The 115102-nt window shown below is 45.9% G+C and overlaps 1 protein-coding gene across 1 annotated transcript; it reads right to left on the reverse strand.

Annotated features, from left to right (window-relative positions):
* Positions 1-1961: 1961 nt before the first annotated feature.
* Positions 1962-83321, reverse strand: LOC119177472 (lysosome membrane protein 2). Its single transcript, XM_037428893.2, has 12 exons — positions 82984-83321; positions 27968-28125; positions 23007-23151; positions 18582-18821; positions 15202-15293; positions 13998-14047; positions 13012-13081; positions 9177-9474; positions 7192-7265; positions 6312-6363; positions 5400-5552; positions 1962-2836 (listed from the first exon to the last, which is right to left on the reverse strand). Exons 1-12 carry the CDS (start codon positions 83104-83106, stop codon positions 2768-2770), a joined length of 1524 nt encoding a protein of 507 aa, XP_037284790.2. The 5' UTR covers positions 83107-83321; the 3' UTR covers positions 1962-2767.
* Positions 83322-115102: the final 31781 nt, after the last annotated feature.

Below are 115102 nucleotides of genomic sequence, written 5' to 3' on the forward strand. Positions count from 1 at the left end.
TTCGCGTTCCACAGGCAGTCCGCTCTCGAATTAGAGCACGCGCCAATGACTTCACTCTATCACGCTTCAAGACAATGGGAAAACACTTTGTTCCTAGGTTTTTTTTTTCAAATTTGTATATGAAAGTATGTGAAAAGGTAGGCTACGTTAGAGCCGGCTATTTCTACATCATGGTAGTAGAATAAAAGATACATACAAAGATACAAAAATAAGAAAAATAAAGAATAAGTAATCAGAATGTCTTATGTCTTTTCCTTTGACATTCATCAATACTTCTACTACTACGAATAATAATAATAATAATAATAATAATAATAATAATAATAATAATAATAATAATAATATAATAATAATAATAATAATAATAATGGTGATAATACTGATAGTAATAATAATAATAAAGAGAAGAAGGAGGAGAATTTTCTTATAACTGCTAAACGAGTAACGTTTTGTTCTTGTATTCAAAGATATTCGTTATTAAAATGCGGTAAAGCTTAACTGGTCTCTTCAAAATTCTTTCCATCAGTTTAATACAGCAGTTTGAAATACGCGCTCAATAGCATATTACTTGTAGTGTTAATCTAGTGTACTACGTAATATTTTCATCTAATTTATACTTAACTTCACCTAACGATATTCAGATAGCCTTTTAAAGTTTCAGCTACGCGTTTTGGCCAATCTCACAGTGTGTGTACGTGCCATAGGAAGGAAACAAAAATAATTATCGGGTCCCTTAAGTAGCTGCCTCAGTTTCGTTCGGTACTGTTGCCGTTGAGCCTTCGCAGTTTAACGGTTACTTCTTTAATATTCAAAGGTTGGTGCTAATATGTACGCCACCAGGCATAAGTGGAATTTTCGATTTGCAGGTGAACTCCGAAAACAATGACAAGGAGCGAATCGTGAGTGGAGTAGAGTAGAATCGTGGACAGTGGCACACACCCACGTACATAGAGTTTCCTAAACTGTATGCCGACGCCGACTCGAAGACGAGCGCTCTTTTCGTCGTCTTCTCGGGGCTCATCCTCCCACTCCGCCCCAGGAAAGCTTTCAGCACCTCGCCTTGTTTTACACTGCCTTTATCATCGAGAAATTTCGACCAAGCAGTTGCCATGTGATGACGTACACGGTATGTGACAGTGGTGCTGTAGCGACATTGTAAATTTTTGCGGTATCTGAAGTCATAATCACGTCATATGTTACCGTCGTCACATTAACATTTTCGCATCCCTTGTGTTGACACCACCTACAGTAGACGTCCGTCAATACTTCGCATTTGATAAGGCATTGAAGACTTTAGCGGTATTAATTGTAACAATAATATATGGGGTTTGACGTGCCAAAACCACCACGATGCAACTATGAGGCAGGTGGTAGTGGGAGGCTCTGTTTAACTTTGACCACTCGGGTATTTTTTTTAACGTGCGCCCAAATCTAAGCACACTCGTCTTTCTTTTTTTTTTTTGCATAGCTCAAGCTCAACACAACGTACGCTTTGAACCATCCAGACCATTCCTCAAGCTAACTTCCACTGTTTTTCCAACTTCCGCAATAAACAGCAAGGAAAGCAGAAGCAAACAGCCAGAAAATAAGTAAAAAGGCAATAAACAAACATGACAGAAAACACTGAGGAAAAAATCTGATTAAATGTGGCGTTGTATTACTTTAGTATCAGCGTAATGAGTGGGTTATTTACCAAATATTTAACAAATGCTGCTAGTGGTGCAGCATGCCGGTAGGAATTCCCATGACGCTTCCCTGAAAAGCAAAGTAAACATACTCACCCTAATTGCGTCCTTCTGTCGTAGATCTGCATAGCAGTTACCGGAAGTCAGTGTTGCATGCCACATTAAGTAGCCAAAATGAGAGACAAATACGTACCGCACTGCTAGATAACAAGGTGGCGAACGTCACTGTCCTTTCTGTGGCCGTTGGAAAAAAGGTTTTACACCGATGCGCCGGAATAACGAGTCTAAATAATAACAACTTTATTGCTATCATTATAAAGCAAAATAATGACACATGTAAGAACTGACTGCTCAGCAGCGCAAGGCTGTGTGAGTGATCTGCGGTGAGAGAGTCGTGTAGCAAACTCGCTATGCCTGATGCACTCCTTTCATACATCTCTAACTGTGCTGAGGGCTGTCGTGAGCAGTGATCACAAAGCGGCCATTGGGCAGCACCACAATAAACGATGCAAGATGACCGCTGTTATCTTGTACACTTCGAGGTGTTGGTCCCAATCCTCAGCCATAAGGCCTCTGTAGTGAACTTAGTGAAGGGCCGGCGAGTGTGGTGGGAAACGGCGCAAGATCGCAGCCGTTAGACTCAGATACTCTGCCTTGCCCTTTGAGACTTCACAAAGCTTCGTTAGCGTGACTCAAGTACGCTGAGTTGGTTCACTCAAGCAGCAGTCTTGTTCTGAATAGTTGAAGGTGATGAGTGTCGTTCGTTTTTCGATCCCACGTTGCACGCTGGACGGCGATGGTTTGTCGCAGACACGAAAGAAATAAAAACGTTCTCACAGGCTTAAAAAGTACAACGTGTTGACTAAGTGTACACTCTGGCATGGGCGTCCTTCACGCAGTTTTGAACTATGTACCATGAACAGCCGCACAAACTTGATGAAGCGTGTCCCCTCACTAGTGACCATGTCTCATGGCCGTCCATCCGGTGGCGGTGCAACGAGCTGACGACGAAGCGACGGTGTTCGGCACTGCAGTGAGAATTCGCACACAGCTACGTGAGCACGTCCAATGTTGCGAAAAAGCTACGTGTGCGGAACTTTCTTCAGTCCGTTTGTGTACTCGGAGCTGATGCCAGCCGTCCTGGACTTGCCCTGCATAGCAGCAGTCACACATTTAACGCGGTTTGCCACTTTGATGCGTACGACTCAACGGAAATGTTCAGTTTCACGCTGACTTTCTCTGGCAGTTATGGCAGAGTGCCGGAAGACTTATTTGATGGCACGTTCATTGTCAGGATCGGTCGACTATGTAGCCGCAACATCATTTCCACAGTTCCAAAACGTAAATGAACATGTCACTAAGGCAGACAACAACTGAATGCCTCAACGGCGTGTTTGTGCGCAGTTTTCTGACTCTCTTCCAACCACATAAGTTAAAGATGTTGGGAGAGAGACAACAAGCGTAAAAAAAAAAACTGGCGGCTATATAAAGTTGCTACTTTGGCGGATACTTTGTTGAAGCGTTTGCTTCGGTGAAACTCCCTGTTCAGTAATTCCTGATCAATCAAACTTCATCTTTCTCTTGACGCATGCCTGGTTTGGGTTTCCGAAAATTAGCGATTCGAAAATTTTTGTTTAAATCAGGGGAAGCGCGGGAAGTTATTGACACGCGTTCGTAACGCCTGACGGCGCTTCTTCTCGCCCCTCGCTCAGCGATGAGAAGTTGGATCGCGCTAGGTTATCTGGCTCGGTTGGCGTATCAACTACGGGGAAGATAAAGGCAGCAAGTTGTGGTGGGCAGAGAACAGAAGCCACAGTGAGCTACGTCGAACAAGTCAACCATGCATTCGTCAAAGATGGCTTAATCGGGCAACACATGTTTTGCGCAGCTCTGCAGTGTGCTAACCTGAGGATTTCTAGTTCCGCGAAGGTTATTCAGTACTTACAAGGGGTGAGCACAAGAATTTGGACCCATTATTTGAGCAGGTATTGATTTTGCATGAGTACATATGGGTAAACCCAGTTCTCTGCAAGCATGGACTGACAGAAGTGCAGTGTCGCTTAACTTTAGTTAAGACGACAGCCAAGCTCCTGTCGGCAAAATGCGTTTACTGAAATGCTTGGTTTCGAGTTGGCTTGGCTATTTAGTTTTAGTTTTTTTTTTTTCACTTTTGGGAAGTAATTCAAGTGATTTCAAGTAGTTATAGGCTGCTTCCTGCTCATGAAATCCTTCTAGCCGTGGTTTCAAAATTTCTGAGTCTTTACTTGTAGTAGTGTCACTCTTATACACGTGATGGACAAAATTATTCTAAAAATATTTTACAGACAATGTCGATGGAGCCAACGTTTTGACAAGTGAACTCTTCTTCGTCAAGGTAACGCTGTTGCTCCGACGAAGACAAGTCAGCTTGCCGAAACGCTGTTTCTAGCGACGTTCTTTCTCGAAAAACTTCTGATCGCTACAAGCATCTTCGTACTTCTGAACATGTCTCGTTTGGCACTCAAGTTCTGTAAGAAAACTATGCGCGCCGTCATAACAAACGTGATTGAGTTAAATACGATGCGTCCAACTCGCCACTATTAATTTTAGCATTGGTTCGGATATTCTGGGTTCAACGTTTTCTCATTATGTCCATATGTCAGTTGTAAAATATAGCTGCATTTATCGATCGACACTTTGACATTGCGTGTATGTACCTGTTTTAATAATACAAACATGCAATAAAAAAGTGCATTTAATTTGTGTCGATCGAGTTTCGTCTTACTGAGAAATCAGTCAGCTTAACTTTCGCCTGTTCAGAAAACACGAGCAAAATTTAAAAAATAAAGGTAAACAAAATTTTATGGCGGCATTGCCCAAGCGGCCAGCTGAACTGAAAGAAGGCACGAGCGCATTTATGCGAAGTGGGAAAGGAGGGCTTCAGAGGCAACCCTCTTCCTCTCAAATTTTCTTTCTTTCCCTCTATTCGGAGACCTCACCAGTGACATCATGAAAGTTATTTTCTTCTCGTTATTTATATAGGATGCCCGCCAACCGCCAGTGGTAAAAGCGGCGCTGCCGCTGCCGAGAGCGAATACGTGCGGAGGTATAGGGAGTTCCCGCCCCCTCTCTGCCTTATAATAAATTTTCTCTCTCTCTCTCCCTCTCTCCCGCCCCCCCTAATGCCCTGCCAGGACGTTTCGCTTCCTGTTTAAAGTACAAATACATCGTTACAGTAAATGTTGTACATGATTTTTATGAACACACTATGCATTGCTGCTCATAATTATGTGGTATTAGTACATGAGTATACTTGTACGTGTGAGTACGTGCTGTATGCATATTGCCGCATCTTTTTTTATGCATCTAAAATACATAAAAACTTTCAAAAACGTAGCTTCTATTTTTAGTTTACGCGCACAATACGTAACTCATGTTCAAAAAGTGTGTCGTCTCTGCCTCGTGAGTTTCACGTCTGAAATGCGCGGTGTTAATCTTTTTTTTTCTGTCAAGACCAACTCTTTCAGTTTTCGGACTTTCAATATATTTAGAGATAGTTTTATAATAATCATTAAAAGTTCTTCAAGTATGCACCGTGCACATTTATGGGGGACTTGTAGTCGCTTCCTATGGCTCCCGCCCCGTAGCGTTTATTTTTTGAGTGTGATCGAATGAAACACTTCACTGTAGTGTTGTCAGTTCCCGCAGTGCAAGACACGTCCACCACATTCTCACCTGCATATAAAAGATGAACACCATGATGGCGCAGATGCACGAGCCAATGCCGCCGAGAATCAGGCCGGACGCTGTCGCTGCGTTGCCCACTTTCATCGGAAACTCGACCTTCTGCTTGAACTCTTCTGCCATGGAAGGAGCTAGCTCGGCCCTCTGCGCCAATGAGGACGCGTTGAATGCCAGGAGATTAAGGAAGGAGGCAACACGTTGAGAATTAATTCTATAACAAAAGTTACTACAGCGAACCTACGTGCTGCCTTACTCGCTATCTTCTTATGCATATGGCAATATGATTTGTCTTTAGCACGTGTTCATCTTTTTTTTTGCCAACTGGATTTTTTTGACATTCCGTTTTGTTTTACGTGATTTGTGTTAAACAGCAGGGCAGCTATCTTTTTTTTACTACAATTGGAGTATTTTAAAACACACGCACATGCAATGTAACATAAACATTTACTTATATATTGTTTCGTTCTTGTAAAATATTTATTCGATTCTTAAGCATTTTATTTTCACAGTTTTACTTTGTACTTATGCGTATCTCTTATTCCAATGACTTCGTCACAACGTGCACGTATTGGCCCCTCATTCTACCTAAAACACACTGCAGGGCCTGTGAGGGTGTAATTAAAAAAAAGAGGCTGCAATTATTTACTAAACGCGAAAATTTCCAAAAGTACTGACAGTCCCCGTGGGCTTACGGAAATGGCGCCGAATCGTGCTAAATGCGAAAATAACGTTTATAAGCCAGACAACATCTACGGATCAAGTAATCGCTTTGTTGTCCTTATATATACCCCGCAAATTGTAGGTATTCAGCCCCATAAGTACGGTGTTGATTTGATTACTCATTTTTAGCACGCAGGAATTTGCATAAAAAGTGCATGCACGTCGCTTCCATTAAGTCCTTACCTCTTCAATCCAGACAACTGGGAATATAGTGTCTTGCACGTTCTTGAGTAATCTGCAGAGCAAAGGCGCCAGCATTTATTTTTTCGTTTAACCCGTCCCGAATATCTAAACACGAAGGATATGATTGTGTATCTTGTAGTATTGCAGAAAATTTAAGAGACTCTGCCCAGCACCACACAAGAAAGTTTCAGCCGTGGACTCTGCGGTGTTACGTACGCTATACACATACAACACCCATACATAGCATGTATACATATACCCACAGGAAACAAAGACAAATGTCCATGATGTGGCAGCCACCGACGCTCCACTGCATCGCATGGCAATGCGCAGCTCAAAAGTGCATAGTAAGAAGATCGCAAGAGATTGAGGTTGGAGGCATCGCTGTCCAGTATTGGCCTCAGGGACCAGTCTGGTCCGGAAAACCGATAGGATCACGGGCGCCTGCGATGGTCCGACCACTCAGCGCTGCCCAGTTCTAGAGAAAACTAAGTCCCTTGCACAAATGAAGTTTAGTTTTAAACCAAGGGATTATTTCTGCCAACCCAGACACTCATGTTAAGGAACGCGGTCGGTGGTCGCGTTTGTATGCATACTTTCTTTTTCGAGCTCCGTTCGGGTCACTGCTCCCATTGGTTTATGGGCCCGACTTCCGGCCGGGCGGGTTAAATTTAGAGGTCGTATGCGGTGACGCCCTCTCCCGCAAGCAAGCTTCTCGTGCGAACTTGATTCCTTCTTTTTAAAGCGTTGCATCGCCACATCCGCAAGTCTCCGTGATGCTCCCGGACGCTGAACCCGACACGTGCATGTAGTCATATGAGAATGCCTGCGGTAGTCTCACATGCAGTCACGATACCTGCACGTGTTCATCGTCACTTACGTCAATCGCTCGTTACCCTTGAGATCCACGTTGATTTGAAGCCTCTTCGATGCCCGCATGACGAGACCCGTCAGCTGCAGGAGAGAGAAAAAAGAAGGAATCAAGTCAGCGATCAGATGACATCAAGTGTAGGTACTTTAATAGGTTTCAGCAATTACAAGACTTCCTCGAATATAATTGACATACCTAGCGGTGTAAGCACCCGTTCGTGCTGAAAAACCGTACACTCTGCGAATCGGCGTTTGTGCTTGCTAAACACTTCTCCAGAGCATATCAAGCAGATAATCTTCCTGAACACAGAGTTAAGCATAGACAAAGCGCCGGCTGGCCATTAGGACGTATTATTTTTTTTATGTGGTCCATCTTCATAGCTTATTCGTTAGCGCGAACTGGCAAACCAAAGGCACAAGATCACGCTTAAGTTACAGAAAACGTCTTGTTCCTTTTTTTTTTCACTGGATCTCTTTAGTCACGTATGGTTATGTGTCTGAAAGTATTCCTTACCCGCTGCAGCTGTCTGGTTATGATGCTCTGCTACTGAGCCGAACGTCACGGGATCGAATCCGGGCTGGCCGCATGGCCGCATTTTGATCGAGGCTAAATGTGCGCCAAGATACGCGCATTAAAATAAAGCGAAGTGGCACTTATGTGCTGGATTCGCAGCGCGAGACATGTTCAAGCACTCGTGGAGGCTTGCGTACGTCAAGGGTGGTCGAAGTCTCGGGAGTCCTTCAACAGCTGCGCTGTGCCTCATAATGATATCCTGATTTTAGTACGTAAATCGCCAGATAGTGTAATTAAGGAAAGAAGTGTATACTTAAGGGCTCATTTTTCTTTGTTAGACTCAACATTATTGAGATCTAAGGAATAATCATGCTAAGGAAATTATAGTGGATGTTACATGAGTTAATTGTAATGTGTTATAATACAACACTTCATATGAGACTCACTATGTCCTTGTATAAGCATGATTGTCAATTGTTGTGGGCTAGAAGACGCGAGCTTGGCAGTGCAAGCTATAGAAAGTTTCTTTTTTTCTCTGTTGGCTTCCCACCTCGCCTGGTGAAGACTGTCGGACTTTAAATAATGTTCATTCATTCATTCATTCATTCATTCATTCTGTTGAGAAATTATCAAGTATTGTTACCGCGCATATGGAAATGATGTGTTGTCATGAAGGTTAGCTTGCGAGCGCAGCGATATGGCGTGCATATGAAGGCGCGATAAGGCTATCTATAAACAGCTCACGCAGTACCCCAACCGACGAAAAAGCACGAGGGCTACCGGTTTGACCTCTTTCGGTGCAGTGGCCGGTCACGCAGAAATACCGCCAGAGAAACGATGGTGCTCATCGCAAACACGATGGGTTTCAACGGTTTTGCAGAAGAGCTTTTTGTGCAAGCACTAAGTTCGCAGGAGACTGCGCAAGCCGACTGACCTTGCTTTTTCTTTTAGTGAAGCAAGTGCGACGTCGTCCAAGAGCTTCCCAAACTGCTGCGGTGCCCTGCATTTGCAAGTCTATCCGGTGTAGTTTATGGTGATTTTGTTTTTTTTTTTTGCACTCCGTGCCGCGCCTCGGCAACCGGAACGCCGAAAGCTTAAACCCGCACTGATGTCTCAACACACGATTCTGTATACGCTTCGAGATCGCAGAGGTTCACGATGGATCGAAATTTGCAAACCTCGGAGCGGTTAGGCGTTGCTGCATAAGACGGTGAATGAGCTAAAGCCCTTCTTGGACACCCGGAAACACAAAACATGTTTTCGCTGGGCCAAGGTTTCTTTTACTTTACACAATAGCTTGAAGATGGCTCGTGCTGTGAATCCAGCATATGTAAGAAGTCCCACTTGGCTTTACTTTCTTGGACATGCATCATAGCAAACGCTCAGAGCAGCGTGGTAAGCGGTCATAACACCATTCGGCTTTTCTTGCAAAGTGAAAGAGATGCGTCATGTGGCATCACCCCTATCTCAGTGGTACTCGCCGGGTGTATGTCGAGGAATGTCTCGTGCATCTCCTTGATGGGCTTGAGCCCGCGCACGGCGTTCACAAACTCCTCGTCGCCGTGGTAGAAGTGTGGCGAGGAGAGCACTATAGGCGCCCCCTTGCGGCAGGCAGCCACGTGAGTCACGCCACTCTTGGGGCACACGGGAGTCGTGAGGCAGAAGCAGCGGTTCTCTTCTCGGACGTCCGCCGACTCGAACAGCGACGCCGGGATGGTGAAGCGCCAGGCGCGGATGCCGTGCACCATGGTCTCCTTCTCATAGCGGAAGTACATGGACCTGCGTTGACGACACTCAGTTCCTGCCTCGTGTGGATGCTATATCTATAGTCAATTTTGAGCGTCATCATATGAACCAGAGCAGAACTGATCTGTGGTGAAAGCACTGAAACACGTATAAACACTATAACAATAGTAGTGGTAGCAGTAGTAGTAGCAACCACTGCTATTGAGCAGTGGGCAAGTCCACGGCCTCAACGGCCTTTACGGCTCACCAGGCTCATTCGAGCATACAGTTAGCCAAGTCTTTCCCTCCGACCATCAAGATGATGTCCCCAAAAGGGGAGGACTGATTGTTCTGGGGTTCCCACGTATGCGAGCGAGTGTTGGCCGCCCCATCCTCCACCCCTAACACGGATAAGTGTGCGTCTATAGTGTGAAATTTATGTGGAGCTTTAATTTAAGGGTAGCGACCGGTACTCTATGGAATGCTAATGTAGTGAGCAAGCCGGTCTGCCCTTTCGTTGCCCTCAAGTCCCGCGTGCACGGGGCATCCTAGTATTAAATTATGATTCAGGAGTTCTGTTCCAAGGATTCTCATTGCCATACTTGGACTCACCCTAGCCTGAAAAGTATACGGCACACGGAGTGAGAGTCGGTGGTCACAAGGGCAGAGTCCACCTTTTGTTCCGCACATCTTATCACCATATAAATACAAGAGGAGCTACAACCTTAGCGGAACCAGTAAACAGCGCAATTTCTAGGTATTTGATCGTGTAGGAGCATGCGGCTGTCTCAGAACACAAAGCAGCAGCCACAATGGAGTGACGCAGCAGGGTGCGAGGAAGATGACACGTGAGCGTGCCTGGATGGCTACATGAGTCAGCGCGTGTGTCAGGCCACGCATCGATGGAAAGATTCACTCACACACGCGCGTTGCAAAGCGCGTTGTCACAACGGGACGCAGCGTGCCACCTGGTTTAAAAACAGCTGCTGTCAAATAACCCCGCAGACGCGATCGCGGGCCGTTCGCATACTCAGATTAGGTGATGTCACAACTACATACAGTGTTATTACTATAGCATTTCTTAAGAGTCTGTACTGTGTTTGGTTTGTTCAGTATGCCTTAGCTGTACTAAGCCAATGGCATTTCGTCGAGGTTCATTTCACGTGGCAGCCGATTGCGATGATATAGGTGTACCTTGCTGCAGCTTGTTCACGTTAGAAAACCCCGAGCCATCAAAACTAGAAATCGAGAGTCCTAAACTGCGCGTTAACCTACTCCACTCTTTTCTTTGGACCCTGCAACATGTCCATGCAACGAACATTATAAAATTGGCTGCTGTCGTTTACAGCATGCCCATGGTAAGTCACATGACGATTCGCTAAGCAAAACTCATGACTCGGGTGACCGCGTGACACAGAAGTACACGATGTTGGGCTAGTCGGTTCATGTCCTACTATAGGCCACGGTTATGGCTATTTCGCGCAAACAAACAACGAGGGAAGGACCAATGCGCTCCGTTGACCCTTGCCTCATTGTTTCTTAGCGCGAAATAGCCACAACTGCGCCTTTTAATCGAACGTGACACACAACACCGCTGTGATTCATAGTGACCTCACTGAATGTGCAGAGGTAGCACCGTACTAAAATTGTACGAAGGCGTCTATACAACGCTTGTGCGAATCTCGGAAGGCTTTGAATATCATGTCGAAAAGCGCGTACGTAAAAATTGGCGTGAGCAGAACAGAGCACGAGACGAGGACAGCGTAAGAGCTCTCGCAGTTTGTCATTCTCGTCTTGTGCTCCGTCCTGTCCAAGCTGATTTTTACATACATGAATCGTTTCCAACCTGCCTGCCTCTCTACCTTACTGAAAAACGTACGCACACAGAGTGACCTTTGACGTATGCGATTCATTGATTGATATGTGGGGTGTAACGTCCCCAAACCACCAAGTGATTATGAAAGACGCCGTGGTGGAGGGCTCCGAGAATTTCGACCACCTATTTTTTTTCTTTTTTATCGTGGACGGAAATCTGAGCACACGGGACTACAGCATTTTCATCTCCATCTAAGATGCAGCCGGGATTCGATCTTGTGACCTGCAGGTCAGCAGCCGAGTACCTTAGCCACTAGACCACCACGGCGGGGCTTGACGTATGTGAGGAGGTCACTAAGGAGACATGTTCGGTTGGTCATCGTTTGACGTGAGTTCGACTCATTAGTTGGAGAATTTCCCGTACTCGATTCCCGAATATCTGGTTTTCCTTGTTGCTATATATATATATATATATATATATATATATATATATATATATATATATATATATATATATATATATATATATATATATATATATATATATATATATATATATATATATATATATATATATATATATATATATAATCATGACGACACCACTCCATCTGCTCACCTATGCAAGCACAAACTTTGCGAGAGCCAGATAGAAGGGATGAGATGCGAGATGCGTCGTGTCGACGCCTACCGAGACACTTCAAGGTCAGCATAAAGTGCAAATGTCCTCCACGACTTCTTGGGTGCGCCTCGTGGCAAAACTTGTTCTGCCACCCCGAAGGCATCGCCTCCTCGCCTTTCCAAAGGTTGCGCCTCTTTTTATTTGCGCCACTTTGCAACGGAGCTCATCTGCAACGTCTTCGGACTTACGGCTCTCAGCACGTAATACTTCCGGAGTTTTGACGATCAAAATGTTACTGGCTCCATTCGCCTGTGCAAGATAGATAAATGCATGTGCTACATTGAGAGGCAGTTGAAAAAACAAGAGGCCGACTGTAGTTTCCCAATAACAGTACATCTGAGACACAGAAACCCAAGTCGAAGTGAACACAAGGAAACATATCGAACTTATAATTGAAGTCAGGTTATGTCATTCTTAATAAAAAAGGCAACGTTACTATGGCTCAATGTCCTAGTAAATTTTGTATAAAGTGAATAGTGATGACCCACGCAAGCATATCTGCTCTGGGCTTCCTCTTGAAACGCAAGAAATCTCCCCAATGCTGAGTGAATGCCGAACAAAGCTATTCCTTTATACCTTATTACTCAAACCGGAACTGACAGGTAAACATTTCCCTTCAAGGATGTAGAGATAAATCAAAATGGAATAATGCAACGAAAGGGGCTAGTAGGCTCGTGGTAGCTCGGCGGTTCACTTATCGTATACTGCAAAGCACACAAGGCACAGTTTAAAAGTGCATCCAGCTGTGTCTTGTGTTCATTGTGGTCTGTTATTTGTATAGCGTTACCCTTGTAGTGCAACCATGTATCTTTCCTCCTGCCAAAAGACTTGAGTGGAAGAACCATGCTGGTGTATTTATTTCATAACATTACAAAGACACGCCTTCAAAGGTCGTATTTCGCTACTGTTCTTTACACCTAATATAGGCTTCGGTTGTTGGAAAGCACTCGTATACTGCATGCAGTCTTGATACGAATGTTTTTCAACAAGCCCAACTCACTTCCTAAGTCTAATTAATGTCTAATCATGCCTTCCTTCCCGTTCGGTATTCTGGAGTATATACTGCAGCACACTGTGTTTTGCTCAAAACTCACCGGCACAGATCCGTTGAGAACACGTACAGTGTGGTGTCCTTTGAGAGGAATGGTGCAAATTGGCCCCCGTCTGCACGGCGAAAAAAAAAAATATCAGAACAAATTTTCATTTTTGCTTGCTATTACCACTTGTGCACAGATTGCTTCCCCGATGAGGCTGATGATATCTATACCGAAAAACTGTCTACACTTTTTTTTTTGCAAACATTTAATTTTTTTTTAATTTGAAGTTAACATTACAGGAATCTCATTGTCGTGCGAATGAATTAAGAGCCAACTATGATTTATTACCCCCATCATGGAGTAGTGCATTTTGCGACGTGCTAATTCACAAGAGAAATGCGTTGTCGGCTCCACTGTTTCTACATTTGTGTTGTTTAGGTGTATAAACGCAGTGCAGAGGACTTGTACATTATGTTAATTGTGGTACCAGAATGATCGCACAACAGCGAGTTTTATGTGTGTTGAGATATGGGACATAATAATAATAATAATAATAATAATAATAATAATAATAATAATAATAATAATAATAATAATAATAATAATAATAATAATAATAATAATAATAATAATAATAATATATTAAAAAGTGAATATCAGTAGTCTCCCGGTCTGTCTGTTTTTAATATTGCGGTGTTCGATCCATTGCACTTGAACACACTGTTTCTCCTTAATATCCTTTTCATGCTGCAAGCTCCTACTGCCATGATGTACTGTTATTCGTCCTATCAGTAACGACCCTGCTTCATTAAACATCCTTCCCGATTTTCGCTCGCGGATATTCTAAGCGTATCTTATTTATATCAACCACGCACCACTGGTTTCGACAGTCTACAGTTATTCCGAACAATCATAACGGAGACTAAACACTGAAAACAGTGAGGTATATGGCAGATAGTATGGAACTGCCACAGTAACGCTGCAAATTTTGTTGCCGTGGCAGGCACCAAGAGGTTTGAAATATGCAAGGCGTAGCTACTCACCGGTGCCGTTGATCATGTTGCACGTGGGTCCAGCCCAGTAGCTGAGAGACCTGCGTGATTCGCGTGAACATGCTTCAGGCGGTAGTATTCCTTAACTCTTCGTAACGACGAGTGCTCTGTGACTGAGGTTGAGGTCCTCAGAATCATGCAACGTCAACAACAAAGCAACATTTTAGTGTGATATCAGTTACGAAAGGGAGAATCCTCGCAAATTCTCGTCGTAGCTATTGTGTTCCCTAAAGAATAGAAGCCCGATCGTATCGCATTGCACACCATGTGCCGTAAGAAGGAAATAGTGCAGCTCCACGACTTCCAGAGGCACACCAGGGTTCTCACCTGCTTCCTAATTTGGAGGTCACGCGTTGTTGTGAGTCACGCTTATTCTGATGCTCGGAAAGTCAAATTTTTTTCCAAGAATCTCTGGATTTGTTACTAGAATAACGAAAAATGCAAAAGAACGAGCTTAATGGGGTACCCCGCATTGAACCTTCATTCAACATGAAACAATAGTACGAAATATGTGCTTTCTTAGCACAGTTCAAAACTGAAGCACTGAAGTAACGAAAAAAAAAATCAATGACGTGGCTTCACAGCAGAACACTTGCTTGCCACGCGGAATGCCTGGGTTCGATTCTCAGTCGAACCTAACATTTTTTTTGTTCTTTTTTTGCTCATGAACAACGACACCAACACCGGAATTTTAGCGAAACGAGCTTTTACACGCTATCACGTTAAAAGCCTGTCACGTCTTTTTATATTAGAGTTATAGCACGCCTTTTTATTACATTGCTCGCACGCCCTCTTTCTCCCCCTCCCCCGCCACACAGAAAGAGAGAAAGGCCTGTAGGTATTGTAACAAACAATGCCCAATGTCTGCGAATGTACGCTGTTACACCACTTTAGTTACAGGTTAAACCATCGTAGCGTTTTGCTCTTTTTAATGCTAAAAGACATCGTATACGGCGGAAACGTTTATTAACCCTGTGGTCACAGCGCAGCGTGTTGCAGCTAAACCATTTCTCTTCCTTCATAACGCAGGAATCCGATTAAATTATACTCCTGAATGACGACGTCGTAACTCACAACTGCAAAAAGCAGACTCGTTTTCTTGCACTCGTTGGCGGCGTAAGCTCATATGCGTCACTTCACGTCTTCCATGCAGAACAAGAGCAGAACAGCGTGCGGGAAAGAATCAGTGGCTCACTTTTGGTTGTTCCACTGTTCCAGCTTGGCGAACTTCGTTGGACTGTCTTCACCGGTGTACACGGAGTACAGGCCGTCATGGCTGTTGTTCCTCTGTTTGAACCAGAAAGAAAAAAAAAGAAATAATGTTAAGAGCACGTAATTGTCCTTCGATTGATTTTACTGTCATTTTATTATTGTGATTTTTACCATCACCGTCATTTCCCATGAGTGTATATGTATGAGTATAAAAGTGGGCTCTAGAGTAGTCTGTTTTGATACTCACTCGCGATGGAGGCATAGCAAAAAGAAAACACACACAAAACGCACACCTCGCATCAAACGCCACCACGTGGCAGGAAATCCAGAGAGGTCTCTCTACGTGCCACAGTTTGAAAGAACAAGAAATATCTCATAGCACCTGGTTCTGCATATTTGTCACTTGCAGTGCCCTGCTCAAATGCAAGGATGTAACAACTGACAGTCGTTAGTCCGCGCCATTTCCACGCCAGTTCTCGACAGTTGTTCTCGACAGTCCACGCAGTTGTAATTTAGCGGCACGCTGCATCTTTCGTGCTGCTTGTCATTCTTTGTGTGAAAATGCAATTCCTTGCTATCGCGATATTAACTTCGTTTTGCGCGACACTGATTTTCTTCGTTTCTTTTTTTCACTTACTGTGCATGCACTTCGGACGCTATATTACATGAGCGTACCTTAAACGTTATTAGATGCCGTATGTGGCCACATTTTACTCTGTTATGAAAGTTCTGCGAGTGTGTTATTTGTTTTGCATTGCGATTCGAAAATGTGCTCACAAAGTTGCACTGACAACTTCCCAGAGATCTCATTTAGATATCCCCTTCATAACGCGATTCAAGTACCTTTAAATGGTTTAAAATTCTTACAAGTAAAAGAAACGCTAAGAATTTTCCCCTTGAATAAATGCTAACTGTATACAGCCATGCGAAACAAAACAATTGAAGAAAACTTTTTCGACCGCACGCACTGAATCACTATAGATGACTATAATCACTATATATAAATGATGTAACTCGCAGCAGCAAAACTGCTGAAACGTTGTTCTACTGGAAGCGGTGCGAAACCAGATCGCAGCAGTCCCCTTTATGTCGTGCAGGAACTGCAAACATTTGCAGCCTTGAACAAATTTGTCAGGCTGAAGCTATTAATGAATCCAGGTTGATTTGTAAGCTGCACCCTTGTGGTGCGGAGGGTACAGGACACAATTTGTACATTTTAGTGATTTATGATGTTCTTACGAACCAAAAAGTACGATATACGGTTATGCGGCACGTCGTCGGAATAATTTCGACGAACTGGAGTTTTTCAACGTGCACTTACATGGCACAGCACACGGGTGTTTTTTTTTTTTTTGTACTTCAGCCGTCATGTAAATGCGGACGCCGTGGCCGGGAATCAAACCAGCGCACTAGAGCTTGTGAGTGCGACACTTAAAGTCTCTAGCGGTTAAGAAGGATTAAAAAAAACAGCAGGAAGAGTGAATTGTGTGTCGGCAGCCCTCTCCATGCATCCATTAATTCCTTTCCTGTATATATGTTGATACACACATGGTTACGCAAGCCGATCTTGTAACGCGGCTATCGACTGCTGCTGGACACGCAGCGAGGCCGTTTCTCGAAGGTCACCCAGAGATCAAGTGCATTAGTGCAAGAATCAAGCGGCCATGTCGTATATATGTAACTCTAATCACCCTCCGTACCATCGACTGTCTCGAAAGCCTCCTCGCAATCGGGGCTACGGCAAGCCACGTGTCGTTTCGTAGGGTCCGTTGGCACAAAAGGCGAACGTCTAACGGATTGCGTCTTTTTTGTGTGTGTAACCTTCTTGGCGGCGCGCGCGCTCTTGACTCAAGGGCGATTCGGCCGCGATTGTCACAGACGACCGCAGCTCAGGGACGACGACACACCAAATCCGCGGCTGTTGCGTCTGACCACGTAATTCGCTCAATCCAATAAGTGAAGCAGCTGCATACGCCAGGTAACCTCCCGGAAAAGACGACGTAGATTAGTCTTTGCCCCTCGCCGAAGCCAAGGTTTTCGAACGCGATTCAACCCTCACTAGTAAACGCACCTAACGCTGAGGGTGCAGTCATGCGCGCCAGTGAGCAATCCGAGAAATATATGTCGGCTGTCTTTTGCGGAAGAAAAAAAAAGAAACTACCTATTGCCGCACTCGACCGCCAGACCGACGGTGGCCTTGGAGGGCTCTCACCGAAGGTCGCCACATTCGGTATGTCTTGGTTGCGGCTTCGCTTGGCCGCAAACTTACGATAATGGCGAGCAATGGGACGTATAGCTACGTTTGCAAAACTGCCTTGCATAGTAGTTGCCGTTCAGTTTAGCGGAGTTATGCACTGTATTGTGATGTGACCTGCTGAACGTTTATTGAACATCGACCATTGTACGTTCAGTAGCAAAACTTTCGTTTGGTTGAGCTGCTTCATAGTGAATACTTTTGGGGATGCAGCGCTAAGGAACGCACGGACAGGGGCACACAGTAGACAACACGGGCGCTCACTTTGCAACTGAATCTTGACGACAGACTCTTTAAAAAAAAAGAAACTTTATTGCCACGTGTTTCTTAGCGCTGCACTTCCCCAAGCAAGGGCAGTAGGCCATAACAGTCTTCACCATAAACTGTCTGTATATATATACATGTTCCCTCTGCGCGCATCCGGCCGTGGAGACCTGCCCAGCGGCTGGCAAGACACAACGAAAGAAGTCTGTTCAAGCACACCATTCACTTATAAGTGGGGAGCACTTTATAGGGTCCGACTCTTGTACGCCGACGTGTGATGTCATCGTCGCTTCGGGTAACGCTCCATGTGTAGCACATTGAACGTGCGCTCGCACCAAGGAGAAATGGTCTCCTTCGAGTGTCTTGACGATGATCACTCATCATCACCACCATCAATACAAAAACAGTGTGATTGGCGCAATGCAGGCAGAACCGTTTATAAAATCTAGAAAATAAAGAGGGTGCAAGTACGAAATAGATAGCGAGAAAAAGACATAGTATGGGGGAAAATAGACAGAGCAAGAAAGAGAAAGAAATTCAAAACAGAGAGGAAGAAACAAATCCAGAGAAACTGATAAACAAGCTGAAAAAAAACGAGATAGGGGAGAAGGAACAAAAGAGATTAGGAAAGAAAACCGAAGAGAAACAAAAAAGGCTGGCCAGCTCCACCATTCCGGCATGACACCCCTGGTGTTAAGCTGCCTTAATTTTTTTTCTCTGAACAGTAGAATTTTTTTTTCGTGGCTCTTTCTTCCCAAGTAACGTATTGACTACAATGTGACGAATGCTGGGATCCGTGCTGCTAAAAGTGCCAAGCGATGCGACACGCCCTGGCAATTACCCACCCCGAAGAAGAGTCCGAACGTGTTGTTTTTGAGGGGGTTCTCCAGTTTGGGCAGGAAGGCCTTGGCCAGCCGGATGAGGTCCCGCATCAGTCCAACCTGGTAGCCTTCGAAGAGCATCTCGCGAACGCTGCGCCGCGTGGCCAGCGTCTCGTTGTGCTTGCGCATCATGGAGTCCAGGATGGGCATGATGAGCGGGGCGGCCACTTCGGGAACCTTCTTGCGAGTCAGCGCGGCGATCGCCTGCACGAGGGTACAACACAGTTCGTTAAATAGCCTCGCCGAATCCCGTCACCCGTTCACAACCACAGAGTTATTCAATCATGCCGGTTGAGAAACTGCGTTCCTAAACCGTAACATGCCCAATTCTGCGGCGGCCTGCAAATCGTCGCACCATCTGGGCGCAGAATCATCATCATTATCAGCCTGACTACGTACACTGCAGGACGAAGGCCTCTCCCATGTTTCGCCAGTTAACCAGGTCCTGTGCTTGCTGCTGCCAATTTATACCCGCAAACTTCTTAATCTCATCTGCCCACCTAACCTTCTATCTCCCCCTAACCCGCTTGTCTTCTCTGGGAATCCAGTTAGTTACCCTTAATGACCAGCGGTTATCCTGTCTACGCGCTACATGCCCAGCCTACGTCCATTTCCTCTTCTTGATTTCGACTATGATATCCTTAACCCCGGATTGTTCCCCGATCCACTCTGCTCTCTTCTTGTCCCAAAAGGTTACACGTACCATTTTCCGTTCCATTGCTCACTGCGTGGTCCTCAATTTATACTAAGCCCTCTTTGTAAGTCTCCAGGTTTCTTCTCCGTAGCTAAGTACCGGTAAGATACAGCTGTTATGTACCTTCCTCTTAAGGGATAGTGACAATCTACCTGTCACAATTTGAGAGTGCTTGCCAAATGTGGTCCACCTCATTCTTTTTCTTCTAGTTACTTCAATCTCGTGGTTCGGCTCCGCGGTTATTACCTGTACTAAATAGACAGTCTTTTACAAATTCAAGTGCACTATTACCTATCTCGAAGCGCTGTTCTCTTGCCAGGTTGTTGTACATCCCTTTCGTTTTCTGCAGAATAATTTTAACACCTACCTTTCTGCTCTCCTTGTCTACTCCGTAATCATGAGTTGCAATTCGTCCCCTGAGCTGCTCAGTAATGCAATGTCATCGGCGAAGCGCAGGTTACTAAGGTACTCTTCATTAACTATTACCCCTAACTGTCCCCATTATATGCCTCTGAAAGCCTCCTGTAAGCACGCGGTAAATAGCATTGGGGAGATTGTATCCCCCTGCCTTACACCCTTCTTGATTGGTATTCTGTTGCTTTCTTTAAGAAACACTATGGTAGCAGTTCCCCTGTATATTTCTTCAAGGGTATCTATATATGCTTCGTTGACACCCTGATTCCGCAGTGTCTGCATGACTGCTGATATTTCTACTGAATCGAACGCCTACTCGTAATTTATAAAGGCTATGTATAATAGTTGGCTATATTCTGAGCATTTCTCTATTACCTGATTGTTATCAATGTGACTGATTGCTGAGTAGCCTGTTCGAAATCCTGCTTGTTTCTTTGGTTGCTTGAATGCTAACGTTGTCTTAATTCTGTTAGCAATGACCTTTGTAAATAGCTTGTATACGACGTAGAGCAAGTTGGTCGGCCTGTAATTCTTCAAGTCTTAGTCACTTCTTTTCTTATGTATTAAGTTGATGTTAGCATTCTTCCAAGATTATGGTACTCTACCCGTCAGGAGACACCTCGTAAACAGGGTGGCTAGTTTTTCTAACACAATCTGTTCTCCATCTTTCAGCATATCTGATGTTACGTGGTCCTCACCAGCAGATTTGCCTCTTTGCATGCTCTCCAAAGCTTTTCTGACTTCTTTTATCATTACTGGTGGGGTGTCATCTGGGTTACTGTAAGTTCTTATAGTATTAAAGTCGTGGTCGTCCCGGCTACTGTACAGATTTCTGTAAAACTCCTCCGCTATTTTAACTATCCTATCCATATTGGTCGTTATTTTGCCTTCCTTGTCCCTTAGTGAATAGATCCGATTTTTGCCTATCCCAAGTTTCCTCTTCACTGCTTTGACGCTTCCTCCATTCTTCAGAGCGTGTTCAAATCTCTCCATGTTGTACCTTCTTATATTGCATACCTTACGTTTATTAGTCGACTTCGAAAGCTCTACCAACTCTATTTTGTCTGTTGCACTTGAGGCTTTCATGCTTTGACGCTTTTTAATGAGATTCTTCGTTTCCTGGGCCCACTTGCCAGTGTCCTGTCTGACTAACGTACCTCCAACTTCCACTGTACACTCCGTAGTGATACTCGTCAGATTATCATTCATTGCGTTAACATTAAGGCTGGTTCCCTCGACAAGAGCCGAGCAAAATACAAAACGCTAAAGCACCACGGCAATGCCTAATGATGCGCCTCTCGCAAGCTGTTCAAATCCGCATGCAGCGTTGGTGTCGTCGCGAGTGTTTATTAGTTTATTTTTTGGTCAACAGATGACACGACAATCAAGAACCCCCTCCTCCGAGTTTGGTTAGTGGAATGCCGGGAATTCGATACATGGGGTTTATCGTGAGTCTCAGGACTTGCGTGACTAAAAAACTCTGCGTCACTCGGATACTGGTACGTTATTCTGAATGGAGGAACGCAAATTCTGTCAAGGGGAACATGGAATTCTACGAAATGAAGGTAGTAGCATTTTATCGGGTCTGGGGAAGGTAGAAGGGGTCACGATAGTAATAATGATACGGAAGCTGAGACGACAGTAGAATCGCATTAAGAAGAGGAGTTTAAGTACGCCGATGGTATGCACAAATAGGCGCACAGGAGGGGTGGGGAGGGGGCGAAGCAAAGTTTCAGCGCAGCTTCTACACTCTTCAGAGAGCACTTTCACAGTCAGCCTTACGATGAGAATGCAATGCAAAACTGACGTAATAGGTGAAAGAGAGCATCACGCTAGCCTACGTAATATAACGTGACAGAAGAGTGAAATGACACCAAATCACCACACAATCACATTTACTCAATGAGTGTGTGGTTTAATGCTTCAAACAAACTGCAAAGTGCTCGGCCATAATTATTCATCGTCCTCACCCACATGCAGCATCAACAAAGTAGACATACTACCTTACAGGTGTGTAGCGGGTACCTCGCTTATCGGCAAGAAGACGGATAATGGCGTAGGCGGTACAGTCCCACTCCTCAAAAATTATTATTTATGGCGCCGTGAATACCTTGTGAAAATCGAGAACTTCAAATACAGTTGGCTTCGCTCCGACACAAAGCTGAGCTGAGAATTTGCAGTAGGCAGTATAGTATTCGTCGGTAATTTTTTTTTCGTGGTCAATAGTGTGTCAAGTTAAAACTATTAGACCTGTTTTTTAAATCCTGGAAATGACCCACCAGCACTCATAAAAACATGCCTATTTTTTTACATTTACGGGAAACATTTTAAATATAAACAGCGTTATTTAAAAAAAACTTATGCTATGCCATTGTTCAAGCCAGGGTTCTTATAAAACCGAAGGCTTAGTTTCTTGCAGTTTGCTTAATTTCCCCTCTATTGAGGTGCATTCCAATGTGAAACTCTTTACAAATGTGACACTCACTTGCTATGGTCGCGCTATTTCTGCTGTTCTAGCTGTCAATGTATTCAACAAACGCATGGCATGAATACATGAATATAATGCCAGGAATAAATGTGCAGTGGTTGGTCTTGCCTCTATAATTGCTGTCACACACGTGTACGTAGACTTGCCTTACAATTTGCTCCGTCTCAAACGAAGTCTTTTTTTTTTCTTTGTGTGGTGGTTACTCGTCTTGGGTATCCCGGCAACTCCTGTTACCCAAGTCAAACTGAATGACATCTGAGAGGTTTTATTGCTTTATAACTGGAGATGTTGATCAGCAATCACGACTGGGCAGCCCCCACATTTGCAAAACCACTTGCATAATTTTCCTCTCTGTGTGCTTCGGCAACAGTTGTTTTTACTTGTATTCGAACCGAGAAGCAATTTATAGCTATTGACTATAATAAACCTCATGGGCACAGCAATTTCAATGGCAATAAGTCCTAAATTCGAAATTTCTAGGAGACCTAGAAGTCAGTAGATCTTCTGCAGGCGTGTTAGCCAACAACTAGAGCCAAAGATAGAAGGATTAGAGCAGCATAATTTAAGGAGCTTGAGAGAGAGGACCGTTGCCCGTGGTTACCTAGAATAAGGAGGCTGCCCACCTATAGGGCACATGCTGCACTTATTCAGAATAAAAGCTTGATGTCTCTCTCTCTTTCTCTCTCTCAAACGTTTTTTCACGCACTCTTCAGTGAACGAGGGATAACTGACAGTGGTACCATCCACCATGCTTGACAAAGTGCGCACATGCATGTTTGGTGAGCTAACGCACCGCTACGGGCACGTTGATGATGTTGACCACGTCGTCCTCCGTGCCAGCCGACAACGAGGGCTCGAACACGAATGTCTTCCGGTCGAAATACTGCACCGTGTTGGTCTCGTTGTCGAAGCCCTGGATTTCCTTTTTCCGGTACTCTCTGCACAGAAGAACAATGGCGACAGAAGATGAGACCTGTAGCACTGTGCGACGAAGCCATACCTTCAGACCGAGCGATGATCGTTTTTCCTCGCTCGTTCCTTATCCTGTATCATTTTCCCGCCGCTGCGCGTGACCGCGTAACAAGAAGCCTGTCGTGACGCGCTAGGCATGCAAATACCTGTACTGTCTCTAGATTCTGATCCTCCTGACAAGCAACTGCTTGTTACAGCGTTTTCTTTCTTTGTATATTTATTGTCCTTATGCTTTTGGCGCCTACCTTATTCCAGTCGCAATCAGCTTGTATCGTAAACTAAGTTTTGACGATGCTTTAGGAGTGGCCGTTGTTAAGGCTTCGATGCTGCCGCTGTTGGCGGTTCAGAGATCAAAGGTTGACGATCGCATAAATTATTTTTGTTATAAATTTAAGCTATCCTATTAACTCGCATACTAAAGTGGCATATGTGGCGTCTACGCTAGGTGGATTATGGTTAAGTTACGCATTATATCGCATTGTGGCGCCGGTCAGAAGCTCGCGCTGGTTTGTACTCTGATAATTGATAGTAGCGCAGACTAAGGACACGGACACAAGGCGCAATGAAGACACTACTTCACTAACTTGAAACAACATTTTATCATTCACTGATCCCGCTATTATATATGTACTGTCAGAAACGTCATACGTCACGTGTATCCTGTCTGCTTATAAGGAAGTTCCCGCGACCTTGTCCACGCTTCCTCGGCACGGGAATTCCGTAGATTGGGAACTCCAACTGAGGAGCAGAGATCGCAGTCTCTTTTACTGACTGAGGAGCAGAGATCACAGTCTCTTTTACTCTGTCTTCAACGAAAAAGTAAGCTCTTCGTCTAACTCTCCACTACTCCCCCACGGAGTTAAAGAAGTCTGGCGATAGCAATACAGTTCCTCTGCTCTTGCAGTACTACCTGTAGATCTTTGAGTTTACTCAACGCTTGTTTGCATCCTGTATCCGTGAATGTGCACAGTTTTACCTTCTTCTATAATGCAATTTTTTAAAGACTTTTAGTGAACATAGAAAGTAGCGAACGAAATTCGGAAGAACAAGTGCCTGTACGTGGGCAACGCCTACGAGCATTCATTGTGAAAACAAAATAGCTATCGTTTATTGAATGCTTCCGAATTTCGCTTTATCACTTTTGAACTATTCGGTGCCACGGGACCATAGATTCTAACCTCGACGAGGAATAATTAAGGCAATGTGTTTAACCGGACTAAGAGTTTTAGATTTATAGTTCTGCACTTAACTAAGGAGACTATAGATATTAGGAACCAGGTATAGAGAGCCTGGCGTATTTATGTGCTATATTGGTGCCTGGATGTCAGGTGAATTTCATGAATTTCTTCCGCATTGAATACGCTTTGGTTTTCGATTTTGGGCGCATTGAACTCTTTGTTATAAGATATTGCCCAGTGCTTATTTAGATCACAACGCCAGCGACGCCGAAAACATTCATTCTAAGGTTCGTTATGTTTTGTTGCTTCTCTGCACTTGAATTTAAATGGTCATTATCCCGCAAAGCTGTAAACAAAACTGTGTAGGCAGACTTTTTTCCCCTCTGAAATTATTCTGACTTCTTTTTCTCAACAGCCGAATGTATTTCTGTATTCATGTCGAGGACATGAAGTTTAAAAACCATCTTTCCAAGGGACACACTGAGCTCTCTCTCTATGTATTTTTTTTTCGGTGCATCGTGCGGTTCGAAGTGCCTTTGTTGCTTCACAAGACTCGAATGAAAACATACATCTGCGTTCAGTGTATTATTAGTATGCAGAGGTGTTTCATATTTTTCGAAATTACTGCTTCATCGTAATCAAAGTGGACTATCTTTAAAGGGATTCCGATTTTTAACCACTAGGTTGTCCCTTTGTATCGCGTTCGTCTTTCCATCCGGTGTGCGCTGCAATATGCTCCATTTTCTGAACCCCAGGTCGCGATACTGTGTGGTTCCGAGAATCCGTTTCAAACTACCGCATGCAGTGCAGCCCGTAGCTAGCACTTCGAAAAAAATTCTGCGTGTATTTCGAGATGTCCTTTCTTGTGTGACCTCATGGTATACAAAGAGCCAGACATCGGGACAGGAAAGGTATGACAGTAATGGGGTCTAAACAAAATATAATGAACAAAGCATTCGGCGTGCATGGTAAATGTTAAGAAGAAGCAAAAACACGCACCTGCTATATTCTAGCTAAAGCCTTCCGCGGCGAAGCACATGTGTTATTCACAGGCGGCAGCTCTGTAGCTTCTCCCCTACGCGAAACGTAGCTCAGGATTGCACTCGATCCCTGCAACCACGGCGCAGTCAGCGAAACCATTCAGGCCGCGCTTGCCAGCGTTCTAAGTGGGTACAGAATGAAATGAATACTGCGAAGCACGTCTAAGGATGGCACTCGTTTGCTTTATTCTACGCGTCTTTTCAAGATCACTTGCTTGTCCACCTGGATGTTGCGGGATGTTATACAGCTGCCGCTGAACCAAGACGAATTTGAGCGAAGCACATGACGAAAATGCCCTATTCTCTTTAAAAAAAGGGGGCTACTTGTTAACTTCTGAGATAGTGAAGTGCTGTCGCAACATTCACTACCTAAGTAGTAAATGCAGGTGTAGTAGACCCCAGAGAGTAATAAATGTCTGTGAACTACTGGCTGAAGTTACTACTAAGGTAGTGAATGTTGTGACAGCACTTTGCTATACGTCAAACGTCGGTAAGGAGCCCTACGTTTTCTTTAAGAGAGTATGCGAACGATGAGGCGCATTGATTATGCGATGTGGCCGGGAGACAGCGCTTGCAGAACGAGTTTATGCGCGCCTCACTGCGTCCTAATATGTGGTCCAAGACGACATTAATTCACCTCACCCGTTCAGCAATGTGCCTAAGCAATGATTTTTGCGGCAATATGAAAGATGGTCGTCTCTCTCTTTTTTTTTTTCCTTCCTCTTACGTGGTCGGAGAAGCTGAGTGGTGAAGCCACCGTTCCCGCAACTGCGTTTAGGTCTGTGCAACCATACAACATTTTTTTGTTGTTTCATTCCCCTTTTGGGATGCAGCAACTCTCATGACAGGTTCTGGGGAGGTGAAAATTTCTTTTGTGAAAAAAAAAGTTATTTGTTTCCGAGGCATGGTTAAATCTGTGCACAGCGTGCATGAAGTCCTAAATATACCGACGATGGGCGCCTATATATATATCGAACTGTCATAGCGTTCGAGCCTCACATGCATATGCATGCAGTGGCGACTGTTCCAGTGGCCAGTCTTCTAATTATTCAGGGCGACTGTTGCGACTAGCTCGCATGAAAGTTTCTGCGCTCGTCTGTCATACATACTCGCTGCCAGAGCGTGATCGAGAAATACGGTGGCCGTCACAACCACGTGACAGTTGTGGTCACTCATCCACGCCGTTGTCTGCAGCGTTACGCTTGTCAAGGTACGATCAGTCATTCCTGACCCAGCGCCGAAGTTCGATATACAAAGCAGCAGCGTCTTCCATGCGTGAACCGCCACCCGATATACGGCAATAAATCGAACTCGCCGCCTGCCTTCCATTCCGTGGTTTCCAAAGTTCAAGGCTGACATTTTAGGTCTTATTATATTGCAGCTCTGAGGAGCCCGTTCCTGCGTTCAGCGGCGACGTCGTCAGTGGCGTATCAGTTCTTTATTTTATTTTTTCATGGGCGTCGGTTACGTCACAGACGGCGACGGCAATGGCAACGGTGGCGCGGCTCAACGCTACATAAAATATCTAAGATCGAATGAAACTTGAACTCGGGCCCTCCGTGATGTAGTCATGTATTTCACCACAGAGCCACACTAAGACTTGAAACTCATTTGAAAAAAAAAAAAAACTCTTTGCAGGCGTAATGTCGGGTGAGGAATATCGCTTACCTGTAGCGTACGTGGCAGAAGAGTAAAATAACAACCAGTCATTACACAATGCTAACTACGCTAAGAGTGTGTTTCTCACCCTGCAAAGTGGTCAGACATTGCTGCTGCTGTATGTGGCTGATGACAATCAAGAACAAAGTGCCCATATTACACATGTGTAGCGGTTAACTCGCTTATCCGCAGAATGACAAATAATGGCGTAGTCGGTGCTGTCCTATACATCAAAACTTTTTTTTGATTCATGGCATACTCGATGAACTGCGGAAATCCAAAGCTTCAAACACTGTTGACATCACTCCAACACGAGGCTACGCTCATAATTCGGGTTAGGCCACATCGTAATCGTCGGTGAATCTCCCTCCCCCCTCCTATGCTTTTGTTATTACGCTTTTGGAAGCAAAGCACGTTCAACTTTTTTTTTACTGCGTGTTTACTTCATAGTGTGCACTTTCGCTCAAGACCCCACTCAGTGTGGCAATGCGAATACTTCAAATCGCAACTGCCGATCGACCGGTTTCACAAAAAGACTCAACTGAACAATGCAATTACGCGAGTTGGGAACTATTGTTCGTTCTTCAATTTAATTTCAAAGCATGATGATAATTTTGACATAAGTGAAGTAACATCTAAATTTATAAAACTAAAATGGTCGCTATGGCTAGATACGTATCCTCACTTATGATTTTTCTGGATTTACACTTCTGCTAAAACCGACATATTATTAGCAAATGTTACAACTATGATCTGTTCAAAGTGGTTTTTCCACTCGTAATATTGACGTAATCTGCCCTGAAACAGTAAATAAATGATGCGGAATTATTTGGCATGCCCTGTTATTATAGGAGAGAAGTTATCCTTTTACGCGATGTTCACATCTACCACTCGACAACACTGACCTGTAGACGTAAGGGCCCACTTGCTTGAGCTCTGCTTTCTTGCCGGCCGCGAACTCATCCGGGTTCGTGATGTTGAACAAGTGGAATGACATGTAGATTGGCACCTTGACATTGCTCCATTTCTCCAGCGTCTCTGAGCCGTTTTTGAGTTGGAGTTGCTGTAAAATGAATGAAGTGCGCATATATAAGATGAATATATACTGGTTTACGTACTTTAACGCCTTGAAAGTAGTACCATATAAAGGGTACACGGCAGCTTTGGTTCGTTCGTTTTTGTTACGAACGCGCGAAGAGTTGCTTCTTTTGTTTCTTTATTTCCCATTGTTAATTACGAGGCCGTAACACGTTATCTCCAGTACACAAGAACGCGTGGACATCCTGATACACTGACGCATGTGCATGTGTGAGCATTTCATGTGCACGTCGTGAAACTATACCTCACGGGAATTTTCTTAGCCCTAACAACCCCCTGAAATCTACGTGCACAATAGTTTCGCTTCGACAGGCCTTGAAACAGCGCTTACAAAATTACGGTTGCATTCTCAATTCAATTCGGGCAGCGCTGGCAGCCAAGACAGCCAAGACCTGCCAATGACGCACGGCCAAACACCGCAGTCGGGTGAAGTATTTCTCCTCTGGTGTCAACTTTTAAAGAAATTCGCAAAGATTGTCAGTTAAAGCAGCGGAAGTACCCACAACCGCACCCACACTTAACAAGTCACCTCACTCTACGACTCTTACAGAGGCATCGCCTCTAAATTGCTCTAAATGCATGGATGGCATAGATCCGGGGTGCCCGCGCTGTGGTCACCCCAAATATTCTCAACAGCACATGCTGTGTCAATGTCCTGGTTGCGCGAGAGCAGCGAGTCGCCCTCTATGGAGGCTGACGAGAACTGTCTCCTCACAAACTACGACAAAGGAGACCAGCTCAGGTCCATTCAGAGGGCCCGCGAGATAGCCGTCGAGTTTAGCTTCCCCCGTCCCGTCGTCGGAGTGGCCCACCGGTGTCACCCCCAAAGGGGGGTTGAGCTCCGCCACCAGATACTAATAAAGTTCTTTGCCTGCCTGCCTGTCACCATCAGTCGTAATTTCGCAATTTATAAAGTCATTGTTTATTCTCTCTCCTTCAAGTCTAGCCGGAGTCATCCTGCAAACTCTTTCTGTGTTAGCTTCACCATGACCCGGACCCCTTATATTAGCCCTAAAAACTGAGGCGGCAAGCGCGACAGTTACACCGAACGAGGTTCCTTGTTGGATCGCAACGGCGCAGGAAAGGCGATTAGTCCGCTAGCTGCACGCGCCTATACTCGTGACGTCCTTTTGTTTCCTCGATGGCATATACGCTACGTTATTTGCCCGTTTGATTGGCGCTATTTTTATCCGAGTCCCTCGCATGGCAGAGGAAGGTAAAGCTCGTGGACATCCTCGTGCTGTGTGCCTTGTAGCGGGATGACGTCGGCGTGGCGCCACTCGGGCAGCACGCGTGTGTACAATCGTCGGATTCATTATGGCGGCCGCTATCGGCCGTTGGTACAAGAAGACCAACAAGTCCAACTTGCTCTACTTGTACGTGTTATGCACTTAACAGTTGCAGTCGGGTAAATTCAGCCTAGCACCTGAGGTTTGCGAACAAAGAACTCAAGGCTTTACTCCAGCAGACAGTGCACCCAGTGGTGGCACACCAGGAGAATTTCTCGATTCTTATGTCTTATGCTGTCATCTCTTCAAGGAAAATGACCTTACTGGTTTGGAAGCACTCAGAACTCGTTTTCGAAGATAGTGTGTCAAACGGTACCACGAAGAGCACCGATTACGTGAGATATTGGTGTTAAAAGAGCATTGACACCACGGTTGAAGATGCTAATTCTTAGCTAATGGACTCACGAGTAGACTCAATCTGACCGACTCAGATTCATATCTAGCCATGAGTCTGAGTGAGTCCGGGTGAGTAATGTTTTGGGGAATATGAGTCAGAGTGAGTCCAAAGCTCTAAATATATTTCATGGGTGTCTGAATGTACTGTAAATGTTTTGCCGACCTATTCCCGCAAGTCAGGAGATCGAATACAGGCCGCATTCTCGGTGGAGACGAAGGTGCTCGAAGCTCGTGCTCTTAGATTTAGGCGCACCTCAAAAAACACTGTGCGGTCGAAATTTGCGAAGCCTCCCAATACGGCGTCTCATCATCATATGGTGGTTTTGACAATTTTCACCATAACCATTATTATTACAGAGAGTGCGACTACGTGCAGCGGACCCTACCGGCTAAGTAATACTTTGGCACGGTTTTCTAGCTTCCTATGTGCAACTCTATAGGTATACTATAGGTTGCTCAGTGAACGACCAGTGTTGCTTGATGATGTTTTCAGATTACTCAAAGGTCAGCGGCAGACGTGAGAGTACTCACACTCTGTCCCTGTTTAAGCGTACACCATTTCACTTACATGAGGTAGTACAGATTTAAGTGCAGAGCAGCTTGAGCAACTTCTGTCGTCGTTTCATGTATCACGTAGGCGTTACGCAGCTCCCACGTTTGATGCATATGAGCCCAGCAAGCTGGAAGCTTGTAACGTCAGAGCTTGCTTGCTTGCGTTGCCGAATAGCTAATTCGTCTGGCCGAGCCAGCGCAACGCCAGCGTCGGGAATGAGACGCACCGTGCTGCGAATAGGAGGATTAATCAACTTTATTCGCACAGAAGCCGTGGTCCTCAGGGTGGCTCCGTGAGGTCAGTGACCCTTTAGGCTCTGGCAGCTATCGCTAGCTGCTTTTCTTTACTGGGAGTTCTACTAAACTCTGCCACGCTGACCGTGAGCGAGCTGGTCAATTCTTGTGCGTTACTATTTTGGCAGGGTGAGGTAACCAATCTGCGTGCAATAAACACCAGCCGATGAGGATTAGATGAAGATTGCGGCGAAGAAATGATTGCCTCCTGAGGTTTTCATAGGGCAAAAGGCACGCCGTTCAATTTTGTGGCGACTGGTGTCTCACCAGGGAGGAGGGTAAAAAGTACACTCCACAATGTAAAATAGAGGGTTGCTCAACAAATCAGACGATTATCAGAAAAGAACAGAAAAAGAGATGAAGTATCAATTAATCAGACAAAAACTACGAAGATAAACAACAGATAAGCACAACGAAAAGACAGGGGAATCAATGTTCTGCATTTTTTTTACAGCTTTCCTTGGGGTGGAACTGGTTTATAAATTTTGTCGCAGGTTTCGATCGCACTTTGTGGGGAATCGGTGTTGTGAGAGCACGCACTGCGACACCTGTTTTCTTTTTATTATTTATTTTTGACTCAGCGCAGGGTGACACTGTCTTACGGTTCGAGTCGGCGGAGAGGCTGGTGCGATGCTGAAGTGCACAAACAGGACTCGCGGCGACCGGAAACATTTGTCAACAATCATGCTCACTGATGTGTGGCGAGCATGGGTATACAACCAACGTGGATAGCGATCGCATCCTAGTATCCACTGCGCATGACGATGTTACGCTTGAATTTATCCCTAATTCTTCGTACATGACATTCCGAAGCTGCATGCAGATTCGTACGAGGATGCCGCGGGCGTTTACCAGACAGATACTTTAGAATAGGGGTTCTCAAGCATACTGGTCCAAGGGAATCCTGATAATATCCATTAAATGTGTAGTGACGCCTTTGGATAAAATGTTTAATTTCATTACACACGTGGTTGGTTTCGTTTTACGTCAGCGGTTTCTTGCCTGGAAGAGCTCGTTCCTAACCTTCAGGTGTTGTCCGTTTAGCCCAGGCCTTTTACGCTAAATGAGTTCCTCGAGATATGCGTCCGTAAAAAGAAAGAGAGAGAAAAAGAGAGAGAGAAAGAGGAAAAAGAGAGATAAGGAAAGAGAGAGAGAAAGAAAGAAAGGGAGAGATAGAGAGAGAAATAAATAAAGAGATAGTGAAAGAAAGAAAGAGAAAGAAAGAGAAAGAAAGAAAGAAAAAATAGAGAGAAAGAAAGATAGATAGAAAGAAAGAGAGAGAAAGATATAGAGAAAGAAAGAAAGAGGGAAAGAAAGAAATAGAGAGAAAGAGAGAAAGAACGACAGAAATGGAGAAAGAGAGAAATATAGAAAGAGAGAAAGAAAGAAAGAAGCGTTCACGTTGCCACCCATCACTGGCGTAGCCAGAGAGTGTGGTGGCAACGTGAACGCCGGGCCATGCACTTCCCGCCCATGCTCGCCCCTCCCTCGGAATTTTTTTTCGTCATGCATGCATAGCGCTAAATAATCGTATGTGTGCCCGGCCCCCATTTTATATCAAAAAGGCCCCCATTTTATATCCAAAAAAATGTCTGCATACAATGTTGCCACCCATACCCTTCTTTATTATTCCCCTCCGTGTACATTGGGAGACAACGTTCCACACCAGCCACAAGTAAAGCAACTTCTGAGCGTAAGAGGCGGAAGCATAAAGTTTCTCAGTGAATTTGGACCTTTCCTACTCCAGATAAGTGTCACGTGAGCGCGTCGCCCCATCGCGGCGTCTCTCTCACTCAATATCCTCGCTAGCTATAAGTAGAAAATCGACAAAACAATATGAAGCAGTAGAAGCGAAACCCGCAAGCGAGTCCCGAGTAGTAGTAGTAGTAGTAGTAGTAGTAGTAGTAGTAGTAGTAGTAGTAGTAGTAGTAGTAGTAGTAGCAGCAGCAGCAGTAGTAGTACAGAGATTCACTAGGAGCGAAGTTGGGCGACCATATTTCCCGAGTCGTCGTCGTTCCGTTCATCGTCTCATCCGCCATGCTGCACGGTTTCCGCTTATCGCAAGGCCCGACCCCCCTAGCGATACGCTCGTGCCGGCACACGTTTCAACTGCCATCGTTGTTGCCACTGCTGCTGTTTGCTGGTGTTCTCGGGGACACGTGGGTTTTTTTTCGCCTTGCCTCCGTTTCGCCTCGCCGCAAGGGAAGCAACATCCGCGGAAGGAATAGACGGCTGAACCAGTCGACGACGTCTCGGCACTTGCGGTCGCTTCCTCCTCAGTTATTTAGCCGCAAGTGGAGCACTGTGCGCCCTGGACGCTTACCCGCGGGCCACCGTAAAGTGCAGGTCGGCGGGACCGTCACTGCGGGCATCACCGCCCTCGAAATCCTCACCCGCATAGCGCACACGTGGCAAGGAAGAAGCAGCCTCGAATCCGTTTTGCTCGCTTTTTCGGCGTGGCCGCGGAACGCCATGAAGGGCTCGTTGGAAAATTGTGTCACGTTCAAGTTGCGCCTCAGGTTACAGCATAAATGGTTGCACCGTTTAGGAAAAAAAATAACCTTGTTGAATATAGAGTGCAGCTCCTCAAACTGGAAACCTGAACGAAATTTTGATAGGCCGAAGCACGACACACAGAAAATGAGATGATCGCTCCGTCTAATTAGCAGCTTACACTTACGTACGCAATTACTTAACACACCAGGAGGGTGATTCATTGCCACAGCGTGGATTACGTACCGTAAAGCGAGTGAGCACGCAGAATCTGCCATGCACGCGAATCCGCGTAGAAGAGCAACGTGGTAAAACCTTACTGCCCGAAAGGGTGCTTCGATGGGCAACTCCAGCCGTCTGAAGAAAGCGACGATTGCTGCTGCAAGGGGTGCGTAAAAGGATCGCTCACGTCGAGTTGCCCAGCAAGGACGTAAACAGCGCTCACCCCACCCCCGAAAAAAATTTCTGGCTGTGCACCTGCATGCTACCCAACTTTATTTCCTGGATGTCATGGTCAGATGGGGTGTGCAGCCACGAGTCCGTGGTCCTGGGGGCCGCTGGAAGCACCCTTACGAATTTGTGCCGTATGTGTGTGTGTGTGTGTGTGTGTGTGTGTGTGTGTGTGTGTGTGTGTGTGTGTGTGTGTGTGTGTGTGTGTGTGTGTGTGTGTGTGTGTGTGTGTGTGTCGCGAAAAAACGAGAAAAGGAACATGCCCAACAGCTTCACATATTTTTTAAAAATAAAGTTGGCATTCCAATGGTAGTTGTTTGGAGGGGGGCAGGCAGATGTGATGCACCATTTTGTGCTCTATATTCCATGACGAAAAAATAGGGGGGGGGGGGGGCACGGGCCCGGTGTTCCACTTCCTAGCTACGCCACTCGGCAAGTTAATTCTTTGTTTTTGTTTTTTAAGTGCTTCATGTTGTTCGTAGAATTGACCGACTCGCATAACGTAGAATGTTGCGTTTGCTCTCAAGACAATCCCAGAAACACAGTATGAGTCCTATCATATCGTCGCTGCTGCATGAGTCGACGAGACGAAAGACAATTTACCGAAGAAACATCGCCGGATCGTTGATTGGTTTGATTGATTGACATGTAGGGTTTAACGTCCAAAAACTACCATATGATTATGAGAGACGCCGTAGTGGGGGGGCTCCGAAAATTTCGACCATCTGGGGTTCTTTAACGTGCATCCAAATCTGAGCACACGGGCCTACAACATTTTCGCCTACAAAATGCCGCCGCAGTCGGAATGCAATCCCGCGACCTGTGGGTCAGTATCTGAGTACCTTAGCTACTAGACCACTGCGGCGGGGAATAATTGCGGCAGCAGTATACCGTTTGTGTGGCAGTAATACCCGAGCAGTAGTACCATTTTTAAAATCGACCGGGTTAAGTGGCCGCTTGTAAGCGTGCAATAGACATGCGCAGATGAACCCTCACGGTGCTCTCTTTCCTCTCATTTCTTTCTTTATTACCTTTAATCCCTCCCAGTGCAGGGTAGCAAACCGGACGCACGCCTGGTTGACCTTTCATTGATTCCCTTTCTCCTCCTGGACAGACTTGTTGAAACTTATAAATTGTTTCATATTGTGCAAGACATGTCCAGAAAAAACACCAGTCCCGCACAAAACGCGCAGCACCATCGCAGCCAAAGCTGCATGAAAAGCGGATTTTCAGAGCATTTTTTAACTCTTTCGGTAACTGCTACAAGCACACTTGCAGAGTATACCCACTATGCCCTACATAATATTTTTTTTTGCGTAGTAGAGAGGCATTCAATATGCCATCCTTCTTTGGAGAAGCGTGGTACCAGCTACACACTTGCAAAAAAATTTTGTGCAATTTTTCAATGCTGTGGCTGACGACGAGGAAGAATTACGCCCGAAGCTTTAGTAATGTATTGGAGCACTCTACGACCCACTCGTCATGCAATTCGCATTGTGTGACGCCTGGTAAAACGTTCTAGTAGAACGTTTTATTTCTCATATAAACGCCATTCCTTTCCCGACACCAAGCCTGCCAAGGGTCATTTTGCAAATGAGTTTCAAGCACCATCTTGGCTCAGTGGTAGACTGCTGGACTGGTACGCAGGGAAGCAGAGTTTGAATCCCATTGTGTCCTTGTTTTCATTAAGTAAGATTTTTCCCCATTTTTTGAGATAGCGCTTACGTACACCGACGGCGGCAGACAACTACCGCGCGCGCGACCCATGTAATCTCATAACAGCCTTCGCTGTAATAGTCGATCGAAATCTGGGGTTGCGTTTCGGGAGCAGTGTAACAGCAATTGCAATCGCTCTTCGAGATCAGGCCTACTTTTTGACGCCAGGCTGGTGTGGCGGCAGCTCGTGTCAGTATATATACAGGTGCACGAGACACGTACACTTATGTTGCCTTGTTTAAACAGCGTTGAAATCGGCAAGCTTCTCTATAAAAAACTTGTTGTTGGGCTAGTTGGTACATCATTTCTAAAAGTTCATTCGAGCACGAAAACACGACACGATCACTCACACACGCACACACCCATGCATCAAACACACACAGCGCTGTGTGTGTTTGATGCATGGGTGTGTGCGTGTGTGAGTGATCGTGTCGTGTTTTCGCGCTCGAATTAACTTTTAGAAAAGAAGCTTCTTTATGTACACTTCATGAACTTGGCTCGCTATCTGTAAATGTCTCAAAACTTGAATTGTCCTTTATACGATGATAATAATTTTTTAGGATATGACGTGTTGAAACGATATAATTATGAGGCATGCCTACAGCGGAGGGCTGCAAAATTTCGACCACCTACGGTTACTGAAGCTGCGCTAACATCACGCAGAATACTGGTCATTAGAATGTCGCCTCCATCGAAATGCGATCACCGCAGATGGTATCGAACCCACGTACCTCGGGAGAGCAGCTGAGCACCGTAACCACTTCCCTATGCGGCCATCCGTATGGTCAATACTGGGTAATGATTGCAAGAAAATATTTAAAAAAAGAAAATGCACACTAATTTATTAGCGAAAACAATCGAACGCACGCAGAAGGTTACGCATTTAACAGCGCGCCACCTTGACGCATTCAGAGCGCTCGCGCACGCATTCACGGCCGCGCGCGCTGTCAGCCTCGTTTTCAGACGCCCCCGGCGATCAGATGCGCCGACAACGACGCCAAACAGGAGGCGAGGCTGTACGACAAACCTTCATCGGTAGTTTGACATTCACCACGAGGTTTTTTTTTTTGTTTACGTAAAACACGGTCGGCGGTAGCGCGCGCAGATTTAGAGGTCGTCCCCCTCTCTGTTTCAGCGTTGCGTGTATACACGCACGTTACTGACTGCGGGTGCAGTGGCCCCGGCAAAGTAGATGCACACGCGGCCATTTGGAAACTTACCAGACAGCGAAGCTGTATCCGTAATTCTCATTAAAGCCACGCTAATATTACAGAAAGATGGCAAGTTTGGCAACTTGGTTTACATTCGTGGCTAAACATTTGGCTGAAGCGCACCGAAAAAGATGGACAAGAATATGTATCGACTGTCCTGTCGACTTTTTGTCCGTGTTTTTTGGTTCGTTACAACCAAATTTTCAAACATGAACGCTAGTATGAGCTGGTTTAAGAGGCCCATTTTGGGAAGGTTATAAAACTACCCAATACTTTGGTACAATCACCCAATGGTATAATCACACGTGAGGGCAGTGTAAGATTTGGAAGGAAGGAATGGCCGCTGATGATGGAGGAACTGAACGCCGACAAGAGGATACGAGAAACATAACAAGGGTTTATGAGATTATTTACACTTATTTACAGAAAAGAAGGGATAGTGGTTTCACAAACCACGAGCGTGGTGGTTGAACACTACATAGTTCAGAGCCAGGTTCAGAGAGCGCCGTCCAGCACTCTGCTGCTTCGTTTTATGCCCTGTCGGGCTCCTCCTCTCCGAGTCGAACACCTATCACGCACACACAGGTGAGGGGGGCGAGCATGCACGGTCCACATGCACACTGCACTGGGGTGGCGCCAGCAGGGCTCGTCCTCGTCGTGTGGGTGCCGCTACTCGAGAGTTCCCACGATGTTGGCAGCATACTTCAAAGGGTCCGCCGATTTTGTTCGCTCAATTAGCGGGGTGATTTGCGGTGCTGTCCGTCGCGGTCTCTTTCAGGAAGACGCCGTCGTTGTTGGCCTCTCTCGAACGGCTAACGGCGTCTTGGCGACACGACGTCTTGGTCCTCTGGCTAGCACGTACAATGCCTGACGAGCATAGGCAGTCGGCCGGTCGGCTTGGTGATTGGGGATCAAAAGGGAGCACCGCTCCTCTTTCAGCTCCGGCGCCGGCCACGCTACCTTTGCAGTCGCCCGATGAGTCGCCGAGTCCATTAGTCACCGCTTCTGCTTGAAGCGACGACAAAAGGTCCGCTTTTGAAGGACGTGAACTCGCCTCTGCCCGCCGCCTGGTCTGGAACAATCACTCAAATACTTGACAGCGTCGGTAAGACTGGGCGCCGAAGGGATTGAGAGATGAATCCCCAGGCCAAACCTAACAGCTCCTCCGCCGCCCGGAAAATCTCGGCTGGCCAGCGCTCCCAACCGCTGGGCACGAAGAGAATGGCTGGTGACAAGGACGATGGCCTGGCTGTTCTCTCCAGCTGCGTACTCGAAACCAACTCCCAATCCAGCTCACAATGACCGACAACAGCAAGGCGAACCACACAACACAATACCATGCTGCAGTCAAGCACATTGGACCCGCTTAAAACCCTCCAGGCTTCTGAAAACATAAACAAAAGAGAAACCTGTACGCTAAAATTTTGAAACAATTTTGTGCCGCCAAAGTTACAACAATCATGGCTGTGGAGATGCTTACTAAAGATGGAACAAATTGCCGTGTGAGAAAAGCACACAAAGGCAAATACAATTTGGCCCCATAAACCGTAATCACACTACTTCAAAACTAGCTTTCTCCTACCATCCGCACTACTAAGTTGTAACTGACATTTAATTTCCTGACTAATTTTATGAAACACAACCAAATACAAAGGTTTCACACCAATGCTGCCATACCCTATACACAAGTTATCTGGGCGCTTTCTTCATTCTCTCAATACATACTTGCAAGGTGTGGTCGAGAGTACCTAATTTTATGACACCCTGACGCGAACAAACTCTCTCACATCAAATCAAACTGCGTCTTATAAATCCTAGAAATATATCTAGTCTCAAAATTTTGGTGAACGCAGTGCTTTCAGCGCAAGTGATCATATATGATCCCTAAGTGATCACAAAAACAACAAAACGAAGTAAACTTGGTCTGCTAACACGCTCCTTTGCTGGATGTAGTTTCATGTCAGCCCATGGTTTTAAAGAACGCACATGATTTTTCTGTGCGCTCTAGCACGACATCTTACTATGATCCAAAGAGCGCTAGCATACCCACACGCACCTAACCATAGGTGATATCTCTCTCACCTAGGTATCCTTAAACCCTCATCTGAACGTAAATTTTCTCAAGATATCGAACTGTGTAAATCTTTAAAGCGCATCTCTAATCTCAACGTTCGATATATAACATAATGCTCAGCTAAAGAATTTCACCTGATCCCTGAGCACATATTAAAATCACAAAGGGAAATGCAACTCGTGTACCAACACGCTCATTAACTGGATGTAGTTTCATGTCAGCCCATGTTTTTAAAGAACGCACATTGCTGTGCGCCCTAGCACGACATCATACTCTCATCCAAAGAGCGTCAGCACACCAATCGCACACCTAACCATAGGCCATTTCCCTGTAACTCAACTAAAAACATTTACAATGCCCTTAAAAAGTCCAGAAGGGAAGAACTGCTGCCACACGAACTAGCCGGGGAGGTGCCACAGGAACACCACTTTAAATCCAAATATAAACAAACAAATACATTTCCAATAAAACTCCTGTGTCCGACTCTCCAGCTTACAGCTGTTCCTCACTTCAATTGTACACGCGGGGGTCGAGGTCTTGGCGAACTTCGGGGACGCCCGGGTCCACAACGAGCACGTGCTTCCAGCTGAACAGCAGCGTTACGCCTCATTTGCGATTTCAGCCGGCTTTTGTCAATCTGGCAGAGGGAACCCGAGCAATCCAAGGGAAAGAATGACGGTGTCCTATTTGGTCTAGCCGAGCGGTGTTTAGCTATTGTGGTCTTTCTTCTAGGACCACGTCGACACTCTTTTCCGTGAAAAGCTCTAAGTCTCCCCCGCGCATACCGTCGCGTGGACTGGCGCCATGGCTTACCGCTTAGCCGCTGGCGTTTTGCTGCACGACACAAAGGCCTCCCCGGCGAACTGGCCGATAACCCACTCTTCCGTCGTTCACCAGGCTTATTGCTACTTCTTTCATGCCTTCGCTTTGTCGCTCGCGTACGCTTACCTCTTTTACGGCGACGTTTGCGACTGACCTGTCCCGCACTGCCTTGAAATTTGTCGCGGGTTGAGCCGTCGGCAGTATTACAGTTCAAAGGCAACTCATAAGACTTGCTCTTTCCCCGTGATTGCATTCCCGCTTTCTTTTTACTTTTCGTCTGGCGGCTCGGACGCATGCAAACCGGCTTTGACGCCAAAGCGGAACCCCTAGTTCTGTTCGCTACGCTCAAACGTGTCGAGCCTTTCTTTACACCCGTAGTGCATTTTGTCTCGCTCGTAACTCTCCTACGTCGCCTGCGTCTGCGCCGCTTTTTGCGTCTCGTTTCTGAGCCTACTGCTTGCATCTCAAACTCGCTCACTCTCTCACAGCATTTGTTAGCTGTCTTGCCCGCGCAGTCTAAATGATTTTCTAAAGAAACATCTGTTTCACATTCCGGACTGGCGGACAGCGTAACACACTGAAGAACCATGCCACTGTTTCTCACAGAAAAATCTCGCTCGCATTCATGGGAGCTGTCTACAACCACAATGTTCTTCTCACTCTCTGCTTTCGCTGCTTTTCCTGAGCTTTCTCCGGTGTTCTTGATGTCTTCGACCTCAATTGCAAGATCCACCGTTGCGACAAACACAGTTGAGGCCTGTACCAGCTTTTCTACAGCTATCCTAGCTGTTTCGCTAACAGTTGACTGGCACAGCACCTCGTCGCATTTGCTCTGGCCTTCGTCGGCCTCTCTAATCAGCGCGGCATCATTCGCAGCACTTAAACTTGGTTCTTCATCGAACCCGCTGCTGTCCCCAAACGTGCTAGCCTTCTCTACAAGTCTGGGCTGCACCTCGCACTTCTCGTGCGCTACACTTACGGATGGTTGAATTTTCCGTCTCATAGACTCGATTTTCTGTTCCAATTGATCGAGCCGCTCTTTTCTATCCCTTATTTTCTTTTCTCGTTTCTCAATTTCCTGTTTTTCAAAAATCTCTACTGCGTTTTTAATCTCGTCCTCACTGGCTTTTTGCGCGATCAGCATCCAAATCGCTGTCCTGTCCATTCCTTCCTTTATTTCAATGCCTAGATGCTTACTCACAGCCAAAAGTTCATCTCTTAGCATTGCCTTCCACGACATGATTGCCGTTGTACTTTGGTCCTGCATTTCACACATAATTAGGGGATCCCTACAACTCAAAACTCACAAAAGGTGATCTCCCTAATCCACACACAATCCAGCTTCTAATAAACTCACACAATTGAAGCCTGGAAAGTCAAAGCAAAGACCAAGCACTCACCACAGCACAGCACCATGTCGTGAAGTCGATCTCACCGCTGCCAACCAGTTGTAGCAGTCGGAAGGAAGGTCGCAAGGATGATGGCATCCCACCGCTGCCACCAGTTGTTCAGGTCGAAAGGAGGAACGCAGGAGGATACGGGAAACATAACAAGGGTTTATGAGATTATTTACACTTATTTACAGAAAAGAAGGGATAGTGGTTTCACAAACCACGAGCGTGGTGGTTGAACACTACATAGTTCAGAGCCAGGTTCAGAGAGCGCCGTCCAGCACTCTGCTGCTTCGTTTTATGCCCTGTCGGGCTCCTCCTCTCCGAGTCGAACACCAATCACGCACACACAGGTGAGGGGGGCGAGCATGCACGGTCCACATGCACACTGCACTGGGGTGGCGCCAGCAGGGCTCGTCCTCGTCGTGTGGGTGCCGCTACTCGAGAGTTCCCACGATGTTGGCAGCATACTTCAAAGGGTCCGCCGATTTTGTTCGCTCAATTAGCGGGGTGATTTGCGGTGCTGTCCGTCGCGGTCTCTTTCAGGAAGACGCCGTCGTTGTTGGCCTCTCTCGAACGGCTAACGGCGTCTTGGCGACACGACGTCTTGGTCCTCTGGCTAGCACGTACAATGCCTGACGAGCATAGGCAGTCGGCCGGTCGGCTTGGTGATTGGGGATCAAAAGGGAGCACCGCTCCTCTTTCAGCTCCGGCGCCGGCCACGCTACCTTTGCAGTCGCCCGATGAGTCGCCGAGTCCATTAGTCACCGCTTCTGCTTGAAGCGACGACAAAAGGTCCGCTTTTGAAGGACGTGAACTCGCCTCTGCCCGCCGCCTGGTCTGGAACAATCACTCAAATACTTGACAGCGTCGGTAAGACTGGGCGCCGAAGGGATTGAGAGATGAATCCCCAGGCCAAACCTAACAGCAGCTAGTCGACGATGAAAACCGCATGCACGTGGACTCCTGTCTCCGCTGTCACTACGCATCTACGTACACTGTACAACGCCCAATGAGAGTCTGGAATAGAACGCTGTACCAATGTTGCAATGTCTATAAGACGAGTGGTAGAAACAGAACAATAAGGGGGAAAAAAAGAAAGATTTTAAATAAACAATGTCGTGTTACTTGTCGCACGTCTCCAACCCTGACGCGCGAATATGACCCGAAGGAGGCATCGTTCTGTCGTTGCCTTGGCTGCGGTGACACTTCAATGCCGCACAACAAGTAGCGACGAGTGAAGGCGCACCCACGAAAAGCGTCCTGCGCGCGATCAACAATCGCCGTGACGGCAAGGACCTGTCTGACGCAGCAGGGCCGTCCTCGTGTGCTAAGGTATATACGCCTGCTTGTAAACTACGTACGCAAGTTTCCATCAGCGTATACACAAGTCCTCCAAGGGCCGGTTACGGGAAGAGAGAATTGTACGCAGACGGAGGCCGACGTGTCGGATAACCTACAGCTACACATTGGCCGTACGATAAATTATCGGCATTTCCAATGAACACACTATAGGTGGCGGATAAGCAATTACCATCTGAGACATATTTTGCAAATAGCGTGTTCTACAGATCTGTGGTTACGTTGCGCCCCCAAGTGGTCAGGGTCAATCTTCACGTGGCACTCGTGGAGGAACGGGAAGGGGATACGATGCCGCTGCGGCTTTTTAGTTCTCTCGAGTCTGGTTGTGTATTCATTCAAACTTTACGAACACGTATGCAGCCTTCTCGACTGTTCGACCTTCGATATCGGCGTTTGAGAGCGTATGTAAGTTTTAAGCCGAGACCGCCTACAAGGTCGGCGAGACGAAAGTGCCGCCGTCAGCATCGCCGGAGATGTCTCGCCACATGTGATGTCGACGCGAGTACGACGTGGCTAAGTGTAGCTTTTTATCGCTCCCTGTGTATGAATTGTGTTTTCCTTTTTATTCGTCACGACGACGCATCGGGGTGCCGACGAAGTTTAATTCAGCGGCCGTCACACCTTTTGTGTCCCCTATGAAGACGTAGTAGACGTGCGCTTACGAAACTGAAAGCAGACGCCGTTGGAGACGATGTTGAAGTGTCGCTTGTGCAGCAAGTGAACAAAACGGGAGCTCGATTTGCCTACAGGCGTCACGAACACAATGTATTCGTCATTGTTCAAGGACGCTGTTTGGCAATGTCTTTCAGGGGAAATGGGATATGCTTAACTCGACTGCCGGAAGGGTATACCCTTCCGGCATTGGTATTCCGGCGTTGGTATAAGGCATATATGCCTTATACCAACGCCTCCCGTAATTGGCGGCATACACAATTACGCCTTGCAGCCAAAGATCACATCGCGCAAGACCGGTGCGAATGGATAGGATTCTTATCTGCCTCGATCAAACAGTGGTTACAGTGCTCGGACTCGAAGGTCGAGGGTTCGATTCCGGCCTCATTGGTCGCATTTCGAGGGACGCGATCATGTTAGAGGCCCCTGTATATTGTGCGATGTGAGTTGGTCGAAATTCGAGGAGCCCTCCAATACGGTGTACACCCTGTTTTCGGGACGTAAAAGCTTGTTAGTTAGGCCTGGTGTCTGTCCTGGGTCTTTCCTCCTGGTGACGCATTTCATTTAGCCACTGTATAACGCGAAGGGTAAAATGAAGATATTGTCATTACTCATTTATGTAGAAATGTATGAAGATTGGCGAAAGGCAAGGACGGCCATCCGTTTTCTACTTGCTAATATTTCCTTCAGCTGTTCAAACAAAACTTCGGAGTTAAACAACTGCCACTGTCAAGTGCTCGAACCCGCGACGAGTACTTTAACAACTCAATCAACGACGCTCGATGCTAGATGAACGGAGACGCCGACTTCAAGTAAGCGAGCTAAATAAAAAGACTGTCTTTGTATAAAACGCGAGATAATCTATTTTACTTAGGAGGAAGGCAAAAGTAGGTAAACGTTGTTTTTAAATGGTGTGGTGAAAGACGCCAAAACCAATATGGAATAGAAGAAATGGGAACGGCGATAGAAATTATAACATTATATATATATATATATATATATATATATATATATATATATATATATATATATATATATATATATATATATATATATATATATATATGTGTGTGTGTTCCCTCATGTAATACCCCGACTGGGGCCTTTGAGGTATACTAAATAAATATATATATGCCTTCAAAATATGAACAAAGAAAAACAGGTCAAAGCGACGAAATCACGTAACTGCCGCAAGAGACACAGATAGATAACCTGGAGTCATCAATAAGGAAGAGAGACAAATAGTAAGTTATATATTCAATACATTAGCTTATGAGTAACCAAGAAATTAGCAGGAAAACATTTCCTCAATGACTAAAAGCATGGTGGCATTTCCTTTACAGCATTAGCTGTTTGCCCGTGAATGAATACGCGCTCTAAAGCAACATTATCGATAAAACATGCCGGGTTCCCACTGTTTATTTTAGCTGAATATAGAGATATTCACCGGCTTCTGCTGCATGGGACATGATCCACACGCAAACGCACGGGATTCAAAGCCTATGGAATATTTAACTTCAGTGGTTCATGTAAGCAAAATATTGTTACGTAGGTGTTGCTGTCGATGTCGACTAGAGGACGCTGCTATCCGTAGAAGAGGTTGAAATATCTCGGGGTCAGAACCGATTGTATCGCACTTGCCTTCCCATGCGCGTCTGCAACTGCAACTCTACGCGCATCATTCTGGTGGAGGTGCTGGGTAGAGTTACGGAAGTCGGACCTGGATCTCCGCAGTGGACATAACATCGGTTCCACTGATACGGCTATCGACAGTGTCTCGGCCGCTCAGACACCAGTGCACTACGTCATGTTCGTGACCTGGGAATCTTCACCGGCATTGGCAAGGTCGACGTTGATGAGTGGATGTAGATGTATCAGCGCGTCGCCACCAGTTACAGGTGGGATCCAACACTTATGCTGGCGAACATGATGTTATACCTAGGGGACACAGCAAAGGCGTGGTTTGACATGTACGAAGCTGAACTCACAACTAATAAACTGCTCAGCGCAAAAAAAAAATCTTAGGCAATGAACACGAGACAAGGACAAGCGCTCAACTAGTCCAATCCCACACTTTACTTTGAACTCACAAGTTGGGACACCTGCAAGGAGAGGCTACGTGATCTTTTTGCGAGGCCAATCAGACGCCAAGCAGAAGCCCAAAAGGAGCTCGCGTCTCGTGCCCAGACGTCCTCCTAATTGTACATTTCACACATTCAAGGCGTTCTGGCACTTAGCCGAAAAGCCATGACAACATGCCGGAGACAGATAAGGTCGGAAAAGTGCATCATGAACGGTATCGACAATGATGAATTAAACTTCTTGCTATGCAAGAGATGCACAACAGTTGACTGCCTCATTAAATAGGGCCGCCTCTTTGAGCAAGCAAAAGGCAAGCGCATCGTGCAAAGCTTCGACCGGCTTCCTAATATGGCTTCAACCTTGTCATTTAATGAACCTGAGCCGTTGCATCAATCAGCATCACCAAGTTTGACGCAAGCCATACGTCGCGAACTCGGGGCTATCTATGGCTCCGAGCTCTCGTGGTCTTCATACGCATGACAAGCTGACAATCTCGCTCATTCAAGCTGATGTTCGCCAGTAAATTGCGAATATGAACATACCATCTACCGTTAGCCCGCGTCCCCCGTCTATCACCCCGATCATTGCAACTGCTACGCCTCGACAGTATTCTGCGAACCGCGGTACCGAAACCCATCTGAATGGCGAACACCGGGTGACAGACCAATCTGGTTCGTGTGCTCCCGGATCGACCATATCTCCCGCCACTGCCGTAACCGCTGGAATTAATCGCCTTGCCTGTATATTGACCATCGCTACGAACGCCCCTCTCGTCCTCTGTCACTTCAAGCCGAACCATCCCGTGCTGACCCTGCCGCTCCTCCTCGATTCATCACTAACCGTTCGCCATCTCGGCAGCGCCGTCAGTCTCGTTCCTCTACATCACGGTGACCCCCGTCCCCACCTTACTCAGGCCGTTCCACGGGAAAGTAACCAACGCGATTCCTAGAGGTGAAGCTGCGTTGATGATTCTGTCTGCGAAACCTATGTTGACCCTTGGTAATAAACGGAACATAATCGAAGTTTTTGTTGATCATGTACCCGTTGTACTGTACTGGAACTCCGCTGTCGGTCATGCACTCTGCACCTTCGTATAGCTGTCTTCAAAAAGTACTAACGCCCACCGAATCGCTGTCATACGAGTAGCCAACGGCAGCACAACTGCCGCAATGGGAATGTGTACCGTTCGTATCACCATCGTCGACAGCTCCACGTTAGTTCTGTTCACTGTCCTTGCCGAGTGCTATCAAGAGGCGATTTTCCGAATGAACTTTTTGACTGTTCATTTTGCGCTTATCGACTGCTTAACCGGTACTGATGCAGACGTCGTTATGCAGACTGATGTCACGGATGCAGGCTGTTTTGGTTTATAGGGGGTGAGACCTCGTCAGGCTTTTAGCCTTTAGTCTTTGCCTCCCGCAGGGAAATTCTGCATTTTTTCCTGCAAATAAACGTTGTTGTTGTTGTTGTTGTTGTTGTTGTTGTTGTTGCTGTTGTTGTTGTTGTTGTTTCGCCTAGCCCTTGTTTGGATGACATTTGACCATGGGAACAGACCATCACGCCTTATGTTGGCTCTCCTAACACATATCAATATGATTAGACGTCTGTAAAAAGTGGGCGAATTCATAGAATCAAGCTGTTTACGTAAGCGCAGCTGCGTAAATATTTATGCAGTCTCTCTCTTTATGTGCGTGTTTTTTTTTTCAAACTCCCCTTCTCGTGCGATGCATCTTGCAGGACATTACGGCAGTATATGTTAAATCAGTGAAATGAGAACCACGGCCCCGCAGCTACAAACCATGAACTCCGTAGTGCAGATGCACGTAGCCCCGATACGGGGGTCTTTTCAATGATAGAAGTTGTTATCTCGGCTCATATTGTCCCTGATTCTTGCTGAAAGTGCGGGAATGTAGGACTAAGTTGGGTGTAGAGATGTCGGGCGATAAAGACTATAGGTCAGTTGGTCGTGAAGCTATATAATAGCGCTTCAAGTTGCCCACTATGGTACTTTAACCTCCTCTCTCCTCTCGTAGCACCCTTAACACTGAACAGATATGGAGGAGTCATGTGATATACGGAGTTTTGTTGACCAAGGCGATCGCGCACTGACAACACAACGTGCTGCTTATCTTTTGAAGGGCCGAGAACAGCAAGGCTGTTTACGAACAATAAGATGACGATATGAAGAAGTACGCGAGTGTGCGGTTGCTGTTGCTCTGAGTCCCAAACCAGAATCTGTCGACAAAATATTGTAACCTAGTAACGTCATGCGCATGCATGTCGGAAAGTACAAGCTTCATACGAAAGCAGGCTCCAATCGGTTCACGTTTAAATATTGCAAATTTGGAAACACGACAAGCTCGAGCTCTGCCCGCGCGAAAATTCGCGATTTCCCGGTTAAGACATGCAGCTTGATTCAACGCTTTTTAGTTTGGTTTACTATGGTGTGGCAACAGCAATGCAACGATGAAAAACCCATCAATGTATAGCATCTCTTAAAATTAGGAATGTATATTATAGTGTGTTGCCCCGCCGCGGTGGTCTAGTGGCAAAGTACTCGGCTGCTGACCCGCAGGTCGCGGGTTCAAATCCCAGCTGCGGCGGCTGCATTTCCGATGGAGGCGGAAATGTTGTAGGCCCGTGTACTCAAATTTGGGTGCACGTTAAAGAACCCCAGGTGGTCTAAATTTCCGGAGCCCTCCACTACGGCGTCTCTCATAATCATATAGTGGTTTTGGGACGTTAAACCCCACATATCAATCAATTAATTATAGTGTGTTACGTTATATTACACATGCTGTACACTTAAAAGTGTTTTTAAAATCTCACGTTTTGCAAATTATGTGGACTGTTGGAACGACGCCCCATGACGCAGAACGACACAGAAGCATCATGGAACTCATTGTTCAAGGGTTACACTGCTGTACTACTAGAGTAAATGAGTGTATGTTTCGCAGTCTTCTACGGGATCGTGCCACAATGTTGTACATATAAACGTGTGGTGTACAAAGAAGGCTGAAACTCAAAGCTTATCAGCTATGAATTCGATTCTACACAATAAATTGTTAACAACTCGACCAGGATTCAATGACGAGGACAAACAACTCAGGCTCGGTTGAACAGCTTGCTCATGCAAAACATTAGTGCGCATTCAAAGCAACATACATTCGCCTCCGTTTTTCTTCAGCTGCATTCCGCACAGTCGCATGGCGTCTCTTCCCGTGTCGTCATGCTTAACATCTGACTACGATGACGTAGTTGGGGAAGATAGTAATAGATGCGTCACTACAGTTGTCTCTTTGTCTCTTTGTCTCGTTGTATAATGATTTGATAAATGACTCCTAAGACGACGTACTTAGTAGAGTTGTCTATAACGTGTACTATTCCCATGAACATTTTATATGCGTACAAGAATTCTATTTGCGTACAAGGATTTTATATGCGTACAAGGAAAAACACACCTCTTCGATGTGTTATTCTTGAGCGATGAAACATTTTACTGTAACATCAATACTGATGAAGGAATATCTGATCACAAAATAGAAGCTAGTCCAAGGATTAATAAATGCTTGAGAAAAACAAGAACTGTTGAGGTTCGCAGTTTCAACCAAGCTGAAGACGTGCAAATTCTTGATCACTTGGATCTTGTATTTGATAAGATGCCACGAAAAGAGGACATTGGTAAGCGTTTGAAATACTGTGGAGACAGTCGTTCATGGCAGTTTGTACCGAAAATTGGTAGGAGCTGCAGAAAACGTAGTCCCCGCGTAATCAGCGACCTTACCTCTTACAACGAAGGTCACGGTGCACGGCAACGCATTTCAAGGAACACGGGGAAAGTTACAGTCCGTAGTGCGCAGGTGTGATGCAGCCTAAAGAATTCCAGGTAGTTTTTTTCCCCGCTGTGCCCACCGATAACAAGTATTCAGTGGCATCGATAGGTTGTCTTCTTTTGAATAAATTTAATTGTTCGTGAGTTATACTTGCTATTGCTTGAGTGTTTCTTTCTCTTCGTATGTAATATTGTATTTCGAAGTGACAAATTTCGCTGAATTGTGTGTGCGACTTCCACTCCGCAACAGCCCGTATGGGCCGTGTGCTCAGATTTGGGTGCACGTTAAAGAGCCCCAGGTGGTCGAAATTTCCGGACCCCTCTATTATGGCGTCTCTCATATTCATATGGTTGTTTTGGGACGTTAAACCCCAGATATCAATCAACCAACAACTCGTATGGGCTTGCAGTGTATTGAATAAAATAAAAATTTTGTGACTATCTTTTTGTGTGTACTATCGGCGTCAAAAAAAAAAAAAACGTCAACAGCGGCAAGCATTAGCAATGGTATAGTGCGCGCCGTCCACCCATCACTATGGAAAAGTGCAATGCTGCAAAACCGTAGAGCTGCGCACCTGTCTGTCAATAGTGATGGCTGGACGGCACGCACTACGCCATTTCTGATGCTTGCCGCTGTCCGCATTTCATTTGACGCCGATAGTACGTCTTTTGTGAACGTGCACTGACTGAGAAGATATATATATATATATATATATATATATATATATATATATATATATATATATATATATATATATATATATATATATATATATATATATAGTGCCTTTTCAAGTGAGATGCTCGGTACCATGCAGTTGCCGGTAAATTGTAGCAGGCAGGCGTTCAAGAGCACACACGTATAATTTCTAAACGGTTTACATCACCAAATAGGCGAGCGATGAAGTTCAAAGAAGGAAACATAGCGCTGTAAGATGTTCAAGTGTCACAAACTAGCCCACGTTTTCATTTCGTGCTGGCGAAGCGCGAGAAAGCACGGAGACCTTTGGAGGACCCAGTACAAGGTTTCCTTTCTTGTGTGTAGGCCCACCACGGTGGTGTAGTGGCTAAGGTACTCGGCTACTCACCCGCAGGCTGCGGGATCGAATCCCGGCATCGGCGGCTGCATTTAGGATGAAAGGGAAAATGCTGTAGGCCCGTGTGTTGAGATTTGGCTGCATGTTAAAAAACGCCAGGTGGTCGTAACTTCAGAGCCCTCCTCTACGGCGTCTCTCACAATCATATGGTGGTTTTTGGGACGTTAAACCACATATATCAATCATTTCTTGCGCATACGGTTATTTTTAGCGCAGATAGGCAGCGTGCCTGGAGAAAGATTTCATCTCTCTCTCTCTCTCTCTCTCTCTCTCTCTCTCTCTTTGTGTGTGTGTGTGTGTGTGTTTGCTTCGAACTCACCAGGCAACTATACCGTTATTTTTGCATCAAGCGAGCGCCCTACCTCCCACTGGCCATTGGCGACTGCCGTGAGAAAAGAAAAATTACATGGTTAGTTCGCGTGGACCTCAGGACTTCAAATAAAGCTTTGCATCCATGCATGGTTAGTTCGGAGAATGACTACTTGTGTTCCTGCGTTAAAGAACTGCTCGCGCATGAATGAACCCTTCCATTCCGTCGAGCAGGTGAAACAAAACAGTGGTGACGCACGCCACCACGGCCATTATGCTGAGCCCGTGAACACGGTCGAGGGCGCTTGATAAACAGCCCGTTGCGCCAATGTCTCCCTGCTACCGGTAGGCGCAATGTACACCAGAGAGGGGAAGAAATAGCTTGGCTAAGTGAGCGCGCACTCCAACAAGAATGTTTTTTTTTTTTTACGAACGGCACCGAAGACAGGGTCACGATGGCTGATATGAAGATTGAATGTGCTTGGACATGGGCGTGCGCAAAAGAGGGGAAGGCGGCCCTGCTAACTATTCGAGGAAGGCTTCAAGTCTGTCCCATAGCTTTCTTTACCTAGTTGCACCTGTCCCGTCTGCAAGGTTATGGCCATTCCGGTTTTGGCGATATGGCGGCCTAGCAAGGACATACCCAGGAATATTTTTCGGGAATAATTACGCGTTGAACGGCTAACTTTGGCAGCTGGTGGTCGATGTGAAGGCGTGTAAATACTTTAGTATCACCCGAAAAGTTGTTGCCCAAAAATATTTCGGGGGGGGGGGGGGGTTAGAACTCGTTCAACCATACTTTTTTTTTCACATTATGAATTTTCGTAATGTCTGTATAGTCCTCACATAAGAGATACCCACTACAAAAAGACTGCGAAAAAAAGTTTCATTTGCATAATGAACAAGGCGCATCCATTCAACCCAATCGAACTATCAAATCGCACTTTGAGACTTTCTTTTTATATAATCAAATGACAACAAGAAGGCAAAATAACCTAGAAACCCAGCTACAGCAAACTTTATGGAGTTCTATTTGTGTCTTTCTTCTGTCATACGGCGTTGAAATGGATGAATAGCATGCATCGTGTTGGTGCTATTTCATGTGACATATGCAGTATTAGTGCTTCAACCTTCGCCCCGTCGTGACACAAACCTGTTAAATAACTACAATAGCTACCTGCCACTGTAATAATAACCTGTTAAGGTCTAACGCCCCAAAATCACCATATACATGTATGCCAGAGAATCCGCCATGGAGGGCACCAGATATTTTGACCACGTGGGGTTTGTTAACATGCACCTAGGTACACAGGCCTCAAGTGTTTTTGCCTTCATCGAAAATACGGCCTGTGGTTAGCAGTCGAGAACCACCGTAACCACAGCTTGGCGGGTGACGCATATTTATAACCAATCTGGGGGAAATGGAGGGTTCTTTCATTTGCCCAGTGTTTCTCCTCCCTTAATTCTCACATTTATTTTAGCGCCAAAAGGTAAATCAAGAAACATTAAAGAAAAGAGAAGACGTGTGCGCAGGGCAAACGCTAAAGATCAAGAGATTTGTTTCAGACTATAACAAGATAGCGTATATAACTTAAGTACATGTGTACTTTGGCTACGCCACTAACATTCTTATTGTCCCACCGCCGTGGTCTAGAGGCTAAGGTACTCGGCTGCTGACCCGCAGGTCACGGGATCGAATCCCGGCTGCGGATCCTCCATTTTCGATGGAGGCGAAAATGCTGGAGGCCCATGTGCTCAGATTTGGGTGCACGGTGCTCGAAATTTCCGGAGCCCTCCACTACGGCGTCTCTCATAGTCATATCGTGGCTTTGGCACGTTAAACCTCGCATACCAATCAAATAACAGTTTTATTAACAGATCTTGATCGGATACATTGCTGCGCCCTATCCCGTATTTTCCTTGAACTGAATGCTAGTGGACAGACGTTAGATAAATGATATGATGTTTACGTTCTAACTGAAAACAGCCACCTTTCCTGTTGCTCAGTGCTGTAACCTCTTTGGTCATCGTCACGGCACAGTGGAGAGAAAGCAGCTGGTATTTACGTCGTAGTTCAGTGAAGTTGTTTGTATTTTTCACTCTCGTTTCTGAGAATGCCTTTTGTGGCGGCACATAGTAACGGGGAATTACCGAATGATTCTACTTAAGATGTAAGGCATTCAAATTAGCGTTAGGTATTCTTTATTGACAACGTACTTATTCCCTCTGATTGCGATATACTGTATAGCCGGTTTCCCGTGTCAACGCTTTTTTTTCCTTGTCTATCCGGCGACCGAAGGGACGTTCGTTTGTAAATAAAGAGGCCATGGTACCATATTTTCGATCAGAATCTGCGTTATGTGCGTAAATCCCTGGGCGCTCACAAACTGGCGATAATTTAGGGTATTATATTGAAAGCTTAATCTATAATTTAATATTTATAAATACGAGAGAAGCCTGAGAGTCTGGAAACAATGGCGCATTTGAAAGCCATGACGTTGCAAGCAACTAGATGTGTGAGCGTCTGCATTCCGGTGGGCGATATTGTTCCGGAGCCAGCTGCGTGTGAAGTCGATATATTTTAGTCTAGGTTCCTTCAGCTGATATGTGGGGTTTAACGTCTCAAAACCACCACATGATTATGAGAGACGCCGTAGTGGAGGGCTCCGGAAATTTCGACCACCAGGGGTTCTTTAACGTGCACCCAAATCTGAGCACACGGGCCTAAAACATTTCCGCCTCCATCGGAAATGCAGCCGCCCCAGCCGGGATTCGATCCCGCGGCCTGCGCGTCAGCAGCCGAGTACCTTAGCCACTAGACCACCACGGCGGGGCTAGATTTCTTCAGCTAAGCACTGAAATTTCAGCGGCTGAACTTTTGGTAGCAAGGACGGCTCCGCTTCTTGGTGCACATGACGTCTCATGCGCCATGCCAAAAAGGCGGTGACAGGCGGTGTGCGGGGTTTACAGCCAGCGACTCGCTTGACACCAAAGTATTCTTTTATGGCCCAATTTTCAGATATGCGAAGGTACAATAGACCCTCTATTTCCAGTTTTCACTGGAAGCAACTAACTGTTGGGTCACCATGGCATGGTCCTGTTAATTAGGAAGTTATCAAGTTAACTATTTAATATGTAAGGGCTTCGACATTCTTGAAAACCGCGTGTGCACGGTTTTCAAAGATGGTGGCAATGACCGAAACATTGCAAATTACCAGCCCATATTGGTACTACCGATTCTGTCAAAAGTTTTTGAATGTGATAATAATATTAGATTACAAAAAGTTTTTGCGAAGTACCATGTCGTAAGTGACGCCTAAGGTGGCTTTCAACAATGTAAATCAACGGAGCTTGCATTACATACCATAAAAAACGAGATACTAAGCAATTTTGAGAAAAAGTTTATATGCGCGGACTTTTTGTTGATTTCCCAAAGCATTCGACACCGTGAACCATAGTGTTCTTTTAAAGAACTTAATAATTACGGCTGACGTGGCATTGCTAAAAAAGTGTTTCGTAATTACTTTACAGACCACTATCAGTATGTTGGTATTACTCACGAGATAGCCCCAAGTGTTAAGGTTAACAAAAGTGTCTCACAAGGATCAATACTTGGCCCTCTTGTTTTTGGTTTATGTTAACGGCTTATGTGATATTCTGAATTCTTCTAAATTATGTATTCTTATGACACAAATATTTTTTCTGGTTATTTGATCTCTGTACTTTGAAGTACTGTAAACTCGTATCTAAATAAGTTGTCTTGCAGGCTTAAACTAAACAAGTTGCAGCTAAATGCGAGCAAAACTAATTTTTTGTAGTTTGCGCCTGTCAATAAGCCACGAAACACAACTCCAAGTGTCTCCTTTAAGGGTTAACCTTTAGAACAAGTAAGGGTACAAAATTCTTGGGCGTCTGGTTCCAGGAAGACGTTTCTTGGAATTAACAAAGACATAAATTAGCAGCAGATCTAAGTAAAAGCATTGTATGTAAGTTCAAACTATGTACTTTATTACAATTTCGGTTCAAGAAAGCGTTATATTATGCACTGTTCCTCTCCAGTCTAAGTTACTGTGTCTTGTGTTAAGAAACAATGACTGCACAAAACTATAAGATATTATTTACGTTACAGAAAAAAATTATTGCGACTATTTGAAGGATGCTGCGGTCATACAAGATTATAGCACACGTTCGTTATTTTTCAAATATTTCATATTACAAGCAAACAAAACACATTATATAAGTTACTCTGGTACACTCAAAATAAAGTATACCCCATGTATGATTCTTCTCGTTGTGTTGAGTACTGTCTCCGCTCACACAGCATAAAAACACCGAGAACTAAGACCACCTATGGTCGGCAACATACTGACTATCTAATACCGAGTCTCCTTAACAAACTTGAAAACGTAGTTGACCTAAATAAAGAAAAAACTTCGAAATATAAGTTTAAGGAAATTCTCCTTCATAATTGCATTGAATACGTTTAATACAGATATTTGGATTAGTTATAATTTTAAGTATTCAAATAGTTTAGAGCACAGTTTCAAGCCGGTCCAGTTTTTTATTTTGTTCTTGTTTTTGTTTGCTTTAGAAATGTATGTCTGTAGATACGCTCTTGACTACACCTTTTCCACGTATTGCGATATGTCTGTCGATGCGTTCTTGACCTCACCAATTCTACATATTGCAATAAAGGCGTTTTTAAGGTATTTTATTACCGCACGCTGTTCTCTTCCTTTTTCCCATTCGTGACGTTTATTCGCCCGATTACAATTTGCTGATTGTTAGCCTTTGTATAAAAGGTTGTTTATTTGCGTCTAAGTTGTGTAGACATGTTTTTTTTTTGTGTACCAGACTTATTTCAAAGCAAAGACCTTCTTCATTCTGGTCTTTTGCTTTTGCCTCATTTTTTTTCTGTTGTATGTAGATAAATTAAAACCTCAAACTTCAACCTAAACTATTTAATGTGCATGTGCAAGCTAGTTTTCCAGTCACACTTTATGTAATTCTAGTTGATCTCACAGGCCTATCGTTAATTTAGTGCTTCCAAGCGGTAGCTACGGTGACTGCCGTACATTCATTTACGTTGCAACACATCGCACGCACTAGTTACATCGTGTAGTGTATGCCCACGCGTTAGCCTATAGTGGACGGCAAAGAGCGATACAGATCATCGTTGCGAAACTTTTACTGGGACAGCGGCGTCCATGCCACCTCACGCTTCCGCTGAGGAAAGCCAAGTGTTCGGATTTCCCAACGCCCTTGCTCAGACCGTGTGGTAACAATTGTCGCTACCTCGGTTGTCTTTGTTGGGAATAGACAGGTAAGTTGGTTAATCAAGGAAATCAGCAATGATTCCCTCTGCGATAACCGTCGACTGCTATCGCCTTCTGTGCGTTTGTGAACGAAACTACGGTCGGCGATTCCTAACTGTGTTTCTTCAGCGTGACCGGTTTGCAACATGCGGTCGCCAAAGCAATGTCCAAGTAAGAGCGCTTGCAAGTACTGTTAACTAAATTTTTCTTTAGCGATGCCCGAAATCTCGCTGTCTTTAGCCCCCCCCCCCCCCTCCCCTCGAGGAGTGTAAGCCTCCCTTTCCGGTTTGCCCTCGACAAACGGAGAGGAGGGCGGTTGAGTCAGGCTAAGTTTCACTGGTTCTTTTTTTTCTTAAAGACGTCATGTCAAAGATATTACAGAAGGAATTACGCATTTATTATACCTTGAGAGTAAGATACACAACATATTATATTTATCTTCGTCGTTATCATAATTTGGAAGTAAAAGCATGTGTGCGCAATACGTTATCCCAACGCTATATACTAAATATTTAAGAGAATTATGCAGGCGCTAAAACTGCTATGGTACGTGGCATTGTGAGGGGGGCTTTCCTGCTTCCTTGTAACTGACGATTCAGCTTCCACCTGTGCCTTTAACCGCTTATTGACCGTGTGGATACTGTCCAGCATACGCGATGAGTTGCAAAAGTGATTGATTCCCAAGTAGTGGGACTCCTAAAAACCCTTTTATAGTGTAAAGCAACGTCATTGTCTCATGCGCATGCTTGTGCAGCTTCAGCTTCTTCAGAGCATCGGACCTTATACATTAATTATTTGTCGTCACTCAGTAGGGCCAAAAGCCAGGTCAGACAGGTTTGAATAATAATAATAATAATAATAATAATAATAATAATAATAATAATAATAATAATAATAATAATAATAATAATAATAATAATAATAATAATAATAATAATGTCATCTAATGTACCCCACACACGTGACAGGCGTGGAGCCACACAAACGAGCTCATAATGTTTGATTGCTCCCGGCTACGAAGCCGATCCACACATGCTGTTCACTTTTGCGGCACGATTATGTTCCGTCCCAGAGAAACCATGCGACGGCAGCGAGTTTCCGTTTCGTGGGCTGCGTATCTGGCAAAGCGAGCCCAACGTCTGCAGCAGCAGCGCCTTTGATCGAGAGCCCCAGAGTTGAGCAACGGCGCCGACGAACGCCGTTCGCGGATGTCGAAAGTGGCGCTTGATCGCGGCGGGCCTCCAATAACGTCGGAAGCAAGTGCCACGCATACATACCAGGCATGAGCCTGAACGTTTATCCCGCGGCTTTGTCTGCCTCCAGATACTCCCCGGCGAACCTGGCACTGTGAGAAAGCTCGCTGCCGTTCTGTACCGCTTATTCACATGAGTGGTGTGATCACGAATTAGGAAAACGTTGGTCATACCGAAGTGTAAAACATCGCCTTTAACACAACCACAGTTCAGTGTTGCTTCGATGTCGTGCGCGTCTTGATACGAGTGGATTATGAGCCGCGATGGAAGCTGTATCTGCAAATCAAATTTAGTAGAGTACCCCTGCACCGCGTACAAATGCGTAGCTGCAACCAAGTGTTAGACCATGGACGCATGATAAAGACAAGAGCTTAGACGCGCATCTTATGTGACCACATATTGCTTCGATAAAATTTACAGCGCGGCGCGTAACGTACGTTTCCTAAGCGCGGGCTTTCGTAGAAGTACGCGTTGAGGCTAACAATTAGCGTTTCTTGCAGCGAAGTGAAGTTGCCAATTTGACCGTCTCCCAAAGAGCTTATTTAGATTGAACATTGAACGAACAGAAGTGTTTCCGGGTGGCGCGCTATCGTGATCCCCCCCCCCCACTTTTCTTTTTCCAACATGGTAGTGTTCAACTGTTCGGATTTACCACTGGACAGTTTGATATCGTATTATTTCGTAGCTTTTTGCCGAATACTTACCTAACCTTGTCATGCAAAGGGAGCTTCCCAGCAATCACTCGTAATTTGTTACAAATACGTATCTCTTGCAAAAGCAACGGATACAATTTGTAATCCAATTGAACTACAAAGCCTAAAATGTGCGAAAAGAACACAGAACTAACAATAAACACCGCATGTACAATTCATACATGTGCTACTTTAGAATGGCTCTGTATTCTATTGTCGGTGTAACAAGATGTCAGTCGTCTCAAACTATATATGGGCAAAATATGCAGCTTTATCACAAATGGTCAACAGGTGTTGTACTAGGATAGAGGAGCTCTTACGAAAATTGTAAGATTGACGGAATCCATCTCCCGCCACAGGCTTGTTCAACTGATACTCGGGCCTTCAGGTAATCATAATAACGCTGCGCACTATGTAGAATAATCAGTGTGGTGCGGCTGGCCAAGGTGGGCTCATTATCAAACTTTCGATGACCTCGCTTTACGCGCAGCTCTACTTGACAGATATATAGCGTACATGACAGAACAATGTCACTAATATCCCTTCCCATTTAACTGTTCCCACGTAAACGTACTTTGTTTCTTCGTGCGCTGAAACTTAATGACATTATCCCCAACATGGAGCTCCTCTACAGTGTTCCATAGACACATTGAAGAGAGCAATGCTGACGCACATACTTGTCTTGATTCGGCATACACTGGGATGGATTTTTCATGCAAAGTGGTCGAATAGAAAAACACGTTGTGTATTTACAAGCGCGAGTGTGGCATCTTTTTCGCGTTGGCCCAAAACTGGTGCCGATGTGCTCCGGTACAATGCGAACACTAAGAACTGACTCTACCGCTGTGCATTCAAGCCAGAAACATCGTTCTTTAAAGGGGTACTGACACAAAATTTCGGGGCCGAGACAGCCTGCAGGGTCGATTCTCGTGAACATTCATATATTATCTGCAAGACATCCACAGCGAATATAGCTTGGAAGGTATTTTAAACTAATTTTGAAGTTTGCGTGAGCGCCCGACTCCATAGCGCTATAGACACCATGGCAGGTGACCCCGAGGTGACCCCCTACTTCCCTCACGTCACCACGCTGAGGTCAACAAAACAAGATGTGATGACGTCATAGCCGCCATTTTTCTTTTGCCGCGTTAGTTCCCGAAGTCTATATTTCACGGCGGCTGGTTGCGAGTGCGTGGCCGTGGCGCACGCTTTGAAAGTTTTGTGTATGGCTACATTCCAGTCCCGTTTCCTATTCGAAAGTAATTCTTTATGCGGATCGTGTGGAAGTGCGTCACAGTTCTGTGTGCTGACGTGGTCAAGAGTTGCACACGCAAGGTGGCGACAGTTGTACCTAGTTTTTGGAACTCTCCAAAACCGAAACTGAAACTGATCGATAATTAGGGACCTGTAATTAATTATCTATCGCGTGCTGCAGCAAACCATGTGTCGTGTCATTACTAACAGCCCTACGGCAACGTAGCAGAAAAACGCGAGGCCAAATTTTTTGTGTCAGTACCCCTTTAACCTGTATACCAGAACGCGGAAAACACCAGAGTTTCCTGTGGAAACCACGTCGAATGTGGTCGACTGAAATAAAATAAAAAATGTACATGAAAAAAGAAGGGAATGGTGATTACCTGAAGAATACAAATTATCAAAAGGGCATCAGGTAACTCAGGACCCGCCATTTGTCACAGTCATTCATTAGGTGAATATAAACGTTCCGCGACCACGTTCATTGTATGTACAGGTGCTAAGCTACTGGGAGTTGTGCACTCCCGCTGTCTAGTTTATATTCAACAGGGAGCCCTTGCTTCGATAACATCTATGGCTCGGCGCGGAACTAAATAATTTGTAAGAACGCGCTTTCCTAGAAGTACACGTGCTGAGGCCAGCAGTGAGTTTCTTGCCGCGATATGACGTGATAAATTAGACCGTTTCTCTAAATACTTTGTTTAGATTGAAGATTTGACAAAACAGACGTGCTTCTGGGGCCCTTAGCGTGCTGTCATGGGCCAGTATTTATTGTTCTAGCAGAAGAGTGAGCAACAAGGTAATCAGCCCGAATTAACCACTAGATAGCCTTTTCTCGCGTTATATAACTTCTTTCTTTGGCATAAAGAAGGTTTCCTCGTTATGCCTCTGAATTCGTTACAAATTGATTTCTCTGGCAAAATGAGTGGCTACAATTCCTCGTGTAATATATATCTGTGTTACAAAGTAGTGGTCTAAAGAACTCGCTAACCAAAGTTTACAAGAAAAGCGATAGTGCATTCGCGGAAGTAATGTCGGTCGCATTAAGTAATCGAACTCAATGACTGCAATTCAGCCATCTCACTAAGATGATACCCTTCCATTTGCATGCCAGCGTAACCTGCACGTTCTCGCAGTTTTCCAAGTACTGACTACGTACAATTACTGCATATAGTCAGTCATTTGTCTTGGCGAAGAAGAGTGAAGAAAACCGGTCGAAGGGAGCACTCGAGCATGCGCCCTCGTTCGGCGACTGTTAGCCCCTGCTTGCGCTATTGTTATTGCTGGAGGGTATCAACATCTCATTTGGCAGGGACCTGAATTTGGATGGTCCCGTGCTTATTGATCTCATTTTTTTTCCACCGTGCCCAAGCGCTGGGATTTTGTTAAGCAGCTACTCGTCGAAGGTTAGTAAAGATAGTCGATCGAGTTTCTTGGCAGCATCTTCGAACCTTCGTCTAGGCTTACCGGCAGCTGAATGGAAGCCAACAGGGCATCAACCTTGGCGTTACATGACACTCGACGGCGAATGCACACGTGCGAGATGCGATCGGGTTTTTGGCCGCGTTCTCACTAGATCAGATCTTGAGGCGAAGCTGTGGGGGAATTCACTTGCACCCTTGGCCACAGGATTAAATAGAGCACGATATGCATAGAACCGATTGCGATCGACTCATTTCGGTCCCGGAGACCCTGGCCTGGCGTCCAATCACGCCATCGTGCGCAGTTCTGCGGCCAACCGACTGTTGCCCAAGCGTCGAGCACGGAGTTGTGTAATACCAGCCTTGCAAGGTCCCTTTTTGCTTTTTCGGAAGTGTTGCTTGTCGCGTATCACAAACGCGATCTGCGTTCTCATTGGCAAGATGTTCGCAGTTATTTGAAATAGCAACGAAACAAGTACGCAAGCAAGTTCTCTGATCGCAAATATGTCAGTGAAAATTCCACCGCATGCAAATATCGTGTATACTGCAGAGCTTACCGAAGGGCAGCCCAGTGCTAAATACTACGATGCCTAACGAACCTAGACGTGTACACAGTTGAACATACGCATCATGCGGTCAGCACCAATGTGACAGCATGATGAAAACGTTCGTTGACTTGTCGCGAAAGTGGGAAACGTGAATAACATAACGCACCTTGTACACAGGCGCTGCGTCTGCGGTTCTCCGTGTCAGTCTTCGCAAAATGTGCGCTGTAAAAGCCTCGCGAAAGGGGACCTGTTTTCGGGAGCGCCATCGTTTCACGGTCACGACCGTTTCCCTCTCCGCAGCCGAAAAGCCGCTCCGCTCTTGGAATAGCACGAAGGCCGCATACAGCTCGTTCGAACTTCCTACACGGAATAAGGAGATCAGCCGCACCTCGCGATAAATATCGCTGCTTATCTTTCCTTTCCAGGAACGACACCGGAATATACTGGGCCTCACCGGTCAGCTCGGCAGTAATACATGAGGGCGTTCGCCCGCGACGAGACGCTTGGACTGTGTGTAGGTGCACGTTGACAAAGTTCTTCAGCAAAACAAGAAGTGATGAGTTATGTTCCCCATGCCTGTATACTCCTAAACACTTTAGTCCTAGTTCTTCAGCAAAACAAGAAGTGATGAGTTATGTTCCCCATGCCTGTATACTCCTAAACACTTTAGTCCTAACCGCGAGTGCACAGCTATATTGGTGTCATGATTTTCTTAAAGAAGCCTTACGCACTAATTTTTGATGAGATCGTAGTAGCAGAGTATAAGTGATCGTGACATTTAGCGCTTGGACGTCACTTACTTCACTTACCCTCCACGTTTTACACCCCACGGAGTCGTAAATGGTTCACCAAAAGAGCATTCTCGCAAGGGATCAGTGATGCAAACACCGCATTCGTGTCTGCCTTTATGATAGATCACGATGTGTATGGCTTTTCATTATGCGGCAGCTGCTCGCTCCAACGATACTTATGTTCAAGCGTAAGTACATCAACAGAATTTTCGATGTCGTGCGAGGATCAACACCAAAATTACATAGCTTATAATATCGAAGAAAAACAACGAGATCACAGATGCAATGACCAGCCTCACACTCGGCTCTCTATAAAAGCACATAATTATAACGATAAGACCGATGTTGTGTAAGCATATCTGGACAGTGTAGCAGACAGTGCTCGCAATCGAGTGCGCTTGCTGCACCTGCGAATACCACGCAGGAAATCTCGTTACTTCTGGCCTATATCCTGCGCACGGGTAAACACTCACGCGATATTAATAAAAACTGCTAGGATGCTTGATCCTCACCAACTAGAGCAAAACGTGATGACGTAATCTGGCCTCAGCCACGCCTTAAAGAAACGAAAGACTGTGCGCCATGCATCGCTCATTTCAAACTACCTATATAGAACGTCTGCTGCAAGTGAAATCGTCAAGGGCGCGCTGTGCCACAATTATTCCTTTTGCGAATACGCGAAGGGCTTACTCCGCACTCGTAAGGCGACACGCGAATCTATGCAGCTGTTGACTTTGTTGGTGCTTTTGCCCTTGATTATGGCGGTTAAATATGTCTACGCACTTTGTAAGGGGTTGGCCTTTAAAACACCTACTCGTTGCGCAATTAACATGTCTTCACGCTTGTCGCGATACTACACGGCTGTACTACGAAATACTACATTCGTTAAGCCTTCCCCCAGTACGTGACGTCCACGCAGCGTACTTTTTTTTTTCGAAGCAGTTTCAAGCAATGGCATGGCTGTGTGGTAGAACACTTTCTTGTCATGCAGACGGCCTGATTTAGATTCTTATTGGAGTCAAAGTTTTTTTGTTATTTTATTTGCATTTTTCTGGATGTTTCGGTGACGGGCAAGGTGCGTTGAGTTTGGACTGTGAACTGATTAAAATTGTTTGACTCGCTCACTTACTCACTCACTCACTAACAAGATGATTCCTCACTCGCAACAAACGACACCGACTCCGACGCCAACACCTGAACTTCAAGGAAACGAGCTGTTTATCTTTGTCACGTTAAAAAAATTGTAAAGGTAAACATTACATTCAGGACGTGCGTGTGTGACCTATGGGACCATGTTTTCGCAGTCCTGAATGAGGTCACACTTTCATCTGGGACCGATACTGCAGCCTTGCGACACAGGACACGCGGAAAGCTAGTGTAGAGCCTCTACGAAACCTCAGCGACATCCATGCATACATTAGCGCGTTCGCTTCATTGGTTAGACCACTTCGCGGGCCGATTCTCGTACGTTACGTCATCAAAGCATCTAAATATAGGAGGAACCGCGAAGAGCCTTAGTTTTAGAGCATGTCTATTTATACGTGGCGCCAGTGCTCTGCCCCACATCCCCGAGAAAAGAAGGGAAGGGGGGGGGGGAGCAGGTTGCACTGCGTCTCTAGGCCGTCACCCTTCTTTGCATTTGCCGCCCGCATGCTTCCTTGGGACGCATGTGAGTCGTCGATGGCGAGCCGCTATACAGTGTATTTTGCACTTCATATTTAAAACCGTGCTTTTTACGTGACGAATACCTTACGGACTTGCACCTTTAAGAAGACGACGTGGTTAATATTTTTTTGTACTTTTGTATTTAAGGAAGCCGAATAAAAATTTCATTTGCGTGTGGACGTAGCCGTGCCCATGATAAGTACTGTGAATAAATACAACGAAGGGGAGAACAGAGCAGCAGCAAGTGGTGTCTCTAGCACAGAGCATGAAATATGCGCTTGACTCGGAGCACTGTTTTTGAATAACAGAGCTGAGCTTGTTGATTAGAATTTATTTTAAATGACAGGACATGTAAACATAGACAGAAGAAAAAAGTCAGGACACCACAAACATCAAGCTGTCTTATTTTTTTGTGAACTTTTTTGCAAGTGCTCTCTTTTATCATAAACACTGCTCTTCGGTGTGAACCTTTCAAACCATGTGACAGCTCCTCGGGTTCATCTAATACGTTCCCTTTAATTCGTGAAAGTGTTGTGTCATCAGCGATGAGGTTTATCCTATTTAAAAACATTTAACCTTGTCATAATCACAGTAAGCACATATCCATATATGTGTATTACGGCTCTTCTTAAAGTGCGCACAAAAATGCCGCAATACGAACACCGCGAAATGTAACCGCACATACACAGTGACGTCGGTATCTGTCGCTGCCTAATTTATCTGTCAGCATTTTTCGATTAACCGATGTAATTCACAGTGCGACAATTTTTTCCCGTGCACAAAAATTGTGCCCTTAAGGAATATATGCATAAGATGGCGAAATCGGTAGGACTTCACTTTAAGTGTGAAATTCCTGTATAAAAGGTACCAGATTTTTACTGCTTTGAATGGCCTAACGACAGCTGTTTACAAACTTGTAATATCAAATTCGAAAACATTGTTGTTATTTCTTTATTTCTGGTAAACGATGTCCAACAATTTTTGCAAAAAAATTACGGTTATAAATATTGGCGCATTCTGAAGCAAATATATGTACGGACAACCTTCGTCCTGAAAATGTAGCATATTTAATTCAGGTTGGTTCAGCGGCTATTTCACATGCGCATTCTCGCCTAGTATTGTACTCGATGAGGCAAATTGGCCTCATAAAAAGTGCACCTGCATCCACTCGGTTATCTTCCCATCAAGTGCAGGCTTCATTAATGACGGAGTCCACGCGTCCCTCACCCCGCACATTAAAAAACCAAAGCAATCAATTAAATTTCATGTTACTCTCTGCCTCCTTTGTCGAGCCATAATTTTTACAGCAAGCCCTTCTAGCGCCTAGATGAAAGATCTGTACAACGACATATGTTGTCCTGCCAATCAATTACCGCAACAGCTGCGAAGAAGCAGGAGCACAAAGCGCACAGAATTACTCAAGTCCAGAGGCGATGATGCCTTTCGTAAGACGAATTCGGATTTGTACAGCCGACGTCAAATGCGTTCTTACCACACTATCTGACAAAAAGACCAATGCCTCTTCAGCCTGGTATTTGATTCACTTCCAGACTGTACTGAAAGCTCATTCGATCTAGTTGCGCAACAAGACCTGTGCAGTTTGGCACCTGCCACGGTGATCCATATATTGGTCATGGTGCTCAAATGCCAATCTAATAATAATATTGTGATCCTGGGACGTTACACTCAACAATTATTGTAGAATACAGTCTCTATAACGTTGACTTTCATTATCTTGATGTTTTTCACATCCCACTGTCGTTGTTATTATTGCAGTTTTGCAGTGTTTTAAACTACAGTTTTTCACAATGTACAGATTCTTTCCTTTTCAGTCCTTCAGAAAGCATTCCACATAGTTGTGTATATTCTTTTTTATGCTTCACTCCCACTCCATAATTCTGATTGATGGATTGATTTGTGGGGTTTAACGTCCCAAAACCACCATATGATTATGAGAGACGCCGTAGTGGAGGGCTCCGGAAATTTCGACCACCTGAGGTTCTTTAACGTGCACCCAAACCTGAGCACACGGGCCTACAACATTTCCGCCTCCATCGTAAATGCAGCCGCCGCAGCCGGGATTCGATCCCGCGACCTTCGGGTCAGCAGCCGAGTACCTTAGTCACTAGACCACCGCGGCGGAGCTGCACCCAAATCTGAGCACACGGCATTCCATAATTCTATTCTTGTCTTTTTATCGTTACCATTTGGCGCTTATTTTTCTTTTTTTTTGCCCGTGTGTTCTCGCTCTCTTTAGTTGATTTCTTTTTCTGAAGACTGTATGTACTGTATCGTTCATTTTTATTGTTTTATTTATGTGTGCGCCTGCACAAAGACATTACGATTGTTCCTGAGCACGTTAAAATAATAATAATAATTATTATTATTATTATTATTATTATTATTATTATTATTATTATTATTATTATTATTATTATTATTATTATTATTATTATTATTATTATTATTATTATTATTATTATTATTATTATTATTATTATTATTATTATTATTATTATGCAGTTTGGCATGCAACGTGAAGCTACGGTCATCACCTGCACAGTAATGCCATTGATTCAAAGATCCAACCATCCATAAGCATCAGAGTGCCATCGGAAGATGCTCCTACACAGATTAACACAATCCGTAAACAGCTATGTAGCACAGCTAAGTAGACACGCGATTTTTCGCTGCAAGCTTCAATCATCCTCTTCCTGCTGTTTTCGTTTTCCTTTCTTTGCGTCGACGTACGTAGCGACACGCGAACAATGTATACGGACCAAGGGAGCGCATGCCCATATAGCTATAATGACAAATCATCCGCTGTACAAAGCATTACAATGACAAAATTAACTGCTGTCCAGAGTATTGCTCTGACGCAAAATGATTACAACACAACCCGGTTTGCCACTACGCGACGCAGTCTGCAAAAGCATACGGACCACAACGGTCCGAATACTTTTGCTCGCGGGTTTCCATAACGCGGTCTTTCGTTAGAGTGCTTGAGAGTGCTTGCTTTGCGAAGACTAATAAAAAAAGGAGGAGGAGGAGGAAGGGAAGAAATGAAAGGCAGGGAGGTCAACCAGACGCACGTCCGGTTTGCTACCCTGCACTGGGGAAAGGAATGAGGGAATTAAAGGAGAAGAGAGAGAGAGAGAAGTGAAGGGCAACATGGGTGTAGATGCGACCTTTTCCATTGCACGCTTATAGGCGGTCGCGTAGTCCGGTCGTCTTTAGAAAACTTAGCAATGCCCGCGTCGCATTGCTGGCCTGCGACGCGTAGAGCCATGAACCACGGATCTTCTCTTCGGAAAAAGGTCTACTGTCTAGTGTCTCTAACGTTTCGCGCAGCAAGTTGCGTTCGCTCGCTAAACGTTCACATGAACACAGTCGATGTTCTATTGTCTCGTCAGTGTCGCACGATTCACATCGGGAGCTATCCGCCATTCCTATGCGAAAGGAGTACGCCTTCATAAAAGCTACTCCTAACCACAGGCGACAGAGTAAAGTTGCATCCTGGCGGGAGAGGTCCGAAAGAACTTGAAGCTTTCTCGATGGGTCCAATTTGTGTAGGCGGTGGTTCCCGACACTGGGGTCACTCAGCCAAGTTTCCGACATGGTGTTAGTGAACGAGTGAAGGCCCCTTGCAGCGTCGGTTCTCGACAATGGAATTGGGGTTGTCTGGACGTCCGCGTGGGCGGATCTGGCAGCATTATCAGCAAGGTCGTTACCGACAATACCACAATGTCCCGGTAACCACTGGAACACCACGCCATGTCCTTTCGATGAAACTTCGTGAATCACTTCTCTTATTTCATTCACTAGTTGTTGATGCACCCTTTGTCGTAAAGCTGATTGCAAGCTCTGAAGGGATGCCTTGGAGTCGCAGAACACAGCCCATTTTTCAGGTCGGGCTTCCGCGATATAAAGTATAGTAGCACGTAAGGCGGCAAGCTCCGCTGCTGTGGATGTTGTCCTATGCGATAGTTTGAGCTTTATAGTGACCTGGTACGTCGGGATGACAACAGCACGAAAAGCGTATGAAGCGCATTCATCTTGATTGACAATGGGCCAATCATGAGAATTGGCGGCCAGGTCTATAACGTAGAAAAGAATACGAGCTCTCATTCCGCGTAGGCCCTTCCGCATTGGTCATTTCAAGACACCTCATGCCCCCCCTCCCTTCGACGGGCAGCGCGGGTGCTCGAACGTGATATGGAACAGACGAAATAGTGTTTCGTAGCACAATATATGCCCAGAGTGTATCGTAACCCTTCGTTCTACCGTTACTACGCACAGATATGTGGGGCCGATGTGACAACAAAAAAGCAACCACGCCCAGCCAGCCACACTGGCAGACTCGCAATTCACGGACGAAAAATGACCACATTCCGCTTCTTCTTTCCTAGAAAGCAGTCGACTGGTCGGAGTCAGATTGAGATGCTTACACCGAGCAAAGAAGCCCTCGTGACACCTTTGTTCAGTAATAAAACAGGAAAATATGAAACGAATCAAGTTTATTTTCATAACCGGCGTTGAAGTTTTGCTATAGGCACCCTCTTACATTGAAGTTTAGACATAATATCTGGAGTTTAACCTCCCAAAACCGCGATATGGTTATGAGTGACGCTGTAATGGGGGGCTAAGGAATTTTTAACCTTCTGACGTTCTTTACGTGCATCGACATCATGTAATGTGTCGATAGGATCCGGGAGGATATTTTTTTCCTCAGTTCTTGTCATTCAACGACGAAACGAAACGCACAGATTGTCGTCAGTATACAATAAATGAATGCCGTTCTATTCTGCTTCGTCATTCACTAGATAATCGAAAAACGCTACAGTTTTTTCTTCCGGGTCATACCGCACCTCAAGGGTGCAATAAAAACTCGTGCCTCGTAAAACACGTTGAAAAAGCATGCAGGGAGCGTTCTGTACGTGCCTTGTTTCCATCTCCGTTTCCGTAACTTCAATCTCTGTATACGTGAATACCCCAAAGTATACTGAGATCTGTCGGGGCATTCAGTAAACTGCAACTGAAGTACAAGATGCGTGCGTATACATTGAGACATTGTTAATGTTGCACCTCATTTACACGCCTATGATCATGCATTGGCCAAAAGAAAACAATGCGCTTTAGGCTGTCTCGTGTTCTAGAAAAAACTGTTCTCTCCTTTACAGACGTGGTGCAAGGTTACACGAAAAGAATGAATGAATAAACTTTATTGAGGGTTCTTTCGGGTGAAGCGAGGGAAAGGAGGATTAACCCCTGTCCCATCCCATCTTCTGTTGATGATGATGATGATGATGATGATGACGGTGCCTTGGGTTACGGGAAAGAAAAAAAAATAAGGCACCTTCGAGGGAAGTGCGGAGCTGGGTAGCCTTCCTTTTCTTCAGTTTTCTCTTTCTTGTCCCTTCTCTCTTCCAGTTTTTCTTCGTTCTCTCTCTTTCTTCATTTCTCCTTTTCTCCCTATTCAAGGTGATCTAAAAGCAAGGGGGGAAATACTTGAATACAGATGGCTATGCTATATGTAGTATAGCCTGCGTTAAGCCAATGGACGATGACAGCGTGCGATCCCAGCATAGGGCATCCCGGCTTCTAAAGTGGTCCGAACTTAAAGTATGGCACAGCAAAAGTGTTATTCTTTCAGTCCCTTCGCGTAACCTCGCGCCACCTATATCAAGTAGCCGTGCATCAACTATAGCCGAACGTAGCGGGTTGTTGATCACTCCTTTAGGCGTTAGAAAATACAGTGAAGCGAAGTCAGCACTACAAGGCGAGCACGCACCATTATTTGAAGTTGCACGGGTGCCGTTCTGTCTATGTGATGTTTACAGCACATGTGGCGGCGTCCTAACACGCTGTCGTTGACGGCTGTCACAATATACACATCGATGACGCACGTCAGACAAAGACATCGCACTTGATTGTCTCGCAGGAAAGCTCGCAGCCTTTGGACTCTTGCGGACTGCGCTCCACAAATGCACACTGTGCGACGTGTTGTTAAGAGAATTTATACGCAGCGCTGAGTGCTATAAGTACATTCGTTTCGGTGAAGTAGATCTTGTAGTCGATTAACGCTTTCGTATGATAATACTGCTCTCTGAATCGTTCATATCAGTAAAACTATGAACTTGACAAATGTGGCGTAGTGCCGCAACAGGACAGGACACTTATACCGCCAAACTTTCAGCAAGGGAAGTCTTTACAGCGAAGTGCAACGACATCGCAAAACACGTCTCGCACACAGTCAGCGGACCTGTCGACGGTCTGCTGGGTGATAAAGGTGCCTTGGCGCCAGACTGCACATAAAATGGCACATGCTTGTAGAATGAATGTGTCCAGATGCCGCGGTGAACTACGACTGGAGCTGCGAATGGTATAGTTCCGAGGTAATATCTGCATCCAGCGTCCGCGAGCAACGCACGTTAAAGAGATGATCGTAAATGAGCATTCATTCGTAGTAACAGCAAGCTCGAATAACCCGTTCCAGCTGCGCCCTTTCTGGTTTTCAAATCAACTCATTTCTTTCATTGACCCAAAAAATCACGTATGAAAAAAGCGGTTAGCTGAGATAAAAAAAAAAAGAAAATGTCGAGATCAGGACGTTACCAGTTTTTCTGCAGTAAAGACAAAAGTTGAATGAAATTATAAATGTATAATTAAGCACGCGGAGTTGCCAACGCCTAAAATTAAAAGGGTAGAGGGAACGCTGTTTGGTTGTGCACTGAATACATACGTATATATCTAAAAATAAGGAATCATTTCACTGAAGTGACAGCAGTTATTTCTACAGCGTATTAATTTATTACAATATTATTCTTCTCTGAATTAGCAGCACACTGTTGTCTAGCACTCCTAATTTACATATCCTATGCCATGGTGTTCGATATATATGCCATACTTGCACAACGTGACCCCGGCTTGAGCGTCACCATACATCATGTATTTGCGTTTCATGATAGCCAGATTGCTAAAGTATGCACTCTTGTAAACCCGATTCGACTTTTGTGGGCTGTATTCCAGAAGGCAGAGAAAAAATTTCGGAAGGGAAAAGTTGGTCCCGGGTACCAGTTCCCGATCAGGACGAATTTTAAACAACTAACAAGCTTTTCTTGCGGAGAAATACGTACACATGTATAGATATTCTTTACTTCATACTAGAAATGCTTGGGGGGGGGGGGGCAATTTTTTACATTTCACAAAAAATAAAAAGTGTTCCCTACCATCTTCTTCCTCAGCCTCCCCACCCCCTTTTTTTTTTGTCAAATGTCAAACTAGTTATTTACTCCCGGGGCCGTAAAATGTCCTGGCGGAAAGCTTTTTCTTCTTCTTTTCTTCCACATCACGCTGCTATACATTGCTTCGTTGCGACGCGTTCCCACACAGGAAGCTCGTTTGCCGGCGTTATAAAACAAGCGCTCCAGCGCAAAGGTCGTCACCCGCGGGGAGTGTGGTAATCCAGCGAGTGGCGGGTGCCTCCCTTCTGACTCTGATGTGCCGCCAACACGACACGCACGCACGTGTTCGCATTTGCATTCAGGTCCAGCAGTGCCAAGGGCGCACCCTCCGTCCTGCCGCTTTTCTCTGTCCCGAATTGTGGACGAGCGAGTCGCGCCCGGCTACCGTTCCCAATCGCCGCCGCTGTCATGGCGCGACGCAATGCTTTTTTCTCATCAGAATGCCGCGGCTTTGTAGAAGCCATGGAGGCGCCGTCCTCGACTGGTCTATAGACCGACTCCGTGTTTGCAAACAGTGGTAGGTGCCGTCGACCCACTGAGACGCTTGTAGTGACGTCTAGGCGTGTGCACGCGGGAGGCTACCCGACGCGCTGTGCTTGGAGACAGCTCGGAAACGATAACAAGGCTCCCGCCAGGGGAGCCGAAACGTCTTTTTCGTATTTATTTATGGTCTGTGTCCTATCAATTCTATCAATAAATAATAGTATAACAGATATGAGAGCGTGAATATAGGATTAGACATCTCATGGAAAATTGGCGCTGATGTTTACTTTTAAGACCATAAATTATAAATAACAAGTTTGCAAAGTGAGGTGTTGGGCTGACTGGTCTTGCATAATTAAAATACGCCGCTCTGCTACTGCGACAAAAAAAAAAGGTTAGGGAGGACACACGTCACGAAGTGGACACGACAAACGCAAATTATCAACTGAACTTATTGAAAAAAAAACATGAAGAAAAGGAATCAAGGAAAGCCAAATGACGGTTTACGGTGGGAAAGAGGACGCCAATAATTTAACCAAAAATCACCAGTACTTCATTAATGACCCTGGCATAAGTTCTTGCTTACAGTTTATAAGCCTATGGACAAGTCTGCAGTAAACACACATAGAATCAACAAACTAAACATCTAATTATAACGCCATATCATTATACACTCTTATGTTGCGCTTGGATTATGGCCGATATCCATAGGTCAATTTAAATCATTTTTGCACAGGTTAGATTTCCATCGAAAAGAACCGTTATTCAGCCCGTTCAGCACGCGTGTTCCATTCTCCTGCGTTCAAGTGCGTTGATCGACAATATTATTATTGTGAAGACCCGAAACGCGTACCCCAGCGTTTCGTGGCTCCGTGCATATTCTAGAAGCTTCGCAGCATTCCACTCTGCACGTTCGTCAACCATTTTTTTTTAAGCTCTTCGAACACCTCGCAACGCGTCGCATAGATTCGCAGTCGCCTGACTGTTTCGGCGGATGGGGGCCGTATACAGTTGCCCATAGGAGCCTTGCCGAACGCGGAAGCACCGATAAAGCTGAGTTTTCCTCAGAGCCTAAACAGGAAGCCCGTCGTCGAAACGGTCTCGCGTGTAGGGCGACGTATGCCCAGTGTGTACCTCCTGCGTGCCTATTTCACGCGGGAGATGTCTATTTGCACCTTCAACACAGCTCGGAGTCACCTGATCTGAGCCGAAACGTCACATGTGACGTCACTCGTAGAGCATCACGTCTCTATCGACTCCGGTTCCGGCAGTATAGTTTTGATTTTGGTTCTGGTAACGGCAGCGTCACTGATCCCCCTCTAGTGGCATGGTCCAGTCACTGATAGCGCCACATTTTAAAAGATTTACTCCGACTTAACAGAAGTTTAGCAAAATTACACAGACGTCTCGCCACCTATGCGGGTGGCATCCTCAGTATACACTGACACCACATGAACGGAAGTCGCCCAGTCCGCTGCTGGTCACACATGTGATACGTCGAGACAGATCAACTTGCAACAGCAACCGCGGCCCCCTACCGACCGTTTACAGGGAGATATGCGACTAACGGTGGACCTCCGCTCATTTGGATGCAGCCCGCATAGGTGGCGGAACGTCAATGTTTTCAAGAGTTTCGACATGGCTTTCGGAACATTTTTGCATGATGGTGGCAAAATAGAAGCACTTGTGCAACGCCGCGTAGCATCGCATTTTCATCCTAACTGTACGACGGTGGAATGACGTCACACGTGGCGTTCCTGCCCAGATCGCATGATCTCGAGATATTGAGTCGAGACCCGAACAGACTCTGTCGTTCTACGCACTGAAGGGAATTAATGCTCGCAAAACTGGATGCGCGAAATGAGTGCCTCGTAGTAACTGCTCATCACCGGCCAACCTCTTCACAAGCAACTACTTCAATTGTTATAACCCCGAACATATGACCCAACGTCACAAACATACACACACACTTTTAACTCATCTCCTCATCTTTCAGTCTCGTATAAAGTACTTGCTAGCTGATGTACTTGAGCGAAAAAAGTAAGTCCAGTGTAGTAGTAGTAGAAGTAGTAGTAGTAGTAGTAATATTACAGGAATAATAATAATAATAATAATAATAATAATAATAATAATAATAATAATAATAATAATAATAATAATAATAATAATAATAATAATAATAATAATAATATAAATGTTAGGGTTTAACATCAGAACACCACGATATGATCATGATATAGTCGCCGTAGTTGAAGGCTGTGGAAATTTCGACCACCTGGGGTTTTTCAACGTGCACTTAAGTCCAAGTACACAAGAAAAAGAGCTTTCACCTCCATCAAAAAAAAAAAGAAAGAAGCAAGCACGCTACTATAAACACGCTATCCATATGTATGACCATCAGATATGCTTTGCGGACTCTTTCCACCAAAACATTACTTGTACAGTCGACGATCATACAAGTTCACATTGCTTTCGAAGAGTTTCGAAGAAACTCCGGCGTTGGCGTCAGTGTCATTAACTGTGAGCGAAAAAATCATCATGTACGTGACCAAAAAATCGAGAAAGACGCAAATAAAGGAGGAGGAGGAAAAAACTTTATTCAAAGTCCGGCGAGTAGATGGGGTGGGCGATTGGCCCCGCCTAGGTTACGGTAAATAAAAAATTCTTGGTCTTAGGGAGCTTCCAACCCGGGTTGTTTGCGTGGCAAGTGTTCTACCACAGAGTCACGCGTGTGCTTGGAAATGAAGTGAAAGTAACTTGCATGCTTTATTAATACTCGGGCCCTGTATACTATACTTCACAATACAGCATGTTATATCGAAGTCACGGTGTAAGGATAAGTCATTCTTACACCGTGATCACAGTAATAATGCGTGAGACAAGCGTATATTGCAATTGGGTGTCAGAGAATGGGGTAATCATTGATTAATGGTTTAAAACAGGCCACCCACTACAAAAACGTGATCTTCTCGCAACCTTGTTGTGCAATGAACTCAATTCAATAAGGCCCACACGTTACTGCGCCTTTGCCCTTAAGTCAGAGTGCGGAAACTCCCTGTGCCTCGCACGTATAGTCACTCTCGCATGGCGATATGCAGCAGCAGCGCCGCTTTTACCACTGGCGGCTGCCGGGCATCCTACTAGAAGCAAATTAAGAACAGGACATTTATTTCATCGCGTCACTGATGAGGTCACCAAGTGGAGGGAAAGGACGAAAAATTGAGGAGAGTAGGAGGGTTGCCATGGAAGCCTGCTTTACCCACTTCGCATGCAAGCGGAATGAGCTCGTGAAGTTCTTTCAGCTACGATGGCTTCTAGGGCGATGTGGCCATTCGTAAAATATTGTTAACATATTTCTTTTTCTAATTTTTGTTCGTGTGTTCTGAAGTGGCAAAAGTCAAGCTGACTGGTTTCTCAATAAGACTGATCGATTGATATGTGTGGTTTAACGTCCCAAAACCACCATATGATTATCAGAGATGCCGTATTGGATGGCTCCGGAAATTTCGACCACCTGGGGTTATTTACACGCACTCAAATCTGAGCACACGGACTTACAACCTTTCCGCCTCCATCGGAAATGCAGCCGCCACAGCCGGGATTCCATCCCGCGACCTGCGGGTCAGCAGCCGAGTACCTTAGCCACTAGACCACCACGGCGGGACTCTCAATAAGACTAAACTCGTTCGGCACACCACTGTAAAATGAGCTTATTATTGCAGATTTTGCATGAAAAAAGAAAAACGGAGTTATACACGTATTGTGAAGTGTCAATCGATAAAAGCAGCTTTAATTTACAACTGACACATGGACAAAATGAGCAAGCATTGAACCCAGAATATCCGCACCAATGCAAAAATTGTCAACGATCACGGGTACGACACGTCCTATTTGACCCAGTCACGTGTGTTATGAGGCACGAAGAGGCTTGAAGCGATCAGAAGTTTTTCAATAGAGAACGTCTAGAAACACTGCTTCGGCAACTTGTCCTCACCGGGGCGATAGCGTTACCTTGACGAAGAAAAGTCCCATTGTCAAAACGTTGGCTCCAGCGACATTCGCTGTAACGTTTTTTAGAAGCATTTAGTCCAGCGCAGGTATTTGACTGACAGAAAAAACAAAAAACTCAGACCACGGCTTCATGAATTTGGTGAACAGGAAGTAGCCGATATATTTATTTTTATTTATTGATACGAATACTCTAAGGGCCCAAAGAGGGCATTACATAGGGGGGGGGGGGGGGGGAATGCAAGCGTGGGCACAAAAACGAGGTGTTCACATGTAATGGTAAAAATGAACACAGAAACTGCGAAATAAATTAGGTGACATATCTTCCGAGTTAAACAATATGTGCTGTCATCACTCTCGCTAAGCCATGAATACAGCTAGAGGAGATAGCAAGAAAGTCTGGAACAAAGATACACAAGGCGAAGTACAACTCTAATGACCATGTTGCGTTATACAAAGTTTTCTCTTTTTTTTACAAGACATGCGAATATTTTTAGGCTAAGGAGGGTCTCCTTCAGAAAACACTCTTAACTTTAACTACATGCCAAAAACAAAAGAAGCAAAAACGATTCAGCCAAGCGAACACGAATTCAAGCCTTTCATTAAACGCATTTTGCCGACAGCAACTTGGCCGCCGTCTTGACCAATTACTCTAGCGACACCGCAATTATCTCAGTCCAATCAGGCTTGCAGAGAACGGGGTTTACTCGTGCGAAATTAATACCTGCGCAAATAATGGGTCCAAGTACTTGTGCTCACCCATTGCTACCATAGGAAACCTCGAAAGCCTTCGCAGATCTGGAAATCCCAGGGTCAACACACCATAGAGCCGCGCAAAACATGTGATTCCCCGATTTAGCCATCTTCGTCTAATGCGTGGTGGACCTGATTCACCAGGCTTAGTGTGAATGCCGTTTGCTGCACGCAACATCAAATGCCTTATCTTTGCCGTATTCATACTTGGCACGCCAACCGAGCGAGACAACCGACCGCGATCCGACATGTGATATCGCTGAGCAAGTGGCAAGGGAGGCAAGTTCTAAACACAAGTCTTCCCGCTCTTCGCCCGACTCAAAATTAACAAAAAAAGGAATAAATAAAAAAGACAAATCGACACTCGATGACTTCTTTACAGTTGATTCAAGTTTCTTTATGCGTAAAAACTTATGGAAGACAACAAATGCAAACATCCACGTTAACCTCACTTCGTTCAACCAGATCTTTATGGCGCCCGGCAACCACTACGAGCGCACATGTTCCCTGAAACCGAAACTAGCGCCGAGTTTTCAGGGCATGCTTAAGGCCATGTAGTGGGTGCACAGCTAGTTCGAGAAGATTTCACCCACCACTGCCCCCGGTTTAAATCATGCTACCCATCACACAGTGCAGCCGTATGCGAAAGCTTCACTGACACAAATCATTTTGAACTCTGTACGCACTAGCCACATGTTATCGCTATAGCGTTAGAATCTTAATGTTGAAGCTTAAGGATCCTCGTTTTTTTTGTTTTGTTTGTTTGTCGGATTCATATCGATTTATTTATTTCGTTGATGATATTGTGATAGCCTTAGCGAAGCCTATGCTTCCCTGTATTCAATCTAAATAACAAAATAAGAAAAACGCACAGGGTTCTTTATGCAATCGCCAAAGGTGACTGGATGGTGAAAGCCATCTTTCTCGTCTCCATGGACACCCCCCCCCCCCACCCCTACCATAAAGATTTTTGCACCGAAGGACGTTTCACACAACCTTCATGATCGGAGGCATCGTAAAACGTTTCTGTGCCTCAACCGATTTCGCACTGCCTCCGTGATCAGCCCCGATGTGATCGTGTGACGTCCCAAATCTTGCCGATATGGCACGCCACCAAGAGTTGATTTTTCGCATCACTCGTATTGACGACGTGGACGGTCAGTCCTCGCGCTTGACGAGGCATCTGAGGCAACTTGCAATAAAAAAATATACGGCTATGTAAATAATCCGAATGTACTTGAGGAGCTTCAAAAAAAAAAAAAAAAAAAAGCAGCGGTCGTACAAGATGACGTGCGGGTTGGCACAGTCATCAGCCACAGCACGAAATGTATTTTTAAATAGGCGACTTGCTCCGTCATTCATTCAATCTTTTCGGGAGAAACTTTCGCTGCCATCTTCCATCTTTTTTATCACTTCTTTGTTGCGTGGAGCGGATCGTGCCGCGGAGAAAAGCCGAGTTTTTCATCGCAAACGCTTGCGCTTTTGTTAGGCTTTTTTTCGACGACGTTAAATGAAGCCTACGCCGAAGATGACGCGGCTTCGCAATACCGGCAGCATCGCTCGTGGTGTCACCCACTGCGTTGCCGCAGAGTCCCGCTTGCAGGGAGCTCCCTGCAGGAGCACATACAGGGTCACACGTATCCACGCTGTCGGTGCCGGAATCGCCCGTCAGATGCGCGCGCTATACGGCGTCGCAAGTGCTTGGCGCTCACCGCTGAACTGTCGGCTTACGCGCGCGCCCTTCATCCGCTATTTCTTGAGCGCTGACCCTCGGATTTTTTTAACGTTGATTATGTAATAGTCCAAACAAGTATTGTCACGTCATCGTCATCATCATCATCAGCCTGACTACGTCCACTGCAGGACAAAGGCCTCTCCCATGTTCCACCAGTTAACCCCGTATTGTGCTTGCTGCTGCCAATTTATACCCGCAAACTTCTTAATATCATCTGCCCACCTAACCTTCTGTCCCTCCCTAACCCGCTTCCCTTCTCTGGGAATCCAGTTAGTTACCCTTAATGACCAGCGGTTATCCTGTCTACGCGCTACATGCCCGGCCCATGTCCATTTCCTCTTCTTTATTTCAACTATGATATCCTTAACTACCGTTTGTCGCCTAATCCACTCTGCTCTCTTCTTGTCTCTTAAGGTTACACCTACCATTTTTCTTTCCATTGCTCGCTGCATCGTCCTCAATTTAAGCTGAACCCTCTTTGTAAGTCTCCAGGTAATTATCACGTAATTAAGGATAAAAAAGGAATCGAGTTTTTAAAACTCGATGTCATAAAACGAAACCACTTAACGGTGCGAGTAGAAAAAAAAAAGTTTTATTGCATGTCTATACAGGGAGTAGGTAAGAAATGGCCGGTGCGAGCCACCTCCTGGTCTTCGCGCTCGAGCTGTGGCATCGTCTGATGGAAAAAAGCACAGTGCCCATGAATTCACCATTTCGTGCTATTATGATTGCGCGACAACTTTTAAGTTGTGATTTTGCAGCTTCTATTATTGATCTCGTATGTCGCTACCAGATCGCACGGTGCTGAATTTCCTCACCTCGAGCGTTGCGATGAAACGAAAATGTCTGAGATGATCTGAAGGTGCATCGCACTTTGCTTTATACGTGCTCGAAAAGAGAAGACGCACCTCGTGTTTAGGAGTTGCCCTCCATGCTTGATCTAAAGGTGCCCACAATGCGATGATGATAAAGACTAATAATTGACACTGAGATGCTGACAAAGACTAACTTGGTCATCGAGGACGAAGGCGTTGTTACAATGATACAAACGACCGTCATAGCGATGGAGAGGGGATGGCAGTAAATGTGAGAGACCGCAGTGGTGACTCACGGAAGTTCGCATCGAAAGAATCGGCTGCGCACACAGCGAGTAATAAAGGCCATCGAAAGACGATTACCGCTCAACGAGCATTCGGAAAAGATGTGACGCCGCTGTACACACACACTCTCTCTCCTCGCGGGGAAATAATACAACTCAATACGGTGATAGAAGAAAGTGACAATGCCACAATTTTGTGTTTTCGTCTCCGATTAGCATGCAGTACTGATTATCGATCGAATGCGTGATAGCGACATTGCTAGAGACCAAATAAATAAAACGACTTAAAAGGCGACCTTCCCGATTCTATGCAAATATACCCGGACATTCGGGACGAAAGTAACTACAGCTGCTTCCAATATAAATGCCACAGTGATAACTGACCAGCTTGTGCGAGCGAATTGCCATTCCGTGGTTGCCAAGGCATTTATTTCGGGCAGATCGCCAACCCGTCAACTCGAGCGCCAGTTTCTAGGGCGCTAGAAGTTTATAAAACCACTTTTGCGGAGGTGCCAACTACAAGTTACAAGCGCTATGGGAGAAAGGCTTATGTGCACCGTTGATGTGGACAGGGAGCACGAAAGGTATGAAATAAAAGAAAAAGGGGTAATGGCTCGTGCTTAGTGTGTCATAAACTCGTAATGAAAATTTCATAAACCGGGTGTGCATTCTAAAACCAGCGTTTCGAAAAGTATACTTGTCTTTTCCCCTTTTTTAAGCTTTCCCCTCTTTCTCTTTTCCTTTCTTCTCTTATTTCCTCTATGCCTCCCCTTCTCCAAGGAGCAGGCAGGCTTTGTGCCCCTATAGGTGGCACTTGTCAGCCTGTTCCCTTCCTATTTTCTCTGTTTTCGTGTTCTTTATGAACTCAAACCAAACAAATAATCGGACACAATATTGGGGGGGGGGGGGTCCACAGGTTTGATACTTGTCGGTAGCAGATTGTCTTTTCGTCCACTTCACAGTTGTATCTTGATCACTATAACTAACACCCCACAAACTTTCCTCTGCTTTCTTTTGCGTTATAGTTCTAGTTATTGCTGTTCTATCTGTTTTCTGCGAAGATGCGTCCTTAAAGTCCGCTTCTCCACACGTCGGCTCCAGCACACGCACCCACTTTAGAAATGTTTCACTGGAAGCTTCAGTCTTTTGCTTCCTGTATTCTTCTTTCTTGACATATTCTTACGCATATTCACGAGTCGGCTCTCTGCGTAACGGCAGCAGCGCACCCACAATGTGCGGAAATGCGCATCAAGATTCACAGTTGCATTTCGCACGATTCACTGCTGCTCCTTTTACGATTTTCCAGCACCTTCTTGTAACAACACGAGCCGTGATGTCATTGGTGGACGCTTCAGCTTCGTATTTTAATGTTGCGTGCGATGGCCTTGCGGGCCCAGCGTGCACTTTTGTTTGCCATTTTTCGCTTGTTCGGTGGCACCTCCACCACGCTGCATGAAAAGTAACGCTTGTACGCCTAATCGAAAATAGACTTCTATATAACAAGGCAGCAGATGGACTCCCGCGAGTGTTGTCCCTCCTCCGGGCCCTCGCGTAGCCTTACCCAAGCCTGTCTTGCGTAGCATTCGGTGATAAGCACCAGCTGTCATGTCCCGCAAACAGATAACAGCAAAAGGCAGCGAAAAATACGAGGACGCACTACAGCTATATGTACGAATGTACATATGTGGTCGAGACAAAAGGCACCTCTACGGTAGAATGCCCCAAGATATGACCCAGCCTTGCATTAGCCTATTGATCATCGTGTTGACTTATTTAACGTGAATTAAAGAAAAAGCTGTGTTTATAGGTAAAGCGACCGCAGTCAAGAAGCGCCGCGTATACGGGCTGAGTGTGGTGACGTCACGGAGGAGTGCGGGGGCCTTCAATAGTCTAGGTGGCGTTGCCCAAGCTCGCCATCTGTCTTCCCATGGTTAGGTCGGCAAGTCGCGCAAGCCACCGCCGTCGCATTCATTTTTCATGTATTCCCAGAGTCATCATCATAATATACTCTTCATTATCATGTCCAGATACAATGTAGAATACATCTACACGTGATATTGACCATTTTAAACTCTCCTAGAGCGCCTGCTGCTAGTTTTAAAGCATCCGGAGGTTTAGATCATCTGTCCCGAGCACTGTGGGGAGAAGTGTCCCTTAATGGTGTGAAACTGGGCAACGAGACAGGAATGTTCTCGCTGCAACAAATATGCGAGCCTTCCAACGCAGAACTCATATAGCAAAGCGACACATTTTCTAGAACCTTATAGACTAACATAATGGCAATTGTTGGGTGTTAACGTTCCAACACCACGACGTGATTATGAGGAACCGGGCTTCGTAACTTTGAGTGATATATGGTTTTATTTAAAGGGACGTTAAGAGCAAACCAATTTTTTGCGTATTAGTAAAGTACAATTTCACAAGCCCGAAAACGCCACTCTTACCACGACACGATGATTGGTGAGCGAGTAAACACACGCGTAAAAAAAAATACGGATAGAGACGCAGTTACTCTTATCAAACACCATGACGTCATAGATCTTGAAGGAGTATACCGGGTCCTACGTAGCTCCTAATCAATTAAAATAAAGTATTTTGTCATCGGTGGGTGCTATAGACCTAACATACGAAGTTTCAGAGAAAGTTTCGACGAGCCAATTTCAAAATACATTGTGAAATTTATGACGTCGCGCGCGTAGATTTCAGCGCAAAATTTAAAAACGAAACTTCAACGTTGAGTTTCTCCGCTAATAATAAGCTTAGCTTATCAAAAACAATTCTCTTCGGTGTGCTTTCAAGTGCACAGACATCACACAGTACATGGGCTTCTAGCATTTTCGGTTCCATCGAGGTCATGGCTGGGATTCGATCCCATTACCGTCGGATAACAATGCCTGCGCCATAACCACTAGTCAACCTCATCGGTTGTTCGTTAACACAGATGATCATACCGCGGTTGTTTCTTTACAACTTCTTGTGAATCTTGTTGCTTGTTTTCCGAGCTCCAGGTCGGGTGATATGAAAGTGATTGCCCATGACTAGACGTTTTTTTATTTTTTTTTGGGGGGGGGAGGGCTAATCTGTGGCATTCCTGAAAAAGATGTTTTCGAATGAACATTGTTCGAAAGAGAATGAGACTTGCGAAACACTGTCGCTTTGACGTTCATTGTGGCATGAATGCCCACTTGGTGAAACTATGGGGGCCACGATAGATAAGGAGCTTGAGACAGCTCCTCGCGCTTTGCTGGTGTTTTCGCTATAAACATAGCGTACAAAAGTGCGGAGACATAGATGTAGCTGACAACAGTCGAGGTTCGTTTCCTCGGAAAAACTGTCATCGCGTTCGTCTTGTTCGAATAGCACACTTCTTTAGTTTCACTCTACGAAATCCCCATCGTGAAATTGTATGCGGCTGAACAGGATGGAGAATAGGTACGAGCCACCACGCGGTAATGTTTCTTAACATAACAGTTTCCTTATAGAAACTTCCAGCATGCTAGACCACCCATCGCTCACATAGAGGAAAAATGATTGAATATTCATGAAGAGACTGATAAAAAAATATGTCCTGAAATCGAAACAGAAGTGTCTAATAATGCTGTGCACTTAAAAAATTCGACAAAAGTTCGTCTCGCCGGTCATTGGATGAGTTGAAATACAGTCACTGACCAAGTGATCAAGGAACACTATTAGATTATTTACCGGAGCACTTAAGGACAATACGTCGTCAGCGACTTGTAGTCCAGCTCAGTGAACAAGAATTCCGTACGCGGTTTCTAAATTTCAAATGGATTGTCAGACTTGGGTCCGTGACCGTGTTTGCAGAGTGCTTCAAGCATTTCATACACGTCTACACCATCTCAGTATGAAGAAACGACAGTCATATTGTAACGGGTGCAAGAGGAGAAACACCAAAAACTAGTTTATCATGGGCGAACTTGTGCCCTGAAAATTATGTGAGAAAAAATGGGAGAGTCCACTAGAGCGTTCCAAAACAAAAACTGTTCATCCGCCAACGCACCTTCTTCTTCTTCGCAGTTGCAACCCACACTGACTCGTGCCCGTGAACAAGAGGCACAAGTCAGCAGGAGTGCGCACAAGACTGTGGACGCTGATTCTTCATAATGTCGGACAGTGTAATTAGTCTCTGTGGCAATATGCCCACCTAGCCCCGCCACGGTGGTCTAGTGGCTAAGGTACTCGGCTGCTGACCCGCAGGTCGCGGGATCAAATCCCGGCTGTTTCGGCTGCATTTCCAATGGAGGCGGAAATGTTGTAGGCCCGTGTACTCAGATTTGGGTGCATGTTAAAGAACCCCAGGTGGTCAAATTTTCCGGAGCCCTCCACTACGGCGTCTCTCATAATCAAATGGTGGTTTTGGGACGTTAAACCTCACGAATCAATAAATCAATCATATGCCCACCTTGCAAGAAGGTGAATCCATCACCCTACGTACTGGGTAGGCCACGAACTAGATTTTTTACTTCCGCCCCTTAAAGGCACGCTCAGGTGTTTCTTACCTCAGCTACCTTGCCGCGCATGATGGTCGGGAAGTAGATGTGTCCCAGCACTCCGACCAGCAGGACGACGCCGCAGATGGCCGTAAAGGTGGCCAAGCAAATCTTGCTCTTGGTCGACGACATGGTCACCGATCGGCGCGGCGTCCTGGCACCGCTCACGCCTCACGCGCAAAGCACAAGCCGGCCGCTCACGGAGAAGCAATACCGCAGGCACTTGCCGATTGCGGACGGGGAAAACGGAGAGCAGTCTTCCGCCGGCACGAGGAAGAAGAGCACGCGCTGCTGAGGCGATGATTCCGCCGTGTGGAGGTTCTGTGACGCGCCTCCTCTCACCTGCGGTCGGCTGCTGGCCCGCGCCCGGCTGCAGCAGCGGCTGATATGTCAAAAACGGCCTCCCGCTCAAGGATGGCTTATGTACGGCCGCCTCCTCGCCGCAGTCCCTTCCCGCCGATCGCCCTCTCTCGCGCGTCTCGACTCTCACCACGCCGCAGCAGCAACAAGACCTTGCTACACTTCACTCTCTCCCCGTTGTTTATGAATTCCCGTTGTGACGACTGCATACACTCCAGTCGAAGACGGAATACGCTTTTTCTGCGCGGATTTCGATTACCTCTGCAAGGTGTCACGCCGTTTACGCAGTGCCCTAATTTGCGACATTTTCCTTGCTTGGTTTCGGTCTCGTTTTCTTCGCATAGAAGTAGCATCAGCTACTTCTGGCTTTAACTCGTTCCTGACTTACGTTTGACATGACATGTCTTTTTCACGTGATTTTCACGTTTCCTTTTTGTTGTTGCTTTTTTTCTAGCCTCATATTTTGTTTGATTCTCTAGCTTTCGCACACTTTTATGGTGACTATCTATAGTATACTAGCTGATGCAGCGGTACGCAACACTCAAAATGCGCTCAGTACTAATAGACACATATCTAACTTTCTTTTATCGTCGAATTTGCGCGTCAAGTGCGGGAAGCGCGCCTCGCTTGCCTGACAATAGTTATAGCGCGAGAACAGAACGACGAAAACCAGACAAGAAGGTCACGGTGTTACGAGTCACTTGGCGATAGCAATGGCCACCTCCAGTTTTTCTTCTTCTTTTTTTTTTGTAATCCCTCGGCTGTCTGCTGAGAATATCTGTGCGCTGAAGCGAGTCTTCTGAGCGCTGGCAAGTCATGTACACATCAGCCGCTTTCGTAGAAAATTTTTTCGCTCAGTCTCTCGTTTCGTGCCTACACTCTTCAAAAAAAAGGCAGTGCTACTTACTAACTTTGAAGTAGTGAATTGTTGTCACAACATTCACTACCTAAGTAGTAACTGCAGATAGTAGGCAACAGTCATTTACTACCTCTGGTTGCGTCTAAGATACCAAACGTCTGTGACCTACTAGCTGAAGTAACTACTCAGGTAATGAATGTTGCGACAATAATTTACTACCTCAAACTTAGTAAGTAGCACTGCCTTTTTATTACAGTGTAGCGTTAATAAAAGCAGCGTGTGGACACAGTACACGTCCGAAAAGATGCGCGCAAAAGAAATGCACCTGTTCTCGAGTCAATGTGGTTTCTATAGTCAATCCCTTAATTATAATTCTCAGGATTTAACATACCTAAACCACCCTAAGATTATGAGAGACACCGTAGGGTATGGTGCGCCTGCAAACAGACCAACGAAGTTGCGCGCATGTTAACAAACGCGTGGCTGGTGCGCTGCTCAAGCTGCCCGCTTAGTCTGACGTCAGTTTCTAGTATGCTGACAGAGCAGAACGCATTCCCGCACGAACTTTACACAAAACAAGGATAATGTATGGTGTTATTCGCGCAAGACAAAAAAGAATAAATAATCGCGACACGTAAATGGAGCTTATCTGTAGTTATAACTTTTATAATCGATTTCAGCCTGTGGCTTCGATTAAAAACTTTCTTCGACGTGTAATGTTCTTACAGACTTGTTGACTGAAACGCTCCAAAATTACTTTGCCTCTGGCAGGAAGTCCATCTATTCTATATGAACTATATGCAAATAAACGGCAGAAAAGGAAAGATCTATAAGCTTGCCATAAAAAAATGCGCAGATAAAGGTTGGCTCGAGCGCACACCTGTTTACGTGATTTTTTTATTATTAACTATATGCAAGTGCCGTAAGCTTGTACTAACCAATCCGACGTGGTTCGCGTCCAGCTCAGGGTGCGAAATGTGGTGTATGGAAATATATGTCATAAAATGCCGAGTAATGCGGGTCACTGGAAACACCAGTTGCCCACCAATTTACCTGTTGGACAGCGGTCCGTTAGTTGTGCTTCTTATGAATACTATGTATGTTCATATATGCCACGTAATATAAGCAGAACAGTACACACTGCTAACATTATCAACGGTGTCAGCCGTATTTTGGATACTTACGTCACAACATTCCCACCACCTTACCCATCTTGAGCACTTTCCGTCGGGGTGGAACAGTGATTGTGATTATGATACGTGGGTTTTAACGTCCAAAAAGCACCATATGATTATGAAAGACGCCGTTATGAAGGGCTCTAGAAATTTTTCACCTTCTGGTGTTCTTTAACGTGCACCCCAAAGTGAGCACGCGGGCCTACATCTTTTTCGCTTCCATCGGAAATGCAGCTGGGATTCGATCCCACGACCTTCGGGTCAGCAGCTGAGTGCCTTAGCCACTAGACCACCGTGGCGGGGCACTGGTTGTGGCACTCGGCTGCTGACCCGGAGGCCACGGGTTCGACCCCGGCAGCGGCGGTCACATTTCGATGGGGGCGATATCGAAGACGGCGCCGCAGATGACCGTGAAGGTGGCCAAGCAAACCTTACTCTTGGCCAGCGACATGGTCACCGATCGGCAGGGCGTCCCGGCACCACTCCCGCTTCACACGCCGGCCGCTCACAGAGAAGGAGTAGTAGCGCAGGCACTCGCCAAATGTGGACGGGGAAAGCGGAGAGCAGTCTTCCGCCGGCGGTAGCGCGAGGAAGGAGAGACACGATGATTCCGGATAGCTATTTGTCGAAGGGCCGCGTACTGCGCGATGTCAGTGTGCCTTAGAGAATCCCTAGGTGGTCTAAATTAATCCGCAGCCCCCCTTCCTAACGGCGTTTATACTTCGTAATTTCTCAATGACGTCATTCAGGATTTGATAGATGGCGGGTGTCTCCTGGCACGCTTGTTTTGATGGTTGCTGTTTTTCACGTTCTGAATTATGCTTACGTTTCACCTGTATCTCCATGGGCATGCGCACGGAGAACAAGAGGGGGGGGGGGGGGCAAGTGAAGTGTGTGTGCAGTTTCCCCCAGGGGCGCTGCAATGAGCCCCCTACCCCCGCGAAAAGACTGTTGTGCACGCTTATGTGTATCACCGAGGTCTGTTTTAAGTTCTGGGAATTTGTAGATGCCCGGAATAGGGGCGGGGCAGGTTTATATATAGAGCAGGACAAACAGAAACCAAACTTAACGCGGTGTGCGATCTGGTTGTTCATTACGACGTTTCCCCGCAAAACCCAGACATGCACCGAAAAGTGCACTGAAGTTGCACCTTCAGTTTGTCCTTGTTCCGAGAGCAACGCAGCTTTTTATATTGAGCTGGGGTTTCATTGATTTAGTTATTCTGTGAAAGCTGCTCGTTTAAAACATTTATGCCACTTTTTGGGCGTACATTTGGCAAAATCATTTGTGGTAAATATAGCACAGTTCTGACTTTTCACTGGATGAGGTGGAATCATATGCGTCGATATTTATTATTGCATGAAATTCACTATTGAATTTGTCCTAAAAAAATTTACTATGAAAGTGTCCTAAATCATGATATGAAATAAAGATTGTAGTAGCAATGAACTGCAGAAATGTCCTGCCTGGGTTTCTTTAACTATGAAGTAGAAACAGCGCAATATTTTATATAAGGGGACACGTTGTGTCCCCATATATAAAAGTTGACGAGTATTCAAATCTGCAAGAGAAAGTGCTCTCTCCAATTTGCGCCGTGGTAGGATAAACTTATTAGCGTGTTTAAGTAGACCGTATGTGACGAAAATAACGGGAGAGATTGCATTTCATAGGGTTCGTACAAGGTCGTTTTGGTTGCTAGCTAGGCAGCACTAAACCTCAACTTAGCACTCATGTTGTAAAATTGATACGACTCTGAGTTGTTGTGTTAGCCATAATAGACAGCCGCTTAGTGGATACGGCTAAGGCTACTTTCAAGATATTTTCCCTGTTATGAGTTACGAAATACAGTGGTATATATACAGTCGTGCATGGCCCCGCCGTGGTGGTCTAGTGGCTAAGGTACTCGGCTGCTGACCCGCAGGTGGCGGGATCAAATCCCGGCTGCGGCGGCTGCATTTTTGATGGAGGCGGAAATGTTGTAGGCCCGTGTGCTCAGATTTGGGTGCACGTTAAAGAACCCCGGGTGGTCGAAATTTCTGGAGCCCTCCCCTATGGCGTCTCTCATAATCATATGGTGGTTTTGAAACGTTAAACCTCACATATCAATCAATCAGTCGCGCTTGATATGAAGGTAACCGCGCGAGCATCGACCTGCCTAACGTCCCAGAGGCCGAGGAAAGCGTTTCGGAACAGGGAAAATCAAGATCGCGCATTGTTCTCTCCCTCGTTGGCTGTTCCATGCTACAACAATCGCCCCTACAGCAAACTCTACACCCTCTCTCTCTATTTTAAGCCTTCCATTCGTTGGGATCGAGTGTATTCTTCGTGGGATATTATCTGCTAAAGTGATCACGAAATTGCTGGAAAATTGGTGTTAAACGTAGTACGTGTCACTGCTTCGATTAAGCAGCCTCCTCAGACGGGAGTGATCGCAGCTAAAGAACCGTAAAAAGAGTGAGTAAAGCTTGCGTGATACCACCCTCTCCTTAAAAGTATATCCTGAGACGTGGTGCTGTTGTATAGTTCTTGGTCGGTGATCGCGCGATTGCCTACAAATCGTGCTCGACTGCACAATGACTCTCCAGTGAACAGTTTCCTAAAAGCAGCGCTCCAGTAGTGGGACGATTTTAATCAGAGACTCAAATATATATTTAAGCAGAAATATGAGCCCGATGCCTACAATTTGATGCGACGATTGTACGTAGGCCAGAATACACTTCGAAACCTGCGATTGAATATGATTCGAAAGGAATATGACACTGACGTCACACCTTTAAAATATATAGCGCAATTAGTGAGAAAGTATATACGTTAAAAATTAAGGCAGCTTCCCACTAGTGGTGTAAAGCCTGCTGTGTAACTTGGCGGTCTTCCTTGTCTCCCTTAATTTCTTCCCTTTCTCGATAACACAGATCGGTTAGTTGGTGATGGTAATCAACATACTTGCACAGCGTAAGACTACGACCAGTTATTACGTAACTACGGAACAAAAGACAAGGAGAGGAAAGAGCGCTCACTTTAACTAAATGTTATTAGAGAAAACGCTGGAAATATATACTCGAGACAGAAAGCAGCAAATGACGGCAGAACCTCGCAACCTATTGCGTCACAGCCAGACAATCGATATCTCGTTAAGTGGGTAAAACGGTACACCTCAGCGCAAACTCACAATCTATTGCGTCAAAGACAGATACTCGATTTCTTTTTTAGTGAGTGCAACCGAAGGCATGCTGATAAATGGCTCACCCAGCATTTGCATTTGATTAGCCTCCATATTCTCTCGTGTTAGCTGCTGACGATGTTTTGCGACAGTGGTGCACTTTTCAAATTCCGGTCTGCAACCACAATCTCTACAATAGAGAGTTTTAGTACTGCGTACGCTGCGTACGTGGCGCCGTTGCGTACGTAAGGACGCCACGTTCTGCGTAGTGCGCATGCGTAGACCGCAACGCGCACGTATCGCATTGCGTACGCAGCCGCTACGTACGCACGCATGAGATGCGTGCGTGCGTACGTATGAGGTGATCGCGCCGCTCTCGAACAAGTTCGCGACAGCGCGATACTTCGTTTTGCAAAATGGCGGCATCGAAGGCAAGCAACGACCGGCTCTGTGGCTTAAAGTATGGCCATAATCTGGCTATAACCACGGAGGAAGGAAAGGTAAGGAGCGGCCCTGACGTCACTCGTTGTGAAGCCGCGATGAAGCCGGAAGTCGGCACATATTGAGTAGGCAAATTCTCCTCTCTAGTTTACATATGAATGCGAAGCAGAAGGCGCGACTCCCTCTCCGGCTCGGAAAGCACGTGGGCTGCGCAGCGCGTGTGTCGTGACGATCCGAAACTAATGTAACTGGGCTCATCACTCTGAGCCAGCTGGACACCTTCAGCGAAATCGCTTCGTCCGAGTAATAACAGGGAGTAACAGCTCGCCGACAAAGAAGCAACTACGAGAGAACGCGCGCTAGATGTACTGACAACGGCGAGTGCTTTCACGTCATTAATTCAGCAACTGTACAGACAACAAGATCGGTCGTGCTCCTTCTACGGTTGGATTCCGCCACGCGGCCGACGCAGCGTCCTGCCACTGTGTCCGTGTTCCGCGTGAAAATCACCGGCGCCAGCATTCTGCGACCGTGGTGACTTTGAGCACGGTGCTAGTGACAGTTGAACGTGGTTGCTGTTACGTTGAGATTACATGCAATGCTGGTGGAGAGTGTACCGAGCGGAACAGAAAAGGTGTTTTAATACGCACATGCAAGTTGTTACTGTACACACACAACACGAAACTAAGTATATGCACATGGTCCTCATGGCGTCTTGCTGGGCTCAACAGCGTCGTCCGTTGTCACAAGCAGGAGCACTGCTCAACCGTCACTGACCTGCAAGGCGGTCGTCGTCATTCAGCTTCGTCATGGTGCCCAACGCAATTTCGCTGAGCACTAACTGCTTCATATCCGCGTCATCAGCCGCACGACACATGGATATGCACTTGTTCTACGCACTGTTGAAACCCCGTGATGGACAAAGGGATTTGTAAACGTTGCTAAGAGTAATGTAACAGCCAGGAGAACAGTGCGTAACCAATAACGCGGCGCAGAGCACAGATATTGTCCGCCACGGCTCAGCACGAGACCTGGGGAGGCACACATTCCGCCGCCAGCCGCGGCCGCTCACTGCTAGACCAGCTCCACTGCGCAACACGTAACCATAGCAACGCCGCCATCGTGCCTACTGAATATGGCCGCCATGATGTCATTTCCGCCACATTTTTTACGCCCTGCGCTGGCTGGGCATGCCCTCTCCTTACCTTTTTCCTTCCTCCGTGGGCTATAACACTTGGATTGGCTCACATTGGCTGTCAACAACACGTGCTTCTATTTTGATCTACCAGATGACGCAACACGCTCACGCTCGTTACGTACGCGGGTACTATACGGCGTACTAAAAGCCGATTTGTGGCAAACGACGCCACGTAACGCAAGGCGCTTGCGTGATGCGTACGTAGCACCATTCCGCAGTACTAAAACTCTCTAATGAATACCCAGATGGCCTTGAACAGCTGAGTATACGTGATAGTGATGCTACTTCCTATGCTGTCCGTCCCTGCGTTCGTCCGTGCGTCCGACCATCTATGCGTCCACCCGTCCGTCCATCCATCCATCCGTGCGTCCGTTTGTGCATCCGTCTGTCTGTCCGTCCATCCATATATAGTGAACACTCTAAGTACCACCATATCTCATCTTTTCATCATATATTCAGGATATAGAAGTACCTCTATCCAGCGGACATTCCAAGGACTAAGCAAGAGGTGGCACTCGCGCACTTTCTTACAGTCTGCGTTTCGTGTCTACATCCCACCTTTCAAGGCCTCTAGTTCATGGCACTACGGCCCAACTCTCGCTAAACCTTGCTAAAACCAAAGAGGTTACGTCCAGCGAGTTAACGTATAAACCCTTTCTGCTCAGATAGTGCTCAAAGTGCGTCCTTCTGATGCTAGTTTTTTTAGTAAGCTTCAAATTTAAGGCAAATTTCATTGAAGAATAAGTCGCCGATACTCGTCTCTGTAAGTTATTTCACCAAAACCATCATCGTTTTATGTATGATTATCGTGCGCGGCTTTTTTCCTCAATTGAAAAGGGTGCGTGCGTGCTGCGCCTCTAGTCCGGCCGTGGATGTGGCTACCTACTACTACGACAACTGCTACATACATCGCGCACGCACGATCCTCGGCATAGGGAGCTTCACCCCCAAAATTCGCAGCGTGCACGTTAGCTTAAAGCGGACTGTGGGAATCCTGTCTCTCGTTACTCATTAGCAGACTAAAAGCGGTCTGTAAGTAGTCTGTCTCTCACTACACCGTTAGCAGTGATTGACATCTTCCAATAGGAAACACCAGTTCACCACTGCGTGCTTTGCACTTCTCCAGGTTTCTCTGCTGCGCAATACCGCGATGAGTGCCAGTGTCAACGTCGCCGCCAGTGTAAACGTTAGTGATCACTGCTTCGCATCTACACATGGTTTTTTTATGGTGTAATTTCTTTTTATCTGTTTCTTTTCATTTCATTTCTTTGTTACTATCTCTTTCTAACTATCTGTACTTGTTGTCTCACCCATCGGCGTTATTGAAACCCTCGCCGAACAAAGGGACGCAGCGGGAGAGCGCGTTCGTGGAGCGAAGCAGAAGGTGGTGGTGGTAGTAGTGGTTAGAAGAGAAGGAAGGCACCTAATTTCTGCAGCCCGGTAGGGAGCAGTGCCTGCGGGGAAGGGGAATGCGGGAAACGTGGATAGAAGAGAAAAAGGCTAAGTAAGCAGTGGCACAGACGTATTCAGCACGAACATCAGTCCGGCAGCAAGGATATGGGTTGCAAGGGTCCCGTTCTCAGCAGTAGGCGCAGAAGGGGAAACAGAGGAAGCAGAGCACGTGCAGTCCTATATTACTGCGTTGAACGCGCTTGAAAGGCAGAGGCCTTTCATGATGACGGTGGAGCACGGTATAAGGTGCTTGGCTGCTGAATTGAAGATCACGGATTCGATCCTGACCACAGCGGTCACATTTGATTGGTGGTCAAATGTCAGAGGACCGTGTACTGTGCGATGTCAGTGCACTTAAAGAACACCGGATGGTCGAAAATTTCGGGCACCTCCAGTACGGCATCTGTCATAATCATATCGTGGTTTTTGGGGCGGTTATACCCCAGATACTATTATTTCATGATTACGATACTTTTTGTGACCGCGAAACAACAAAACGGGGAGCTGAAACAGCTCCACTCTTAATAATCAATATTAACACTTTAAAGGTCTTCTTCTAAGGAAAAGGACTTGTTCGACCACTGCTACAGCAATTAGCCGACATGTCACCCCACCACTTCGCTTTCTCCGTGGAAGACAACAACGAGACTTCTTGTCTGACCCACGGCTCAGTTTACGCAAATGGGCATTTATCGCAGCTGGCTCGCGCAGTGTGGTGTGTAAAGCTTCCGCCTCGTCAGCTGCTGGTGTCACGTTCGGTGCCTTGTGGAAGGACCATATCTTCTCGTTCATAAGAGGCTTCGGTGGATTTCTTGGAGCGTCTCAAGAATACAAAAGAAACGCGACACATTTCTACCTGTTGCTATCACTTTTTTGATGGAATAAATATATACAAAAAATGTAGCCCATTATACGCAGTGAAGACCGTCGGGAAGTTAAGCTGTAAGCGCGAGAGTGCAGGTGTGGCTAGGGAGATCACGTACGTCATCAGTGTCATTTAGCATCACCATTATCATTTCAAGCATCCTCATGATTGTGATCACTTAGCAACATAATCATTTCGAGCATCTGATCATCTCTTTTCACTCCCCTTCACGTGACCTGCGCGACAACTACGTCTACTATTATTACTGCAAGGGGCGTAGCCAAAGGAAGAAGGTCTGGGAGGGGTTCAAACGTACGGCTCAAACTTTTTCAATTTTTCTTGCGTATATATACATGCCCACGCGAATACGTACGCATGAACATCCATTAAAGTATGATTGATCGCCTCCCCCTCCCCCAAAATTTGGTGAGCCTTTGGTTACCACTACTACGACGACGGCGGAAACTGCACGGGGAAGACTACAACAGCTTTACTCTGACGATTAAAAAAAATTCACAGCATATCCACGGAGTGAATGATGATGAGTGGGGCGAAGCTTTCGTCCGTCCATACGTACGTACGTACGTACGTACGTATGTATGTATGTATGTATGTATGTATGTATGTATGTATGTATGTATGTATGTATGTATGTATGTATGTATGTATGTATGTATGTATGTATGTATGTATGTATGTATGCATGTATGTTTGCATGTATGTTTGCATGTATGTCCACCATCCTATCAAACTCATATCAAGGCTAAAACCACGCGCCACACACGCCTTCACGCCATCTCGTAATTGTGAGAAGTGAGGGGTGGCTACAACAACTGAAAGACTGAGCCACAGCGTAAGGAGCTTCGCCCCTAAAGGAAAGAAACATTTGATTACGGGGATCTGTGGTACGGTAAGTAATTGAATAACCATCAGGTGCGTGTCATGTAAGAACATCACTACATGCCACGCTCATGATGCACTCTCGGTTGTTTCGCAAGCGTCACAGATGCCAAATTTTGTATTACGGGACGTGAATGGACGACAAACTCAAATTTCAGGTGCAAACATGATAATCATGACATGGAAGTCATGTACGGCATAATTTACGTCCACCTTGTAACGTTGTGCTGATTTTAATGTGACACATCAACCTTCCTCATTCGTGCTTCGCATATCATCGACTCCCATACCTGGGATCAGCCAATTTTTTTCCGGCGTGACAGAAACCTTACCCTCCGTAGTGTTCGTAGCTGCAGTAGTTAATTCCAAAAGCCCGTAGTAATTTTATAAGCAGTATTTTTTTTTATCTGAAAGGCTCTGAACACGGATGAGCCCTTGCCTCCAGCAACGCTGAGAAGTGATGGTGATGCCTGTTGCCCTTCTAACGACATGTGCATGATGTCGTTGCTATGCTTTCACAGAAGTTCCTGTAACTACGCTTAACCAGCTTTACAAGCATTTTTGAAGATAACAAGCCGTTACATAGAGACGATGTGGCCAGGTGGCACCACTGGCTATTTTGGTGATTTTTAATCAAGAAATAATAACTCCACTTTTCACACACAAAAAAACAGGATTGGTTTGAGTCACTATGCGGGACAATCTTTCCATCCATGCAGTCATCTCATTTCCCGTTCTGATCAGTTGTCGGTTCCTTTAACACCCTTTTCATCCCTGATACACTGTGGTATCTTCTTGTCCCCTATATAGCGTTACAGCTATCATTTTCCTTTTCATTGCTCGCTGCGTCGTTCTCAAGGTAAGTTGAGCCTTCTTTGCGATTCTCCAAGCTTCTGCCCCGCAGGTAAATACCGGTAAGATGCAGCTGTTTTATAAGTTCCTCTTGAGGGATACCGGTCATCTACCATTCATGATTTGAGAATGCTTGCCGCATGTGCTCCATCCCACTGTTATTCTCCTGGTTACTTCAATCTCGTGACCTGCCTTATATATTGGTTTAATTGAGGGAGCGAGGCGCTGCAATAAACCATCGGCTCCTGCCCCCCACCCTCCTGAAGGTAGGTTTGAGCACGCTTCTGCCAACACGAACTCTTAAAACCTACTTTGAATTAAGTATGTCATATATAGACGGCGGTGAGCGACAGAAAAGTACAGTAAATGCTGATATATCATTTTGATATTGAAAGTGAATTTACCTGTTCAACGATCGTGACTATAGGCTAAATGTCAATTCTGGTGACTTCACGCACCAGTATGGCCAGTTGTGATGACGTCAGCTGTGAAAACATTCAAATGGCTGACGCCGGGAACAGTCAAAATGGCCACTCAAGCGTCACTAATAGAGTCAGAAGGCGCAATGGCCGCGGAAACGTCCCGTCAACAGTAACTCATATATACTGTGTCGGGGTGTCAGGACCGGAGTGGCTTTAAAAAAATGTGAGGAATTTTTGAGGGGACAGCGCAGACACACGGGACAAGAAAGACTGACAGCAGTTGGCGCTGTCATTTCTTCTTGTCCCGTGTATAATATGGGCGTCTATTACTATAGGTGCAAAAAATATACGCTCTTTAGGAAACTGAAAAAGCGCGCACACACACACACAAATGGGGAGAGGGGGGAGGGTAACTCAGAGCATGTATACCTGTCCATGACATTGCAATGATCGTGGGTGAACAACACATTGCATTGTGACGGACTGGTAGGGAAGCCTGCATTGAGCTCCCCCCTCCCTTTTTGTTCTTTCCGTGTCCCAAGAAGCGTATATATTCGTGAAACTATGACATAAGTATTTATGCTGTTAGCCAGTGCCAAGTACTGTCAGTCTTTTTTGTCCCTTGTGTCTGCGCTATTCCAGGTTATGAAGCCAACAAAATTTTGAGGGTGCACTCACGCTAAGCGGCACAGTTTTTAGGCTCTTGACGCGGCATTTCATTTGACCCCTTCAAGAAGAAAATGAACACGTTCATGACGCGAAGTTAATGACCGAGCGATTATCGAGAATTTTTAGACGTGCACCCGTCAGAGTCTCCGAATCACGGCGATTGCACACCGTATACTCTTATGTCGAAACTTGTCGGGCACGCCCAGGCCTGGCTTCAAGTTGTTTCGCTCGCTGGCGCGAGACGGTCGCGTGCTCCTTTGAACGTCGTTGCACACTATACGCACGCGCGATAATTAGCCGGAGGCGGCGTTTGGCTCCGCGACCGACGACGGTGGCATGGGGGCAACAAGTGGCGCGAGGTCATCCAAGGCTGATTCTTGTCTCGCCGAGTCGCTTCCGCCTTGCCGCGACGCGGACACTCGCGTTCAACGCCCTCACTTGTAATGTCACATACTGTGACATTCTGTGTAATTGAATTGTGCGCAACTTATGTTGTTTCTTTAACATAATCTTCTGCTTACATGAATTTCTTGCCGTGTTATATGGCCAGAGTTTTTTTGTGTTTTTTTCTTTTATTTTTGTCCCGAATAGCTAGTATTGCTACATTGGTACGGTGTTATTATTCTGTGTTATTACTATTTATGTTTATTACTTATGCTATAGCCGTATTTTATTGTATGTAGCACTTTTTTATTTATTTTTTCTAGCACTTTTTATGCACATGTATCTATTTTCACTTTTTCTTCCTGCAATCCTCCTGCTGGAAATCTATGTAAATCGCTGTACATGTACATACGATATGGTATTCTGTTTTACTTGTTGGTTTTCTCGTCACTGCACCGGACTGCTTGTTGTTACTGCCCTGTATAGTCTGGTCGTTGGGTCTCGTCAAGCTACTTATGTAGCTTTTAACCCAACGCAACCATCCAGCATGTATAAACTGGAAAATAAATTGAATTGAATTGCGTGCTTTCGTTTGAAACGGCTCAGCGCGACGAAGGCTCCGCCGTGCAGCTGAAAAATGCCAGTGCATTCTTACGTATATGGCAGAGGCATAGGTGTACGCGCGAGGAGAGTGATGTGTGTGTGGGGGGGGGGGGGGGGGGAGCAGGAAGCCACATAAGGGGTGGGGGTGCAAAATTTGACCCATATATTAACTTATAAGAAGAGGCTGAGACGAACCTCCCCCCCCCCCCCTCCTGAAGGGGAAGCCTTCGTACGCGTACGCCCCGCAGCCAGAAATTGTTTGTGGAGTTTGATGGAAAAGAATCAAGTGGTCAACCACACATATTTAGTATATTCGTATTAGCGTTTGTGTGTACGCACGTATATATACATATGCAAAGCCGAATAATTGCCTATTCACGTGAGACTCTGCCCAGGCGGCGCTGCGAAAAATGCCGCCATCGACGCGCCGGCCATAAATGGGTATAGTGCTAACAGCCGTCCGCCAGTGAACGTGTAGAGGCCTTCCTGTTTCGTCGTTCTTGAGGGGCGGTAGCTTGAAAATCAAGGACCTAGCAAGCTTCTTCCGTCAATCCAACCTCGCTTCAGAAAATTAGTACGCTCATCGAAGCGAACTGCGGGTACAGTGCAAAAGATATTTCAGTTATTTCGGTGTGCTGCGATTTAAGTGAAGGCGAGCATCGCATGACATCGAGTTTGAGGCAAACACTCCGACGTGCGTTTTTTAACGTCTAAATGTGTTAAACTTGGGCATACACGTACATGATGCCAAGGCGATGAAGTACATACACGAGCAAACTATCAGTGGTACGAAGCTCGCCCTATCCGGCACGAATGACCGTGACTATTTTATTTGCAGTTGCATTCTATATATCGATCTCTCGTTTCCTGTGCCTTGAACAGCTGCTTCCGTTTCTATATACTGCAAATGGAAATTAATACGTGTTGACTTTCAGTGAATAACAAAAGACAAAACCGAGGCCTCCGAGATAGCTGCGGCCATCGCGGAGACCAACGGCAAGGAAAACCTGATTGTGGTCGCGATCATTTCGCGATTTACCTGTGGGACGTACGTGTTCGCATTTCCGAGATAAAGCCGGAACTTGGAGCCTTTAAAGCCCCACGTGCGTAATGCTGTGTGGTGGAGACCATTTCAGATTATCGGTGGTCGCGACGTGCGCGAAATGTATCGCGCGCGTCACCTGTCTACTTAGAAGTGTGGCAGTTTTGGATGGTTTGTATGACATGACGGTAGTTATAGCACGAGAACAGAACGAACGTCTCCTTCTTCTCCCTTTGTCGTCGTTCTGTTCTCGCGCTATAACTATCGACCTGTCTACCGGTACATGGCGCGCACCGTGGTCAGAGGCTCAGTTAAGCTTCGTATTCTAAGTTATCACGGTTCTTTGTGGTAATAATCGGGCGCATTGTCATATCGCTTACATTATCACACTTTCTCATGCGACTGGCTGTGGAGAACGCGAGTATAATTCGCCTACACAACACGTTCGCGACGCCCAGTATCTACCGTATCTACCGCTGTCGCCATTGTCATTGGCGAAAGCTGCGGAAATCAGCAAAACTGAAGATGTTTACCTCCAATTCACAACGCAACAGTAGCGTCGACCGGGGTCTTTTTTGTAGAGCGCGGAGCTGTTGCGTCTGCTCTTGTTTTCGCCGTCGTTCTGGTGAGTGAAGCGGCAAGCACTTTATGGCGGTCCGGTGGCGCGTTTGACTAGCGGAGAAATTCTTAGCTCTTTTTCTAAGTGTTCAATGTGCGAATACACATGATATTTAGCTCAATCTTTGTTTCATACACTGTATTGATTGATTGATTGATTGATTGATTTGTGGGGTTTAACGTCCCAAAACCACCATATGATTATGAGAGACGCCGTTGTGGAGGGCTCCGGAAATTTCGACCACCTGATTCTTTAACGTGCTCCCAAATCTGAGCACACGGGCCTACAACATCTCCGCCTCCATAGGAAATGCAGCCGCCGCAGCCGGGAATCGAACCCGCGACCTGCGGGTCAGCAGCCGAGTACCTTAGCCACTAGACCACCGCGGCGGGGCTTTCATACACTGTAGTTGCACCTGGTTGCGCAGCCAACTGTGCAAGAGAGTCGGGCATGCACTACTCAAAACTGCGTTGATAGGTGGCGCTGCGTGTCCGCGAAACTCCAGAGTCTGACGTCTATACCATGCCCCTGGCAGCGTCAATGATGATTTTAGATGCGCAGCAGCTCTTTGACTAGCCTGTGTAACGCTGTCTGATCGTGTCTCCGTGCCAACGCGCCGCACAGCGTTCCCCCACCGCTTTTGTTGGAACAATGCCAAGTAAGCCAAGTCGCAGCTGCGCGTTGACGTCACTCTCTCCCTCACCCGCAGCAGCTGTCGGCTCCTCCCAACACACTTAGGTGGCGTTGCTCTCAACACACTTCTCCCTGGCTTCACCCTCTCCACCACCCGCAATGCTCTACCACAAGTCGAATGGAAGCGTACTTTCGGCTCGTCTATATTCCATGAAACTGACATGAAACCCACCCGCCTCCCGTGTCTGCGTTTCAAAGAAACGTTAGCAAAGGCTACGCCGAGTTCCGCTCCAAACCGTTCTTCCAGCACCCGCGTCGACGCTTGTTTAAGACGAGTAAACGGCGTGTGCAGTGCTGCTGCTTCGCATCTCATCACGGTTCCCTTCGGAGAGATATGGTCCATACTTTTTTGTATAAGCAAATCCCCCGAAATACGAAGTCATAGGGAAAGTTCACAAGACAGAAAAAAAGGAGGGAGGAGAAAAATAAAGGCGTTTTCAAGCTCTCACCCGCTTAGATTACAGGTCTGAATGTACTAAAGTTAATGCCCGTTAGACACGGTGATGGTAGGATTGGCAAGTCTTTAGGTGCGAAGCACCTTAGGGTCTCAGCTTGCCTGTGTCTGATGTCATGGTGTGTGAACTAGTCACGGTCCAGTGGTATATATATATATATATATATATATATATATATATATATATATATATATATATATATATATATATATATATATATATATATATATATATATATTTATTTATTTAAAATACCTTACAGGCCCTTGTTGCAGGGCATTGTGTAAGGGGGGTTACAAAGGGTGAGTGTCGCGACAAAACCGTAAGGAAACATCAAACTTTGAAAGAACTCAACAAACGATAACGCGTTATATGTCACTAAAGAGAAAATGTACAAAAAGTCATTTGAAGTTACACATCGGAACATTGCTGGTGGGAGGAGAACAAATATCCGCAATACACTTACTAAAAAACACCTAGCGCCCGTTGTGCTCCCGTTGTGCCATATCCCATATATATATATATATATATATATATATATATATATATATATATATATATATATATATATATATATATATATATATATATATATATATATATATATATATATATATATATATATATATATATATATATATATATATATATATAATCACATGCACACTGTGCATATCCCGAGGTTTCACATTACACGTGTGCCACTCAAACACGTTATCTTTTTCACAGGCAAGGCAATGGATGGCTCGCTGATACATATATTGTATTTTAGAGTTGCATTGAGCTTTTTTACCAATCGCGTCACGCCATTTTTCGCTTCGGGCTATTATCATAGTGCAGCCTTCAAAGCCTGCCCAAATCTCGACCTATCTGAAATGCGGCTAGTATCTTGCATGCGTATCTCAAGCGTTTCGCATCTCTGTATCTTGGGTATCATATCTAGATATACATTTGTAAAGTATATTTACCTGGTCCTGTTCATTTATTGTCCCAACTGCCCTGAAGCTCCGCTAAAACTTCGACACAACTATAGCAAAATGAACAACCAACGAGAAGTAGAACCAGAAGTGCACAGTGAAATCTGGAGCCCTTGCGTTGCCTATTGGAAGTCCCCCTTCGCAGCTTCTGCAGCCCCGCCACAAATGCCCTCGGCTTCCGTGTTGCGTTCAGCCCTCCGACAGCCTCTGGCTGCTTCTCGGTGAGCGGGAGGTTTTGTTTGTGCATTTCAGGACGCTGTAACCCTTGTATTGACCGTGACTCAATCGAGGTCAGTCGTGGCGGTCGACCTTTGCTGAATGACGTCGGCGACTGTTGCAGACTTCCGAATGCACTCGAGGGCAAAGACTCCCGCGGTCACTCAGCCTTCTGACGCGCTGGCTTCCTGCCCATGATACTAATCGCTTGAAAACACGTGCGCGCGCTCTAATCTGAAGGAAACAAAACAGTCTATTAATTCGCGAGAGCGTCGCCATTATCGTTTATTTCGTTTCCCACTCCTCTCCTTTCCGTGTCCCTTTCTAGGTTGTATACTTTTCGTTATCGATTCCCTTCTCATATACACGAACGACCTCAGGATGTAAAGAAGTAGGAGGACTTCCTGTCAAGTGATATCTTGCATGTGTCGTCATATATAGAAGCAACACGTGCCTCCAACATGGCGGCTTAGAAAATGTCGAGGCAGTATGATCAAGCGGCGCTTAACTGGATTCAAAGTGATATCGTTGTTGTAATGTTATTAGGCTTCCCCTGTACATGAATAGTATAGTGAACGAGAAGTTTATAAATAGCGACAGAGCCAGCATGCGTATACTCCCATCATGTTGGCGCTCAAATTTGGCTGTTTCGATGAAGTCAATGTAAATCATCTCTGACCCTTTTAGGCACGCATTATGATGCACTATTTACAAATGTGGCGAAATCAGATACCTGAAATAATTCCAAGGCACTCACTGTTACAGCAACTGATTGCAATGAGCATGTAATTAAATAACTCATCATTCTGCAGGCATTTCTGTTTTATCTTGAGATAAAAGAAAGAATGTGATATGAATGGAACCACGAAAGAATAAATTTGTTACGAATGTGGATGCAACTATAGTTTTCGGTTGCATTCATTTCGAGAAAAGGAAAGTGATACTCGAATAATAGTTTTGACGTAGGTTCGAACATCGTAGCGCCTTCAGCAAAGTTATGTGCTACAGTCTTACGCAACACGATGAAGTTAAATAAAGACATATTGATTATGCAGATGCTTCAATTTTTCTAATGAGCCCCGGTGTGGTAGTCTAGTGGAAGGTACTCGGCTGTTGACCCGCAGGTCGCGGGATCGAATCCCGGCTGCGGCGGCTGCATTTACGATGGAGGCGGAAATGTTGTAGGCCCGTGTGCTCAGATTTGGGTGCACGTTAAAGAACCCCAGGTGGTCGGAATTTCCGGAGCTCTCTACTACGGTGTCTCTCATAATCATATGGTGGTTTTGGGACTTTAAACTCAACAAATCAATCAATTCATCTAATGAATAATGTACCCGCCACGGTGGTCTAGTGGCTAATGCACTTGCTTCTGACCCGCGGGATCGAGTCCCGGCCGTGGCGGCCACATTTTCGATGGAAGCGAAAATGGTCGAGGCCCGTGTGCACGTTAAAGAACCCCAGGTGGTCGAAATTTCCGGAGCCCTCCGCTACGGCGTCTCTCATGGTGGTTTTAGAACGTTAAACCCCTACAAAAAATAATAATAATCAACAGTGTGTTATGTTCTGTATTGATTACAAGATGTGACGCAACTAGAACAAACAATTTGCGTACACAAACGTATACCCACCAGCGTTACCAGGACTCCGATTACACTGAATTTCATGTTAAGCTTCCATGTATGAGTACACATACACAGTAGCGACCTTGACGCGAAAGTATGCCAAGAGATAGAGCGCTTAACTAAAGCATTGTTGACGTGGTGATTCCGTTGCATGCTTTGTGTAAAACAAGCTCCAAGCGATTTTATAGATCTCACTATTATAACTGACTGTGCTTTATATTGTAGGTTTATTGGAGTGGCCGACATCTTATTCTTGCAATTAAATCTATAGATTCAGTACTGGTATCCCGGCTGCGGCGGCTGCATTTCCGATGGAGGCGGAAATGTAGTAGGCCTGTGTGGCTCAGATTTGGGTGCACGTTAAAGAACTCCATGTGGTCGAAATTTCCGGAGTCCTCCACTACGGTGGCTCTCATAATTATATGATGGATTTTGGACGTTAAACCCCACATATCAAACGCTTTAGTACTGGTTACATTGACAAACAATGCGTATTAATTGTCCCATAACTGTAGCTTTCTCAGAACATTGTTACCATGCAAGAATAACTCCTGATGAGTGTCAGCTGACAAATGTATCGTGACATCATCCGCGTAAATTATAAATCTAGAATCACTGCAAATATTCCTAATGTCGTTGATGTAAATTTTAAAAATAAGGAGCCCCGCTATACTACTTTGGGTTCTACTGCTTTGATGTCACGCGTTTTTGAGTGAGAATTGCCATTCTAAACGTACGGTTTTTATTGTGATATATACTACTTGATTAACTCTAAAACATGTATCTTCATGCGCCAAAAATCAAATTTCTGGTATAAAATACTACGCACTATGCAGTGAAATGCATTCGTAAAATCTATAAAAGTGCCTCTCACAAATTTATTCTGTTCAAACTTATCGACTACGTAATAGTTCTGATGAAGTGAAGGAATGTATGTCTACCGGTTTTTCCTAAATCTGTACCTACAGTCAGTAAGTATGTTGTGGCTATGTAGAAACCTATATATCTGTTTACATATACATTGACAAAAACATAACACACACAGCCGCGAAAGCCTGAACAAAACTTCGTGAGCGAAAAGTTAGAAATCCGGACCGACCGAGTTCATGCAACGTGAACATTAATGCACACCTCAGGGGAGCGCGTATCTTGTACAGGGATTCCATAACGAAGATGTGTTGAAGTACTTTCTAAAAAGCAAAGCAGCGATAACCGCAGCTTAAGGGGACCTTGGTGCGCCAGTTCTATAGACAAGCGTCAAGACGGCATTATTGGAGCTGAAGTTTGTTATATCGCAACAGATGCCTCGGATATCTGAGACGACACTCGATGACCTGCTCCCTCCGAGATTGTGCTCACTACCTTCACGCCTAACATAGGGCCTGCTCAGAGAACTCGTAATTCACTTACGAGAAAGCCAGATATTCTTATCACTACATTATTTTATTTTTTGCGTACAAATAAAAACCGTAATGAAGCATTTCTAAACATTCTCCTTTTCTCGTTCCGGAACAGAAATGAAGGGAAACACCTTTGGTGATACGAAACTAAAACAAAAAATAAATTATAAATAATAAAATAACAAGGCAGCTTTGCCCGACCGGTGCCACGCCTGAAGGAAGTGCGGAGCCTTTTCTTCGCTTCTCTTTCCAGTTTTAAATGTGAAGCATTTCTTAGCGAACTTCGGTGACCTTAAGCGCATCTATCTATCTAGCCGCTTACGTTTGAGTTCTCTCGTTGTCACCCCCTAACTTGGCGTGAACCAAAATTAGCATGGGAATGTATGTGGTTTGACGAATTTGACGCGCTGGTCAAGACATTAATAATGTCGCCACCCCGTCGCGTACGTCGTCAAACACTTTTCGCCAGACAGTGGCACATACCCACGGGTGGGTTTGTGCCGCTGGTATGTGGGTATGTGCCACAGGTGATTGACACTTAGTATCTACCGAGGAACGACGAAAACAGACACGGGCAATTTTAAGCGCGAGCGTTAAGAAATACCCGACATCGGTAGCGTCGACCCGACGAATGCAATGAATAAATGCCAGGGTCCCAGCTGGAATCGAACCCAAGCATTCTGTATGGCAATGAAGCATCCTACCACAGAGCTACACCGGGTCTTGACAATACTTTTCAAATAGATGCTAATCTTCGCAAAAGGTCAATAATGGTTGTAGTGCTGCCTACCCAATTTTATAAACATTACATATGTACTCCTTTGATACAGCCGTCACGTCGGGTTGACGTCAGTTGTGGTTAGCAGCCATGCACTGAAGTTGATTTATGTAGCAGTGTCTCGGCCCAGCATCCTCACGAGCATCAGCGCTTCATGTCAGCTCCTGGTGTTGCTAATACGCATGTTCCAGTTGGCATTGTTGCGCAAGTGCAAACAATTGGTTATATTAACATCTGCAACTATTCACCCAGTGTGTGTCTTGCTACATTTCTACATATATTTTGCGTTATTTCATGACATCTCGCTCAATAAAAAAGCTGCAACACGGTCGCCTTCCCTACGCATGCTTCGCGTAACGATGATTCTCAGGTACGTGGGATCTGCCGAATTTTTCTTCTCTAAATTTAGTTCTACTTTTCTTCCTATTCTTTCCCATTCATTTCTCTCTTTTTATACATCTTGCTTGCTTCCTCTTTAAATTTTTATACGTGGTTTCTGTTGTCGTCATCAAGACGCTCGAAGAACAAGAGCAAGAAGGCCTCCTTGGCGCGATGGTGCACTCAGTATGCTACACGAGGGGCGTTATACGCCAAGCCACGAGAGCACCATTAGACAGCATACGTTTTGATTTGATTTATATGTGGGGTTTAACGTCCCAAAACCACTATATGATTATTAGAGACGCCGTAGTGGAGGGCTCCGGAAATTTAGACCACCTGGGGTTCTTTAACGTGCACCCAAATCTGAGCACACGGGCCTACAACATTTCCGCCTCCATCTGAAATGCAGCCGCCGCAGCCGGGATTCGAACCCGCGCCCTGCGGGTCAGCAGCCGAGTACCTTAGCCACTAGACCACCACGGCGGGGCGACAGCATACGTTTCGGTCATACGACCTGTCAGGTAAACGTGACCGTGCAGGTCACCTTGAGCTCGTACCACGTCCGCAGCCCTCTCGAACAGCGCACCGCCAAGATTGGGAAGCCGGCCAAGGCATTCACCAAAAGCTGGCTGGTGTGGTAAGGGCTGGGTGGTTTCAAAGAGGAGAGCCTTTCCGGAAGCCGGCTCCCCCAACACCCTCACGTTTTTACCAGGAACCGAGGCTGGAAGTCCGAACGCCGGGTTGCTTCGTCAAGGGCGACGAACCGCGAAGTGCGCAGTCTGAAGAGGAGTCGCTTGTTGGTGTACGTGACCAATGTGTCCCATGGGAGCGACAGAAAGGTCGAAACCGGTAGCGCTACGGCGCTATCTTTCTCAGGAACCCCAAGCAGGCAAAGGGGCCCAAAAAAGCAAACAAACAAACGATTATGGTGTTTGTTCGAAGATTGGTTCGGTGATCGTGGGGGATGAACAAAGACCGAGTCTGCTGCCCTGGTTGCCCCGTCAACACAGCGCTCGTGTTTGCGTCTTTTATATGTGCGTGTTTTTGTGTCCTTTCTCTGTTCTGCTTCATCAGAAGACCGTAGTCCTTGCTCCTTTGTTGTCCTTGTTCAAATCGAACTGTTTCACCTTTCACTCTGACGAAATGAAAAGGGGGCTCGGCTGTGGAGGAAAGAAGAAAGAGCCGATTGAGGGGAGCAGTCGAAAACAAAAAAGTATGAATGCATTTTTGGTGGTGTGTTCACGTGCGGGGGCTGTACAGTGAGGAGGTAGGAAGTTCCGTTTTACGAAAGTGAACGTGTCATTACCGTGTGGATGTCTTGTTATCAGTGAGTGTTTGGGGCATTATCTGGAAAACAGGGTTCCGCAGATGCGAAAGGCAGTTACTCGAGCAAACTGCATCGTTTTACTAGTTAGGGTATGGCACTTAGTGTGCGCTGAGCTTCCTCGGAGACATCCATCAGAGCCTCCCTATACCGGGAAAATGGGCGCCTTGGCATGTGTGGGGCAGACTGACTTGTTTTATTTATTTTGGTATATTTCCTTCTTTCCTTCTTTCTTTCTTTCTTTCTTTCTTTTGTTCTTTCTTATTTACTTTCTTTCTTTCTTTCTCCTTGCGCACTGTTCTTTTATGGTGGACAGACGCTCCCTCCTACCGTTTCCTTCCTCCATACCGGCATCTTTTTACACTTGCTTGCAGCGCGACAGTTCAGTTGCTGCAGGCAAGAGTTAACGACAATCATGCATTCATATTCCAAAAGATTCCTACTCTCTTAACTCAACAAAAATATAACAAAATTCTATAGATGTTTCTCCCCCCATGCGGCAGGCATCCTCAGTATGCACAGACACAAAATGCACAGACACAACGCCGACACAGCAAAAAAAAAAGAGGAAACCTGATAGGGTGTCCTATCCTGTCTCCTCCTTTTCTTTCCTTGTCGGAGTTGCGCCACAAATATTTTATCAAGCTATGAATTTCCAACTCGCCCAAGAAGCGTCACTCAGCCAACTGCTAGTCACACCCGGCTTTCGGAGTTTTTTTTTTTTTTTTGTTACGGCTTTTGCTCATACTTGGATGCTCACACTAGCTTCTCACAACTGCGAAACATGGACTCAGTCAGCTTTTGGAACAGTTTTGCATTCATATTCAGACAAGAATGCAAAGTGGCAACGCAAATTGACAAGTATAGCTTCGATAAAATATCAGATTGACATATCAGAAAAGGCTTATACGCAAAAGGATCGAGAGAGAAACAATTCGTGGAAAACGGCACACACCAATTGGCATATCATCGTAGGTGCACCGCCGAGGGCACTATTCCACGCATCAAACGACGCCAGTTTTTTTTTTTTTTTAACAGCGAAAGTTGTTATGAGATCACAACAACGGTCACATGCTGCGCCTTAGTTGTCCGCCGCCGCTGCCGCCGGTGTGCGTAACCAACTTTGCACGACCCGCCACGGTGGTCTAGTGGCTAAGGTACTCGGCTGCTGACCTGCAGGTCGTGGGTTCGAATCCCGGCAGCGGCGACTGCATTTTCGATTGAGGCGAAAAGGCTGTAGGCCCGCGTGCTCAGATTTGGGTGCACGTTAAAGAACCCCAGGTGGTCGAAATTTCCGGAGCCCTCCATTACGGCTTCTCTGGTGGTTTTGGGACGTTAAACCCCACATATCAATCAATTAACAAAGTTTGCATGAAACAGGAAAAAAAGCTTAATAAATAGAAACACCAAGGACAGAGTGAGATTCAACTCCGTGTAACCTGCGTGCCAGCCCAGTATTCTATCGCGAAGCCAGGCCGATGCTTGAAATTTTGTTGCAAACTTCTCTTAGGCAGGCTTGATTTCGGAAAGAGAATTGCGTTGGTATCAATCAAGCAAATCAAAAGAGAATTTTATTGAAAATAATATTAAAAATATGTACAGAAATATTTGGACCCATAGCCTAAACGGCTAGTGAAGGGTACAATACGGTAAGGTTGTTACAAAAAATAAACAGCAATCTTTTAGAAAAAAATTAACAATTGTGAAAGCATCATACCTGACCGATCTATAATGCTATACAAAAAAGAAAAAGAGAAAAAAAGACGGTCAGATAATGCAGCAAACACACATGAGAACAATTATAAATATGCCTAAAATCTCGAGAAAATGTTTGGCTAGCAACAAAGTATCGCTTGATGGAGATATTAAAACTTCTACCGCATTTTATTTCCGGAGGCAAATCGTTCCAAAGCTTAGCACCAGAAAATTAGATTTGTCTTTCACCGTATACATTTGAACATAAAGTAAGGTTAAGATTACCAATGTATGCTAGCATGTCGCGTATTTAGCGACGGAAACTTAAAAATGGTGTAGGGAAGAGGCGTACTTGTGTTTATTATTTTATTTACTAAATAGGAAATATTGAAGCTGCGTACGTCTGCAAATGGCACTATACGCAGTCTCTTAAATGGAGTAATGGAAGGATAACCTAAAGGGGACAAAGTAATAAGGCGCACAGCTCGTTTTTTGTAATCGAAATATGGGAGTAAGGTATGTCATATACGTTTGGCCCCTCGACTCGAACTCGCTCGCTGGATTCCGGGCCGACTGGTTGTGCCCTCGCGATCTCCGACGTCAGCGTAGCTCTGGTCGACTGGGCTTGCCCTACGTCATCTCCTGACGCCGATCTCCGACGACAGCGTAGCTCTGACCTACTGGATTTGCTCTACGCCATCTCCTGATGCCGACAAGAGGCTCTCGCAAGTGGTGCCCCGTCCTCGGACTCCTGTGACCGTGTTTCCATCTTTCCTATCTCTCCTATCCCCTCGATATGTCCTCGCTCGCTGGCTTAGTGCATCTCTTTCTCTCTCTCTACGCCTTTATTTCTATCATTTTAATCCCTCCTCGCCCCCATCTCTTGGGAGATACTGTTGAGGTGTTGCACCCTGTTGCAGACAGTTACGGGGCTCCCTTTCTCTTATTTTCATTCTTATGAACATAAACACTTCCCCCACGACTCACAACAATAGCTGAGGTGGAGAGACCGCCAGGTGGCGCCGTTTTGTTTGGCTGGCCGCATACAGTGCTCCACTTTCACGTGTTCTTGGCCCGTTACCGGGCCCCGCCCGTGTCTGTACAAGCTCACTATTCCTTCTAGAAGACTTCCGGGACACGCCGACACCATCCGGGCCCTGGTCCGACCCCAGGCTGGCCCCCCAGGCCCCTTCAAAAGTACGAAGCGGCGCGGCGCCGCGCTAACCCTAACGCGCCGCGCCTGCACCTCCACGATGCAGAGTCCTGCCCAGCACTCGACACCAACGACAACTGACGCCCTATCGGTAAGCCCAGCCTCCTCCGGTCGTACCGCTGATACAGCCGTGCCTCCACTGTCAACATCTGGCAATGTCACCAGCCCCGCGCCGACAACAATACAGCAACAGGCAGCGTTCCTCAACAGCGCGCATGGTCCAGCAACGTGCAACGCTGGTGGCGTCTCTGCTACTCTCAGCTTAATAGCCACGCAAACGCCGGAGCCCGAGAGCCGTAATGCAGCGTTGGCATTGCAATCAACCACGCCTGCTGCTCTCCCCACCTTATCTGCGTCTGGCCTACCCATTGGAAATTCCGAGTCTGTCGACAAGCGCGTTTCGACGAGTGTCGTTCCTTCCATCGCCGACGTTTTGCCTTCCATCACTTCAGCTGACGACTTATCGACGGAAATGGACTTCACGGCATCGCAAGTCAACGAAGACAATACGCCATCCCCTGAAGGCAGCTGGAACACCGTTAGCGCCAATCGAAAACCTGCCTCGACCGCCCGCCCCCGCTCCGAGCTCATCACCGTCGGAATCCAACTTCCACCCGGAACACTCACGCCGAAACTGCCTCTCTATGACCTGCTTTCTACCATCATAGCCGCCGCAAATCTCTCTCCCAAGACCAGTGCGGAGGTCACCCTTCAAGCCAAACCTGCTCAGAGCCTTGTGTTTCTGAAAACGCACTCACCTCTCACTGCCCACCTCCTACTCTCCCTCACAAGTCTGGAACTTAATGGTAAGCCAATCACCATTAAGCCCTATGCCCTCAGTCCTCCAATATCATGTCTCGGCGTCATACACAACGTCGGTGGTCACTTCACAACATCTCAGCTCTTGCATGACCTCGAATCCTTTACTTCAGATATACTCGCTGCACGTATGATGGGCTCCACTGAATCCGTCCTCATAACATTTGCTGGAACCATCATCCCTCGCTTTGTGTACTTCAAACGCGTCTCTTTCCGATGCCGTCCACATAAACCCAAGCCCCCTACTTGCACTCGGTGCCTTGCTATAGGGCACCGTGCTCACCAATGCCCCCAACACAGCGTTCCGGCCAAGTGCCGCCGCTGTGCGTCTCCTCTACCAGCAGATCCCGATGCTCACGTTTGCGCCCAACCCTGGTGCATCCATTGCCAAGTCAACACCCACTCATCTCTAGACTCCACCTGCCCCTACCTTCTAGCTAAGCAACGCGACTGCGCCAAAGCAGCTTTTCTCCGTCGCACAGCCATGCGCCGAGCCACTCAGCCTTCGCCGCCCTCCTCTTCAGCGCATGAGCTCCTATCACCTCCCGCAACATCCCCCCCGGGCTCATACGCCGCTAAGGTTAAGGTAACACCTCCCATGTGCACTTCTTCATCAAACACACCTTCACCATTTTCAAGTAACGAGAGCCGCTCCTTCGATCTGCGACTGGCTATGTTGGAGCGCAACCAGCGCGAGCAACAACGCGTCTCCGATGAGCTACAACAGAAAATACTTGCACTACGCAGACACTCGCAACTACCACATCCTCTCTTACCTCTCAACTCACGGAGCTAAATAAGCAACTCACCACACTCACCGCCCCGACCTCCAGCTCCCATGTAACCAAATTGGCCGACATGGTCGAAACCACCACCACTGCGCATCACACTCGTTTGGTCCAGCTGGAAAATTCAATTGTCCGGATTCTTACGACCCTCGAAACCCAATCTAAGCAACTGGAATCTTTCACCTATATGCTTAACTCCCTGCAGGAGTCACTTCCCCCGGCAAAAAAGAAGGAACGCGCACGCGTAGGTGCTTCCTCTACTCCAAATACCTAGATGGCGCGTGAAAAGGACCTCGATATTTTGCAGTGGAACTGCCGCAACTTTCGTCATAATAGGACCCCTCTCCATCAATATCTTCTCACCCGCCAAACATTACCCCATTTTCTCCTTATACAGGAGACTCGGGCGGCCCTTGCCGTCCCGGGCTACCGTGCATATCACGCTACGACGGGAAAGCCACTTGCGTCCATTTATGTACGCAATGACGTTCTCGTTGAACCACTAGATGTACCCTCCCCCCTCCTGAAACATTTAGTTGGTGTGGTCTATTACCAACCCTCTACCCGTATTTCTCTCGCTCTGATGTCATTTTACAACCCCCCTGTCACGTCCTCTTTGTTTAGTGCTCTTGGCAAATTCCTGCACTCCCTTCCATCGACCACCCATATCCTCCTTGGGGGTGACTTTAATGCTCCTCATAGGCTCTGGGGTTACCCCCAAACACTCAAACCAGGTCGCCTTCTACACTGCCTCGCCCAGGAACGCCATCTCACCCTTCTTAATACTCCTGACACCCCTACTCGAGCGGGCACTGTTTCACAGCGTTCCACTACACCCGATCTCACGTTCTCTCGGAGTTCCCTTCCTTTTCACTGGCAGGTCTCCGCTGAAAATTTTTTCAGTGATCACTTTCTCATACACATCACCATCCCTCTTTCCCACAATAGGCGGAAACAACGAGTCGCTCACACTGACTGGGAAGCATTCCGTAATAACCTTTTGTCTGACTCATTTAAAACTTACGACGACTGGACGTCGCGGATCTCCGCAGCAATGACATCCTGTAGTCGCCGCGCTCGTTTTCAACTCCCCATTCCTGACCCTGATCCTCACTTCCTCCGATTATGGCGACGTCATAAACGTTTGAAACGCGCTCTCCGCTCCCAGCCACATAACTTCCAACTTTCCTTCCGAATTGATGCTCTGCGGGCTGAAATTATCGCTTACGGCACTTCTCTCGAGCACTCTCGTTGGAACACGCTGTGTGACGGCCTTGACTCCGCACTGCACTCGCGCTCTACATGGTCTCTGTTTAGGTCTCTCTTAGGTACCAAGCCTGCCGTTGCTCCAACCCTAGCTAAAGCTCTCACTCAAGGGACTCCATCTGATGTGTTTGAAAATTTAAAATCTCTGTATCTCCCACCCCCTCTCACACCTTCCTACCCAGATTACTGTGGCGAAGCTAACCCAGACCTGGACCGCCCATTCACGCTCAGGGAGCTGGAAGCTGCCTTAGCCACTCAATCTACCCGCTCGGCACCCGGTGAGGATGATATAACATATACTACATTACGTAATCTCCCCGACAACGCGAAGGAATTTCTCTTACACACATTCAACGAAGCATGGAACAGCGGCTGTCTTCCAAGCTCTTGGACATCATCTCTAATTTGCATGATTCCGAAGCCCGGCAAACCTCCATCTCTCTCTAACCTTCGCCCTATCTCTTTGACGTCATGCGTTGGCAAGACTCTTGAGCGAATGGCCTTGACTCGACTGTCTGATTTTATTGAGGCGAAAGAGTTTTTCCCTCCTTCTCTTATTGGCTTCCGACGCCACGTTTGTGCGCAGGACATGTTCCTTGTTCTTCAGCATACTTTTCTTTCACCTTCTCGTAGTCAGATCCATGCGCTTGTAACCGTCGATGTACGGAAGGCATTCGATGGCGTGAGTCATGACCACATACTCGCTCAGCTCTCCTCCCTGTCATGTGGCTCCCGCATGTATTCTTACATCCGATCATTTCTTTCCAATCGAGTTGCTCGCTTCAGAGTCGATACTCATTTGTCTAACCCACACTCCCTCACCCGCGGCACTCCTCAAGGTGCCGTACTATCTCCTACTCTATTTAATATGGCTATGGCCCCCCTTGCCTCCCAACTGTCCCAAATACCTGACCTCCACCATATTTTTTATGCAGACGACATCACTCTCTGGTGTACGTCTGGATGTCCCGGCCACGTGCAGGATACTTTGCAACGTGGCCTGGACCTTATCGCTTCCTTTCTCGCTACTGCTGGCCTGTCCCCTGCACCGGAGAAATGTGAACTACTTTTGCTAAACCGGTCTGCGTACCAGCGCTCCCACAATACCCTCATCTCCCTACATCTTTCTAGCTCTCTCATCCCCACTGTTCAGCAATGCAAAGTTCTTGGCTTCCCTTTGCACGCGACAAAAAACGCGCAGGCCCTACATCACGCTGTGAGGACTTGCCACTCAGTGGCCCACCTCCTGCGACGCGTTGTCACTCGGCAGTCGGGGCTCCACGAGGCTCATGCGTGCCGTGTTGCACATGCGCTTGCCCTTAACAAGTTCCTGTACTTTGTACCCTACGTTCATTTCACCGAAACTCAACTCAACACACTTGAAAGAGCTTTATTAGGCCTCTACAAGGCAGCTCTAAACCTCCCTCTCACTACCTCTACCACTAAGCTCTTTGCCACAGGCCTCTTCCATCCATTACGTTCTCTTATTTCTCTGCACCACGACTCTCAGATTGCCCGTCTTTCTCTCACTCGTCAAGGCCAATGGCTATTAGCCCAAGCTGGTATCCCTCACATTCCCGTTTCCGTGCCCACCTTGCCTTCTGCCGCTAGCACCGCTGCTTCTAACCTTCGCATCCTTCCCCTCCCATCCAATATGTCTCCCGTTCTTCACGCCGGCCGGCGTCATGCGGCAGCACAGCATCATTCTCCTCCTCTCTCTACACAGGGAGTTGCCTACACGGATGCCTCATACATGGCTCCTCGGGGCTCGTGTGGCTACGTTATCTACCATCCACACCTTTCGTCACCTGACACGCACACCAGCGGGCCATACTTACACCCGCCAAATGTACTTTCGCTCGAGGTCCTTTCCATGGTCCACGCCATGCAGTCATTTTCCTCCCTCCCTTCTCTCCCCGAGTACACGATTTACTCCGACTCTCACGCCGCCATCCGTCACATACAGAACAACACGTTGCCCCCTGCTCTTCAACAGGAGGTCGAGCGAGCGGCCTCTGCTCTTCAACCCTCCACTGTCTTCCTCCGCTGGGTTCCTGGGCATTCGGGTATTAACGGCAATGAGCTAGCTCATCAGCTTGCCCGCGATATATTGCACCGGGCACCGTTCATTCCCTGGCCCACACCTTCGGAAGACAGTGAGAGCTCCGCGAATAACGATGGGCAGATCTCCTTGCGTCACACTATCAAGGAGGTATATCTCCAGCTCCGGCTCGACAAGCGTCTTTACCCTCCCCCTCATCCATCACTCACGGCGCTGGAGGGTCGAACTCTACGGCACATCCAAATGAACTGCTTGATAACCCCCTCTCGCCTTTTCCTTTATAAATATAGGTCTAACCCCTGCTGTCCTAATTGTCCTTCCCCATACGCTGACCTGTCGCACTGCCTGTTTTACTGCCCAACTGCTCAGCAATCCAGCTATTACCCTCCACCATCCCTTTCCATCACCTCCTGGCTCGACTGGATCGGCGCCGAAGGGGAAGAAGAACAGCGTCGACTGATCGCACAGGCGGTCGAAATGCTCGGCCTGTAAATTTGGCTGAATAAAAGTCTATTACTACTACTACTAGCTGAGGTGGCAATAAAATAGACTGAAATATAATGTCCGCATCAAACTCAAGTCAAAGTACTGTCGTGTTCGTATGAAAGTGTAGCAACTGAAATACAACTTGTCTAGTATGAGTAATAAAGCGTTTTAGAACAGCAAAGGAACAACCAGACGTCGCACAATGCTAATTAATTGAGTAACGAGTGGGCCATCTTTTGGATTTCCCTGGGATACACAGCTTAGGATGTGTAGGAACTTTTAAAGATGTCCCAAATAGTTCCCGAAAACATCCATGAAGGCTTCAAAATGAGACAAAAAACGAGATCCTTGGGACATTCTGCACTTAGGACATCTTGGGATCATAATGGGATTATATTCGGATGTTGCACATTCCACTGTATCCAGAAATTACTAGTACATGCAGCATTTGAAGGACGCATGCTGGTTAGTAAAAAAGAACTGTCTTTTTGAAAGTCTTGCATTTCTTTACATGTTTTAATACCCCTCAGTGTACTCTTCCAGTGATGCAATGCACTCCTGCTTTTCCTCGTGAGGGTACGCCTATAACATGTTCAGTGGTTCTGTTGCCTTCCTCTTTGCTTGTTATTTTCCAAGTCTCGAAAACACTGTTCCCACCTGCTTATTTAACATGTGTATATTTATGAAGGGTTGCGCAAGTTCTATATTTATGTACAGGTACATTAAAAAGGATATATATATATATATATATATATATATATATATATATATATATATATATATATATATATATATATATATATATATATATATATGAGAATATCAGTAAGTAGAATAATTGAAACCGCGTGGGATGATATATACCATGTTCATTAAACATCTCATAAGGGGACATGAGTGGGTTGATGCATGCAGATCTCGCGTGCATCCACCTATTCACGTCCTCTTCCGG

Source organism: Rhipicephalus microplus, chromosome 2, assembly GCF_043290135.1.
Source record: "Rhipicephalus microplus isolate Deutch F79 chromosome 2, USDA_Rmic, whole genome shotgun sequence".
Taxonomy (NCBI): Eukaryota; Metazoa; Arthropoda; class Arachnida; order Ixodida; family Ixodidae; genus Rhipicephalus; species Rhipicephalus microplus.

Coding starts and splice junctions, on each gene's coding strand:
- LOC119177472 (XM_037428893.2), bottom strand. CDS start 83,106: ATGTCGTCGACCAAGAGCAAGATTTGCTTGGCCACCTTTACGGCCATC. Junction 23,152..27,967: donor GTGGGCCCTTACGTCTACAG/GTCAGTGTTGTC, acceptor TCTTCTGTGCAG/AGAGTACCGGAAAAAGGAAA. Junction 2,837..5,399: donor TGTTCATCTTTTATATGCAG/GTGAGAATGTGG, acceptor GCTGCTATGCAG/GGCAAGTCCAGGACGGCTGG.